This window comes from Aedes aegypti, chromosome 2 (assembly GCF_002204515.2).
Source record: "Aedes aegypti strain LVP_AGWG chromosome 2, AaegL5.0 Primary Assembly, whole genome shotgun sequence".
Classification (NCBI taxonomy): Eukaryota; Metazoa; Arthropoda; class Insecta; order Diptera; family Culicidae; genus Aedes; species Aedes aegypti.
This window is the reverse complement of record NC_035108.1, coordinates 292855808-292999986: the sequence shown is the minus strand read 5'-3', so window position 1 is coordinate 292999986 and position 144179 is coordinate 292855808. Positions and strand designations below refer to the sequence as shown.

Genomic DNA, 144179 nt, shown 5'->3' with positions numbered 1-144179 from the left:
GCCTGCCAGCCTGCCTACACACGCGAAACGAAAATGTTGGAACGGAGAGCCCACCGCCCACACCCAAAACCGTCAGCCATCGTGTCTGTGCACATAGGAGTGAAAGGATACATTTTATAGCCAAAATTTTCAACGACGTTTTGTCCATATGTCTGTGATTACACGTCTATTTTACTGAAAGTTTTTCACAACTTTTTGTGATGATTTCCTTTGGAATTCAAAAATTGTTAAATTTATTTCGGTAAAATCAGTACTTCATTGATCTTTATCAAATTATGTAATCGATTTTTTATTTCATTTAACATTTCAAAAAATTAGTATTAATATGAAAAATTGAAAATGACACATTGGGGTGAAATTGATCACTCTACAATAAAGCATATTTTAAAATGTAAAATTTCCCTATCTACTAAATTTGGGTCTCCTGAATCTAAAAATTGTGTAAAAATTCTTACATCTCGTGTATATTATCATTTTATTGCAAAATTAAACTTTGAAAATCTGCATAATACCCCTAAATGTATGCAAATTCCCTTGAAATAAGCACGTTATTCAACAATAAACGGCTTTACGAGCGAGAAACTATTCTTGTAATGCTGTACGATTTCAAAAATGAGTTCAGCACTTCACACTAAAGCTAACACAACATTTTTAACACTCAAAGTTTACATGCCGGCTTAGCACCAGCGGATTGTTTAGTGCCGACATTTCCAACAGTATTGCAAACACCTTCAAAAACTGTGAGTATTTCAATGCAAAACTGACCTTAATAAAAATGAAATAGTTTAAAACCATCATTAGACATCTATAAAGTAGAAAACATGGAATGTCTGTGATGGCAACGAAGTATTAAGCATCCTTGAAACGAAACGCTATTTGGTACCAACCTGATCAAATTCACCCCAGTGATCAATTTGCCCCCGGATTACGGTACTTCTGAGTTAGCGTGCAAGGAAGTGAAATTGTGGGAAGATATGGGATCGTTCAAATATTACGTAACACAACAGGGGGAGGGAGGGAGTCTTACATAGTGTTACGGTCCATACAAAAAATTAAAACTTTCCATACAAAAGCTGTTACGTGGGGGAGGGAGGGGGTCTAAAATTGGCAAATTTCGCGTTACGTAATATTGGAATGAACCCTATGAAGACAAAATGGACTGCCATACAAAAAAAAGTTGAAGTGTTGTACGGGACCTTATGGGTAGTGAGAAGAGAACAGTTCATGCATTTGGATATGGAATTGGAATTGAATATTACGCGTTGCAAGAAAAAATTTGATTCCTGGAAAATCAGGAGAGTTTTAATGGGAAATTTCCCATGAAAAAGATCATAGACAGCCTTGCTCGTTGTTAGGTGTGATTGTTTTGATTGAAGTGACATTGAGAATCAAATTCGAGAAAATAATGACTATAAGACTTAATGATTATTGAGCCATGATACATGATCGACAAAATAGTATTACATTTTTCATGTCCATTCATCTACAGCAATTCCAGCCAGGGGACCCATTTCTGCTTGATTATTGTATTTAGTTTCGACATATTCTTTTGCGGTATCATATTGAATCGCATACATGGAAACCCGTATAACATATGGAATCTGTACCAATGAATTCATACATTAAGATTGTGAGCCATTATTTGATTCCGTGTTTTTGGTCTTCTGCCCATTGATTGGAAAGCATAGTGTATGATGCAACGTTGAAATCTCTAATCAAAAACCGAGTGTCTATCATACAAATTTCTAAATCTTTGAGTCCCACATAAAAGATCAGATCTTTTAGCAGTACTGGTCATTTTAAAGCTGCCATAGGAAGCCTTCTTCAGTGACATAGTTAACCTAAAATGTGACTTTGATGACGTCTCAGGTAGCGACTAGGTTGATGATCTGTTTTTCAATTAGCTGTCAACGCACACTGTGTGACTTTTGTTCTTTGCGGAGATAGCCCACTGCGCGTTATTTCCGCGAAGAAATCCAAATATTTAAATTTCACCGCAATAAAACAAACATAGACAAATCTCGAAAACTTATTCTAACAGACTCAAGTCAAAAAAGTATACAAACTTACTTTATCGATTCTACGTGTTTCGCAGACGAAATTCTACACGTTGCGCTCTGAACCAACTCGATTTTTCACTTTTAAAACGTTTAATTTCCGGATTTACAAAACGACGAAAGTAAGATTCTTAACTATCGCAACCTAACCACTACTTTCGCCGCCCCGCTGTATGGAGAGACAAAGTGACTTAACCACGAATCAAAACAAAACACTACTTGAGCCGATTTTACACTGGTAGAAAAACGTCGAAAGTAACTGAATAAATCGGCTTATCATTTTGTAATTTTTTTTTTGTGGGAAATAACAGGAACTCCCTAGTTTTTGAACGCGAGCTTAATGTATGCAAAATTTAAGTACACGGCGAAAAAAATTTAAAAAGTTGATTAATTTTAAAACAGTTTTAAAAGACAGGTTGTGATTCTTCTGAATTAATTTTCTCAAAACCATATGAAAGTTACTTACGTCGATTTGAAAAAGTAATCGAGAAATATTCACAACATGTTCTCCATGAAATTTTGAAGATGATTGGTTGAACGTGCGAATTTTGCCAAATATTTGTGTGTGTGTCACAATTTGGCTCTGTACACCCTTTAATCACAGAGACATGGACAAAACAGTTTTCAATTTTTTTGTCAATATCTGAAAAAAAAATCGGCCTATGACCGGGAATTTAGTCCAGTTGCTCCTATGCGCCTGCAGTGGACGGGAACTGCGACGAGCCATGTCGGATCGGTCATCGGAGGCAGCACAACGACGTTGGTGGACAGCTATTTCCTCGGGGCAAATAGCTCCGTGGGGAGAGTTTATGGTTTCCACCCGGGGTTCCCGGAGAAATGGGTTTCGTTTGGAACAGTTATGGAAACTCTAAATTAATCAGACTTCCAATACATTAACGCTTCAACGCGCTAGTTCGCGCTAGTGGTAGTGCTATTGTATCCAATCGCTAAAGACCTTTCCGCAAATAGTCAATTCCTATTCAATGACCGTTTTATTTGTTCAATATTTACTTATGCACCATCAAGTTCCACCATAAAAAAGCCGCAATCACTGACGATGCCCATCTTTTTTTTTCAATCACTTCGTCTACATACGCTAGAAGATCGAGCATTGCAATTTTCTCGCTTTGATAGGCGTATAATTAAATTATCAAATGGTTATTAAATAACTATATTTAGTGTCAATGTAGAGCCGCGCGATTATTATGCAAATGAAAATAATTCATTTCCCATGGAGACGCCTGGCATGTGGCGAATAAATTATCGCCATACACACTGAACTGCTTGGCCACATGCATTCTCATCCACCCCCTCAGCCTTCTTTCGGGTATATGGTTCTTTTTGATGTATGACCATTTCTGAAATGGTGTGTTGCATTCAGCAGCAATTTTCAAACTGCGACTGACCCGTAAAACATGTGTAGAGAGACGTGTTCGCGTCGTGTAGGTATGTCGTTTCCATTCTGATAAAGCAGCAAAAACACAATTTCCCAATCGTAAATTGCTGAGCTGAGAAGAGAATGACATACCTATGTAGGAAATTTAATCAGTCATAATGATTCTTAGAGATTCTTTGTATTGTGCATATATCACAAATTGGTATGAGCGAATCCATTATGCTTCATTTAGTGAGCACTCCTTTTGTGACTTGAAAGTGAAGTTGGAAATTAATTCAGTTCCAAATTTATTTGATTACATTCTGATTAACTATAACTAGAAAGATTGTGCTTTCAAAGAAGAGGGACAAGTGATCAATAACTACCTACTAGATAATGAATAAATTGGTTCGAAATTTATCTACGAGGTGGTGTTAGCGTTAATATATATTTCTTAACTTTCTCAAGATCCAAAATTTGTAGATGCCTTGTAAAATGAACATAAGGAAGTCAAGAGATAGTGCACAGATTGAGAAAGGTAGTGATAAATTGATTTATTGGAACTCATCTGCTAGTAGAAGGAATTTTAAATACTATCTTTATTACGGGGTAGCTTCGATAATGCGGGTAACTTCGATAGTAGGGGACTCACAACATACTAAACGAAATAACATGATTTTTGACAACCAGTTAAGCAAAACGAATGCAGAAGTAAAGAGTATTAGTATGACACTTCAAGGCAGAACTATTTTTGTTGAAAGCGATAACATATGAAGCTCTACATTCGAATATTAAAAATTAATGAAGTTTTAGCATTTTTGAAACCCTTACAAACAATCTGTTCTACGATCATTATTTGATGAAATTTTGAAGAGTTCGTCGCTTATTCCTGTCAGACCATTTATAGTAGAACATGAATTCGATCTCAAATCCTTTAGGCGGCATCAATTCATTACGTAACTTTTAAATTGAAATTTTTTGAACCCCTCCCCCCTTCCGTAACGCTTTTTGTATGGATTTTTTTTTCTAAATTTTGTATGGGTCGAGCCTACCCCCTCAACCCCTTCGAACGTTACGTAATTTGTGGATGTCGCCTTAGTTATCATCGTTTGTGCAAATTGGGGCAGTTTTTAAAATCGGAGTCAGAAATTTCCTTATAATGTTGAACGCCTAGGCAACGTCTTAATTGCTCTAAGTAACTCATTCGGTTCTGTTCGAAATATATGTTTTTAAATAAAAAAAAATGTTTGATTTATTTTGAATTCAATGTCTAAACGTGAATATCAATGGATATCTTTTAACAAATATTGCTGTTTGCTTTTGATGTGCAAACCTCGGCTAACTGGACTTCAAATGCGGTAACACAAAGCAATCAAAGGATACTTAGCAACCATGATCCATATCACCGCCAACCTAGCAAAGAAAATCGAACATTGACTTCGCCTTCCTTGTGAAAAATCTTACCGCATTTGGTGTTCCCGCATTTGATATTTGCGTTTCAAACGCACACAGCAATATTATTTTATACCTATTCATACAGACTGAAAATGGTGTTTGGCATGCATGTTTGAACTAAAAACACCATTGTAGGCGAATGTTTCTACACTTTCTGTTATTTTATAAACAAAATCTAATGCACGTTCTTTATAAACATACTCCAATCTATTTTCAATTGTAATGATGCCATTTTGGTTTTTGGTTTTTGATGTTCATGTGTTTACATACCCAATATCGAAGTTATCGAAAATAGACCTTCGGTTGTATGAAAAATTATAAGTCTATTAAAAAAAATCGTTAAGTAATCTTTCAACTGCAATCGATAACTGGGATACCAGTACTTATTTTAAAATTATAAAATTTAAATCTTTGAAACAGAATGCAGAAACATTCTGATTTTCCGTGTACTAATGTACTAATGGCCGATACCCGACTTAACAGACAGTGGTACAGAACTGAGACGAGACTCGCGAAGACGGCCTTCTTTTGCTGTGATTTCTGAGTTTTTTTTTTCTTATTCTACTCTGGTTTATTGGTTCGACGAAGAATGCAGGCAGGTTTTGGAGGAGAAGGATGCAGCGCGGGCTGCAATGCTGCAGCAAGGAACGCGACAAAACGTGGAGCGATATAAAAGAAAACGGAAGCAGCAAACCTGACTATTCCGGGACAAAAAGCGCCGCCTGGAAGAAGCGGAATGTGAAGAAATGGAACAGCTGCATCGTTCTCAAGAAACGCGAAAGTTCTACGAGAAGCTCAACGCATCCCGAAAAGGCTTCGTGCCGCGAGCCGAAATGTGTAGGGATAAGGACGGAAGCATCTTGACGGACGAACGTGAGGTGATTGAAAGGTGGAAGCAGCACTACGATGAACACCTGAATGGCACGGAGAACACAGGCGCCGAGGGTCACGGCAGCGGAGGAACTGACTACGTCAGCACGGCGGATGAAGGAAACCAACCTGCCCCCACATTGAGAGAAGTTAAGAATGCCATCAAACAGCTCAAGAATAACAAGGCCGCTGGTAAGGATGGTATTGGAGCTGAACTCATCAAAATGGGCCCGGAGAGGTTGGCCGCCTGTCTGCACCGGCTGATTGTCAGAATCTGGGAAACGGAACAGCTGCCGGAGGAGTGGAAGCAAGGGGTCATATGCTCCATCTACAAGAAGGGCGACAAACTGGAATGTGAAAACTATCGTACGATCACTATCCTGAATGCCGCCTACAAAGTGTTATCCCAGATTATCTTCCGTCGTCTATCACCAATAACAAATGAGTTTGTGGGAAGTTATCAAGCTGGTTTCATCAACGGCCGTTCGACAACGGACCAAATCCTTACTGTACGGCAAATCCTCCAGAAATGCCGAGATCACCAAGTCCCAACGCATCATCTGTTCATCGATTTCAAAGCGGCTTATGATAGCATCGACCGCGAAGAGCTATGGAAAATCATGGACGAATACAGCTTTCCGGGGAAGCTCACAAGACTAATAAGAGCAACGATGGACGGTGTGCAGAATAGCGTGAAGATTTCGGGCGAACATTCCAGTTCGTTCGAATCCCGTCGGGGACTTCGACAGGGTGATGGACTTTCGTGCCTGCTGTTCAACATCGCGCTACAAGGTGTCATGCGGAGAGCCGGGTTCAATAACCGAGGTACGATTTTCACAAGACCCAGCCAATTTGTTTGCTTCGCGGATGATATGGATATTGTCGGCATAACATTTGGAACGGTGGCAGACCTGTACACCCGCCTGAAACGTGAAGCGACAAAAGTCGGCTTGGTGGTGAATGCGTCAAAAACAAAGTATATGCTGATAGGCGGAACCGAGCGCGACAGAGCCCGCCTGGGAAGCAGTGTTACGATAGACGGGGTTACTTTTGAGGTGATTGATGATTTCGTCTACCTCGGATCCTTGTTAACAGCTGATAACAACGTTAGTCGTGAAATACGGAGACGCATCAGCAGTGGAAGTCGTGCCTACTATGGGCTCCAGAAAAAGCTGCGGTTGAGAAAGATTCACCCCGCACCAAATGTGCCATGTACAAAACGCTTATAAGACCGGTGGTCCATTATGGACATGAAGCATGGACCATGCTGGAAGAGGACCTGCAAGTACTTGGAGTGTTATGATTGTTGGCTTTCGTGCGTGCCATATACGATCACTCATTCTCACGAGTTGGCCGATAGCAGGGAGTGCCGAGCTAGTGAATTCGACAGGACGGTTCAAAGTTCGCGGAATCAGCGGTAGACTGGTATTGTCGTTCTGTTTACCTTGTATTCGAATAGCCGTTCGCGATGTCGATTGGATTGGCAGAAACTCGAAGGGTAAAGTACCCGCTTCGGCATTGACCGCAATTATCAAACTGGTCACAAACGCTCCAGAAGCGTAACGTATCATTTTACTGCTTTTCCAGCAATGGTGATCGATATTGGATCAGGTACTAAATTCCGGTGCGCAGCTTTAAGTTCGATTTTCCCACCGAAAAAGCATCCTAAACTGGCTGCGGTCGTGCGGGAAAAATCGATCCACCAGACAGTTACAGGATCTACCGAACCACACTGGACGAAAGAACTGTAACAATTGAGTCCCTGAGGAAGGTCCCAAACGGACCGAAACGTTGGAAAAAATAAAATAACAGTTTTCAATTTTGTCAAGACTGAAAAGCCAATATATCACCAACAAGGAATTACAGTCGAACAACCAACGATTCATTTTCTTATAGGCCGGCGTGATGATCTGCAGAGTTGGCGATCCTCCTCGGCTCAAAAGTCCAATACCGTAGAATAGCTTTATGGAGACTAGAGCCGAACCGACTTGCAGCAGCGTTATTCGATTACCACGTGGAAGTTTGGCTCCTATCATCTGCAGGATTCACACCCTACGATTTTTTGTTACTTTTTGATTACTAATTTTACTAATTCATTTAATTCAAGAAAAATAATAAGAAGAAAACTATAGAAATTTACACTAAAAATAACTTAAATTTCAAATTCAAAACTAATTAACTTGGCAAAATTTTCAAAACTATTTACACTTAAGCCCTCTCAGGGTCTATCCAGGAGAATCGTTCAAGGGCGGACTCACAACCCACACTTGCTTTATCGAGAAAAAATGCGATCACAACGGAAGAGAGTAAAATGGAATGGCACTTGTAATAAATAATTATGCTTAAACACTTCAAATTCAAAATTTTATACACTTAATTTATTAAATTTCATCATTTTGGAAGGGAAATTATTAGGTATTTCAGGATGCACAAAATTAACGTCACCTGGCTGGATTAATCCACTTCTGGGCTGGCCGATTTGACTTCGTTGCTTGCGTCGGGTGTCTAGTCTACCTTAAGCCGGATCTGGACGACTAAGCTCCACTCAATTTTTGCACTTGGTGATCACCTCGGTACTACGAGAGATCGGCGGTTCCACTCACGGCACTGGTAGGAATTTAGTTCCTGGGGTGAATTAATAATTAGGTTTTAGGTCACAAACGAACCGAACTGTTGAAATTTAGTTACCGGAAAGATCTTTTGGCTCCTCTTGCATCGCCTTATATGCAAAATTCCCCATTCGAAATCATGACGAAGCAGTAGCAATGGATACGGAACATTTCCCGGGAGGGTTTTGCTTCCGTATGGTTGGTATCTCACGCCATGTTTTTGTGCATAAGGAGGAAATGGCGATACCAGAGGATTTATAGGAGGATTTCAAATTCAAATTTAAATTATTTATATCTACAAATTCATATTTTTTTATTTAATTCATCGGTGATTTTAAGAGTAACTGGTATCGAAGGATAGGGGATATAGGAATACTATTTACATGTTTATATATACATTTAAACTAATGTTGAGCATAATTATTTACAAAAAAGCAGAAAAATATAACAAAACGAAAAAAGAAAAATACAAAAAAAAGGCAAATGCATGATTGTGACCTATGACATAGGAAACATTTTTCACATCCATTTTTACACACACGATTTTTTTTTTACATCCTGGCAGTATGGCTTGAAAGTGAGCGTTCGATCCAGCGTAATACCCAAGATCCTCAGACGGTTAGTCTTTGGGATGGGTATCCGATCAATGATAACCTCGTTTGCCGGATCTCGGCGCGCATTTAGGCTGCAATAGAAGATATGCGACTTGGTTGCTTATATTTTAAAACCCACACTCTTTGCCCATTTATCGACAGCCTCCACAGCAGAACAGCAGTTTCCGATGCATCGTTTCGTTCGTTTCGTCGACATATAAGAGAATTTCGGTATCAGTGGGTAAAATGGGCAGCATTGCAACAAGAAACAGTGTCACAGATAGAACGGAGCCCTGAGGCACACCATTTTCCAGCTGATGTTTGCGGAACAAGTGACAACAGCCACCTGACACGTGCGTTCCGAGAGGAAGCTCCTCAGCATATTAAACATGCGACCCCTATTCGCCAAGCCTTCAATGTCCTCAGTATTCCTTTCCTCTAGGTCGTGTCATATGCTTTCGATAGATCTAGAGATGCGACAAGACAATGCTCGTCGATGTTCGGAAGTGTTCGCTCCATCTTCGCAAAGTATGTGTCGGTGCCACGCCACGCAGTGTGTTAACCGTACGCCACTGTTCGGTCGTCGTGCTGTTCGGTGAGATTTTCTGCTGCTGCTTTTGCTTCCTGGAAGCTCGCTAATAGTTCGGGTTGATTTCGATCAGATTTTTGCAGGCGACCAAGGATACGCAAAAACTTTCTTCGTCGTCGAATTGCCACCTGGTACCTCAGCGTACAATCACGGCACCGCCTTCGGTCCGATTCGGCCGCTGGTCCGTGGAATAAATTTCGTCGCTGCCGATATTACCTTATCAGTAAAACTTCTTACATCCTACTCGGCATCTGGCGAGATTGTTTCAGCTGTAATACGTTCGTATAACGATCAATGGCTTGGTCATATATCCACTTTCGACTTGTCATCTCCTGATTCGACCATCCGGGTATGGATACCATTATCGGGAAGTGGTCTCTGCTATTCGTGTCCGATAAGATTATCCAAGTGAACCTGCGGGTCAAGCTCTAGGAACATATCGTTACTTCGATTACCAAAGTATTACCTGTAGCCGAATTGACGCGAGTAGGGGAGCCGTCATTCAGGATTACCAACTATTGCTCCAAGGTCGCCCCATCAATAAACCTACAAAGCGGTTGGTGGGACCCCCAAGCAAGGTGGTGTGCGTTGAAGTTTCCCATGAGCATGATTGCACCTTCTAGTTGTTGAAGCAGCTCGTTCAAAGCGGCCTGACACTGGATAGAACTCGGTGGGATCTATATATGTAGACACTACGGTCACTTGAATCAGTGCACGGATGGGACGCTTTGTCCCACTGTACCAGCTGCTGTCGAAACCATTACCCGACAGCAAATATTCACCGAGATATCAGCTGGCGAAACCGTTTGCCGAGGTCGATTTCCAAATTTAAGTGTCTACTCACGGCGTACCATTGATACAATTCGTTCTCAAATGAATAAAGCATACCGTTTTGATTCATATTACGGACACTTAAGGCCTCAGTGAAGTATAACCCAGCTTGGACCATACAAAATAAATCATTCTGTATGATTTTTTAGCGTTATCGAGCGTCGGAAGCCCTAAACTTTCGGATGGTGGGTAAAGAATACGCGTCCGCAACTTGAATAATTTTAAATAAATCAAAACGTGTGGCCTTTTCATGATTCTTATTTCGGACGCTCCCTCACTTTTGCCTCATATTCCGGACGCTTTGATTCGAATTACGGACAGCTCATGATAATCATTAATGGAACAGTCAAATCATCGATTGAAATCGTTCAACCACTTAAGAGACGTCTAAGGTAGTTGGGCATTATAAATTTGCAATGATATTTATGGAAAAAACCTAATAAAACGAGCCTCGAAAATGAGAACTTTTGGACGGCGAAAATTGAAACATTTCGTGTGAAATGTTTCCCATACAAACGAGAGTGTCCGGAATTTGAAGCTGTCCGTAATATGAATCAAAACGGTACCCCGTTGAAACGTCCTAAGTCTCCAACCCAGCAACCCAGCAGAAATGCTTTCCCTAAAGCCCACGATGCTGATAAGAACGACCATGGCTATTGCACTCCAAACTGTACCAAGATCTTCGTGTCAATTGTTCAATATTGTTCTATAAGGTGTTATCCGGGATGTTTAACAACCAAAGAACGATGTCTGACAGATCCAGTCAACTGTTTGCTTCGTATTTCACTCCCGTATTAATTCCTGTATCAAATATTCAATGTACAACAAGCTCATCAGAAGACCGGTGGTATTCTATCTCGAGCTCGCCCAATTATGCGGACAACTTAGTGTTAAGGAGGTGGCAAAAACTTGAATTATACACAGCCCTGTCGTCGTAACATTTGAGCTTCTTAGTCGTCCCTTTTCGAGGGGGGCGTTGCCATAGCTTAGACGGTGCTTCTACTCCCAAGCGTCAGTGATGTCGTCTCATAAGAAATGTCACAAATATTACAATGTAGGTTCTCCGAATAGAAGAGTACTTGCATGGGGCAGGACACTAGATCCAGTATTAAAATATTAATATATATTAATATTAATATATATTAATGAGTACTTGTTTTAATTCAATTCAACATGAGTACTATGTTGGTAAAAAAACTCATTCAATTGTTTAGAAGCAAAATGGCGGCAAAACTGAAGATGGCCACCGGACTTTTTTCACTTAAAATGGTGATGCCATTTTCCAGTTGACACGAAGAAAGAACCAGCGGTTGAATACTTGTTACTTTAACATAAAATTTAATGTTTGCATTAATTTTACAAAATCGTTCATTCTGTAAATATATTGGCTTTGTTTTTTAAGCAGCTCTTACTCATTTTTTTTCTAAGTTCTTTTATGGCAGCCTCAAAATTCATTGAAATAATCTTTTTTTTTAAGGTTTGAACTTTAAAAAGTTTGATTGTGTTGAACGTAGAGTAATTTATGGAGCATATTTGGAGAAATATGTGATATTTTTTTCTGAAAAAATAATTGAATCGAAAAATGAAGTTTACTAAGATTTTTTTTTATTTTCTAGAAGCAAGACATTTAGAACGTTTGAACTTTTTTTTAGCTTAGAAACAGGTGTTCAGGTTTCAGCCAAATATATGACTCGATTTAAAAATGAAATGTCGCTCTTGAGGTGAAAAAAAAAGTTAACAATTGCTTTGGGCAACTTTTTTTACGCATAAACTATGTCATTAAATTTTCGATTTTTACGCCCCATCATCGTGGTTGTTTGTCCATACAATTATATAAACCGTGGTCTTGTATCCCTTAATGACCATATGGTTTGATTAAGACATCTCTAGAAATAATTAAACCAGATTTTTTTTTCAATAACACCGAAAATTCAAGATCAGATGCAAACTGTTAACGCCATGTATGCAAATTATTTTATATCGTAATATACATTTACTTAAAGGGTGGTGCTATTTTTCCTAACATATCGGTTTCCCCAATGTCGTTTCCTCAAACGCCAGTCCCCAAATTTCAGTTTCCCAAATACCCGTTTCCTCGAATACCGTGATGAATCAAAATCCGGACGGTACCAATATGCAGACATTCCGATAATATAATTTATTTTAGCTAATTTAAATGTTAATATGTTTTGATTTGATTCATACTCATTAATTTAAATATTGAAGATTACATAGAAGCATTTTTAATCTAGTTGGCATTGTCAAATAATTACTAAAAATAAAAATAAGTTAGTATTTTCCGACGGACGTCATTCCATCGCGGTCCATTTTGATTCAAGTTTGACGATGTTTGAACGCACAAGCCAAGGCACGAATAACGTTTAGTGGAATTAAAAGTGTGTGATGTGTTTTTTGTGGATTGTGTTGAAACAAATTAGGTCCAGAGAGATACCGATAATGTTCAATGACATTTCTGGTGCGAAAAATAATGCAAATATGTATTTGTATGAAATTAATTAACTCATTACGCGTGGTAAGTTTGTAAGAGTTTGTGAAGTTTTCCTGAAAATAAATTGAAATATTCCACATTATATTATAGGTGTCCGCATGTGGATCCAAAAGTGTCCGGATTAAAAAACATCATTTGTATAAGGTTTCCGGATTTAAAGACAAGATCGACTCTACTATTTCATTCATTTACTTGTAATAATCATTGAAAATATCGAAAATTTCATCACTTTCATAAAGATCTGAACTGCCCATAACTGCATATTTGTAACATTCGACAAAAGTAGGCATTTAGTAAATGGAGCACCAAGTGTGCATTTTAAGGCAGTATGGGAGGAAACTAAAACTTCTAAAAATTACCAAAAACTCAAAAGTGCTTATTTGAGGCTGAAATTTTGTACAACTCATATCGCATACTGGGTGAAGGGTCAGAAAATAATTTTGACTTTCTATCAAAATTGCTATTGCTATTTCATTACGAGGCTCATATATAATCTCAATGTGACTGTTATGCGGTTATAACTACCAATGTGACAAAACAACATGGTATTTTTTTAGAATTTTCTAGAACAATCTCACAGATTTCAATAAGTTGATCGAAAGTATTTATCATTTGATGACTCTCCATGGTATTAACTCCAATTTGTCAAAAATGTCGAATGTGACTGTTATGCAGTTATCGGCAGTGAACTATAAGAATGTTTCAAATAATAACACTTTGAGAAAATTTGCCCTGAAAATACATAAATCGGCGTTTAAACATTCATGTCGTCTTAAGCGTCCGGGATTTGATGCATCACGGTAGTTCATTTGCAAAAAAATGGTATTAATAATTATCACAACTTCATACATTTCAGGGTAGTGAACGGATCAGTCATCTGGTATCAGTTACATAGTTTAAGCATGACCTCCAAAAGTTCTGGCTCGTGAGAAAATCTATAGTTAAAATCCTGGGAAACTAACTGTTATAATTGCTACAAGAAATTTATTTAACCATTTGAAAAACTAGTGCAGCTATCCTCCATTACTGTTTTGTATATGTTCTGGGACAAATTTCCGTGAGCATTTCTGAGAATTTGGAACATCCTTAGAGAATTATTGAAGAATCTTTAGATGAAGCAATGGATCAATCTGATACCAGTCGCATCGCGTTATACACAGCACGGACATGGGATTACTCTTGACATAAACTTTCAAAACATTGCTGAATCTCTTGACGATTTCAGAGCAATTCCTAAAGATCTCCCACAGCACACTCTTTATAAGTTCTTGGTCAGTTCAGAAGAAATTTCTGAAAGTAATTTTTAGTTTATTTCTGAAAGATGATTTAATAAAATCCTACTGATATTTTGTGGCATTATTCATGAAAATAATTAGAGCAAACTCTGACGATAATTCAAAACTTTTGTATTAATAATAAAACTGTTGAAGGCATTCCAGCGAAATATTTTTTTCCTATTAGTTTTTCCTGAAAACTGTTGCAATAAGTCACAAGTTGTCACTTCATTGAAATAAGAAACACACAAATTCGCAGATTGGATAAACCATTTGTTATCTAGGATGAGGAAAATAGAACAACCTCACTGGTTGTGAAGGCAAGCAGTTTGATCTATTTTGTATCAAATTTATTCAATCTAATTGATTCAAAATGGATACACATATAAAGGATATTTAAATTTATTTGGTACTAGTGGGCCCGGCAAACTTCGTCTTGCCATCAAGTAGGCTGTTGAAAAACGCTATAAATCGTCCTATACAAAATGACAGTTCCGTTCACGCTCGTTTTTCCGACTTTCCCGGTGAATATCCTGGGATTTTTATACACACAAACACTTCGGAACACTTGACGAACAAAACGGAAAAATAATCATTCATATCGGTTGACCCGTTTGGAAGCCATTTCGTGACATACAAACACCACTCCATTTTTATTTATATAGAAGAAGAAGATAGAAGATAATATGTTGAAAACTATGAAACTAAATGTAGGCATTTTCAAGCAAACTGTAATACACACTAACAACCGGAACAACTTCACCGTAATAATAAATTAATTAATCGGCAAACACAATACGCTAAGCACTATTGACCCTGATTTCATCGCTCGTTCCCACAAGAACAGATGACACAATTGAAGGACCAAACACTACTCTTCTTTTAATTTGCATTAGCTAATAAAGCAAAAAATTATCTTCTACAGAACGTTTAAATGCATCTCGTGATCGTGAATTAATGTCAAATTTCTCCAGGGTGTTGATACATTTTAATTGATTGAAAATTTTAATTGATTCTTTACAGGGCTTTAAGATCCACTTCATCTATGTGGACCAAGTTTCAATTACTACAGAGTGTTGATAAAGCTTGGAATTTTTGATTGGTGTACAGGGCGTTGAGATGTACCTTATCTACATACGATGAGATCAATATACTCCAGGGCGTTGATGTGGCTCTGGATGTACAATTGATGTCCTACGAGGCGTTATAATGATCTACATGAGACAAGATCAATTACTTCAGGGCGTTGATGTATCTTGAGAATTTCGATTGGCGTGAAAATGTAGTTGATCTACGTGAGACAATTTTAAATTATTCTAGAAAATTTATACATCTTGACAATTTCTATCGATGTCATACAAAACGTACCTGATGTACATAGGATAAGGTCAAATTACTCCAGGGCGTAGATAAAGCTTGAAATATTCCATTGATGTCCAACAGGGCTTTAAGATACAACTGATCTACGTAAGACAATGTCAAATCACTCCAGGAAATTGATACAACTAGACAATATCAATTGTTGTCATGCAGGGCGTTAAGATGCACATGATCTACATAGGATAAAGTGAAATTACTTCAGGGCGGCGATACAGCTAGAAAATTTCAATATATTTTCAACAGGGCGTTATTATGCTCCGCATTTCGCATATATCAATGTGAAAAAGGTTAAATTACTCCAGGGCGTTGGTAAAGCTTGACCTATTGATTTCACACTAAGCATTGAGATGTGTTTGAACTGCGTGAACTGTATGAAATTAATTAACTCATTACTCAAGGCCGTTGCAGGAGCTTGGAATTTTTAATTGAGGTTCAATAGGGCAAGAAGAAGAAGAAGGGCTTTGAGATGTACCTGATCTACATGGAATGAGGTCAAACTACTTCAGGGTGTTTATACGGATTGAAATTTACAATTGATATAAGGTACAGTGGGGGAAGTGTATCAGTGGGGTAAGTGGATCATTTGTCAATATAAAGCACAAATACTTGGAAATGTTGAATGTTTTCGCACCATTGCTTCGTTTTAGGTTATATTCTTACGCCCACACTGATACTATTGCAAAACTGATACTACACGCACACTAACACAAGCAAACTTGTTAGCTGCAATAAGTAATTAATTTGAAAATTGTTTTCCATCAATCAAAAATCCATTGTATCTCTGTCTAAAATCGAATTCTATTATTTTTTTCGACACATGGTGAGCATTTCAGTTCTAATTGAATGAATCACAATGAAAAATATGTCATTTTTCTGAATAAATACAAATATATTGGACATGGTACACTTACCCCTACTTTTTAGTGGGGTGGGGTAAGTGGATCAAGCATAATTATCATTTATTGGCAGACTGCTTACGAGAATTTTAATAAGCTTCAATACCCGCAAATGTTGTTTTCCTTTATTTTGTTCCATTCCCAGCTTGAATTTGTTAAATTGACCATAGAAAATTTGAATTAATCCACCTAAAAGTTTTTTTAACCTTTCTGGTATAAAAAAATATAAAAAGAATAATAATTTCAAAATTTACACGAAACTTTTCGTGGTTTATCTATGCTGAGTTGTAAAAGAGCAAAATATACTAATTTTCCAATCGAAAGCATAGTATCGTACATTATATGACCATATAAATTGTTCTAGACAGATGATACACATATATTCATAAATAAAATAGAAGGATTTCAGTTTGTTAATCAAAAGTAAATGTAACTAATATTTTTAAACCAAGAGTGTTTTTCGAAAATATCGTTAGAAATAATCCTACAATACTTCTGTATAATTTATGCGTATAAATGGATGAATTTTCTCCAAATTTTTCTAGTTACAATGTTTTTTTTTGTTCAAATTAGTATGAACTAATATATACATACTTTTTATTATATTTTGATTAAATAAAGATACTTTTTAATTTTAAAGTATTAAAATGTAACATTACTAGCACTAATAACAAGTGCGAGGGTAATATCATTCCTATTAAACATAATCATACTACATTTGTTTCGAGAACAGATTTTTTTTTAATGGTGATCCACTTACCCCACCATGGTGGGGCAAGTGGATCATTTGGCGCAAATTTTTAAGTCTCTCATTCTCAATACATAACAATCAGAAAAATCGAAATAAATGACGATTTGAAGTATAATAGTCCCTTACTTGTTATCCACAGAAAAAAGTTTGAGTTACATTATTCACGTTAGCTGTACATAACAATGAAGTTAACTATTGATTTTTCTGTATCCACTTACCTCACGGTACCTTACTACAGGGCGCTAAGAAGCATCTGATCTACGTAAAATAAGTTCAAATAACTCCAGGGCGTTGATACAACTTGAAATATTCAATTGATTTCATACAGGGCGTTGCCCAGTAAACACAAACTCTTATAGGATGGCACATAAAAGTACAAAAATGGAGGCGGTATACGTACATGCATCATTGAACTGCATGCAAAATGTACGTATATTGTCTCCACATTTGTACTCTTGTACGATCGTATAGGGGGAGATCCCCCAGTACCGGACAGCACCCAATACCGGACAAAGTTCGAAAATTGAGAAATCATGATCCAATCAAGATGGTGTATTAGAAGAAAAGGAAGCTATAATGGAGAGTAATGTTTGCGTAGAATATCACATCCTTGAAATATGCTTGACTTTTTAAAAAAGTAGAGATGAATGAAAATTTTTAAAAATTTGACGTATCGCCCTAAATTTAAGCCTAATTAGTAATTATTTTTAACATGGCAAAATAATTTAAAACACGCAAGCATGATCGCATGTAATCATAATTTGAAAGTGTGAATGTATTTTGTACCATATTTAAACTAAATATGATCAAACTACAATTTTGGTCTAGCACCTCCTGTCCCCCAGTTTCGGACAGTTTGATTTGTTACATGATATCTTTGTAATTTTCGCACCAGTGACTCAAAATACATTCGTTTTTCATGGATTTCATCGATCCTGGTATCGAACATGCAATAAAAATAAGAAGAATGAAAATTCAGAACAACATATAAAAAATGTTGTTTTTCGTCATATATGAAAGAGGTTTTTTGATGACCAACTTGCAGACTTAGTAAAGCTCAAATTATTCTTGTGAAAGTTGCAAATGCATTGAATTATTGATAAAATACTATTCCTGAAGTAAAAACATTCGATGATGTACAATTTTTTAGAATTCGGGACATTTCCAGATCGTGTCCGGTATTGGGAGCCACCTTTTATGATACGTCAATTTGGTACTAAAATACATCATCAAAATACAATGTGAAAATTCATATTTATATTTCCATATTTATTTTTGTACGCTACAATAATGATAATATTTATCATAATTGGGCACCAAGACCACAAAAAATCAATAGTTTTTTAGTTATGATTTTAGAAGCTTAGGTGTCCGGTACTGGGGGATCTCCCCCTATTTACTGGGTAAGATGTATTTGGACTACATAAGATAAGGTCATATTACTCTAGGGCGTTGATAATGCTTGAATTTTCAATTGAAGTACTACAGGGCGTTAAAATTTAGTTGATGCCTTACAAAAAGTTGGGATGCAACTGATCTACATGGGAAAAGGTAAAATTACTCCAGTACGTTGATACAGCGTTGAGATATATCTGATCTACGTTTAATGAGATAAAAAAAAACATTAGGGTGTTGATACAGTTTGTAGTTTAACATTGATGTTCTACAGGACATTTAGATACACCTGATCGACATAGGGTTATGTCCGATTGCTGTAGGGCGTTAATAGAGCTTGGAGTTTCTATTGAATCACACAGGGCGTTATATTCACCTGATTTACATAGGATAAGATCAAATTATACCTGAGCGTTCACACAGCCTAAAATTTTCAATTGATACAGGATATTAAGGTGCACCTGATCTAAGTAAGACAAGGTCAAATTAGTCTAGGGTATTTATTCATCTTGACAATTTACATTGATGCTTGGAATTTTAAATTGATGCCATACAGGGCGTTATGTTGCAGCTGATCTACATGAAACAAGATCAAATTACTACAGGGCGTTAATATAGCTAACCTATTCCGATTAGTATCATACAGGGCATTCATATGCACCTGATCTACGTGAAATTTCTCCAGGTCGTTGATAAACCTGGAATTTTCAATGGATGTTCTACAGGGCGTCAAGATACACCTGATCTAAATAAGATAAGATCAAATGACTCCAGGGCGTTGATACGTAAATGTTGATTAACGTCCTACAGGATGGTTATATGTTCCTGATCTCGCAAAGTTCTATATAAAATAAGTAAAAAATACTCCAGAGCATTGGTACAGGTTGAAAATTTCGATTGATGTTTTAAGGGGCGTTAGATTGTTGTTGATTTCGCAAAGCTCTATCACATTATCTACATTTTTTACAACTTTGGAAGCAAATTTTATGAAAAAAAAATCTGACGAAAGCTTCTTAGTCGTCGACTAAGCAGGACGACAGGGCTGATTATACAATGGACAGGGCATGTTGTAAGAATACCGGACAACAACCTTACCCGATTCGGTTTTTAGAAGAAGGCGTGGAGCCCAGCGAGCTAGGTGGGCAGATCAAGTGCACAACTATTTAACAAGCGTACTACAGAACATAGGTCGGTCCAGGATTTTTTCGTAATGTAAATTTCCTTTACTTCCCTGAGCATATAGTATCACACGATATATGAATGCGAAAATGGCAACTTTGGCAAAGAGAGCTCTCATCTAATAACTGTGGAAGTGCTTATTGAAAACTAAAATGAGAAGCAGGCTCTGTCTCAGTGAGGACGTAATGCCAAGAAGAAGAAGAAGAAGTTGTGTTCTGGAACAAATAAGATTATAATCTTTCAGAAGAAACTTTGAATTGTATATTTTCTTCTTCTTCTTTCTGGCGTTACGTTCCCACTGGGACAGAGCCTGCTTCTCAGCTTAGTGTTCTAATGAGCACTTCCACAGTTATTAACTGAGAGCTTACTATGCCAATGACCATTTTTGCATGTGTATATCGTGTGGCAGGTACGAAGATACTCTATGCCCTGGGAAGTCGAGAAAATTTCCAACCCGAAAAGATCCTCGACCGGTGGGATTCGAACCCACGACCCGCAGCTTGGTCTTGCTGAATAGCTGCGCGTTTACCGCTACGGCTATCTGGGCCCCCGAATTGTTTATTTTATAAAAACTAAATTCTAAATATGATCCTCTCACCTCCAACTCGTAATCTTCCACCAGCGCAGTAAGCAATTTTTCGCCATTTGCAATACAGCCAATCATAACCATTATGATTTATCGGACATTACCGGCAGTACGACTGCTGGGGAAGCTCTTGTCCATTAAGACAATGATCGGTGCTGCTGCCCGCTGCTAAGCTGTCCTCGCTGATGGCACCCCGAGTAAGCGTGATAGCCGGATCATGGGCTGGCCAATGCCGCCTCTTGAAAACGGCGCTGTTCATTACCACACGATTGTTTGCCTGCTGGTCGTTGCCGGAAAGCTCACAACCATCAGACGGCATTGACTTGAATATATATTTTGATTTCACGAAGCTATGATTGACATCGACGTGATTTACTGAAAGACGTGGAATTGAGCAGGAAAAAATCCGCAGCAGAAGCAGTCTCGCGCAGTCAGTGGGAACAATTTCCAGCTCTACCATTATAATGATCGGAGCAATAATAATTATCTTTTGCTCTCTCCCACTCGCGCCAGGCCCTTTCGAGTTGAACAATTGGCCATGTGAACGTGCACTGCGGTATGGTGTCTGAGGTGCCGGAGTCTGGAACTTCGGAACCATCGGGACCAACCGTATCATATTTGCAGGTTCGTCGCCTTCCGACCGCATAGCTTTGAAAGAAGTCTATCAGCCAGGGTCGCCGCGAGGAATCAACTGAGGTGGTTTGATTGAATCTCCCCAGGATTCGTTCAAATCTGTGTTCTCTGCGTTGATGAGGAGATTAATGACCTTATCGCTATTTCACAAACTGGATCCAGCTCATACAAACATTTTCTAATGACTCAAAAATTCTCACTGAATCTATATTGGAGATCCTGGAGTATATTCAACTAGTCACTTGTACAGTCAACTCTCCATAACTCGAAATTCCATATATCGATACCGATTTGAAGAAACATAGTAAAAGTTGGTTTTCATGGCTACCTCGAACTGTAGTTGCACTGATAAGTCCATAATTTTATAATTCATTACCGTAATTCGGGGTTTAGTTGATCAGTGGGGAGAAGTTGATTATTCACGTACCCACATGTATAAAGTGTCAAGAGAGCTATGATTCGATTTCAATTAGCACAATTTAAGTGACTACCAGATGGCTGCTATTGATGATACTAAATTCTGGTTGACAATCAAGATAATTATACCATGGAAAAACAGACTTTTTAGGAAATGTTTGATGAACTGTTGAAGGGTTCTCCTCCAAACAATCGACTATTGACAAGGCTATATGAAGACACCATTTAAATAAACTGTTTCATACATTCCAGATATGTTCTGTGAATTCAGTTTTGAATTTACATTGTGGATAAACAATCATTTTCTAAGTAAAAAAATGTATATTTTTGTGCGTGAGTTGCTAATTTAAAAAAATTGCATACGTTTAGGTGTTTAATGTGGTGTATTCTGTAATTTACAACATTCAAATTTAAAATTGATCCATATATCATTAAGTTGTAAAATATTTGAGACTTGATTCAGACTCAGCGACCCCAAATTTAGTGAATAGTGAATCTCTTTATCTTAGGAAACTTATCGCAATAATTGATCAACTTCACCCCGGAAAAAAACTCAATTTTTTAATTTTTTGAAAATGTTGTTGTGAAGTAAACATTTCATCGAAATTTCGTTTGTATGATACGATAGATATCCTGCCAGTACATGTTTCAAAAATATTTGGAAGATTATACATGTATTCTACAAGGAGTTACAGAACAGAATCGCTCTAAAGTGATCAACTTCACCCCATTTTACGGTACATAACTTCCTAACTCGATGGTTCCTCTATTATCGAGTTAGAGTAGGGTAGGACAAAAGTTCGACCATAGTGGTATAATCAATATACACAGAAACACTATAAAACTACACATAAACATCCAGAGAAGTAAATTCTGGTAAGTTCACACTGTAAAGTCCGTAAAGACACCTTGCACTTGGTCACGGATCTCCGTCCGAACCCGGGCCAACCCTGTCCCCATCAGGGCTCGAAAGACAAACATCGGATAATCCTCGACAAAAAATGACAGCGCCTTCGTGCGAGATGCCCCCAACAATCATAATAAAGACACTAATAATGTGGCACACTGGGGGCTGTTACCCTCGGCGAAGTAGTTTTACGTAAATATCTGACGGTTTTTCGGCTGATGATGGATCTACTACTCGGCGTGGCGTGGATAGCATTATGAGCGAAACATGTATTAAGGCGTGGGGTGGTAAGAAGCTTATATTTTTTTTCCATCTGGAATGGTGGGAGCGAAAAACAGCATGTTCAATTGCTAACCATTTTGCCACCATATACCATTGGCTGCCATTTTGGAAAGGGCTGAGTTCGATGTGGCATTCAATAGAGTGGGTACTTACGACGGTAATTGTATTGTTGTCTGCGGGTATTAATATTTGAAATGAAACTCATTCCCATTGTGATGCCTCGGACAAAAAATGTTGAATGGAATTTCGTCTTTCAATCCCGAAGGTCCATTATAATGGTTGAAGAGTGAAGTTGGTGGGAAAATGAGATGAAGTACATCGCTTCGTGCTCCCACCAGATTTATCATCATCATCGTTCGTATCAGTAGAAAATGAATTGTAATGAGTAATTTTAATCTTACTGGAGAGGCATAGACTCAAAACATCATGTAATAAAAGATAGGGAATGTGTACCAGTTATGGCCATAGTGGCTCCCTATTTGGTCATATGTGACATTTTGATAACTTTCACATTTTAAATATGTTTGAATGCTTTAACATCAAGATATATCTTAAATCTAACTAATACAACACACAGAAAATTTCAAAATTTGAAGGCATTAAAATAATCACGTATGGCGAAATAGGGAACCACTATTTCCATAACTTGTTCACTTACCCTAGTTCAATTCAGTTGACCATTCGAAGAAGCACAAAAAATATTTTATTTATACATCGCAAGGGGTAGATATAAGTAAAAATTCGGGATTGCCAGCATCAAACTCAGGGATCCTGAGCTTAGTAAAAGTAAACCAAATCATTCTACAACTCACTTTTCATTACTTGATAACCTTACTTACACACTTAGAAAAAAATACCAATTTTGGTAATTTATTTACCGAAAATTCAACAGCGGAACAGTCGGTAATGCGTTCGGTAAACTAGAATTTTACCAATCAATCGGTAATTTGCATGAGCAAATATAACTGTCAAAATTACCAATTGATCGGTAAAAGCTGTGATATTTATATTTACAGTGTCACACTGTTTTGATATTATAAACCGACCACATAAAAAAAAATTGAAAGTGGAATACCGAATTCGGGTGTAATTGATCAGTAGGGTGAAATTGATCACCGTGTCACGCGATTTTATTTCTTACTAATAGTGCATCAAGCTCATTGCAACTTATAGTAAATGAACGTTGTTTGTCTTAAATAATGTCTAATTGTGTATAGTGAAGTTTTTTGTGCCACAGAATGTTTATTTCTATGAAAATAATGTAAAATTCTAGAATCAAGTTTAGTGTGAAATTGATCATCATCTATAAACTTCTAGTTCTAAACAAGGATTTGGACATGGTGTAAACCTGAAAGTTTGTGAGGATGCTAACAATATACCTCCAAAACAGATTTTACTATCGAAACTCTTACCAATTTACTCGTTTTGTTGAAAAATTCAATTTTCTACAACAAAGTAGGGAAATCCTTTGGAAATTGCCTACATTTAGGCGTTTTTCGCAGTATTCTTGAAATTTAATTATTGATTATTTCCATAAATATGGTCTTGTTAAGAATTTGGCAAGCAGATTTGGATTCAGAAGGCCCAAATTAAGTATGTATAGTTGATTTCGAAACTAACAATAATAACATTGACAAGTGATCAATTTCACCCCGAAATGGGATTCCACGATTTTTAATTTTAGACCAGATTTTTGGCACTAACATCACATTTGCTGAAAAATTTCGGTACATGAGCCAATGAGGTTCACCGTCGTACTTGTTTTCCTGCATTTAGTTGTATGATATTGATAACAGTTTAGAAAGCATACCAGGAAAACAGTGAAAAATGATCAATTTCACCCCGAAATTACGGTATTTATTTTTCACTTGGAACGCCATGGTTTTGATGTTAATCAGATACAAAATTCTCAGTGCGCATCGTACCTTCGGGCTGTACGTACACGAATTCTCTCTGTTCTTGGAAGTTTTTTAAAAACTACCCAAAGGAATAAAACAGTACCGTAATTTCGGGTGAAATTGATCATTTTTCACGGTTTTTCTAGTCTGTTTTCTATAATGTTAACAATGCTAAACAACTAAATGCAGGAAAACAAGTACGAAGGTGAGCCTTATCGACTCATGTACCGAAATTTTCTAATGAATGTCATTTTAGTGTTAACAAATATCTCTAAAATAAAAAATCAGGGAATCTCATTTCGGGGTGAAATTGATCACTTGTCAATGCCATTATTGTTAGTTTGCAAAACAACTCTACATGACAAATTTGAGCTCCCTGAATCCGAATATGCTTGTAAAATTCTTAGCAATGCAATATTTATATAAATAACGAATAGTTAAATTTCATGAATTACACGGAAAACGCCTAAATGTATGCAATTTCCTAAGGAATTCAAAGAAATCCAACAGAAGTTCAATTATTTCAACCATTTGAGCAAATTGGAACGAGTTTTGGTGATGAAATCTGGTTTGGGGATATATCTCAAGCATCCTCACAAACTTTCAGGTTTATACTATGTTCAAATCCTTGGTTAGAAATAGAAGTTTATAGGTGTTTGTCAATACTCCACCGTGCATGATTTTGAAATTTTACATTATTTTCATTGTAATTAACATTCTTCAACGCAAAAAACTTCACAACACACAATTTGACAATAGTTACGACAAACAACGTTCATTTACTGCAACTTACATTGATATTTGTGCTCCATTACGAATAAATAAAATCGTGTGATACGATGATCAATTTCACCCTTCTGATCAATTACACCCGATTTTACGGTACTTATCAGTGCTAAAATAAAACGGTATCTCTCAGCGCTACTAAAACAGTACTTTTCAATACTATTTTTCTTTCTATTGATCCTTTAATGATCCTTGTCAGGACCCGTGCCTACGATTTTTCGTTGGACCCGTTAGCGAAACCTAGCGGTGATAAACCTTCTTAAATTTGTAGCGAAGAAAAGTGTCACTTTTAATCATGAAATCATGGAGCATGTATATTGAAACCATGAATAAAATTCATAAGAACATAAGCACAATTCATGGATTTTATTACCTGTCATTTATTCTTATTTTTGATATGTAAAAAGGCAGTTTTGGTCATGATATCATAAAACAGGATCTAAAATCATGAATACAGTTAACTATTCATAAATGTAATGCACTATTTATGAATGCGGAAACCTGTAATTTATGATTCCGATTTTGTTGCTGAAAAGCGGCAAGTTGAGTCATAAAATCATGAAGCAGGATCATGGAATCATGAATTCATGTTCATGGAAACAAACATTGTCATAGGTAAACAAACAACATGAAGATTGTAATCATTCTGGCTTTTGCGTTCCGGATAATATTGTGTCGGATTAGAGGGAGAGAAACATTGTTAGCCACGTCACAGTAGAAGAATAAACGAACATTTCAACCCGTAATGAGTATCTCCAAGAATGCCACATTAGACTGATGCAAATTTTGAAGTTTTTGCTCCCCTATGCTTAAACGGTGTCAATTATAATGAGAATAATTCTCCCAAAATTTGAAGTGATTTGGAAGAAATTTGGTTGTACACAGGCCATCTATGGAAATTACTATGGAAAAGACCAACCTTTTGTGTTCAGTCTTCTAACCGCTCGTAATCATAATTTATGGAAAAGTGAACAAACTCCACTCATGTGAAATCTTCCCCAACTACAACTTTGCCGAAGACCACATTTTGGTGGGACTTAAGGATAATTTGTTATTATTGATAACAAAGTGTAAGATGATAATTCAATTACTTTCAGAGCAACACTGCTGATTTGCTGTAGAACATAGTAGCCTGGATTACTTTGATCTATTCTACCCGCCAGGAGCACCACTTTTGCCTGCCGAGTGCCGAGCATTTGGTTAAGGCGAAGTAGGTCGTCATTGAAATGTGTACGCGTCGTTGATGATTGTTGCAAATTCATCTCACGATTTCGAATCAAAGAAAATCAGTTGGTTTTGCACTGACACAGCTGAAAAAGTATCAGCATACTTTATGCATGTAAGCGCGTACAGTGATACTTTTTCAAGTCAATATAAACTATCAAGACTGAGTTTTATCACTTTAAAATGCAAGCTGAAAAGTCATCATTGTTGTCAAACGAATGACGGGCTACTTAGCCTTAAGCATGCAAAATGCAAACCTAGTTTATGATTAGGAATAGCAATTTGTCCTAAAGTCCTATCAAAATTTGGTATTCAGTAAAGTTGTAGCTGAAAGAATTTCACATGAGCAGAGGTTGTTCACTTTTCAATAAAATATTATGTCGAAGAGATAGAGGCGTGAACACAAAAAGTTGGTGTTTTCCATAGTAATCTCCATATTAACTTCAAATGGCTTGTGCACAGTCAAATTTCTTCCGAATCATTTCAAACTTTGGGAGGATGCTATTTACCATAATATAAATCGTTAAAGCATAGGGGAGCCAACATTTCAAAATTTGCATCACTCTAATGCCACATCTCTATCAGGAACGCGAACAGTGCTTAGGTTTGTATGTAAAATATTCTTTCAAACATCATTTGAAGTGGCAAGTCGTTCCTGGGCTCTCAAAATGCTGATCGTTTGTTTGATGATGAGACAGTTTCTTACTCTGCACAGGTAGAAAGCGGAACTGGAACACAAGCAGGATGTGTGAACCGTTCTATTGTAAGACGTGGGGAACGTATCACATCTAAACAGTTAAAATTTCCGCAGAGCTTGTCAATCAAAATATTCGCTTAACGATATTTTGGATCATCCGGACAAAGTTGAAAATTTGAGAAATCATAGTCCAATCAAGATGGTATATTAGAAGTCTATTATGAAGAGTAATGTTTGCGTAAAATAACACATCCTTGCATGGGCGTAGCCAGAGTTTTTCCTTAACTATTTTAGGTATTTTTCAAGACAGTACATCAAAAATTCACATAAAGATTTCTGAAATATGGAAATTCCCAACAATTTCGAGTTTCAAGAATTTAACCAGAAGTTCCTAAAATTGTTTGCTTTAATTTCCTCCAGGTATTATAATAAAATTTATCCAAAACTTATCGCAGAAGTTTCTTCAGGAATCAATTCAGTGACTTTCATAAACATTTTTGTGATCCGAGTGTGATTCTTGACTCTTGTTAATGACTGTTAAAATTAATTCTGAAATGAAAGATATGTCTTATGAAATTTCTGAAAATATATTAAAAGAATTTTTACAGTTTTTTCTCAAAGAAGTCCCTGAAACAAATTGTGGAGAAATCATTAGAAGTATTTCATTTAAAATCTCTAATGAATTTTTTACAAAGATATCGATAAAAGAATCTTTGGTAGAATTTTGAAACATGTATGCCAGATTGCAAAGAAAATTCAAAGAGGAATTCTAAAGAAGTATCGCAAAAAGCAAATATGAATATAATTTTGATTAAAGTTTTGAAATAACTTTGAATTGATCTCTAAAACAAACATTGAAAGTATTCCTGAAACCTTGTGTGTAATTCCTGAAGGAATTGAAGATCGAATCTGATAAGAAGTTGTATATTTTATTGGAGGAACTGTTAGAAAAGTACTTAGAGGAATCCAAAAAAAAAACTAATGAAATCTTTGGAGTAGTTTATGGACGAATAAATGCAATAAATGTTACGAGCAAATACATAAATTTATGCTTTGTATTTTGTATATTTTCTATAGAATAAATAATCGGAGAATAATGAAAATCAAATCCTGGAGAAAACTACAGGAATCCCGAGACATTTTTTTGGAAAATATCTGAAGGATTCCTCAAAGGAATACTTTGAATAATTGTTTTTGGAATGCCTGCAAAAAATTGTGTTTTTTTTGGCAGAAATTTTAGTGGAATCATAAGAATCGTTAAAGGTACTGTCTGAATGTGTTATATCCTGTGCCAATAACTGGCCAGGCTCTTTACCAATCAAATTTTTGAACTTTTTTTTAAGATCGCTTGCCCCCCTCTGACGAAAATCCAGGCCCATGCATCCTTGAAATATGCATGACTCTTTGAAAAAGTAAAGATGTTTAAAATTAGGTAATTAGTTGACGTATCGCCTTAATTACTGGGTATATTGTAACATATTTTGGATCACGCAAGCATGATCGAATATAATCATAATTTGAAAATATGAATGTATTTTGTATCATGTTTAAACTAAATGTGGACAAACTTCAATGTTGGTCAAGGATTTCCTGCCACCCAGTTTCGGACAGCTTAATTTGTTACATGATATATTCGTAAATTTTGCACCAGTATCTCAGAATATATTTATTTTTTATGGATTCCGATCTTGCAAACTAAGTTCAGTCTAAGCTTGTTATAACGATTTATAGCACCCTCCCATGCGAAATATCGAATCAGTCAATATTTCCAACCTATAGTAATTCCGAAAAAGTTAACGGGAAAAATATTTTCCGTTGACGTTTTTTACAGGGACCGATGATATTAGCAATATTCAATTGTGAAAGTCACGCGATATTCATGACTTTTAACAGCACTGAATCTAGCCATTTCCAGATTATGTCTGGTATTGGAAGCCACCTTTTATGATTGGTCAATTTGGTACCAGAATACGTTCAGGTTGGCCAAGAGGAGGAGTTCAAACCGACGATTGGAAAGTTCAGTGCCCACCGGATGACGAACGAAAACGGCTTACGACTAATTGATTTCGCCGCCTCCAAGAATATGGCCATTCGTAGCACCTACTTCCAGCACAGCCTTCCATACAGATACACCTGGAGATCACCACAGCAGACAGAATCACAAATCGACCACGTTCTGATTGATGTACGGCACTTCTCGGACCTTATCGACGTCAGGACCTATCGTGGCGCTAACATCGACTCTGACTACTATCTGGTGATGGTTAAACCAGGTCCGTCCGTCCCACTCGGGCTCAGATTGGGTATCACTTCTAGTACTGCATTTGGTCATTCTAGATTACCTTATGAGCCATAAAATTTTGGTTAAACTGCGACCAAAACTCTTCGTTGCCAACAACGCATGGTACCGACGGCCGCCCCGGTACGACCTAGAGCGGCTCAAGCAATCGGATGTCGCAGCGGCATACGCGCAGCACCTCGAGACTGCATTACCGGAAGAGAGTGAGCTGGATGAAGCCCCTTTTGAGGACTGCTAGAGAACAGTGAAGGCAGCCATCAACAATGCAGCTGAGAGCAACGTCGGGTACGTGGGACGGAATCGACGGAACGATTGGTTCGTCGAGAAATATAGGCAGGTTCTGGAGGAGAAGAACGCAGCGCGGGCGGTCATCCTGCAGCAAGGAACCCGGCAGAACGTGGAGCGTTATAGACGGAAACGGCAATAGCAGACCCGCCTCTTTCGGGAGAAAAAACGCCGCCTGGAGGAGACGGAGTGTAAGGAGATGAAACAGCTGTGCCGGTCTCAAGAAACACGCAGATTATATCTGAAGCTCAACGCATCCCGCAACGGCTTCGTGCCGCGAGCCGAGATGTGCAGGGATAAGGATTGGAGCATTTTGACGGACGAGCGTGAGGTGATCGAAAGAAAGAAGCACTTCGACGAACATCTGAATGGCGCTGAGAGCACAGGCAATGAAGGTCGGGACAACCGAGGAAATGCCTTCGTCGATATTGCGGAGGATGGAAACCAACCAGCCCTCACTTTGAGGGAGGGTAAGGATGCCATTCACCAGGAACAATTAAGCGGCTGGTAAGGATGGTATCGGAGCTGAACTCATAAAGATGGGCCCGGAGAGGCTGGCCATTTGTTCGCACCGGCTGGTAGGCACAATCTGGGAAACAGAACAGCTACCAGAGGAGTAGAAGGAAGGGATGATATGCCCCATCTACAAGAAAGGCGACAAGTTAGATTTTGAAAACTTCTGAGCAATCACCATTCTAAATGCGGCCTACAAAGTATAATCCCAGGTCCCAACACATCACCTTTTTATTGATTTCAAGGCGGCATACGATAGTATTGACCGCGTAGAGGTATGGAAAATCAAGGACGAGAACAGCTTTCCCGGGAAGCTCACGAGACTGATAAGAGCGACGATGGAAGGTGTGCAAAATTGTGTGAAGGTTTCAGGCGAACATTCCAGTTCGTTTGGATCCCGCCGGGGACTACGACAAGGTGATGGACTTTCGTGCCTGTTGTTCAATATTGCGCTAAAAGTGTAATGCCGGGGTACGATTTTTACGATATCCACACACCAAAAAAATCTCAGATTTACACGTAACGTAATTTTAGCCTCAATCATGCAAAGCCATTTCCCATGTATTATTCAATGATAAAACCTATAAACACATTTATTATACACAACATTGTTACCAAAATCCTTAATATTGAACGCGAACCGTCTTCTCTCGAAGAATGTTGCATGCAAAACGGCTCGGTTTACATGATTTTCACGCTGAAAATTCAATCATAAATAATGCACATGGAATGACAAGCCGTCGATCCATCCATGTGCATTATTTTTGACAGAATATTCATCGTAGAATCATGTAAACCGAGAATTCTTGTTTGCAATTTCACATTCAAGATGCAAGATAGCATGCCACATTGGCGAATGTTGGATGGAAGATCATGAAATGTTTCAGTTTCACTCAAGTTTGCAAGCATTATCGAATGCAATGAGACAGTTTACATTAATTATCGTTGAATGTTCAGTTGCAACTCGTTTTACATGATTATCATAAAAAATTAAGTGCCATGTAAATTTGAGATTTTTTTGCTGTGCAGTCAATTTGTTTGCTTCGCGGATGATATGGACATTGTCGGCCGAATATTTGAAAAGGCAGGTAGTCCTCTACGGGCATGAATCGTGGACGATGCTCGAGGAGGACTTGCAAGCACTTGGAGTCTTCGAACGTCGGGTGCTTAGGACGATCTTTGGAGGTGTGCAGGAAAACGGTGTGTGGCGGCGAAGGATGAACCACGAGCTCGCCCAACTCTACGACGAACACAGTATCCAGAAGGTGGCCAAAGCTGGAAGGATACGACGGGCAGGGCAAGAATACTGGAAAGAAACCCTGCAAAGATGGTGTTCACGTCGTATCTGGTTGGTACAAGAAGGCGTGGAGCGCAGCAAGCTAGGTGGGTGGGTGTATCAAGTGCGTATCGATTTGGCGAGCGTGGGGCAGAACCAAGGATGGAGAGATGCGGCCACGAACCGAGTATTGTGGCGTGAAATTATTGATTCAGTGTTATTTGTTTAGATGTTAACTAAATAAATGAAATGAATGAAAATACATCATGAAAATGTAATGTCAAAATTAATTTTCTATTTTCAAGTTTATTTTGGTATACTACAAAAATGATAATATTTATCATAAATGTACATGCACACATATCAACTTTAGACAAAACTATTTTCTCGGGCTTACATTATAATGTTTGAGGGTAATTCTTAATGAATCAGATTCTAAGGTGGAAAACCAAACCACGATGAATCATATAAACAAATTGAGCCAAGTCACAGACTCACAAAAACAACAACCCATTTTAACCTGACCGTTTTACAGCGATGGCGAAAATCAATTACGAGCCATTTGTTGAAAAACCCGTGTGACGTTAACCTCACTTCTAAAATACTTCAGCTACAACAACAGCAATAATGGATACGCTTGTCGAATTTACGTTCATGCAGAGCGTCATTTAGTGGTGGAGAGCTTGCGTTGTTTTTAGGAACCGTCGTGGAGAGATAAAACTTAAATTTTAATGCTTATCATAAAGCAAATTTATTGTATCGTATTGCGACAGTTCGACACGAGTCATCATCTGCAGTCTTTTGTTGAAGGTGTGTAGTATTTGCGACACAGTGGAGCTGGTGCATTATGGTGATGTTATGTTCCTTTTTTTTTTTATTTCGACGGAATTCTCCACGGGTTAAAACTTTCTTTATAAGCTTTCCTCTGCGGGAGGTCATTAACTATAAGGACCTTTAACATTTTGACCATTTGATCAAGCACTACACCCACCGTGCACTGCATCCCCTCCACCATAAAACGGTATGGAATTTTTCAAATTGATACCGCAAAACGGGGTAATATTGATAGTGTTTTTGGAGATAATTTTATATTGCCGTCTTTATTTTGTATTTCGAAATCAGGTACAAGCATAGAAATACCGATATTTACATAATCAAGGATTGCTAATTCTATTGCCGTTTTCAAAAATATCATAGCACGTCTAGTTTTTGATATATTTGCTTTGAAAATGCTACATTTGACGGTTTCAATGAACTTGCCTGTATGCCAATTTATTTGCTTAAGGTGAAGATGAATCGAAGCCAAACCTCAAATTTTCAAGAGCACAAATCTGGAGAACCAAACAACCTTTTAAGCTGAAAACTAAATCGATTGGACACTAGCTGGTGGTGACCAATCGATTAAGTTTTCAGCTCAATCTATTGTTCGGTTCTCCAGATTTGTGCTCTAGAAAATTTGAAGTTTGGCTTCGATTTATCTTATCCTTGATAAGCCACAGAACTCAAACTTCATGTATTCAAACAATACTTGTTATTAAAGTACGTAATATTTTAGATGCCCAAAAGTTTTTTTTTGTTAATTCAGGATAGTTTTGTATTTTGCTATACCGTTTTGTCTCAAATTCCGAACAGACTCATATTCCGAACACTCGGTTTTTGTATGTCGATTTGGTTGAAATGTTTCGCTGAAATATGTCACCAAATAACAAGGAAATGGCAGTCAATTGAAATTAAAATTTTATAGTCTCCAATATAATTTATACCGCGGAAGTAGTGATGATTCTCTAGTTTCAGACCAGAAGAACATGTTTAAGTTAATTTATTTGTGAAATTATTCATTTCAGTCTTCAAAAAATCCCTTTCTAGGAGCTGCTGAGATTTAAAATCACCAGAGCAAGATTTGTTTCGCGCGCATTTTTGATTCAAATCCAGGCATGCAATGAATCATTCCACGTGTATGGGAGGATTGAATCCCAGGATTCAATCCTTGATCAATTGTTTGATGGTGAAATGAATCGAGTCAGCATTGATATTTCTGGTAATATTAACTGAAAATTCCTGTCAGACAGGACGTTTTGGATGGGTCTATCGTCAATTTCTGACAGCCTTCTGACCTAAACATATGTACTGAAATGACTTCCCATTTAGATGGGACCGCTTGCTTTTAATCAGAGAATATGAATAAAATGGTATCAGAATTTTAGAATTGACATCCGCAAGACCACGACTTAATTTACCAATCATAGTGCTGTGACGGTCAAATATTTGACTTAATACACTTAAACAAGACTGGTAATGACCTTCAGTAGAGCCAACTAGTAGGGTGGATTGATACAACTCTTGGATATTTCTGATGACCGATATAATTTTATTGCTTTTCTTACTACTGCGCTTCTCGTTCCATAGGCTCGGTGCTTCCCAATCCCCATAGAAACGTCGAATATTCATATTGGACACGAGGAACATTTTGTACTATTTCATTCGTGGAGGGTGATGTATTCTTATATTCAATCAATCTCCAGTGCGCTTCAATGATTCAATCCTGAGATTGAATCCTGGCACAAATCCCGCACGCTGAGATTGAAAAATTTAGGATTCAAAATGATCCCGCTCATTGAGCTGAATTCAAAGCATGCTTATTTGAATCTTGGAGCAGAAGGATGATCTTAGAAGACTGATTCATTTGAATACGATTTATACGTGCTGTTCGGAATTTGAATCAAGGTGTTCGGAATATGAGACAGATTGAACACAGTGTTCGGCATTTGAATCAAAATGTTGTTCCATACTTTAACGTTAAAACAATACTAAAACTAATTAAATCAACATTATTATCGGTACACCCAACAGCTAAGAATTAGGCTTTGTGAGGAAATTGAAATTTTCACAAATATCTGCCAATTTATGCCAATCAGATTCGTTTGAAGTCACTGTTGGCCTTAAGTGTTCGGAATATGAGTCAAAACGGTATAAGAGTAACGAAGAGCTGTAGGACTGTAAGCATGTTGATAAAGTTGATTTAATTTCAATTTAATGGTGCAATTCAAAACAAACCATATCTTATATGAAAGTTGAAGTCATATTTCACATCCTTAGTGAACTATATCACTTAAAAGTTTGGCAAATCATAGTTCAAGGTGAAGGTGCCTCGAAACGAAAGCCTTAAATTCAATACCACATATCTAATATTCTTTACTTTTGTATTCGTTTTGCTACACTGATCAACAAAAATTATAATTTTTCTTTCGGTATGTTGTAGGTCCCGCATAATCAAAGCAGATCAAAACTATTCCATTTTACGGTTCACGAAAATGTCTTGCCAATCAGCTCGAGCCGTAAAAAAGAGTGCACCCTCGCGTTTTCTTTAAACATCCTCCTTTGTCATTTCAGCTGATTGGCAACAACAAATTTACATAATCGTTTGAAATAATTGAAATTTACAAGAATGGTCAAATGACAAGCATGGAATGGCACAAAACACTGAGCGCTGAAGCACCCGATCAAGAATGCGGCCAGAAACAGGGTTTTGAAAAATTTAATATTTCGTTTCTGTGTGTTTGGTTGCTCCACGGCGCTCTGCCTGACCCGTTTAGTGCGCTTTGGAGGCAGGCGGTAATAAAAATAAAATTTTCAAACTAATTGATACATTAAAATCAGCCGAAACGCTCGTAAATAATATTTAATTTCCGAAACCAGCTCCACCGTGATTTGGCTCAAATTTCGGGGACTTCTCATTTCTCGCTTCGGCCTCTCATTCCGCGGTTTGTGGGTGCTTATGGGCTTATGGGCCGATCTGAGTCGTTGAAACTCGTCGCCTTATGGTGGTTCTAGATGGAATTCAAATCAAACCGAGCTCTCCAGTGTCAGATTCTGCCTGTTGGGGGACTCTCGAATCCTAACGAGCAGACTCAGTCACGGTGCTTAACAACTGATTGAAACAAAGCTCCTAACAAGCTACCCTGGAATAATCTGGCGCAACATGAGTGGTATCGTGTGGGGGCAGATTGGTTCAGTTCTTGCTGGGCTTCGAGACCGAGTTATTATGCCGAGTCGGGGACCGAAAATCAACGTAATTAAGCAGAAGAAGGTGAATATTTTGATACTTCTATAAATAGTAATGACCACATTAACATACGGAATCATATCCTGAGGTAGGAGATGATGTTCTCTCATGGTGACTCAAACGGATCATTGGAACGTTGTGTGGGACAGAATAGGGAAAACTGTTCATTGTGCATTAGGATGGTCCACTCTTCCAGTCTAGTCTAGTGTAAGCTAAACTAATCATACAAAGCCAGTACTAGAGAGGATCGTCAACTTCTATTAATTTTCTTGTCAACATTACTGCTGTGAAACGCAAGTCAGTCCCATCCGTAAAAAGTAGACATTGTGAAAATGGGCTGCAAAGTTTCCAAACTCGTTTTCTACACGAAAATTCAAGAAATTCTAGAGGATTGGAACATGTTTAAATCTGAATGAAACTTTCACAATTAGTTTTTAATACGATATCTCTACGAGAAAAATATAAAGATGATCAAAAAACGATTCACTTTTGCGTAATACGGTGCGGAAATCTGTAGTGGGACTGATTACTTTTATTTATGGGACAATTTGTCTTGTTTTAATTTAATAATTGTAGAATATCAGCAATAGAGGAGTTATTTCGGATTGTCTTGGGGTACCATCTGTTCAGGATACCTCAAGCAAGATGTTGATGGGCTAGAAAATTTGTGTGATCAGCAAAGTTGTTCAGTAGATTAGGTGCTATCTGGCAAAAGCCAATATAAGTGGGTGGCGCTACTCAACTAACAATTCAGAGCCACAAACATGCATGTTCAATTATTGTTCAATAATGATAATGACAGCTGAATAAAAGTATTGCCCTATAAGGAGGATGCTTTTTAAACACAAACTTATGACAATGTTTAGTGTTATGCGTTGGAATGAAGAAAAATTGAATCACCATTTATTAAACGTTTCAAAAGATTCTCATTCGACTAGTCAAGATTGTTTTACTAAAGAGCTGAACAAGATATGTTTCCCAATATTCCACCAAACAAATGAATATGTATAAAGAGATATTCAAAAGAGAAACTAACGTTTTACCAGCTTCGCACTTTCACTGTTAAACATAAACATGATTAAGAGCGGAATAAGTATTTTGTAAAATCCTTCGATGTATTATAAGAACAATTGATCCAAAAGAGTCAAAAATAGCGATTTATAAACACTTTGTTAAGCAATAAATAAGCCATGCAGAAGAGTTCACACAGTAGCTAAAATTAAAAAATGCACAAAATATCCAGATTTGTTTTGAGTTCCGAGTGTAAAGTTCAAATTACTAATGTAAAAAAAATATCAGATACAATCATAACTGATGCACATGAAAATAAACATGGTCCACCTCCAGAAATATAGGATTATTTTGAAAAACAAAAATATTTAAGCTAAGTATTCCGAGTAGGAGGAAAGTTTTGACAAACAGAATGGAATATTAACTTGATTGGTATAAGAGATAAAAGATCTGAAGACAATGTCGAAATTTTGTTCTTGTTTCTAAAAACCCCGACGTCCTATTTGAATCGTTCCTAAGACAATTAGTGGAACTGATGAGTCACCTTATACAACCCGGACTAATACGGGCTCACTAAAATAAGTATTGCAACATCCAGTTGAATATTGAATCATCACAAAAAGTTTAGCATCACCTCAAAATAGGTAAATTTACATAGCTTTACAAACTTAAAAACATATGGGTTACGGTGAAATTCCATCGTAATCTCAACAGCTGAATGTTCGGTGAAATGTTGACATTGCAGTACGCAATTTAAAACTCAGACCTCATAGATCATGTTCATACGCAAAAGTATCACTATATGCGCTGACATGTAAAAACCTGAGAGAGACTCGCGAAGAGGAAAAATATCAACGTCATATGCAGCCCAGATTCCCCTCTCACGAAACGTCAAATGCAGCCCACCGTTTTTATGGCTGGAAAAGTGAAATGTATTGTGTTCAAAGTAAAATGTTATTAAAAACCTCAGTCGGCGGAACAGTTTTTTCCCACGTTGCTGATAAATCTAAGCAAAAGAATAATTATTTCTAATGTCTGCTACGTTTGCTGGCATGAAATTTCACTCAAACGGCTATTTATGATTCGCTGTGATGCAAACTCAATCATTTTTTGCTGAGATGTTCATGTTAGGTTTTGAACAGCATGCGCATAATTGGTATAAACACTGAGTGGAATAAGTAAAAAACTCAGCAATCACAGAAAAAGAAGACCGTCTTCGCGAGTCTCGTCTCAGGTAAAAACTATACTGCTAGTTTTTCAGATGCGTTTGTGCAATAGACCAATGCACGAGTTCACTAATTTGACGTTTTAGCGGTGCCGAATTCACTCGTTGCCATAGTCACGTTAAAAACACGGCACCGCTCAAACGTCAAATAGTGAACTCGTGCATAGGTCCATGGACCAGTGCACGAGTTTATTAATTTGACGTTTGAGCGGTGCCGAATTCACTAGTTGCCATGGTCACGTACATAACACGGCACCGCTCAAACGTCAAATAGTGAACTCGTGCACTGGTCCATACCAACTGATGTTCTATAATTCGAATTTGTGACACTATTTAGCAACAATTATCAACGACGCGTACACATTTCAATGACGGCCTACTTTGCCTTAAAGAAGAAATTGAAAATGGTCCGACCGGGGATTTAACTCCCGACCTACCGATCAGCAAGCAGGCACTAAGCCAGCTTTCACTGCTGGTTACTGAACACACTGAAACAAAAGAAACTCATGCCTGTCAGAGCGGCTGTCATATGATTTCACAGCAGTTCGATAAAAATAATGCTGTTACCGAATAGTTCGTTAGTATCTCACAGTGTTACAGTGAAATTGTTTGTTTCACGGTTGTGCAGCGGATCAAAGACATCCGGAAGGTAAACAGTTAGGTTCACAATTTTGCTAGGTGGCGTTAGTGGGCGTGTGAAATTGAGCATTTTAAGCATGTTCTATCTTGTGATCTACCTGAGATAGAAAGATCGAGTCTTCGGCAAAGTTTTACAGAGTATCAAGGACATCCTTTAAAATAATAAAGATCCAGTTGGTGCCACTAGTGAGCAAATAAAATTATGGATTTCAAGCGAGTTATATCTTCTGATCCAGATAAGATGGGAAATTGGAGCCTTGCATTTCCAATGATTTAAACTGAAATCACTAGGAAATTAAGTTAATCTGGACTGAATCACTGGTATATAAAGTTAATCAGACCTGAAACTCTTAAACATGATATCATACCTGAAACACTTAAATAGGAGTTGAACTTGACATGATTTGTTAAAAATTAAGTAGACTAATCTAGAATCTCTTGAAAATGAAGTGAATTAGGCAAAGTGTACCAGTTATTGCTATAGTGGTTCCCTATTTAAACATATGTGTTTTCTCGAAAACTTTCACATTTTAAATATTTTTTAATGTTTTAACTTCAAGATTCATTTGATATCAAACTACTAATTATGCACACAATTCCCTGTGAAATCTAGAAAGAAGTCTGTCAATCAATATTGTGTGCTATTCTGATGGCTAGCTTTTTCAAAGTAGAGTACTGGTGTACATTCACGCGAGCTAAAGCAGCATCAGTTTCACTCATGTGGTAGACACTGCACAATTTTTCAGACGGAAATATTTGCTTCTATGTGTGGAGTACAATCAGCACCTTAACAGCACGTGATGGGTAGAGTCGCAGGCTTCTATTAAAGCTCTTGCTTCGGCTTCGGGGGGGAGGGGGTCAAAAAAGTTGAAATTTAGCGTGACATAATTTGTGTACCATCCCTAACATCGAACAACACATTGTGAACAATGTTTTAGAAGAGACATTGAGTGGAGATTATTGCTACATAGCATCTTGCTAAGGATCATGAGAGTTTATGAATGTTATAAAAATGCAGCCCTGAGTTCATTGAGTATGATGCCCAAGTTTTAATAAAAATCAATCTATGTTTCAACCACAGAGGATTCTTTCAGAATCCTGCCCTTGATTTTGTGAGAATCCTTCCAAAGGGATCTGTAAGAGTGGTTCAGATGTTGCTACAGACTCATGTGCTGGAATATGTAAGAACACTGTTCATGATTTCATAAAAAAAACCCCTCCCCAGTATACTGTTAGAAACCATTCTAGGATTATGATAAATAAATAAATAAATATGTCCTAGTTTCGATGACAATATTGGCTAGGAGTCTTTCGAGTCATGGTAAAGATTCCACAAATATGTTGACCAAGTATTTTATAAAAATCTTGTCTAAGACTTTGTAAAATTATTTGCAAGTCTGTATCATAGATTTTGTTACAGTTCTCCCTTGTATGTTACATGACAAGACATGGAGAATCAGCCGTCGTATAGTATGTATTGGAATTCAATTCCAATTGTACAAAATCGCAGGTTCACTCGGGGACATCCGATGGTCCCAAAAGCGGCCACTCTACTCAACTATCTATTTTCAGTCTATAGTTAACCATTTCATGAAGAACGAGTAGTCGCATGATATGTAATGGAGTTCAATACCAATTTTCCCCAATTACTCGTTCACTCGGGGACATCCGAAGGTCTCAAAAGTGGCCACAATAGTTAAATATACACATTTAGTCTACCTTTACTCTGTGCACTACAAGGCAGCCGCCGTATGTTTTGGTGTAAAAATCGAAATGTCCCCAAAGATAGGTTCCTTAGGAAACTACAGGTGGTCCCCAAAGTGGCCATTCTAGTTAAATATCCATTTTTGGTCTAAAGTTGACCTAATTATGACTAAACATGAAGAATGAGCCGTCGCACGATGATTGTTGGAGCTCAATTCCAATTGTCCCCAATCATAGGTTCCCTAGGGAACACTCGGTGGTCCCAAAAGTGGTCACTTCAATTAAATGCCCACTATGATGTTGCTATAGACAACATCCCTATTTTTGATGTTGTGGGATAGAACTATACAATTTCCTCGTTCTTCTATTAGAAACACGATGATTTCCTTAAGGTGTTCATTCTACCACCTCTTCCCCTAATATTTTAATTTTTTATCCGAGATCATAATTTTACTGCATAAGACATGCTTCCGGAAATCCGGATTATCACCGGTATCCGGTGGATATAGTTCATCTCCGTGGGTATACCTCAAAACTAGATTAGTTGACCCGTCCATTACTTCTTAAACAATTGAATTCGGTCAATTTATGTCAAAGTTACACCATTCTGAAGTTGGCCCAATTTTTGCCTGTCCCAGTTATTTTGACAACTCCCTGTATATTCATGACCAATATTCAATGAAAAACCATCATGTTATTAAGTGGAACTGTGTTTGACGAAAATCCTATAAAAGAGATTGTTCTTGTAATTCCAACAAAATTAAACTAACCATAATAACTTAATTTCTTCTAAACCACGAATAGATTTCCGCAAGCTTTTTGAATGAATTTGGATGACTAAATTAATGCAGCTGTACCATTTGAATGTGTTCTGCTGGACTCGAAATGTTTCCTGCTAGTTTTCTGTGTAAAACTGTATAATTAACAATGGTTTCAAGTGGCGCTATGGGCAAAACCTATTGTGTTTTTGTCCTATTCGAGTTTCAAGTCAGAATAACAGTCAACGAGCCAGAAGATTTTACAAGCTCATCGCGGGTCCCATAAAATGGGTAACGTTGGGCAACTCTGATTTAGATCGTAAGGAACCGTTCAAAAATTACGTAATGCAACAGGGGGAGGGACACACAAGACCCCCTTTACATAGTGTTACGGTCCATACAAAAATTTAGAATTTTCCATACCAAAGCTGTTACGTGGGGGTGAGAGGGTGTCCAAAATTGGCAAATTTTGCGGTACGTAATATTTGAACGAACCCTAATGGGGTATTGAATGACTTTATTGGTCCTGAGCCAACTACCTTAATTCCGAAGGGTTGCTCGAAGATTCAGATCAATTCTTGGGCGACAACTTAGCACAAGCAATACTGGAATAGCTTGAATTCATGTCGTTGAACAAAATTTACATTACTGAGCCATCTTCAGGGGTGACAAAGTATTAAACAAAATTGTCAAAGCAGAGTTGCAGTCTCCTTGTCAGAGTCTGTTTCAAATATCACGAAGGCACAAATCTCTCAATTGGCGGGGAACGTGCCACTGAAGCCAGCTTTCGGTATTCCTGTTTACTAATGGAACAAATCCATGCTGGAAGTTAAACCCACACAGAAATTAATCGTTTCGATTCACAGCTTTTATTCTCCATAGAAACGACATACCCAAAATGGAACCGAATCTGGTAGATAACTTTTCCGATAATTAAAAAATCTCAGCCACATTAAGTGAGCCCATTTGGTGTTATGATCGTCTCGATTGGCCGCGCTCTCGCTTAGGTGGGTTCCCTGCCGGGATGTGATTTGGCGTTATTCGGCGTGGATGCATTTGATGCAAGCCGCTCATCCAATGAATTCCGTTTGATGTGTGATTAGGAACGAACAACCAGAATTTGCAACCTGTAGTCTCCAAGTGCGGAGAGCAGCCAACAATGGCGCGACAAAAACACGGTGGGCAAATATTCAAATGGAGTTATCAGAATTAATAATGCGAAATCGAGGGGGAATTGAATTGACCACAAGGTGAACCGTTGTAACATGATAAGCTAGGAGAATGAGGCCTTTATGGATCTATTTCAGATCTGCTGGCGGGGGTTTTGGAGCGTCTTGCTGGGTAGTGCTTCGTGAAGCCCAAGCAGGACAGTTTTTACATTCAGAAATGGAATAGTGAAAAGTGAAAAATGAAAAGTGATTTGTTTGATTTGTGTCCTCAGTACTGTTGGTTTTTGGCTGCCCTAAGTTCATCGAACCATCCGGAAGTGACCGGCAGCACATAAATTTAGAGAATCAATCCGGTGAGTTTGTTCCAGTATGATACTTTTTCTTTTGTGAGCCTTCCGGATCGTTTTTGTCCGCGTCGTGGAACTTCTGATCGTTTCTTGAACGGAAAATGTTATTTTCGGAGTTTGATAATTATGTTCAGATTGCGCATTCTGTCCGGGCGGCTGTTACGCAACTAACAATCGGTCGTGGATGCTTTTTAACCGTTCGATGACCCTGGAGGGATTGATTCTGCTTTTCGTATAATTTTGAGCAGAAAAACCGACTGTGTTATCCTAGGGTATTTAGTTCGAACGCGCTTCCTTTCGTTTTTCGATTATCTAAAAATACAGTACCACCCAGTACAGTTTTTCAATGGGCACAATACAGTTTTTCAATAGGCGTGATTTTTTTTACGCGTATCGTTATTTTATACAATCCGATGACCCTGGAGGGATCGGTTTTGCTTTTTACTGGTTATTGAGCAAAAATATTACTGCACAATCGACAAGCATTTCGCGAAATACTATTTATACTATAAATAAGCTATTGTTTTCTCTTTTGATTGCCGGCATTCAAAAGATTAATTTGAAAACGCTTAAACAACAAATATTTATGGTCTATCGCCAGCTTTCTAGGCGAATCCTGACAATATACCTTCCCCAACCTCCAACTCCGTAGCACTTATGAGGGTGTCGCTGAGTCGGTGGCCTCTCATTAAGTAAGTGCTACATCAACATTTCCTTCCCCTATCCCAAGTTACGGTAAAGATGGGCGTGGCCGGGAATAGCGATATTCATGCTTTTAGTATTCTTGTTTATGATTTGAACAAGGTATACTCCCCTGTCTTGTTCTTGAAAGTAGTCAGGATGAGATTATTAAAAAGAAACATGAATGTTGCTAGTATCCAATCTACGAAGTATACCGTAACTACGCTAACGCTAACGCTATTTCAGATCTGCTGGCGGGAGAAGTTTACGACTAATAATCTCTGTGAGTAATGGGACTTGGGAAGGCTTCTGATGCTTCTGAAGATGATGCCTTTTTTGAATATTTTTTGTGTGTCGAACGGTGAATACAGTGTATTATGCTGATTATGCATTCACAATCGGTATCGGCAGTCGTTAGAGGCACAGCAGCATATCGTGTAGTCGTCGTCAGCGTGTTGACTCAAGGTAAATGTCTTTGCATGATGTCATCGCTGAAAACTGAGTCGAAAATCGAAATGATCGAATAGTAAATGGTTTTGGAAACAGGCAGTTTTAGATCTTATAGACGTTCATTATTTTCAAGTCAATATCACATGCAAGAGTTTCTATGACTTATTATGCATTATTCTAAAACAAAATTGAATGTTAATAATTATCGAAGCCAATATAAAATTGGTGTTCTAATACATTCGGTTGGGGGTTCTAATAAGTTGGTCCGATAAAGTTCAGCATCTAGGGTTCATGCTAGACAAAAATTTAACATTCAAAAATCATATTACGGGCACGCAAATGTAGCAAATGTATAAAATGTCTATATCCACTTATTCATAGAAAATCGAAACATTGTCTTAAGCACTAACTTTTGATCTTCAAAATAGATTTTCAGATCGGCCATATTTATTTTACTTTTTTATATTAAACGAAAGCATTTTTTGCATTGAACATTGTACATAAGTTTCATACTGAGACCAACCTATAATCTTAAAATCGAATGGAAAATGTGGGCTTCGTGACCGTGCTGTTAGCGACGTCAGTCGTTTAAGCGTATTGTGAGTGCCACGAAGTGTGGGTTCGATTCCCGCTCCAGTCGGTGGAAACTTTTCGTCAAACGAAAAATTCATCACTGGGCTACTGGGTGTTCCGTGTTGTCCATTACCCAATGTTTGTGATTGTTCAGTCTGTGCAGCCTTTGGCTGAAGATGGTGTAAATTGTCTTTATAAAAAAATGTAGTGAATGAGAAAAATCGTTGCAATCTTCAATTGCTACTATCAATGCGTTATATATTTAGGTTGTTATTTAAAGCGTATTTTTGTCTTCTACAGTGATCTCTCCCTTACTCGATATTGAAGGGACCATCGAGTTAGGGAGGTATCGAGCTACAGAACACAAAAACAGTGCAACTGCGTTCCAAGGGACCATCGAGTTAGCCATGAAAACCAACTTTTACTATGGTTCTCTAACTCGATATCGAGATAAGGAATATCGAGTAAGGGAGAGTTAACTGTATAAGCAGATGAAATCAATTCACCTGTAAGCATTCTGAACTGCTTTGGCAAACAAAATGTAATATGTTGTCAACAAAATTTAAAATGTTGTCAACACAATGGTCATAAATGGAATACTAAAACCCTGTCCCAAATTTAGTACCAAACGCTTAAGTTTCGGCCAGAAACACATGTTTACTAAATTTTTAAATGATTTTCTTAGGTTTAAATAAAAAACATTTTACGGTTTATATTTTTCCCCTATTTGGTTTAAATTCAATTTTTCGGTTTATATTTTTTTACGTGTCCCTTCCGAAATGTCAGATAGGAACAATCCCAGTGTTGAAACTTAAACTTCTTGTCTTCTTGTCTTGCTTATCTCAAGCGTGTGATAGAATAAGGGCGTAAGTAATATGATCAATTTCTCTTCATTGATCCTCTCTTCTGTGAATAAAGGCTCCCCCAAATCAAGGCGATTTTTTACGGCGTCAGCGACAAACAATCGCCGTGATTTGGATTATTTTTCGCTGCATGCACAATTTTATGAGTGTGGCCAAGACACGGGGGTGCGATTTCGCTGCGATTTTCGTCGCGTTGGTCTAAATAGTATCATATAAGAGTACGTGCAGCGACACACCAACAGAATCACGGCGAATTTTCGTCGCTAAAAAAGTCGCGTTGATTTGGGGTAGCCTTAAAGGTGACAAGCTGCAATTTTTCACCTCATGATACAAGATTGCGTCGCTGCCAAGCGGTCGGAAATGAGAAAATGCTGACAAACTTGCAGCTTGTCATTTTTATTCACAGAAAAGAGGATCGATGAAGAGAAATCGATCATGCGACTTACGTCCTTATTCTAGCACACGCTTGATTTGTGGTTGAGATCAAAGGCGCTTATAAAACAATCTTGATGCTGCATGGTATGGAAATTTCTATGTTATTTATATTTATATCTGGTTAAATTGAAAATAATAATTATTTTAAAGGTATGATGACTTACGGCTTTGGCACCATTCGACTATTATCGGCAACCAAAATTAAAATACCAAATGCATAGTATTTTTCTATCTAAACACACAAATGATAATATTGAGATGATTCTTCGTACTGTCAGCAACCCGCTGACGAGATTTCCGAGACTGTTTTGGCCAGAGATTTGAGCAATTTAAATGAATACGCCACAAAATGAGGCTGATTTGGAGCTTTGCCTGAAAGCTGCCGAAGAAACATTGTAAAAAAAGCTTCCAAAGTCTGTCGGTGTGAATCGATGGAGGTTTGAGCAACGCATAAATATGAACCGACAAACACATAATTTCGTCTGCTCATTTCCAAAAAATTCAAAAGAAGGCGGCATCGGCTTAGACTGCCGAGAATACGTAAATTTCCCTATATCGTCTAGCTCAAAGCTTTGTAAGGGTGTGTGGCGTCACTTGATAGACCTTCGAAATGACTTTGAACAAAAGTTCAGTTCTGTCATCCTAGGTGAAAAAAAGGCCCCTTCTTTTGAAAATGTTAGAGAAGCAGTTCGCGATCTTGAAAAATTTCCATCAAAACGTGGCAGTCTCGTTTTTTTGTGGTTTGCAAGGAATGGGGCCCAGATAGCCTCAGCGGTAAACGCGCAACTATTCAGCATGACCATGCTGAGGGTCGTGGGTTCGAATCCCGCAGGTCGAGGATCTTTCCATAAAGGAAATTTTCTCGATTCCCTGGGCATAGAGTATATTCGTACCTGCCACACGATATACAGATGTAACAATGGTCAATCGGCAAAGAAAGCTCTCAGTTAATAACTGTGGAAGTGCTCATAAGAACACTAATCTGAGAAGCAGGCTTTGTCCCAGTAGGGACGTAACGACAGAAAGAAGAATAAGAATAAGAAGAAGAAGGAAACCTTGATTCCCCTTTGACACCGCTCAAACGTCAAATTAGTGAACTCGTGCATCGGTCCATTGATACAATTTTCAACATTATCCATTTTACCCTAATAAGGAAGCGCGCATTCGAAAGAAACTCCTTGATTCCTGATTCCGGCAGGCTTAGCGACGGTTTTAACATCTACTTTCCACCAAGCCACAGCTCCTAACAAGGGCCGGAAAGATTGATCTTCGATGGAAATGTTGTGGAAGTAAAATTTCATTTCGAACAAAAGTAACTTTCTTAGTAAAAGTAGGTATTAAAACCGTCGCTGAATCTGATAAAATAAGAAAAAACAGATTTAACAAATAGTTCCGTCAACAGCAAGAATTTTTTTTTCTATGATTTGTTTTCAATATGGTTGAAATTTATTTCAAACTTGCAAAACATGGTCGTTCTCGCTCATTCTCATATGGTTTAGATTGATATCCAATATTCAGAAACATTGATAAATTAGTTCAAATATAAGGCGATACGTAGATTTTTATCAGAATCTAAACGTTTGGAATTCTTTAAAAAGGATGCATTTCCCAAAGATGCGTTATTCCATGAAAACATTATTCTCTGTAATAGTTTCTTTTTTCTAATATAGTTTCTTGATTGGATCATGATTGTTCAATTTACCAACGATGTCCAGTATTGGATGCTGTCTGGCACTGGGTATCACCCTTTATACTTCAAATAAGATTTTTTATCGGTCAAAAATCAGCTGCGATATAAATATTGAACATTTTCATATTTGTTTTTAAGTGAATTCATTTTTTAAAGCGATGTCGATATCCTTCTTAGATCGATGGTGGTTCCAATAAAAGGTTAATGTTTATTGCATTTTGATTTCGATGTAAAAGCACGCTTTTGAGGTTAAAAACCACAAATATAATATAAGTAAGAGTGAGTAAATAATATAAGCCAAGTCTGTTCAATGTAATATTCAATTTATCGAAAAGAAAAATAACGTATTTCGTTGTAATAAAATTGATATGGATATAATGAGTTGAACATCATCTAATCAAACATATATTTCAAAAATACATTTAAATTCACAATATTCAAACTTTCATCTCTTGCCAGGAACGGAAACACTCGGCGCGTAACTAGCAGCAGTGGCTAAACGAAATGAAATTATCTTCTCTGCGCTATCGCGTTCGGCTCCGCTTCTGTCCATAAGCCATGATAAGTCCCGGCCCTTCCCGTACTCTTCGTTCCCATATACGGCCCCCCGTCTAACCCTCTCGTGCCCAATCCGACCACGGTTGGGGCTGTGTGGTAGTGTGGACTATGTGCAGTATCATATTGAGCGCACACCTTAATTGAGGGTCTCCAATCGCCACCGCCCAACAAAATAAAATCGGTGCAACTGGTGGCGCTGGCGCGGTGGAAGTGGCCTTAATTCTGTGTGTTGGTTTCAGTAGATGTGCGCACTCTTTTCTCTCCCTGTGATGGGCTTATGTACAAAATGCGCGAGGAAACTTTTAAAGACAGGCAGCCGCGAGAACATCGATGATGCCAACAGCCGGAGCTGCCGAGTTGATCAAGCGCGGGCCTTTGCCCATATTCCCCCACTTCGGAACGCCGCGCTTAGGTGGCTTCCAGCTTACTTTGTCCCTTTCTGGGCACTGCTTGACCGAGTGGGAAAGAGATGGTCGATTACGAACGGAATAGGGTGATCAGTGATTCGGGTTTGAAAATCTGTAAGCCTGTGGAAAACGTTAAGCTCAAACAGGCTGCGATTTTTTGATACTACATACATTTTTGTGTAAATTGCTTCAAGTTCAATGATCTTCACTTAATACTTTGTTTAGTTGAATCTACGTTTAATGGCGAATGCTTCTCCTCTGTACTTCATTTTGCTGCTGCTATTGAATGAAAATTCAATTCTGGAGGAATCCCAGGAGGAATTCTTGGGTTAATTTCTGATGAAATCTCTGGAGGAATCCATGAGGGAATCTCTAAAGGAATTTCTAGAGAAATTCTTGAAGGAAACCATTTTGACAGTAAAATTTTTGAAAAAAGAGCTGTGGGAAAAGATAGAAAAGAAAGAATGAAGCATAGAGCGGAGATTCGCTGGTTGGAACACAACTGCCTTCGAACTAGCGAATCCTACCCGTTAGTTGATTATGTCGCCCCAACGAGCGAATTTCCACTGTAATTCACCTTTTCAACACGCATGTTTAGACAAGATTACAATACATTAGCCAGCGTGATACCCTTCAATCGATTTTCATCTTAACCTTCGATTATCGCGTGGTTTTGCATGATCTTAAAGCTCAGCAATTTGAAAGATCAACGCCTTTAAAATTTCTATATGCTTCCACCAGCATTTAAAGGTTTCGTTTTTCCGTAATTTTTGAAACCCAAAGAATTGATTCTCCAGGAAGTCTTATGCTCTAGAAGTCGTGAAGCTTGTTTAAATGTTGAATCAACTAGAGAATTTTTGTTGCTTTGGGTGGTGCATCTAGTTGTTCAAAAGGTCCCTATGAAATTCTTCAAGGATGCCTAAAAATTTAAAAGTAACACACAGGGGTGGTCCACTAATAACGTAAGACAATTTTCGGGGTTTTTCAACCCCCACTCACCCCATGGTAAGATTTTTTGTATGAAAATTAAAAATAAATTGTATGGCGCGTACGAAATCACAGAACCATTCCCCCCCCCCCCTAAACCCTCACGAAATTAAAGCATTGTCCTCTACTTAGAAGAACATAACTGTAAAACTCACTGGAACTCACAGTAAAACTAGGAGCTAAACTATAATTAAACTAACCGTTGTTGTAGGACATGTAGTGATGAATTTAAAAAAACTACTTGATCTGCATCATGATTTGGAGGGGGGGGGGGCGTGTTATGCGTATACCCTAAATTGTTCTCACAATTTTAGTATCGAATTTTCTCCACATTTATTACAATCCGTAATCAGTAAAAGGCTAAATTTGTATTTCATAAACAAATTCTTCAAGAACAATGGCTACCTCTATATCTACCTGCTATCATGTACATCGTTCGTTAGAATTAAGTCCCAAGTAAAAATTGATCAAATGTAAAAACCTGAAAAAGCAGCTTTCTCCTTTCAAATTATCAATCCGTAGAAAATAAAACCACACAGCTGTTTTATTTGGTAAATGAAAGAGCTGTGTGTTTCAATTCTCCTTGATTTGTCAATTTTCAAAGAGAAAACTGCTTTTCATTGTTGACATTTCCTCTATTTTACTTGGGCCTTAATGGTTGGGCATGTCGTCGAGGTCTCCCTCTTCATAGACTCGAAGGGCTCCTCCACCTACCTGCGATCGTGTGATTATAGTGCCGTTTCTCTGCACGCGCGTGCACGGTTGATCTTCTTATTATTTAAACTTTCGAGTGCAGAATTGAACAGTAACAGCAGGCCTCACGAAGATCAACTTGGTATTCACCGACGAAGGACTTCTCTTGTGGTATTTTACAGCTGAACAGAAAGCGTAACAATCAGGGCTGATAATCTCTTCCGGACCCTACGAAGCTCTAGAGTCGAATCAGTGCCCACTTCCTTTACCAGATGACATCTGCTAACATTCAATACCTACAACGGACTTTTTCCGCTATCACGCCTGAAACTTGGCATAAAATCACCTCCGGGTGCATAAGGCAATCCATGAGACAACTGCGATCAGCTGGTTTTATGTTTACCATAAAATTTTTTGACGTTTCGCGGTCGAAGTGACTTGGGAGGGAGAAACCGATACAAAATTTCTGTACATCAAGGAGACCCGAGATTTTGCTGTCTCGAACTGTCACTGTGAGCCCAGATCTTAAGGTGAAGATGAATCGAAGCCAACTTCAAATTTTCAAGAGCACAAATCTGGAAAACCGAACACCCGTTTGAGCTGAAAACTTAATCGATTGGTTACCACCAGCTAGTGACCAATCGATTAAGTTTTCAACTTAAACGGATGTTTGGTTCTCTAAATTTGTGCTCTTGAAAATTTGAGGTTTGGCTTCGATTCATCTTCACCTTAAAGAGTGGACAAACATGGTAAAAGCGCGTAATTCATTAAAACGTATTTCTGCATTTCAATAAAGTTGACAACAATCGGTTGAAAATCAATTCCTGCAAATCCAAAAGCAATGTCATGCTAGCACTTTTTATTTTAATTGAATATAAAGTATTGAAACATGCATCTTTTTACTCTTAAAAAAAAAATAAAATAAAATACACAGAAAACTTAGGACATTTTCACATGTTTGTCCGGAAAGATCGAAGGTGCTTGACAAAAGAAAACCAGCGATTTTCCTCAAGCTTAGCTTGATTGTCGTTGATGAGCTGGAGTTTTCTTGCAGTTTGGAAAAAAAAAGTTTAATATTTCGTGTGTAGTATCTGTCTGAGAGAGACTCGCGAAGATGAAAAATATCAACGTCATATGCAGCCCAGATTCCGCTGGCACGAAACGTCAAATGCAGCCCGCTGTTTTAAAACTGCAAAAGTGAAAAGTATTGTATTCACAAAAAAACTGTTATTTAAAACCTCAGTCGGGAGAGCAGTTTTTTCCAAAGTTGCAGATAAATCTAAACACAAGATTAGTTATTTCTAATGTCTGCAACATTTGCTGGCATGAAATTTCACTAAAAGGCTATTCATGATTCAGTGTGATGCAAACGCAATCATTTTTCACTGAGATGTTCATGTGAACGTTTGAACGGCTTGCGCATTATTGGTATAAGTTAAGTATGCTGTTTCGCTCAAGAAAAGTAAAGAAATTCCTTGACTGAAAGGGTCAAGAAATTTCCTACAGAGAGCCCCCTTTGAAGTGACATTTCTTCTCAACTGCGTACTGCGATCAGAAAAAAGTGATTTTCTTGACCATTTCTTGGGAGAAATTTTCCACGCATCGAGATAGGCGATTCCTTTTCTTGTCAGTAGCAAACCGGCCTTATAAAAGAAAAAAAAACTCAGCAATCACAGAAAATCACCTTCAAACAGTTCGTTCCGACCTGAGAGAGAGGAGACAGCTCACTGACAATTGGCATGTTTTCTTGTCTGCTTTGATTTCTTCTTCTCATGTTTGGGTTGTGCACAATGGTTCGGAGAGTACAAACTGGGTCAAAACCATTTTCACATACCATTCGTTATCAAAAAGATCATACAATTAAAAAAAATCAATAGCAAATTGAGTTCAATCGACAATATTTGAATATTCAACGATTTTATATGCGAGAACACAGGAAAAGAACCTGAATTTTCAATCACATCCAGTTTAAGTTTGGCCAAATTTTGACGGTTTTTTCACGCTCTGCCCTTCGAATGTGCGGTTTTCCAGTGACAGTTGATGACAGGTTCCCTTGACTTTTGGGAGCTCGCAATATAAGCCAGCTGTCTCCTCTCTCTCAGGTTCCGACAGGCTGGCCATCCAAAATCAGCGATCCACAGCTACTGAAACTGTTGTCAACGTCGATCGCTTATCAATTGTTTCCGATTGCCTCACCTACGGAGAACTAGTGGTCATTCCAACCAAATTTCGTGATCGCGTTCTACAACAAATGAGTAGAGTAGAATGGAGTAGAAAGGATGCGGACCATAGCACGTAACTATACCTACGTCTATTGGTTTGGGATTGACGAGCAAATCAGTCAGTGAGTTCGGTCGTGTAAAGAATGTTCGAGAGCAGCCAAGACAAACAGTAAAACCAATTTAGAATCATGGCATGTACCAGAAAAGCCTTGGCAGCCGATACATGCAGATTATACTGGTCGACGGTTATCACTATTTGATTGTGATTTGATATTTGATTTGATTGATTGTGATGGATTGTGGATTTGATAAGTGGCCAGAAGTCATCTCTACCAAGCGCATCGCAAAATCTGCTACTGTAACCATGATCCGGGAAATCTTGTCTAAGAATGGAATGCCAGAAACATTGGTGACAGATAACGGTACACAGTTTACCAGTGAAGAGTTCGAAGCTTTCTGCAGTAGGGGAACATGGTCCGAGACGCACTGATGGGGTAAAATGGCTCACCTCATTCAATCACTCCCAGAACTTTTCAATTAGTATTCTTTGCCAAACGATGCAAAAATATGTTTCCCCAAGAGTTGCCGCCACAACCCTTGGACATAAACTCATAGATTTTACCATAACTTTCCGGTGAAATTCAACATTTTTCTCTTTTTTGCCTAAATATTAAGGTTTTCTGATGATTTCATTAAGGAATAAGCATTTCCACACCACAGAGCAAACTCATGGAGAAACATGGTTGCTTACTACTAGTTCTCCATACTAAATGGCATTCTACCCCATCCATTTGGTCGTTTTGAACCACCCCCATTTTTCATCCAACTTTTCTACACGAAATTTGGGAAATGTTTTCATGATGGTAGCTAGCACATATTGTAAAGCTACTGTTAGGACTTCGAATGGCGTTAAAATGTGGATCTCATCAGGAGTCAACGACACAAAACCTTAAAGTGGCATTTTGGGCAATTTGACCTTAACAACGTACAACGTACGTTCAAACAAGGACTTCGGAAAATCACTGCGGGGGATAGATACACCGTGAAGCAATTGACACTTTTCTTCTGTGCTACCGTTCAACTTCGTGCCGTAGCGTGCTTGAAGGGAAGTCACCAGCAGAGCTGTTACTGGGCAGTAAACTCCGAACATCAATGGAAACCACCAACATTGTTGTATAAGCAAGACGTTCAGTTCAACCGTAAGCATGGCTCTAAAGCAAGGAACTACAATGCCAAAGATTTGGTTTAGACGAAAGTACATCGAAACAACGTCTGCGGTTTGAGTCAATCTACATCTGAACAAGCAGAATCAGAATCAGTTGAACCGTCGCAGTCAATCTTTAGCGAATCACTGTCAAGGGCAGTGAATCAAATAGTCATCAAAACAGACAAGAAACAAACAACAAAGCAGGCTCGCTCACAAACGTTTGTCCCAACAGTTGTGGATTGGCATATAATCAAAAGCAAAATTGTCATGACAATCACAGGCCGCAACTTTGTTGCAATCTTTTCCACTTGCGATTATTCCGTTATTTTAAACACGAAATCAAATTTTTGCAATTTCTCATCGTAATAGGCTGTTTTTCATCACGCCAATCTGTCATGAAACGGCCTACTTTCCTGCACTGAAATATGCAGTGCGGGAATAGTCATTTCCTAACTGAAACCAGTGCTGTAATGATTCATTACGCAACGCTTTCTCATTACGCAACTGTTTTGAGTTGCGTAATGAATCATTACACAACAATTTTTCAGAAATTGTGAAATGATGGTGAATGCATCCCGATATAATTTCTGATACCCTCAAGTGCTCTTCTACAAAATTGCAGAAAATGTTGTACGTAACTCGTTGCAGAACTCAATTTTTACAGCACTCGTCGTAATTATCCTACTCGGCAAGCCTCGTAGGATGAATTTACAGCTCGTGCTGTAAAAATCATCATTCTGCAACTTGTTCCGTAAACTACTATTGTTTTATTGATGATACTCGATAATATGGCAATAATTACCAGCACAGCGAAAGTTCTGTGTTGCTGCGTGTTGGGTGACAATTGGTTCACTGGTCAAGGGAGGTTCGAAGCCGAGCACCTAAAAGCCACCTACTACTCAGCAGGAACCCAGCCAGCTTTGCCAGTCTTCTAGGAAAAGAGGACAGTCCGTGAGGTATCAGCCGTAGCATCTCTTCTAAGAGGGGAGGTGTTGGGAGGACCACGCTACGAACCAACGAACCAATTATCTCACTACCGGTGGACTCATTGTCTAACACACTCTGTCAGAGCGACAGACGTTTACCGAGTGAAAGGGATTGCTCTGTCACCCGACAGCAACAGTTATCAGACATAATGTAATCAGTTTTTAAATAAAGATATTTTTTTTAAAAAGACGCGGACACCGTCTTCAGCCATTTAGCTGCACAGACTGTAATTTAACACTAGACAACGGACAAGCAAGCTCCAATGGTACAGTCGAGAAACATTCCTCACGAAAAGTTTCAATGGCTGCAGCGGGAATCGAACCCACACCCCATGACACGATACGCTCATTGCCTGACGACACTAACCGCACGGCCACGAAGACCACAAATAATGTTAATATGTTTGTTGCGTAAATCATTGACCCATTTATCACAACATATATGATAATAAATGGCAGACAAGCATCTATCAAAAAAAAAAAAAAAAAAAAAAAAAAAAAAAAAAAAAAAAAAAAAAAAAAAAAAAAAAAAAAAAATCCACAAAGTTTACTACACTTTTGGTATGAATAAAAATCTGCATTCGAACATGAGCTTTCACTACATACGAATAGCAGTGACTGATGCTGCACGTTGAGAAAAATCAATTCAGAGTGAAAAATCAATAAAATCCTGCAAATAAAGGGGATGCCAAATTTGTCACTTATTTACATGACAAATCATGTGAAAATATGAATATTACTACATTCCCGTTATACATTGCGTAATCGATCATGGACACAAATTCATGTAGGTTATGTAATTTTACACGATTTGAAGTGAAAATTGCGATAAACCTGACATTTCCTTTATTTGTATGTGAGTTTTATAATGATTTGACAACAAAGATTTTTCTGAGAATTTTGGAATTTTAGCTAGAAATCTGTTACTTATGAAGAGATCTTGAGATGCCAGCAACATAAAATTATGAAATATCTAGACTTTTTTGGATGGCAGTACTGAGGTTCTGATGTAAAATCCGAAAATGTCAGAAATACCTTCTCAAAGATACCAACATAATTTCAAAAGATCAATAACCGAATCAAATGCCGGATATTTAATTTTAACACAAGAATCCCAGAAAGGCTTACATAATCCCAGAATTATTATAATAAATCTAGAATATCTATCGGAATCCCAGAATTTTCTCCAAAATTGTGGAATTCCAAAGAAAATCCGAGAATCTTGGATGTTCCTATTCTCACGTAAATTTCAGTATTACTTTATAAATACATAAACTCCCACAGACATCTAAGGATTCCTAAGAAACAACACAATTATCGTTATGCCAAAATTCACGTGAAAATTCAAAATTCCTACGGAATCTTACCGGAACCTCAAAACTCTTTTTGATATCTAAGATTTTTTACGGAAGTCTCAAAATATCTTTCGGAAGCAGGCATTATTTTTCCATGATTTTTAGTTCATTTCACTCTTTTTAATGTATTCGAATCCTCTGCGCAGAATCTCAAAAGATATACTAAAAAGTCGGTTGGTGTACCTTTTAATTCCGCCCTAATTGTTTATCTTTGACAGATACGCGTATTTCGACTACCACTTGCAGTCTTCTTCAGTGTCAGTTACTCGTATCCACATTCTAATCAATTCAACAATCTCTAAGCATGAGTAGCAACCTCTAAAGCTAACTACCAATAGCTTTGTAGTAAATGCTACTTTTATTCATATCAACGCGTTGTTCGTAGTATGTTCGAGAGGTGTAGTGAAGTAAAATGACATTCCACTCGTGTTCCACATGTAGCATTTACTACCGAGTATGTAGTAAACTCAACTTCACTACATTTTATTCATACTACCCAATGCGAGAGTCTGAATTTTCTTGCGTACTAATCTGTAAACTTATGCTATTCAATTTATGATAACAAATGTTTATTTGACAACTGCTGCGGATTGATTTGACTTACTTTGTACGAGTATACGACACGAAACCGAAATACACAATCTAAAAGTTGTGGGCTTCGTAGCCGTGCGGTTAGTGTCACCGAAGCATTTAGCCACATCGTGCTAAGGAGTGTGGGTTCGATTCCCGCCTCATGCCGAAAAACTTTTCGAGAGGAATGTTTTCCGACTGTGCCACTGGGCGTTCCATGCTAGTCCGTTGACTAGTGTGGTGCTTCCTTCAAAGGGCAAATAGCCCACTGGAAGCATTAACATATAGTGTCTTTTTAAAAGTAGCATTTTATGCGAGGAAACTCATCAATCGGGCGATTTCATCGTACATGGCTTTCCGGCGAAGCTGACAAGACTGATTCGTGCATAGCTTGATGGATCAAAATCATGTGTGCGGGTGGTGGATGAGATATCGGGCAGAGGAAGATGCGTTCGTGTCTTTCAAGAGGGAGACAGCGAGAATCGGGCTCACGATCAACACCACAAAAATACGAAGTGGTGGAAGCGTATTAGTGGAAGCGAAATGGTGCTAGGTGGTAAAAAGTTTGAAGAGGAGGAAGAATTTGTGTATTCTGGAACAATAGTGACGTGCGATAATGTTGTTACCCGCGAGGTGAAAAGACGTATTGCAGCTGCGAGTCGGGCTTTCTACGGGCTTCGTAACCTGCTGAAGTCCAGTAGCCTGCAAACGAAAACAACACTCGCGTTATACAAGACACTGATCCTTCCGGTTGTTCTATATGGCCATGAATCATGGACATTGAATGAAGTCGACCGGAAAGCTTTCAGGGTGTTTGAACGTAAAGTGCTGCGAGTAGACGGTAAATTAGAAAACGGCATCTGGCGACGTCGCATGAATCACAAGTTGTATTGGTACACACTTGGGTGTATAAAGAGGTGGATATTGTCAAGCGCATAAACACGACAGGCTGCATTGGGTTGGTCACTGTCATTGGTTGGTTGGTGGTAAGAAGAAATGAACACCGCGCCTTGAAGCAAGAACTTTTTGGCTACATTTTTGATGAACAAACAAATATTTACCACTTTTTGATTATAACAGTTACGGCTAAAACGAAGTTTTGCCCCACCGGTGAGGCAAAAGTTTGAATCGTGTTGGCAAAAGTTCGTTGATTGAGAAGCAAAATGTTGCTATTTCTATGACAGAAATACACTATGTCAGATTTTCATAAAAATACACTCTAAGTTTCTACCAAAAAGTTACCCAAAATTGGTTTTATTGAATTATGCAAAAATAAGTTTTTCGCAAAATAATGATAAAAAGTAGTGGTTTGATGCCTTTTTTGGCACGATCAAGCATACTTGATCACATCAAACTACAATGTGTGCGTTTTTGGCAATTTTAAATGTGCGTTTTTGGCAATTTTAAATTTTTGCCCCGCTAATTCGAACTTTTGCCTCACTATGGGTCAAAACTTCTGCCCATGTATTTATGCTGAAACTAATACACATTAAAGCATCTTTACATGAGGGCAGCTATGCCATTATATACAAAATCGTAAAGATTTTCTTCATTTAAATTTTCTCGTCAAAAAACAACAAATAGCCACAACTTTTGCAAATTCAATTGATTTCTATATTTTTTAAGGGAAAGTCTCTTACTAGAACAGTATTTGAAACACCATGAAATTTTTAAAATTTATTTTGAATTAGGCTAGGAACCTTGAAAAGAATCTATTGTCCCACTTTGTTCTAATCATTCATTATTCCATTAGATATGGTTTACATAAGTGCCTTTAAACGTAACATTGTGACGTGCAAATTTAAGATTTTCTTGGTGTGTATAAATTTAAGTCGCAGGCCTCGTCTTTTGGTGGATACAAAGATATTTTTGAAGGCACCAACACGTTAACAATGCTGTCCTTTGCAAGAAACAGGGGAGGGGGGGCACTGATTTTGGCCATAGAGTTAATTGTAGCCATAGTAGATATACACCACTCTACACAGAAAATTAGCATAAATATATCATTTTAGTAAAACACATTCACATGAGAGAGCTACATTCATTTTTTCATTAAACGATCTAAAAAATAAAAGATAAAAATAATGATTCTTATATTTTTGACTTCTATAAACCTAATTTAGCCAGGGTCTTCCTAATTTGGTCACTATTATGAGAAATCAATGTAATTGGCGGGATATCGTCAAATCTAATCAACATACCCACCCGTATGGTAACCCTATGGTGCCGATTGAAAACCATAGGCCTAAGCCCAAGGAGAAGAGTGATCTTGACACGCGTAACTGCAGTAGCGGTAGAATTTATACAATAAACATAAAATAAAGCAGAATGAGAAATGTTGGCTTTGCTCTTCGGGCCAAGACTGCTGAGACGGACGGACAAACGGACAGACGGTGTGCTTTGTGGATTAGTGCAGGGATAGGGACGACAGACGAAGACGGAGACGACGACGACCGAAAGGAATGTTAAAGATAGTCTTCTTTGAAGCGACGACGGACGGACCGAAAGTTAAAGATTATGTGTGGCAACTGCGCCGGCGAGGTGGTGGTCGGTCGGTTGGTGGCGGTGAAGGGGAATGAAGAAATGATCACACGGGTTATGTGCACCATGGGAAAGCAAACCGTGCCGACCGCGAAGACGATGACGGCTCTGCAGTGCACGGCTGGCGGTAAGAAGAAACTAAACGGAGCATGAATGACGAAGAATGGAATTAAAATTAATAACGTTATAAAAAGAGACTATATGTGGTTGTTTTGTGTGCTTTACAGGGAACAAAGAGAGCGAGAGCCAGTTCAAAGGAACGATGATGGCTTGAAAGTATGCATACACAGGTATTGGATAGGGATTTTGTGTTGGTGCTAAACAAGGAAGCTAGAGGCTCTTCATTCAGATCTTTTTGCGGCGGGACGTGTAAGCAATTTGAATAAGAAGCCGTTCGACTACCGAACATGCGAGAGAGCGAGCCAAAGCAGCATCGGAGAAAAGTGGGCGGAGTGAAGCTATTGCGATTGCTTGCAGTAAAGTAACGGTGGCAGTTCGCCGAGCTCTGCTATCAGTCCGGTCTTCTGGGAATGGGTGGAGTTAAACGAGTGTAATTCATGCAGTTTTTTTTATCCTCAAGGGTCAAAAAGTGCCCGTGAGAGAAGGGTGCAGCCAAAGTGGCAGCATTGTGGGCAATAACAGCAGCAACCGTGTGCGCTGTTGACTCATGCAAAGTGCGCTTCAATCAAGAAGTTAAAGTATAAAACGCAGTAGGCAGCTGCTGGCTTGACGGATTCCCTTGCCACGGGTGGCAGTGCAGCCAGACATGTCCGGAATGATGGTTTATGGCTGAAGATTGCGTTTCGTACGTAGATGTGATTGAGGATTTCAAAATAGACAGCTGTTCTTCCAAATAACGTTAAATTTACTAAATATGTTTTTGAAAAATATAGAATTATGCAACGTAACACGTGAGCATAGACCTACAGTATTGGACAAAACATTTGCAACTTTTTCGATTTTCCATACAAAATGATCAACTTTTGTGAGCTAAATCTCAGTTATTTATGGACCGATTCGAATGAAACTTTCACAGAACATCAGATATAACTTGAATTTTACCATATATTTTTGAATATTTTTTCCAATCACGAGTTTATAAGTAATAACGGTTTGACTAAAGTGTAATTTTCGATGAAAAATTCAAAACTTTTTATCTCAAAATCTGATAGTCCTACACAAAAACTGTCTTCAGCAAACTTATTCATCTCGTCAAAAACTACAACTTTGCTGAAAATACCACGAAGGTATTCCTTTAATATGTTTAGTTATGTCAATTATAAAAAATCGTCAAAAAATTCACTTCAGTCAAACCGTTACTGCTTTTCAACTTGTGATTGGAAAAATCACTCAAAAATATATGTTGAAATTCAAGTTATGTCTGATATTCTTGTGAAAATTTCATTCAAATCGGTCCATAAATAACTGAGATATAGTTTATCAAAGTTCGTCATTTTGTATGGAAAATCAAAAAAGTTGCAAATGTTTTGTCCAATACTGTATAAGATTTTCAGTTGATTAGTTTTTACCAAATGGTGCCGTAAATCACCCTATATAGCTACTATACATAGACTGTTGTCTCCATACTGCATGCAGTATTGGACAATAAATTTGCAACTTTTTCGACTTAGAATTGAAAATGGTTAACTTTAGAGGGTTGATTTGAATGACATTTTCACAGTTATTCGAACAAAATTTGAATTTCAGCATATAATTCTAAATGATGTTTCCAATCAAGAGTTCAAAAGCAATAACGGTTTGAATAAAGTTATATCTTTTGTTAATTGGTGAAACTTATAAATAATGGATGAATAGTTTCTTCAGCTAAGTTATAGAACTGGACGAGATAAACAAGTTTGCTAAAGACACATTTTGTTTAGATCATTTACTAGACTAATGCAGTTTTCATCATGATATTCTATGAAAAATATACAAATTAATCTAAATCTTCCCAGTTACAACTTTGCCGAAGACAACATTTTCGTAGGACGTCAGAATATATTGCTATTCATGATTATAAAGTGGGTTTGTTGATTCTCGAATTGCTCGGATAGCAACAATGCAGCTCATGCAGGGAGGAATAGATCGGAGTAATCCAGGCTACTTTGTTTTAATGCAAAAACAAGAAGTGTTATTCTGAAAGCAATACCTATTTTGGTCCACGGAACGAAATTAAGCGGAATAAATTAATAACTTGAAAAATATTACGCGTTACAAGAAAAATTGTGATTCCTGGAAAATCGAAACACTCTGGCTATTGAATTTTCCAGGTTAAACATCAAAGTCAGCCTTGCTAGTCGTTAGGTGTGATTGTTTTGATTGGCCTGACAATCAGGAACAAATTTAAAGATCGCCTCTATGACAGTGATTTGTATGCTATGAACACATGAAGCATTATTACAAATACACGTGGGTTTTGAGCCTATTTGTTCTATTAGTAAAAATATGAGCCACGTTTCGATTCGGTATTTGTGTTTCACGCTCTTTAACAGGAAAGGCATTGTAAGCTTTCCTGACTAGCTAGACTTCCCGAGCAAAGTTGGGTAACAAAATGATAACAATTTGTGTTATCCGATAACAAGCATTTGATAACATAGTTTGTTATCATTTTGGTTGAATAAGCAGGCAACATAACAAACGTGATAACAAAAGTTTTTACTAAAGATATCATATAAATATCACAATAATCACAATCAATAACACAATGATTATTATTTGAAACACATTGATAACAAGTTTTGTTATCCAGCAAATTTTCCTCATTGATAACTCATTTTGTTATCAATTAGTTATGAAGCTCGAACTATGATAACAAACATTTGACATCATTCACCCGTCGGTGGCATCATCGATCTGACAGCTCAAAAATCGTTGATAACAAGGGTCTTCGTATTGATAACAAAAAATAACAAAATGAAATCATGCTGTACATCTTGTTATCAGTATGTTATGTGGTTGTTATTCGACTTTGCTCGGGTTCATGATATCAATGATTCTTATCTTATATCCCATCAACGCGATTCCAATTAGTGTCCCCCATGGAGGGATAGGTGTCTAAGAGCATTGGAATGAATTGAAAAGCTAAATTTTCAAGGTTTCTCCAAGGGAAAAATGCGCCAACGATGTGAATAGTACTTAGTTTTTGATTGATGTTTTTTTTTTCAATCAGTCTTCAACGCACACTATGTGATTTTTGTTCTGTGCGGAGATTGCCCGCTGCGCGTTATTTCCGCGAGCCTATCCAAATTTTCAAATTTCCCCGCAATATAAGCGAAAGCGCTTCGGTGTCTTCTGAGCATTTGTTTGTCTGGTCAAGGCGCGTTATATGCAATAGTGTCCTAAGCGCAAAACTACATAGCTTTCGATATTCGCTCTCGAACTTTTTTTTTTATTTCAAAAGCGCAATAAATGTTGTAGATTATTACAAATATAAAAACTTTCTAAAACATCACTTTTTTTCTATATCTAATAGTTTGGGAGATATACCAGTGGATTACAACAAAATTGTAGCACAATCATATCAAATATTGTTACAAATAACAAATTTTGTTTTATTTTTGTTAGAAGCACTTTGAGTTGATCGAGGAAATCATAACACAATTAAAACAAAATCGATTATAATAATATATACTATTTCAAATTTGTTTCAATTTAAAATATAATTATAACGCAATTTGTTATAAAATATTTCAGAGTAATTGCTTATATCCAATTTTGTTATTATACAGGTCTGGATAATAACAAAACGAGTTATATTTTGTTTGATTTGAAACATAGTGAGTTACATTATTGTTTAAATTATAACATATTTTGTTTCAATTTTGTTTAGTGTAGAGGAAATGTTATTTTAACTTCCAACCAGCCAAAATTATAACACATATTGTTAGAAAAAACGCACTAGCTGACTAACAAAATCTGTTACAACTCTGCTGTAATCCACTGGTCGGGAGGTCAATTTAGAATTTTACTGTCAAAAATTTCCAAAATACTTACGAAAATATCAATTTTTCAGGCCTACTATGTTTTGAAGAATTTTAGATATGTGCAAAATACACATTTTCTCCGAAAACATCATAACTCTAAAATTTTCATAAGAAAAGATATAAGCGTTTTTGTAGTTTTTTCATCCACTTTTCCATGTGAAATCAAAAACTTTTCCCGCTATTTGAATTTGGATATCTTAGAGCGTACTTTAAGAAACTTTGCTGAAGGTATTTTTTGATTTTCTCTAATAAATGTGTTTTTAATTATTCCTTAATTTTACTTAGAAAACAGATTTTTTTCAACTTCTTAAGATTTGATTTCAATATTTTTTGATACATTCTTAAATAATGAGTAATTCGTATCGTGAACAAGAAAATTGTAGATGATTATCATGCCATTTTTTATTCATATCTGAAATAATTATACTTTTTACAGTCAACCCTCCATGAGTCGATGTTCAATTACTCGATATCTACTCATGGAACTATACTAAAAACAGAAAAGCATGGTTACTATGATGGACCCTTTAAACAGCTTTTCATTGAAAAGCTGTTTCATGACTCGATATTTCCATGAGTCAATGGTCCCTTCAATATCGACTCATGGAGGTTTATCTGTAGAAAAGTTCGACCTGCAATTACTTTGACTTTTCATTACAGAATTGTGTTAACATTATAACGTTGCGTTTCATGATAACGCTGCAAAATTTGGTACAAATATTGCTGATTACATTCCTAGTTAGAATGGCCAAAAAATATGCATGCTCCTTCAAAGTGTGATAGCATACCATGTGATGTCTAATGGCGTATTCGGTGCATTTATTTCTTGTAATTCAAGGGACAAACGCATCGAATACATCGGAATTATCTGATGCAAACGTGCAATTGTATCACACCCGGTTAATGATCTTTTCGTAAAATTAATTTGCTCGACTTCCCAGGGTATAGAGTATTATCGAGCTTGTCAGTGCTTGTGCATTCGTACGCAAAGGTAGTCAATCGGCAAAAGAAACCTTTAAGTTAATAACTCTGGAACAGAACACTGACAAACAGGCTCTGTTCCAGTTGGGCTTGGTTTAGTAGTTAGATCACATACCGCTCACGGCGAAGACCTGGGATCGATTCCCATCCCCGTGATAGTCACTTACGACCGTTAGGCTACAGTGACGACTTCCTACGGGAAATATAAATTCATAGACTAATTGCTTTGGTCGTCAAAGAATTTCTTGAAATATAAATCTTGAAGTGTACGTGCATAATTGGTTATCTATCGAAGAATTTTGAACTTAGTATTCTTGAATTCTTCCAGGAATATAGCTATTTGGTCAATAAGTGTCATTTCGGAAGATTATTGATGCAATACGTGCTCATAGTATTTGAAGACAGCAAATTTCAGGAAACCATAGGAAGCCCAAGGACATCGGTTCAATATAATAAAATTATCCGTTTACTTATATGAATGGCTGGAATCATTTGCAATATTCACGATACGTGACGTGAGACAAGACTATAAGTGTTATTATAGTTCTTACTATAGTCAAAAAAAAAAAAGACTTAAAAATTACTTTTCTTTTGACCGGTTTTAGGCGCGATGTGGCCCATCTACGGGACAATGTCCGACTGATTGCGTTTTGTACGTTGTTCGTACACGTCCGAAGAGAAATACTGCAGCTGAAGTGTCGTGTTCACCAGATCGAACAGACACGAAACGATCGGAGGATCGTCTTCATTCATCAGCGGTCCTAGGTTATTGCTGATGAACATTGATTCCCATGCATTTAAGTGCGAGACTTTTCGTACACTTTTGATGAGCTTCGCACTATCCCAATCTATTTCGTGATTGAAATCTAACGCATGAACTGCCACACTGGATTTGTTACATTTTTTGGATGCTGTAGCATCCGCTTCAAAGAACACAGAAATGCTGCAGCATCCAAAAAATGTTATCTAAAAAGTTATATAGTTACTGGGACAGATTCTACTTCTCAGTTTTAACTGAGAGCTTTCGTTACCAATGTTGCCATTTTCGCATTCGTATATCGTGTGGCAGGTATGATGATACTCATGGGAAGTTTAGGAAATTTCCATTACGAAATTCCATTTCTGGTCCGACCGGGAATCTAACCCAGACACCTTCAGCATGGCTTTGCTTTGTAGCCGCGGACTCTAGCCGCGGACTCGGCTAAGGAAGGCCTGCGAATGACTATACAATAGGGCAATTCAAATTTTAAAAATGTTTGAGAATCCAATCTCCCATATGCTTCTTACCATCGTTACCATAAAAATAGTGTTCTGTGAAATTTTCAGCTTTCTAGGTGGTGATTTAAAAGTGGCCCAAAGACAATGTAGGTTTATATGGAAATTACTATGGAGAAATTTTGAGAAATGTTCCAAACACGCAAGTACTGTAATGTAAATAGAAACTTGTCATCCCACATTGAAAACTCATTCTTCAAACCTTAATGAAGGATGTTGCTGATGAAACAAATCCCTTTTGAGCTAATTTTGTTTGGGATTTTTGTACATGTTTGCAGGGTTTTAAGCCCATATTAAGCTAAATAACAGCAAACAAAATCATGAACATCTCGTCTGCTATCTGTCGGATTGAATATCTCTCTCTACAGCAAATTTCTTTATTATGGTTTGAAGAATGAGTTTTTAATATGGGATAATAAGTTTGTTTTTACATTACACTACTAGCGTGTTTTGAACATATCTCAAAATTTCTCCATAGTTATTTCCCTATAAACCTACACTGTTTTTGGGCCACCTTTAAATCACCACCTAGAAAGCTGAAAATTTCACAGAACACTATTTTTATGATAATAAAGGTAAGGAGCATATGGGAGATTTAATTCTCAAACATTTTTAAATGTTGAACCGCCCTACTATACATATTGGGTCATTCTTATAGCTTGGGGACTGCACGGAACACAACACATCATGAACAATTTTTGGATACTTTTCGAACGATTTTTTTTGTATCTCTATTAACAAGATTTTTAACCCTTTACTTCCCTTCCGAAGGAAGTCGTCACTATAATTCATACATCATGAGTGGCTATCTTGGAGATGGGATTTGATCCCAGCTCCTCGGTGTGTGTTCTAACCCCTACACCAGGTTCATCCCCCTTTCGAACGATTATCCTTAAACTGGGAATATGGAAGATTTGTCGGAGTTCATTTGTAACGGTTTCTCCATACCCGTGTGCGGAGCTCCATTTCGTTCTCGTATAGGAATTCAGGACCTACAAACTGTCGGATATCAGCTTGGAGGCTAGGTCCTTTGCCCCATTTCATGACCTCATCTGCGACATCTGAATCGTCATGAATCCCGTCGCAACTCTTGTAGACTTGTATCGCTTAGAATTTCGCTAACTCTGTACGCCACAAATTGTCGGTAGTTCCGCTGGTCTATACGAATGCACGACTGCACCATTTTATAGTCGTCCAAAAATTCAAACGACGTCCCAAGTACCCAAATAGCACTTTAATTCGCCCTGCGTGCCAATTTTGTGCTATTATACAGCTAATACTAATAATACAATAGCCCCATAAGGCCAAAAAAGCGAATTAGACGGCTAGTGGTTGCTTAGGGTGTTATTGGTAAAATGTGGTTTTCTTGTACTGATTACATCATTGCAGGCTGCAACTCTAATCGAGGAATCGACATTAGTTTGAGAGAGGCTACTTTGGTTTTGGTGGATTCAAGTGTACATCGAACTTGCCCACGGTCGACAATCCTAAAATAAGCGGCGCAAGAGTACGCTATCTCTCTCGCGTTGACAAAATCGTATAATTCCTAGCTGTGAAGGCTGTGGGGATCTTATACAGGAAAGTAACAGCGAGGAACCTTTACATTAATGAGATTGCGTACACCCCCGGTAGTCCAAAAGCCACTTGCCAACAAACGTCGCCACAAGCCCGAGAGGATCAAAAATACTCATGGAGACCCTCAGAACTTCACGTTTCGTTGGGATTGTCTTTCCTGTCAGCAGTTTTTGAATGTCGTGTCGAAAGTTGAAGCAGAATGTGAGTTCGTCACTTCTGGAAACCAAGTCACACCCAAAATTCGTTCTGAGTCGGTTGCCTTCACCGCAGTGAACCTTTTTGTAGCCTTCAGACTAGCCCAGACCCGTCGAAAAACTTGTTGGGAATTCGAAAACCAGTTTCGATTTTAAAATCCCAAGTTTGCATAAATACTGTATTTGATTAGGTGATATTCTAGTGATTTCAACGTAAGTATCTGCGATCATTCATGATTGTTCTACAACAGGGTACGTACTTTATCGCCGGTCGTTTTTTATGAACAACTTTAATTTGTCGATGGTCAGACAGACCGGACTGGATGATTTTTTTGTCTAATAAAGACAAGTCATCAACCACTTGATTTTTCCTATGCTATTTTTAAAACATATGTTTCATAAAATTGACAAGCTCCAATATTACAGCAAACGAAGCAAATATTTTAATATTTTCGATGGCTGGAGTACGTTCTCCTGTAACCATTGAAACACTTGGTCCAGTCTGATTACATACCGATTATAAACAACAAATGCTCACGGTCTATCGCCAGCTTTTTCAAGAAAATCCTGACTCTATACCGCTCTTAACCTACAACTCATGTAGGATTGAAGCCCCTTGCCATATCCATTGATTGACCAACGTAAAGTGAGATGATACAAGGGTTATTTTTAAATTGAGATTCAATTCTAATTTGGTGCTCCTATTTTTTGTTAATTCCATCGATTTTGACTTAAACTCAATAAATAATAATACGAGAATAATTCAAACGGGTTTAATTTCAAACAGTTCAACTTATCTTATTGGGCCATAGATGTAGACAACAAAATTTAACTACATTCAAGCTTAAACAAATGTTGTTAATAAAATGGCCAAACACAATCTTTTTGAATTGTTGGCTGGATTCTCACGGAATTCTTGACATGGATTTTATATGATTCTACCCCATTACCCCGAATGCCATTTCCCCGAATGCCATCACCCCGAATTCCAATACCCCGAATGTACCATTACCCCGAGTTCCATCACCCCGAATGCTATTTCCCCGAATTTATAATTATTTTGACAAGATGATATTGATGACATTTCCCCATGATATTGGAATTCAGGGTGATGGGTCGTTCGGGGATTTGGAATTCGGGGTAATGGCATTCGGGGTAATGGGATTTGGGGTAATGGGGTAGAATTTGCAAATATATTCACCCTCATACTTGTTTACGGCGGATCCAACTTTCGATCGAATCCTATTCGTTCGAATCCATTGCCCATATTATTCTTTCACAAAATCGTTGGCAATCCTGCCCAAGCTGTCCTTAAAAACCATGTGACAATTGGATTCTCACAAAATGTTGGACAGAGTTCTTTAGCAGGTTTCCATAGCCTAGCAGAGATTACCAACAAATTTGGAACATAACTCGTGGTCAGAGTTTTTGCAAAATTCTAGGTGAATCTCTGACAGAATTCTTAGCAAGATTCTAAACAAATTTTGGACACTATTCTTAAGAGTCCAGGGCAATATTTTGATCACTGCTTATTCTGCGCGGCGTGTGAGTCGAGACGAGTCGCTCTCACCTCGAGTGACGTGAGACTGCTAATGTTAATCAAATGCGCGCAAGTCGACAAATGTCATCTCCTTCGATTCGTCTCACTTCGCACGCCGCACAGATAAGCATGTTGTACGATGTACAGCACTGGTGATGACACCTCGCTTGTCGTACACAATATCGGTGTGGTAGCTAAAAGAATCCTGGGCTACATTCTGAAGTTATCAGAATAAAAGTTTTCATAGTATCGTGACCTAGTAACCCTGAGCTGAATGCTCAGCATCAATCTGCCTATAAAAGCATAACTGTCCCTTATAAATTTTCAAACCAACACGTTTTTCCATCGCAACATGTATAGTTTAATATATCATTTACTATGCATATCAAAATTTGCGTACCGTATTCCTGGGGCAAATTGATCACTATTTTTCAAATTTTTGTTGTTTTGTTCTTCAGAATTTCAATATTGTCAAATAGATTTCGATTAAACCAATACTCCATTGATCTTCATCATTTTATGGAATCGACTTTTCATGAAATAATATTTAACATATCATAAAAATAGTTCTAATATCAAAAAATTAAAATGTAACACTGAGGCGAAATTGATCACCATATCACAAAACTGGTTTAAGAATAAAAAAAAATCCCAATCTTCTAGATTTGGGTCTCCTGAATCTGAAAATAACGTCAAAATTCTTATAACTTGAGTATTTAATCATTTGATTGTAAAATTAAACTTTAAAAATCTGCCTAATACGCCTAAATGTAGGCAATTTCCATTTAAAATAAGCACATTGTTTGAGAATAAACGGTTTTATGACCAAAAAACTATACTTGCTATGCTGTATGATATAAAAACTGAGTTCAGTAGTTCAAATTCAAGCTTACACAGCATTTTAAACACTCAAAGTCGACATGTAGGCATAGCACCAGTGGATTGTTTAGCACCGACCAACTGCATTGCTTTCACCTTCAAAAACTGTGAATATTTATATGCATAACTGACCCTAATAAAAATGAAATAAATCAAAATCATAATTAGGTATCTATAAAATTGAAAAAATGGATTGTCTCTGGTGCCAACGAAACTTTCAGCATCCTTGGGAGGAAATGTTTTTTGGTATCGATTTAATCAAATTCACCCCAGTGATCAATTTGCCCCCGGACTACGGTACTTTGTTTGAAAATGTTGCGGAAAATATGAACTTGGTGCAGTCCCATATTGGAAAAAAAATAGGCATAACAGTCTATATATGAACTTTCAACCCAAATAGCAGCTACAAAACGTAAATTGTGTTCATGTTTTATCAATAGAAGCTGAATGAGAATGAGAATGAGTAATCTCTGCGGTGGTGCATAATGAATATAGTGTGTAGAAATGTACTAGAAAATTATGAAAATTTGTATCAGAAAACAAACTTTCGATTTTGAGCGCTATTTTCTCAATGCCTACTTTTTCAATATGGGACAGTTATGCCTTTATGGGCAGCAATAATCATTGCACAAAAATAATCGCTGGCTGAATTTTGATTGACAGAACAAAAGCATTGGAATGATACAAAAAATCGCCGGCTGAATTTCGATCGATACAACGAAAGTGTTGGAATTGTTCGTTCCTCTACAAGTTAGCCAATCTAGAACAGTGCAAGCCCCCATCTTGTCCCTGAAAGCAGTGTGAATGGAGTTATTGAAAAGAGACATATTTTTTGATAAAATAATTAATTTATGAAGGATACTATATAATAGCGTATGCTGTTGAAACCATTGATATACACTTGTAGATCAATTTGTGTATATTATACAAATCAATACTCCGCTTATTCAAGTGAATAGTTAATAATACTTTGTTAAAATATGAAATATCACCCAAAAGGTACAACTTCGTTTTACAAACTAAAATTCCTTGTTTTACCCGGTTACCTATTGAAGTTTCAATGCATCATATACTGAATAAATTTTCTTCATTTAAATTTCATTACTCGATAATGATGCCACATTTCCATACAATTTTGAAATTATTTCAAAACATCTCTCATAGCGAATATTATTGCTCTGGCTCATTGGCAGCACTTCCCGCAGTATGATCATAACTTACCTATACGCCTCGACCACGTTGCGCGTAGGACGTTGTGCTGGTAGACCAAAGCAAAGCGTGAATCAGCGACGGCCGACGGGAGAGAACTCAGGGCACGGGAGCCGGGAAACGATCGAAGGTGAGGGTGTGGTGGGCGGTGGTAGGTGGCAGCAATGTGAAGTGGGTTAGAGCGAGAGGCATGCCTTGGGCAGAGTGCGAGAGCGAGAGACTAAACTGCCAACCGGGTATGAATGAGGAGAACAAGAAAGAGAGCCTAGGCGTAAGAGTCAAATCAGCAGCCAAAAACTTGATGGTACATATAACCGAGAGTCAAATCGTCAGCAGCTGTGTATATAGAAGGAGATTTAATGTACGCACTCTAGGGGTCTACGGTGCTACGGGGGGCATCAATAAAGCAGCTACTAGTGTAGGTTTTCTCTTCGGCCTGCTGGATGATGCTATCCCGTTCTGGCGTGTGGAGTGCCCGATTGCCACGAACGGCAACACGGTTAAGTACAGTAGATGTCTGCAGTTTCCAGTTCGCAGCTACTATGCCAGAAAGTCTTTTGACTTCTGTTACTAGCAAACGTTCGCAACACTCGTTCCAAGTCCAGCGTACTAAACAGGCCGTTTTTTGGTAGCCACCTTCTACAATTCTCCGTCATAACTTTTAAACTTTTCGGGTTACCCGATTGACTCGAACGAACGACGATTGGTGTGCGGGGCATACACACACGTTCCGACGCGTTTGCCTCCTGTATTGCCTGCTGACTGGTTGGTTGGCCTGATCGGTCAGCCTCTCGTGTGGTTATTTCGGTGTGTATTATTGCGCGCTGCTGTGTTCGGTGTGGAGTCTTCGGTCTCATCATCTTCATCTTTCTACGCGGCCCAACCGAGGGATCGTCTGCGCGCTGCTCTACACTACTCTTGCCTTCAAGTGCGGAAGATCAATTTAGTCATAATAGCGATACGCACAGAAGCGCTCGGAAGTTATATTACATCTGCGATATTATTAACTCTCACACTTTTTTCGACTGTGCTGGAGTTTAGAGCGTCTTATTGCCGTGCAGGAGCTCAGCGGTATTCGTTGATAGGTTTCCAATTTTATTGGTTATTTTATTGCTGCAACCTACCAAGTTTGGTAAATCAACCGCCGTTCTGTGACCACAAGAAGATTTTCTGCAAAAGAATAGTGAATTTCAATTGAAAGTTGCGGAAGAGAGAGAAATCCTCATCATTAAAGTGCCACAAATGTACCAAATTGTGATAAATGTGAGTTAAATAGTTCAAGTACACATCAGAAGCTTAAAAAATAAAGTGCTCAACCAAGGAAATTTATTTTCCAAATCTACACAACAGGACCATCTCGTTTATTTCTCACAGGTAAGTTCACTTAATTTAGAAACGCCTTAAATACTACTCTAAATCACGCAAATCCATCCACTACGGAACCCGGTAGCCGACTGAGCAAGTGTTGTCGCGAGTCTTTCACTGGTGCTACTGGTGTTTACACCGCCTACTTTTTATCTTCGTTTCGTGCAATGCCGAACAAAACTGGCTACTGTTCGGCTACTGGTTTTTGCTCTCTCACAAACACATTCTCATGCGCACCCCATCCATCCATCCAACGGATCGAATCAGAAAAAGACGTCCAAATTCGTTGCTAAATGAATCCATCCATGACCCGCAATTTGCCGTCGGCGCTTCTCCCGAAGGTATATTCGCCGACGGCATAGAACGGATTTCCTAATTTGATTTTTGCTAATGGGTAATTCTACGACGACGGACATTTTCCCCGCGCAGGAGAGTGAAAGACATTTGCGGTGAGACGCGCCGCACGACGGCTTCCGAATGAGCATCAGGGGAAGAAAAGCGAACATTCGGCTACCGGTTTTTGCGCCGCCCTTTTTCCGCTCGTGGAAACCCGTTTTTTCGGGTGCCCTGGCGAACACGTAACGAAGTTAGTTCCTTGGATTTTTCGAACAGGTAGGAAGGCTAGAGGATCGGAAACGTCTAATTATTGCCGTTGTTTGTCGGTGGGTTCGGCCTTTGCTAGAGCGGCGCAACTCTCATCGGACCTTCGCAGCCGAGCGACGCAAGCGCGCGGTTAGCCTTTTTCCGCTGCTACCGGTTTTACCCGCGCACATGTGTGCAATGCTCTCTGCAATATGCCGGACTACGCGCGTTGTCGTTGAGGTCGGCTCTTTCTCTCGATTTTCTCTTTTGGCTACTGTTCGGGAATTGCAGATGGGGCGCGCGAGTGTGCCGCCGTCCCTGTCCGTGCGTATTGTTGTAAGTTTTGGGATGGCGGTCTTCGGTTGGCGACGGATTGGATGGTGCATGCGTGACTGTAGGTGCGCTTATCCAAGATGGGGGGTGGTGGGGAAATATCATGCCGGAAAAGTAGAATGGCTACTGTTTTTTTTTATGTTATGGGTGCGAGTAAAATGTCGCAGGTTTGATGATGGCGATTGGATCTAGAAAATGTCATGTTATACGCATGAGCGCGCTAATATGAAATGCCAGATTTACCATTTTTGTTCTGTTGTGACAATAGACGTTATCCAGAATGTCTTTCCAAAAATATACCACACCAGAGGTATAATCAGTATGTTCAACGCACATATGTAAAATGCAAAAATAATTTGATTGAAAATGTGCTCCATTTCAATTGAGGGAAACCTCAAACAGAAGTTTATAAAGATACTTCAATGAAAAAATGAAAGAAATAGCATGGATCAAGCTCACCAATTGATTTGAAAATGTTCTTTAAATAGTTTAAACAGCTGTAGGACAATTAATATGAAAATAGAATGTATTTCAAGTGAAAACATGAAATTGCTCTAGGAATGATAAACATTAAACTATTTGACTCTAATTCTGAACATATTCTTGAGTTTTTATGTAAAATTAAAAGAATTTGGTTGCAAAGATTATATACTTTTTCTATACTTGCTAGATAAATATAATTGAAAATACCTCCGATAACGTTGTTATTTTTTGAAAAACATGTCTAATCTCATATAGGCTGCGGCTTAAATAGCTGTAACGACAAACGCGCAGCTATTGAGCAAGACCAAGCTGAGGTACACGGGTTAAAATTCCGCTGGTTGAGGATTTTTAAAATTGCATCTATATCCCAGGTCATCCAAAATCTTTGTATTTGCCACACGATACAAATGCGAAAACATTTTTAAAAACTGGAAAGCAACTGAATCACTTGTGGAATTACTACTGTATAAAATTACAACCTTATGATTTTGTGAGAAACATGATCAATGCGTTCTACATTCTTTCCAGTAATGTATGAAATATTATTTTGAGAATTAGGTTCTTTAGGCATCGGATATGTTATCACAATCAGAGTTTTAACACGAAATAACTTAAAAATCTGCTTATCTGAAAAATAAAATTTTGGTGACTTTAGTCGCACGATGAGGCAGAATCTGCAAATTTTAAAGATAATATGTGGATTTTGGGCAGTTTGCATTTTTTTTAGCTGGATATTCAAGCATTTATGCTAAACTTGATTTACCTCAAAGCATCCTTATTGTAGACATAGAGGTGGTCTTAGATAAGCCTTATTCTTATATTGTTAGGTATGTGCGATGAAAGTTCGACTGCGAATTACAATTTTGACGTCTAAAAACAACAAATAGTCATAACTTCTCCAAATCTAAATCGATTTGTATAGTGCTTGGAGTGACAGTCTCTTACTTGAATAAATTTTAAAGAGAAATTCTTGTCCCACTCGAAATTTTGCCCCACTTTACTCTGTAGCGTAGCCCTAGATATAAATTGGAATTTATCAACCAATGATATTATTCGTTGTGGGCTACGAACATTGAGTGAAGAAATAATACCTTTAAAATGCATGATAATTAGGTTGAAACTATTAGACTAACTGATCCTGGTGTTTTTTTGAGCTGTGAAATAAACTTTCAGTTACCGGAATTCTATGTTCTTCACCCTAATGTGATGTCATCCGGTATTTTTACATTTAGTTAGGTCCAGATATTTTTAGGTACGTTATTTTTGGGATATGTTATACCATCATAAACCCTTCTCGAAGATTTGTCCACTACATCTTTAAAATAACTTCCCAAAACAAATCTGAATAGGAATCTTTGTTCCTGGAAAGCCGTGATTGATTCTACATATAAGCGTGATAAGTGGCTCTGTTTTACTCAAAACCTCTAAACTTGTAACCGAAGAAACAAATTTCTTCCTCAAAAAACTGTTACAGACCTCTGTATGTATTTTTTTTTATTAAGCATTAACAAAACATAAAAGCATATTAACTTTGAGCGAATAAAACTTTTAATCTTTTTAATTTTATTACATTTTTAAGAGTAGTAAGAAAAATATGACAAAAATTGTCCTAGATAGCGAAAATATGCCAAAATATACTACAATAATCAGAAATTATATACATTCGAAAAAAAATACCCGGAAATTACGCTTATGGATGCTAAATTCACGTTCAAACGATTTTCGCATTTTTTTATGGGCCATACTGTATTAATGAAGGTGCAAATTATACTGAATTCAAATAATTCATTTCAAATGCTCTATTGAATTTTTAAAATTAAGAGAACATAATACCATATATTGATTTACATATCGAAAAGTCCTGTATAGCGCGAACCTTAGTTAAAAGTTACTTTTCCTCAAATGTTTCCTCATTTTACTAAAAAATCATCTTTGCATGACCATAACTTCATGTATGCTCATCCGATTCTAAATCTTCCTACATGATAATGAAGCTAATTAAGTTGTTTCGAAACTGGGCGTACAACGCATTCAATAAAAAAAATGTTTTGACCTAGTTATTTAACAAAAACTATCCCCTACTATGATTACTCATTACTCATTAAAGAAAAAAACATTTTTTTTATTTTTTTTTCAATTTTTTGTTGCTGGAAATTACATTTTTACTATTGAACTGAAGTTTGTCAAGCCTCTTATAATAACTACAAGTTGAATAGTATACATATTTTTGAGCAAACCCAAAAATATTTTTGTCATAACATTCATAACAAATTGTTGCTAAGGCTTTTCAAAGGTTAAAAAAATAATAACAGTTTCAGCTTTAGTTTTAGCGTTTAACCGACAAAAAATTGGAAATTTTCATTTAAAGTTCATGTGTTTGGGCATTTTATGTTTAATAACATAGTCATAACATGTTTTTAATTGAATGTGTAGTATACAATGATTCACAACAACTAAATTAGCTTCAGAAGCATGTTAAAAGATTTGGAATTGGTTGAGTATTTATGAAGTGACAGTAAAACAAAAAATATTTAGTAAAATGAGGATAGTTTCGAGAAAACTATCTAAAAACTCTTAAAAACTAGCTAAAAAATATTAGTTAACAACATAATTATGAAAATTTCATTGAAAGTTTTAGTTTATAACTAGAAAATTATCTTCAAGTCGCATGTGCCACCTCTAAATGTTAATATTTTTGGCTCAAACTTTCAGGTTTCTCTTTTTATGTGATTTGAATTCAGAAGAGCACACGAATTTTTGATTTTATGGACTTTCGAAAAATAAGTAGCACCCTAGTGGACACCTTGCGTATGCTATATCTTTTAAATTTATTAATGAAATCGCAATCGGTTATTTTCGACGATTTTGTGATAATGAAAAAGCCACCAAAATAAATAAATTTCTCATGAATATGGAACAACATTTCGAACGGTCTATTTCTGAAGGTTATTCAAATCAATAATTTTCATGAATTTAGTGAACAATTCGATAATCTTATTCTTATTCTTTAAAAACAACATGAATCAGATGCCTCTTAAGAAAATCAAATAATTTTTGAGCCCACAATTTTCCAGATATCATAAAAAATAGTTTTTATTAACAACTACCGAAAAGCTAAACATTACATATAATTTGCAATTGGATTAGATGGACAAATTGATGTGAAGATTTGCGAAAAAGTTACACGTCTTCTCAGTGAGAATCGAACTCACGACTCCCCGATCTCTAGTTGGGGCGCGTTAACCACTACGCCATGAGAGGACTCATGAACGCAGAAGTTAACCTGAATTCGATTTCAGCTCAATAATCACGTGGTCCTCTTTCGCAAAGTGCACCTCTTTCGGAAGAATTAGATGCCCATCCAAACACAACGCTTTCTATATATATCCAATGCCTAGCCCGAGAGCGCATTGTTTTTTAGATATAGGAATAGCACACTACACTAGCCAGCAACTGCGCTGGCTGAGGTTTCTATTGTGTGGGCTTCCAACGGGTCGCGACGTTCTCAAACGACCGGTTACGGAACATGAGTCCGTTGCTCGATAAATACTTGTTTTAATTATGAATCGTGGTTTACGGCCAACCAGCCGAGTGGAGTAGTAGTGTGCTATTCCTATATCTAATCTAGGTTAACTTCTGCGTTCATGAGTCCTCTCATGGCGTAGTGGTTAACGCGCCCCAACTAGAGATCGGGGAGTCGTGAGTTCGATTCTCACTGAGAAGACGTGTAACTTTTTCGCAAATCTTCACATCAATTTGTCCATCTAATCCAATTGCAAATTATATGTAATGTTTAGCTTTTCGGTAGTTGTTAAACTTCCACTCGGCTGGTTGGCCGTAAACCACGATTCATAATTAAAACAAGTAGTTTTTATTGATTTTGTAAGAAAAAAGTATTTAAATTTTATTGGAACTGAAATGGATACAATTTTTAGGTTCAAAGTACCTCCTAATGGAAGCGATAATATAGTCTTTATATGGAAAATAACTTGCACCTTCACAGAGTTGCTTATTTAGTCCCCACGTCCTATTTAGCGCACAATAGTGAAGAAATACGTTATTTTCAGAAGATCTCTCAGAGCACAATAAAAATCATCAAAATCGGCAACACTGCTGTAATGAAATCAATTTTTCCCATGTATTATTTTTATTATATCATATCTATATCAATCAATTCAATATCAGTCGTCTAAGACTTACATTAGATTACCGATCGAAATATTTGAAGAAAAACTTTTACAAATTGATGTAGAACCGTTAATATGCGTAGGGAAAGTGTACCAGTTATGGCCATAGCGGTTCCCTATTTGGCCATATGCACAATTTCGATAACTTCCACATTTTTTATCTCTTCGAATGTTTCAACATCATGTTAAATAGTATATCTAACTGCTGAAATACACAAAACCTTCTGAAATGTAGAAATATTCAAATTAACACGCATGGCGAAATAGGGAACCACTATGGCCATAACTGGCACCCCTACCCTACATGTTTTTAAATTAATGAAATTTTTTAATGAAACGACCATAAGAATAAAATTTATACTCTCTTAAAATATTATATAAATATTTCTTTCCTAAGTTATATTAACCAACTTTAAACAAGCTTTCAACTTTATTTGTTTGATGGGTGTAAAAGGATGATATGTCATAAAATTTGACAAAAATGGATAAATTGCTGGAGTGACGAATAGGTTTTTAGCCCTGGGCTAGTTAATATCGGGACTAACGGCTTTACTTCCCTTCCGAAAGAAGTTGTCACTATACTTTTTACGTAATAATCACTTATGACATTAAAAGTTATCTCGGGGAAGGGATTCGATCCCAGGTCCTCAACGTGAGAGGCGTGGGTTCTAATCACTACATCAGGTTCTTCCCCTACGAGTGACCAGAGATTGGTGGAATATTATTGGTGGTTTTAAAGCTCTATGTTTAGTAGAATAGCAATGTATAATTTGTTCATAAAAACGAGGATTTTTGTTATGCGAAAAATAAAGTTGTTTTTATTGAATAATAATTCTGTTCTTCGAGGTTAACACTTCAGTCGTCGCGCTGTTGTATTTTGTACAACACTATTACAAAAACCTCGCTTTTCATTCACAACAACAGCGAGGTGGTTTCGACGGTGGCGGACCGCGCGACGACTGGAAGGTTAACAGCATTTTCTAAGAGTGTTTGGAAAAACTTTTCAATTCTTCAACCAAAAGCATTTTAGGGGAAGGGGTGGTAACATGAACAAGGGTGGCAAAATGATTTTATAGAGAAAAAAACAAATTTCGATGAATTTTTATTACGCACGGTCGATTAAGAGTATAAATCGGAGTATTCGGGTTGATAACGGAGGTCAATTAAAGTGAAAATATCAACGAAAACTAAGATTTTAGAAAACCACGTTTGAAAATTAGAACTGACGTAACTTTTAGCTTGGAGGTCTTGAGGTTTTTCGGTGAGGTGAATACCGTTATGATATGATGTCAAATCTAATGCCATTAGATTTATCTGAATGGGTTACAATCAAAAATAGATATATTTTCGGAAACGCAATTAATGTTTTCAGAAACATTTGTTTGCTCATGTTTTTGGTTGCTACTCTTATAAATTTAAATAGTTTTGGCTTTAAGGTTTATATCTTCATGTGGTTTGAATTTAAAAGAGCGCAAATGGTCGTCCCATTGACGTATTGGTCAGTTTTCGGTTTGGAATACTAAAAAAAATACTGTTCGAAGGTTCTTCAGCAGTATTTCAGATGATTTTTCTGACGGAACACTTCTATTTATAGCTTTCTCATAGGAACTGTTGCTGCTGGTACGTGATAGCAGAAGTCAATTTGCCTGCTGAGCTTAAGATTTTTTTTTAACTTCAAATAGGCTGAAATGATAAATTTTATATTACGTTTCATCTTTATTTTAACGAAAATTTGATGTATTTTTGGTATTTTTACAAGATTTGTGAATATACCTTAGGAAGAGTTGTAGTACGTGGAAGAATAGTTTAAAGCAAACTTCGACAGTAATCCAACAATCATTTAGAAAATGTTTGTTTAGACTTATTCTTACCTTGAATAAAGGTATTGTAGTCACACTTAAAATTTTGTTATGAATTTTAAACTTTGATGAAACCAATAATATGTCGTTAAAACTTCAATAAAATCAAAATCGTAGTAGGAAGAGTAGTACCACAGACGTTTTATTAATTTTGATAGATAACAATGTGCAAATATGTATAACTTCTTCTTGGCATTTCATCCTAATTGGGACAGAGCATGCTTCTCAGCTTAGTATTCTTATGAGCATTTCCACAGTTATTTTCTGAGAGCTTTCTTCACTAAACTTGCCATGTTGCGCATTCGTATATCGTGTGGCAGGTACGATGATACTCTATGCCCAGGGAAGTCAAAGAAATTTCGATAACGAAAATATCATAGACCGACTGGGAATCGAACCAAGACACCTTCAGCATGGTATTTCTGAGTAGTGGCGGACTCTAACCACTCGGATAAGGAAGGCCCCAAGGTGCAAATATATCATACTTGTAAAAATCAATGTGAAAAGTGAACACTTGAATCTTGACAAACTAAAAACAGTGAAACACTTTGGTGCCATCCTATTCCTTACACAAGAAGCTGAAAAGTCCCGCAAAATCAGAGCAATAAATAAAGACATATCAGCCGGAGGCAATCTCACCAGAACATGCCATTTCCCATAACCATCCCGAAACTTCTAAATGTTCCGATTGCATTCCTGGGATAACTGTCGTCCTGCTGGTTCTCTCCCCCAAAACCACTAAAAAATAAAAGAAACCGTCGAAAAACACCCTCTCTGCTTTAAAAAGGAATCCGGACTCGGATCCGCCGAGTCATTCATTGAATTCATTTTTCATGTTCACTTGACGATCGATTTGTTTATTTTATCGATCTTCAAGGAACGATCTTGTCCGTTTCTTCGTTTCTCAAATCGCGCCGGTCGTCGTCCTTGTCGCCCCGACCCGACGGCACTTTTTACACCGAGGAGCTTCGGCCATGAGCCTATCTTTTATTTTCATCCAAAAGTGAACCGAAGCTGCTTTGTGGTCATCTCTAATGTCCGTGACGGGTAGTCCCGGTTTTGAATCACTTCTTTTCAAAAGCACTCCCGAGTTGAATAGCAACGTGTTCGGATTGGAATTCGACTCCCATTCATCGATCCGATCTAGTGCCGATGGGGTGGTACTTAAGAAGACCCTGGAAAGGGACGAAGATCCTTGCATGCGAGTGGCATCGCGTCTGTTGATTGAGAGGGCAAGTGCAACCGACGGGTCACGGGTTTTTCGTTTCGTGTGGTTAGTGAAATCATTAGGACTCATTGGAAAATGCCTCATCATTACGCAGGCCTTAGAGTGCGGCGGAATGCCAAATGCCCTCTTTTATTGATGGATTCGTGGGAAAGATGAGTTGCTTTGAAGCTATTGTGAGTAATCATGATATGTCTACAGCTTTGAATATTTCCTAGATAGATACGTTTAGCTACATGGATCAGATTTAAAAAAATCGCTAGTACATTTTCGAATGTTGAACACTAGTGAGAAGATACCTATAGACTGTGATGAATAAAATTTGTAATACTTAAGCAATGATAATATTAAAACCAATGAATTTATATACTTCAGGTTTGTTGATGAAGCCCTTTTTTAAACTACCTAAAGCAACAAAACAGTATTTCTCAGTGCTACTTTTTAATATTAATTGATCCCTTTACGATCCGTGTTTGGACCCGTGCCTTCGATTTTTCGATTGGACCCGTTAGCGAAAGCTAGCCGTGATAATCCTTTTTGGACTCCGTCTGAGAAAAAACCTCTTAGAAGGTCACTTTTTTTTCGTTTATTTACTGAATATGGTTGCAACCACGAACAAAAGCAAGGATGAATCTCTGAACTCACAACTTCTATCCAAAATATGTGGGCTTTAAAACTGACTCTAAACATGGCAAAAATTGAAGAAAGGACGATTCTCCGGCGCTTTCTTCCAAGAATCAAATGGTTTATGTTAATAATAGCATCGAAATGAGCAATCAGCCTCTAGCACAGGCTCTTTGATTCAAGTGAGGAAACAAAGAGTGCAGCCTATCGTGGTCAGTTGTTCCGAATTTGGAGGATTTGGACAGCAGTTCATAAGCTCCATTAGGGGAATCAAGGTATCCTTCCAAATAGCAAAGAAAGGAGACTGTCGCCTTTTGCAAGAAGCTCTGAAATATCGCGAACTTCTTCTCAAACATCTTGAAGAGAAGAAGCACACATATTTTACTTATGAATACAGAACTGAACGTCGTTTTGAAAAGTTTTTCAAGTGACTATAAGTCATCTGAAGAAATCTAAAATGGTGACATGGGAACATTTCAAGAAACCTGGAGGAAATTACCAGAACCCTACTCAGAGCCGTCGGTGCCAAAAGTGGGGTCATGGTACAAAAAATTGCCGCATGGATGCTAAATGCATGATTTGCGAAGGTTTTTCTCACGCCAAGGACGTCTGTACAGTGAAGGAAGATACCGATAAGTTCATACGCGCAAATTGCGGAGGCAATCATAAGTCAAATTTTTGGGCTAGCTCTTCACGTAGGCGAATCGTCGAGACTCGTGCCAGGCAGATGAAAGATAATATCCGTTACGATAACGGTCGTTTCCGGAATTTGCCTGGTAGAGTTTCGAACAATGTTCATTTTTCAGTTAACGATCGCTTGATCAAGAATCATACCCATCAGGAAGATCATAATCATGCTCATTCACAAACTTATTTTATTCTTTCGGGTAGCCGTTAGAATCTTTTAATTTCGAGTGTATCTACCCAAGAAAAATCCTTTGCCGAGCAGGTAATTAGAACTCCTCCCCTATTCATACTACGAGTACCCATTCTACTTGTTTCAAATCAAATAGAATAAACCGTACCGCCACAGGAAACTTCTACTCCGCTTCTTCGTCTACCAAAAATTCTAACGGAAAACCATCAGATAATGTACCCACTTTAAGTTTTATGTCTGTCTCAGATTTTAATTTTCTAACTGAACAATTGAATCTAATGATTGATGCAATGTACAAAGCCACCACTATGACTGAAGCAGTCCAAGTTGGTGTAAAATTTACTTATCAATTTGTTATTGAATTAGTGTTTCTAATGGATCCAATATATAATAATATAAATATTTTAAATTGGAATGCTCGTTCTTTGAATGGTAAAGAGGACGAGCTGTTTAATTTTTTTACAGCTAATAACGTGCATATAGCAGTTATTACTGAAACGTATTTGAAACCAGGATCCATACTAAAAAAGATCCTAACTTTTTTGTTCATCGTTATGATCGACTTGATGGGGCATGTAGGGAAGTTGCAATCATGATTCATAGGCGTATTAAACATCAAGTGTTTTCGTCATTTGAAACTAAAGTTTTTGAAACTTTAGGTGTTTCTGTTGAAACACAGCTTGGTAAATATACTTTCACAGCTGCCTAGTTAAGTAAATTTGCTACAAACTGACTTGCGTAAATTGACTCGCAATAAGTCAAAATTTTTGTCATTGGTGACTCTTATGCTAAACATCGGTCATGGAATAATTCTCAAAGTAATTCCAACGGTAGAATTTTATTTGAGTGCTCTTCAGGATAATTCTCAATTCAATATCCTGATAGCCCTACATGTTTTTCATCTTCTAGAAATCCATCTACGATTGATTTGGTCTTAACTGACTCTAGTCATCTTTTTAGGCAGCTGATTACTTATGCTGATTTCGATTCTGAACATATCCCTGTTACATTTCAAATATCCCATGAAGCGAGTCTCAATCCTATCAGCTCCACTTTTAATTATTTTCGAGCCGACTGGAATATATATGAAACATATATTGATTCTTATCTTGATGTTAACATTTCTTTACAAACAAAACTTGATATTGACAATGCTCTTGAAACTTTAACAAATTCCATTGTTGAAGCCAGGAGCATTGCAATTCCAAAATGTAAAGTTGAATTTGAATCCGTGATTATAGACGATGATCTTAAACTCTTGATCCGTCTTAAAAACGTAAGGAGAAGGCAATTTCAACGCACTCGCGATCCTGCTATGAAAATTATTTGGCAGGATTTGCCGAAAGAAATCAAGAAAGGTTTTGCAGATTTATGAAACAAAAATTTTGAAAATAAAATTTCTCAATTGGACCCTGGCTCCAAGCCCTTTTGGAAATTATCTTAAACCTTGAAAAAACATCAGAAGCCAATACCGGCATTGAAAGAGGAAAACAAATTATTACTAACTAATTGCGAAAAAGCTCAAAAACTTGCTATGCAGTTTGAAAGTGCGCACAATTTCAATTTAGGACTTACTAGTCCAATTGAAAATGAAGTTACTCAGGAGTTCAAAAATATTCTCAATCAAGAGAACGTTTTCGAAAATGCCTGGGAGACTGATTTGGAAGAAGTGAGAACTATTATTAAAAAATTCAAAAATATGAATGCTCCTGGCGATGATGGAATTTTCTACATTTTTCCAGAAAGTAGCTTATCATTTTTAGTTGATATATTCATCAAATGTTTTCAATTAGCATATTTTCCTGACAAATGGAAAAATGCTAAGGTTGTACCACTTTAAAACCAGACAAAAATCCTACAGAAGTTTCTAGCTATCGTCCAATCAGTTTGCTTCAATCAGTAAAATTTCGAAAAGAATTATTTTGGACAGAATGATCGTCCACATCAATGAAAACTTAGTTTTTTTTTCAATGAACAGTTCAGATTCCGCCATGAACATTCGACCACTCATCAATTTTTGCGTGTGACAAATTTGATTTGTTCCAACAAATCTGAAGGCTATTCTACTGGTCTTGCTCTTCTAGACATAGAAAAAGCATTCGACATTGTTTGGCATCAAGGCTTGATTGTCAAATAAAAAAAAAAACTTTAATTTTCCAACATACATTGTTAGAATAATTCGAATTAATTTGTCAAATCATACACTTCAGGTTAATTATCGGAACTCCAGGTCTGAAAGACTTCCTGTAAGAGCTGGTGTTCCTCAAGGCAGTATTTTGGGACCAATATTTATACAATATTTTCACATCTGACTTACCTGAGTTACCTCAGGGATGTCAAAAATCTTTGTTTGCGGATGACACAGGCCTTTCCAAAGGACGAAGCCTGCGTGTCATCTGTAGTAGATTGCAAAAGAGTTTTGATATTTTTTCTTCATACTTGCAAAAATGGAAGATTTCTCCTTATGCTTTCTTAACTCAATTGATGATTTTCTCACATAAACAAAAAGCTCGTTATTTGAATCCTTCAAGTAGACATGTTGTTACGATGAGATGGGTTTCCTAAATTGGTCAAATGAAGTTACGTATCTAAGGTTCATGCTAGATAAGAATTTAACTTTCAAAAATCACATTGAAGGCATTCAAGCCAAATGTAAAATATATGTAAATTGTCTTCATCCACTTATTAGTAGAAAATCAAAACTTTGTCAGGCCAGCCAAGTTGTATGCTTAGTAGAAAATCAAAACTTTGCCAGGCCAGCCAAGTTGTATGCTGCCAATATGGACTAGCTGTTGTAATACCAGGAAGAAAGCTCTGCAGACGATTCAAAATAAAATTTTGAAAATGATTCTGAAGCTCCCTCTCTGGTATAGTACTAATGAGTTACACAGAATACCCAATGTTGAAACATTGGAACAAATGTCGATTAAAATTATTATTATTTAAGACAAAAATCGTTGCAACCCTCTATTGCAGGCCTGCCCAACCTTTTTGGCTCTTTTTCGACATAAATGGTTGGTGCGTTCACAAAAATAGATCAATATGAACAAAGCTAGTCTCAAATGAAAGCTTTGTAATATATCTATCTAATCCATACTGAAAATTTTAAATTTATATCAAACTCTTCGCTAGCGATGCAAGCAAAGGTTAAAATCAATCCGGCCTGCGAGCCGGATCATTTTTTGAACTTAATTGCATCGGTAACTAAGAGGTTGACACAAATTTCAAATTTGCTGCATGGATTAGACAAATATACTACCAAGCTTTCATTTGAGACTAATTTTGTTTATATTGGTCTATTCTTGCAAACGCACCAACCATGCATGTCAAAAAAAAGCCTCGATTAATGCGTTATAGATTTAGGTTGAGTTTGGTTAACAAAACGTTAATAAAAGATTAATTTAGTTGTACCAAATTATAATTATAGTGTTGTCTAACACAGAACGCCTGGATGTAACAAAAGAATGCTATGTTAGAAGTTATACTAATTAAGAAATTAAAGAAAAAACTCTGCTCCATCCAGACAATCGTTTCGATAAACAAAAAAGTTTGGATCTCTTTTTAGTTCCGAATCTCACTTCAGAGTATTGTACGATGTTGAGTAAAACAATAGATAGTAAGTGCAAGTAAGCTTCAGTTTTATTATTTTACCTTCTTTTCAATAAAAAACAACAAAAACTGCTTTCTAATCTTAAAATCCTAGCTACTCTTATACTTATAAATAGTTACGTGAAAATTGTCTTTCCAATTTCAATGCAATAGCTGAGAGTTTTTAACTGTCACAGATCATTAGTGTTGACCAGCCCTGTCGTCGTAAAATTTTAGCTTCTTAGTCATCCCCTTTTGAGGAGGGCGTTGCTATAGCCCAGAGGGCGGTTGTTCTCCCAGGCGTTAATGAGGGAGTCTCACAAGAAAATTGTATCAAATTAGTATATATTCCAAACATATGAGAACTTATATGCATTTGCACGTGTTTAGTTTGTGTTCAATGCTCATTCCAATTAAAATGTGAAACCGAGAAACAAATATTAATAAAAAAAATGGATAATGTCGAGCCATCTAGATATATCGGAATATCTTTAGAACCAGGGACAAATGATCAAAGTTCACACAGATTCTCAAAATGGAGAGTATTTGCTTCAAGTCAATTTGTATTTCATTTCAACATGATAAGTATCGTCATACTAAATAACTCATATTTTTGCTTAAAATCAAGATGGCGTCATAATACAATATAACCACCAGATTTCTTACCCAAAATTTAATCCCATTTTACAGTTTACTCAAGGAAAGAACTAGCGATTGATTAAGATTACTTATTACTTTGTTGTACGAAATATGTTGTTTTCATACATTTAGAAAATCGTTCATTTCCTAAGGCTTCCATTGCTCACCTAGTTTTTGCAGCTGTTCTAACTCAGTTTTTCTTAGGAATGTTTCAAATATGACGTTTATCATTTTTCAGGATTTCTAGACCCCCACCCCCTCACGCTTTTTCCAATACCTAATATATGCACTGTCACACTTTCGTAGACCACCCCTTTCCCTCAAATGATGGATATCATGTTTAGGTGACCCCTTAGTAAGCTTTTTGATGATGACCACAAAATTAAAAACGAATGGTGCATGAATGGTGAAATTATTTTTTCTGATGAATTACAAGATGACCAAATTTAAAATGACCAAAATTATTGCATATGAAAGCTACATACTTTCTAAGTTTGATTTGTGTTTTACGATTTATGAAAAGAAAAAAAAAGTGAAGAAATACCTGAAATATATCAAAAAATGAGCTTCTCTTCAAACTTCTAGCTAGCGTAAGAGAGATCCACTAATATGCCTGCTTCCCCCTGACGAGATTTCCGAACAAACGATTTTGCCAGAGATGTCTTTGATTGAAATAAATACGCCTAAAAATGCGGCTTATGTGTAATTGCCGAACAGATTTGCCTGCAGTTCTTATGGAAAAGATTGGCGAAGAAAACAAGGATGCAGGCAATAGTCATTATTACATGAGATATTTGAAATATTGTAAAAACGTTTCTCAAAAGTTTTCAACAAGCCTGTGATATTAGACAGGATTGAGCAGCGCATAAATTATCAAACATTTAGTTTTCTACGTATGTTCGAGAAAATTACAAATGAATCGCGGCATCGGCTTAGACTGCTGAAAATACTTTAATTCCCTTATATTACTTTATATAAAAAATATAATCGAAACATTAGGTTCACAAACAAATGCTCAAGGTGTCTTAAAGCAGGACATCTAGAAAGTTTGAACCTTATTTTTGGATTAAACAAGAGGTTCGAACTTCAGCCAAATATATCGCTCTTGAAGTGATACCAAAGTGCAAATAAATTAACAATTGCCCTGGATTTCAAAATATCACGCTATTGTTTATTATTATTTGGCGTTGGATCTATTAAAGGATTTTAGAATTGTTAATTATTCATTACAGCAAGTTTTCAAACTCATTTCAGCAAATACCGTTTTTGATGAGTACTTCATAATGAATTTTCGTCACTATCGCATGAAAAATATTGGCCCAAAATGAACAAGAATACGAAATGATGTTTTTTTTCTGCTTCAAAATTTCATGTATCTCATCAAACTTTAAGAGTTACTAGAGATGATTCGATCGATATTGTTTCACGCTGTCGCAATTTTAACATATTTTTTTCTTTTCACACCAAAGGAATATCAGAATTTCAGAATTCAGTGGTGACAAGGGGTCGTACAGCTCGGAAATTTCAATTGATTTTCTACAGGGCGTTAATTTGCTCCTGATTACTCCATAGTGTTTATACACTGTATAATATAATATACAGCTTGACAATATCGATTGGTGTCCTACAGAGCGTAAAGTTGTGCCTGATCTACGTAGATTAAGGTCAAATTTCTGCAGGGCGTTGATGAAGCTTTGCATTTTTAATTATTGTTAAGATGTGCTATCTGAGACAATATCAAATTACTCCAGTGCGTTAATACAGCTCGGGTTAATTTCGATTGATGTCATAGAGGGCGTTAAGATGCAGCTAAACTAAAATTTACTCCAAAGCATTTATACAGCTTGACAATTTTGATTAATACCGTACAGGGCATTGATATGCATATGATCTTTGTGAATTAGGTCAATATACTTCAGAGCATTGAAAAAGTTTGGAATTTTTGATTGATGCCCTACAGGACGATGAGATGCAGCCGATCGACGTATAATAAAGTCAAATTACTCCAGAACGTTGATACTGCTTGGAATTTTCAGCTTATGTCCTACAAGTCTGACCTAAATGAGAAATGGTCAAACTCCATGACGTTAATGAAGCTAAACAATTTTGATTGATGCCATAATATGCAGCTGATCTATGAAGGATAAGGTCACATTACTCCAGGGCCTTGATACAGCTTGAAATTTTCAAATGATACAGGATGTTTAGATGCAAATGGTCTACATAAGACAATGTCAGATTACTCTAATGCGTATTAGAAGCATGTATTTTACAATTGATATAATTCAGGGCGTTAAGATGCACCTAATCTTCTTGAAATAAGATCAAATTACTCCAGAACGTCGATACAGCTTGGAATTTTTGATTGATTTGGGGCGTTAAGGCGCACTTTATCTACATAGGATAAGGTCAAATTTGTCGTAGGTACCACTTAGAGTTTGCAATTGATCTTAATCAGGGCGTTAAGATGCAGCTGATCCACATAACACAAGGTCAAATAATTTCACTGTGTTGAAGCAGCATGGAAATTTCGATTGAAAGCGGTTTTCAGATCCTCCAGATCTTGCAAAGATATAGGTGAAATAAAGTCAAATAACTCCAGGGCGTTGATATAGCTTACCAATTTTAATTGATGTAGGACCAATTTCAATTTGATACAGGACGTTCAAATACACCTGATCTATTTGGAATACTGTCAAATTTCTCTTGGGTCAATTGACGTTATACAGGGCGTCAAGATGCACCTAATCGACATAAGATAAGGACAAATTACTCCAGGGCGTTGATACAGAAATATATATCCATTAAATGATGTCCTACAGGGCGTTAAGATACAGCTCATCTATTTGAGGCAAAATCAAATTACTCCAGAGCGTTGAATATCTCGATTGATGTTATACAGGGCTATGAGGTGCGCATGATCTACATAGAATAAAGTTCAATTACCGTAGGGGTTTGATACAAGCAAGACTTGGGCGTTGATACAGCTTGGAATTATCAAATTAAGTCCTAAAGGGCGGTCACATGTCCTGATCTACATGGAAATAGGTGAAATTAATCCAGGGCGTTGATCTAGCTTAGAGTTTACAATTAATGTCCTAAAGGATGTTAAGGCAAAGTAGCCCGTCATTTGTTTCAGCGGTAATGATGACTTTACAGCGTGCAATTTCAAAATGAAAAAAAAAACTCATTCTTGGTAGATTATATTGACTTAAAAAAGTATCACTGTACGCGCCTACATATGAGCAATTCTCGCTGAAACCAGGCCGCCATCGGCACCCATCGTTAGAATTCCAATTTTATGTCATTGATCGCTAGTTTTCGATAAAACTTAAGGGTGGTCCTTTCTGTTTTCTCAAATTGGTGGACCCCTCGTACGCCAGCTAGCTGAACAGTTTGCGAAAAAGCCCATTTTTTGATAAATCTTGGGTATTTCGTCACGTGATATGTCTCATATTTCGCTTGGAACACATAGCAAACTTAGTGGCATCGTATAGAGAAAGGATATAGCTTTCATTTGAAATAAAAAAAATGTTGGCGGCCATTTTTAATTTAGCCGCCATCTTGAATTTTGATAGAAAAATCGTTTTTTCACCATTAGCGCACCGCTAGTTTTGAATTCTGAGATCACCATCAGAAAGCTGAGAAAAAATTGCGTAAGATAGGCTGCAGAAACTAGGTGAGCAATGGTATTTACCCTATCAAATGAACGATTTTCTAAATCATGTTCTACGATTTTGACGCATATGGCGAATGCAATCAATACAAAAATCTTTTTTTGTACAGAAACAAGTTTTCAATCTTTGGTGTTGTATCGAGTCGAGTAAAGAATAAGAATATTATTTTAGGTGAAAAAATCGGGCGGCCATCTTGGATTTTGACGCCATCTTGGTTTTAAGTAGTAGAATGAGTTTTCACCTTGTTATCGTTTGTTTTGTTATTAAGGGGACACGGGAGACCGTGTTATTTTCCCTATCTTTCGTCTCACTCTAACAATTATCATCAATTCTTTGTGGAAGCAAATCTCGAGTTTTAATGATCCGATAAAGCTGAAAATTTATCGAGTTGTGCACTACATATATAGAATCATAGTGATACATTTTCGCATCGATATAGGGACTGGTTCTTGGGATTTGCTTCTTGAAATGAATAGGGTGATTATGATGACGTCCCGTGCGGCCTTAATCGTGAGATGAATTAGCAACAATCATCAACAGCGCTTACAAATTTCAATGACGGCCTACTTCGCCTTAAGTCGTATCTGATATACATGGAATAAGCTAAAATTACTCTAAGGTGTATCAACGCCCTGGAGCACGTAGGTTTCGATTGATTTTCTACAGAGCGTTCAGATGCTCTAGACCTCGCAAAAATCTGTGTGGAATAAAGCTGAATTTTTCCAGGGCGTTTATAAAGCTAGGAAGTTTCAATTGATGTCCTACAAAACGTCAAGATGCACCTGATCTACATGGAATAAGATCAAATTACTCCAGGACTTTAACACAGCATGAAAATTTCAATTTATTTTCTACAGGGCGTTGTTCTAGATCTCGTAAAGATCGTGGGCTTCGTGGCCGTGCGGTTAGTGTTACCAAGCATTTAACCGCATCGAGTCAAAGGGAGTCAGTCTGGAAAACTTTTCGTCAGAAATGTATTTCGATTGTGCCACTGGGCGTTGCATGCTAGTCCGTTGTCTAGTGTGGTGCTTCCTTCAAAGGGCAAATCGTCCACTGGGAGCATTAACGTGTCGGTGTCTTTTTAAAAGATCTATGTGAAATAAAGTCAAGCTACTCCAGGGCGTCGACACGGATGGGTCGATTTATGCCATACATGGCGTTGAGTTGCACCTGATCTACATAGAGCACAGTCAAAATACTCCAGGGCGTTGATACAACTAGGAATTGATGTCTTCAAACCGTTAATATGCACCTGATCTACATAGAATAAAGAAAACTACTCCAGGGCATATTAACGCCCTTAAGCTTGTAATTATTAAATTAAGCTTGTAATTATTAAATAATATCCTACAGGGCGTTAAACGCAACTGATCTAATTGAGACAAGGTCAATTTACTCTAGGGCGTTGATACAGCTTGACAATTTCGATTGATGTTGCACAGGGCGTTTAGTTGCACCTGATCTAAATGCAACAGAGTTAAATTAATTCAAGTCGAAGATACAGTTTGAATTTTCAACTGATGCCCCAAAGGGCGTTAAGAAAGAAAATCTGAGAAAAGCTTCTTAGTCGTCGACTAAGCGCGACTAAGCAGGACGACAGGGCTGGTGTTGACAAATTTTGAAAATCAGTGTTTCCAAATTACCTAATCATTTTTCCTCTAAACCTGCCAAAAATCACTACATCATTAGCAATCGCCTTAACAATGGAACTTCACAATGGAGTGCATAAAAATTTACGTAAATTACGCCCAAATCGCCACTCATAAATTTCACCCCCTTGATTTCATCTGCGCCTTTGCCCAACAATGCATCACCGTGGTTGGTCGTCGATAAATCAACCAACCTCGGGAGGCCGTCTTCCGAATTAAGAAGCTCTCCTTGTGACGACGCGAGCGCATTTTAAAATTTTCAATTTTGTACACTGTGGTGACTGCAGCCAGCATTCAAGAGCGCTGGCTGGCATCTATAAATTAAACGCCTAATTTCGGACAACGGCTAATGTGACGAACGTAAATCACTGCGACGATCCGTCGGTCGCTCATCGACATCGTCGTCAATGATCTATCGATTGTTATGCTAAGTGAATTTTGACACGGCCATAACTTTGAAGAGAACACAATGTGTTTTGTGATGAACAAATCTTCTATGGGTACATTGAGGCGATCTGGTCATTGAAACTGTATTTTCACGTTTATTTTTGATTGTTTGGCGTAGGTTCTCTTTTGAGGAAGAGCCCACTACTTAGCTTAGAGCTCTGCAGCGATCAGTTTCGCAGTTTTGGCCCAGATCAAATTTAAAAGTTAAGTTTAATTTTTATTTTAATATAACACACAATTGATCCGCATTCCGTCACTCGCTAATCAACACATGATAAAAAAAGTTTGCATGAACAAAGTCAAGTATTCGCTAAAACTTGCCTCTGTCTTAAAATGTATTTAAGTAATAATTTTATGGCGTATTGATTTTTATATTTAATAAATAATAATAATAAATTTATTTCACAAATTTTAACTCGTAGACAAGTTTATATGACAAATTTCAAACCGTATGGTCAAAATTTTTGCAAATATTTTCCTATTAGGTCGAATATGAGTTAGAAATGCAGCTTATTCAATATTTTCAAACTAAAAATAAAAGAACCAATAAATACTCAAAAAATGATCCACACCAAAGAAATTCGCCTCGCTGGAAACCAACTGGTGTTACACACGGCCAAACAAAAACACAACGTTCAAATGCGATTGCTCACATCAAAAACCGAACACCGGTGAGACACACGACGGGCTCGATTGATGTTTTGCCGCCGTACCGATAGATACCTATCTGTTAGTGTGAAAGTGCCACACCTCCTCCCCCACTTGAACCAGTCAGTCAGAGTCAGTCAGCCTGTCAGGAAAGAAGCCGGTATGCGCGATATGATTACTTACTATCGGTAAAACCGCAAGCAAATCACACACCACTTGAGTGTCAACAAAAAAGTATGTGAGCCAATAAAAAAAATGAAACTTTGACTTTGGTGATGAGGATGAGAGGGGCCGAGGGGGCGTAAAAGAGAACACATCCGTTCGTTTCCGCCATATCGTCTCTATAGGACCGATGTAAGAGTATTGTTCGTAAATGTTTGTTTGCCGCAAACTGATATCTCGTCGTCATCGTTTTCACGGGCGGAAGGCGAAGCGGGCAGAGTTTGGCCCTTTTTGATTTCGCCTGAGCCGTTACTGAAGTGTGCCGACATGCGACAAAGATCTGCGTGTTTCAAAACTGTTTTTGTTTGTTTGAGGCTTTGCTTTCGCAAGGGGAAACGGGTTGGGGGTGGTTTTGAGTTTGATGATGGACAAATGGGAACACTACCGGTGTCACGCATGGATGGTATTATGATCATATGATGAGCGAAATATAGCACAGAACTTAATTAGCTACGAGCTGAAAATCTTCCTAATAAAGGTAATATTAACTTATCTTTAACATAGTTCAATACTCTCAATACGGAACAAACATTAGTTCCTCTTTCTGAGGTTTCATAGTATTTTTTTTTTATTTCTACATAAATTCTTCATTGCGGATCAATAGCAATTATGGATTTCCCTTCATTTCCTCAGAACTATGAAACTTGTGTTGAAACAAAAAAATAAGACATTTAAAAGGTAACTTTATCCTTTGTGATGATCGACGATGTGTCAACTTGTACTCACGAACTTCTTGGATGATGATCACAAAACTAAATTAGATCTAATATAACAATTTTAGATCTAATTAACTGTACTCTAAATAGTTCTTGAAAAACTTCAAATAGTCGTTGCACTTTAATCTTGTTAGAATATAATTAAATGAGCCTGTATGGGTATCAATTTTGTTCATATTTTTTCGAAAGATCACATGTTAGGCTAATAGATTGGATGACCTATTTGTTTTCCCCCTGTTCGGATGTGCCACTGCGACCATTATTTAGATCTATTGTGGCATTACCCGTATCCTTAGTGTATAGTGCATGTCGCATTACTCCATTTCCAATGATAGGTAATAAAGCATCGATTTCTGTACAGTTCTTGTTCTGATTCCTCAAAGATAGATAAAAATCGAGTGTGATGAAAAGGTCCCGCTATTTACACCCTTCATAGAGACTTACATCTCAGCGAAGGCGCGCCCCCCGATTTAATTTCAGAGGAACCAAATCGGTACTACTGATATTTGACCATGCAACGGAACTCTAGTCCCATCCTTGTTTCGCTTTTAGTTTAGTCCCAGAAAAATACTAGAAAAAAAAGGGCTTTGTACTAGCAGCAAAACCGAATCAAGCTAGAAAATTTGTTTAGTAATCAGAATTCACGTGAGTCCTTGAATTACCAGTACTTAACAGTTCTTGTTGAGTTAATATTCATGATTGTTATCCTGGCTTCAAGTGTAGTCTCTGGACTGACTAACTCCGAGTCTTTAACATCTGCTAGGTAAAATAGATTCAATTTTAGAAATTGTTGTCAGTAACAAGGACTTTTTACCGCGAATCCTTGAATTACCAGAACATATTACCCTAGCCCAAAAAACAAGATGAGACTAGGGTTCAAATTGGTTGATCTTACCCCGTAACGTACCACGAAGAGGTGATCTACCCGCGTTACGGACAGGGATGACCTATAATCAAAAGAGTTCTTGTATAATCGTGACAGACCATATTTTAATAAACCTATACTGCCGTGAATCGCAAGTCTGTCTCATCTGCATTTTGGTCAAAATTGAGTTGATATCAGTTTTCAACATAACTTCCACTGATTTTTCAGCTTTACTAGTAAGACAACACTTTTTGCTCGGTAAAATTAGGAGAAAGCACCAAGTCGAGTTGTCCCATGATGAAAAGTAACCGCATGCCAGTCCCACTGCAAATTTCTGCACCCTGTAACAAAAAATTGAACCGTGTTTTGGACATCTTTATATTTTGAATTTCTCATCGTAATAGGCTGTTTTCATCACTTCAATCTGTCATGAAACGGCCTACTTTCTTGCACTAAAGTATTTAGTGTTGTTAAGGACATTACGTAACTGAATTTAGTAGCGTTATGACTAGCGTTATATGTAGCGCTTTTTCATTTTGTAACTGTTTTAGGTTGCGTTATTGATCATTATACAACAATTTTCAGAAATGAGAATACAATGATGTATGTATTTCAAAATGATTCCTAAAACCTACTAGTGGTCGTCTCAAAATTGCAAATAATTCTATTTACCTACCCCCGACTCATTACGTAAAAGGAGGTTTCAGTACATCTGGCTTCTGCAGTAAGAAATATTGCGACATTTTTTGTCAAGAAACAATATTAGAAACAATGTCGAATGGACCATTGCTAAGCAAATGAGAAGAGTTCACCATACACGCTTGAACGAAGTTACATAAAATTGAGTACGACTTTTGGACCAACACATAATACAGTCGACTCTCCACAACTCGATGTTCTATAACTCGATATACTCTATAAGTCGATGGATTTTTCGGTCCCTTAAAATTTCCATACATCGTGCTCTCCATAAGTCGATATTTCTATAACTCGATATCTCCACTAGTCGATGTCACGTGAGAGGGAAATTTCTCTCCATAAGTCGATATCTGTTTTAAAATCTTTTTTATTTGGGGAAACGTGGTCTAATTCTTGTTTGGAGATGAAAAAAATACTTGCAAGTTATAATACAAGTTGAAAAATATGAAAATAAAAAAAATATTGTCAGTCAAAATAATGTGATTTTTTCGAGCATTTCGGAAAAAGTTTCCAAATAATAGTTTGTAGAGTATAATCAACAAAATAATGTTACTTTCTTACAGAGGTGAACATTTACGTATTAGAAATACAGAAATTTGTTCCTCCGATTTTGTGATTTTTTGTTTCGGTACATTCTATAACTCGATAATTCTATAAGTCGATGGTCCCTTGAATATCGAGTTATGGAGAGTCGACTGTATGTGTAATTTCAACACATTCTAAAAAAAACTTCTCATTTGTTGATTTCTGTTGCTTTTTCGCAAAGATGAGTTGGTTCTCAAGAGCCCGATTTTTTAAAAGAGTAGTTCTCATTCTCATGCAACCATACCTAACTATAATATTTTAGTTAAAAGCTGTTGGAAATCACTTATTGCAATCTCCGGCAACCCGTTTCGAGTTGACTCATCGCAGGTTTTTTCCGCTGCCTAGGACAAATATATATCAATGAATTATGGTTGCAATTTGCCCACCGGAGTGTGCAATCTCCAGATCGGGATGTTAGCGACGACAAACGAGGTACAGGTCCTCTGAAGAAGCAAGCGCCATAACTAACCCAAAGTGGACTGAATCCTTACATCGCCGTTTCTGCCGCTTGCAGAGTCTCTTTATAATTCACACTCCATCGCGCACTAATAGCAACAACAATAATAATCTATCTTCGGATGCCATTTGGGTCTGTCCTCGCACATGGTCTGTGTGCCAAATGTAGGTACAGTTTGGGTCATAGGAAAATGCGAATATTGTGTGAACAGTAATTTACTAAACTGGTAAATGTATTTTCTGATTAGTGTAGTAGATTTTTACATCACTTGGCCATGTAGGACTTTTTCAATTTTAGGTTTAGTAAATCTAGTAAAATATATCGATGGTTTTGGTCTCTAAGGATGAAAATAGCTGATAAAAATGGTGAAAAACTTTCTAATTTTAAGGCTAAGTACAAATTCAAATGACGGCCTACTTCGCCTTATGATTATCATATAATTATCATTAATAATTAATTAATCACATCTAATTGTTGAAACTCAAAATATGTTCGGTATTATAATATTGATTAGGCACCCAGTCTTGTCACTCGTCCTAAACGAAAAACAAAGTCTAGACAGATTAAACAAAACGACAAATGAATAAAATCGAAGATTCGTTTCTTTTTTCTATTTAAAAACATCCATCAACATAAAAAATAACCATTAAGCACACGGTGTCTTATATCTCGCCAAATCTCTCATATAATGCTAATACGGAACTACAAGCACATCTAAGCCGTTTAGTTGAGCCATATCGCCGATTTAGAGCGTTAAATGCTTGGTGGTTACCTGGAATTTTTGGATGTTTTTCACATTTTTTATGGCCCATACTGTATGTTAGGTCGCAGCTTGTACCGCTCTCTTGTCCGTATATCAGCGTTGAACAATAAAGTAATTATTTATAGCAATGCTGATTGCTGGAATGAGATGCACGGTGCCTCGCGCCGGGGTAAATGAGTTAGAGTTGTGGTCCACAACTTCAGCAAGATGGTCCTTTTGCCGGGGACGAAATGTGTGACACAACAAGGGAGGTGTAGGAAATCGGTCATAAAAAGATTCAACACGATTTGCTCGCGCAAGAAACAAGCTCACTCTCGTCGGGCGTTCGATCCTGATTCGTACCTGCTCAATCTTGCCACCTTGGTTGTTACACCCTCCGGAACAGCCTTGCGGGATGCGGTTCTGTTTGTCGGTGGTTTGGGATTTGCTTTCGAGGTTGACTTTCACGAGAACACCAACATCGAAAAGTCCTTTTTCTTCTTTCCGCTCTAGGAAGGTGTGTCCTTTTTGAGCGGTTAGAAAATCCTTTTGATGTTTTAAGGTGAAGATAAATCGAAGCCAAACCTCAAATTTTCAAGAGCATGGATCTGGGGAACCAAGCATCCGTTTGAGTTGAAAACTTAATCGATTGGTCACTCGCTGGTGGTGACCAATCGATTAAGTTTTCAGCTCAAACGGGTGTTCGGTTCTCCAGATTTGTGCTCTTGAATTTTTTTGAGGTTTGGCTTCTATTCATCTTCACCTTAAAAAGTCTGCGGAAAGCGTTGCAATCACATTCGTAAAGTCAATCAGTTGATATCAAATGTTCAAAAGGATATTTCACTATCACGTTTTATAAATATTATTCTATCTCTCAAAATTGGGAAAAGAGTACTTTGTGCTGAGGTTCAACTAAAGTGCAAAATGTTCATCTTTTTTTTTTCATTCAGAATTCAGAGGGAGAAACACCTTTCATATATTTGATTGAAAATCTAAGAGTGTGTTGAATGAGATTAACACCTTACCACGATTGCGTAGATTACAACTGAATGACACAACACATGTCTTAAATTTCGAATCACTTTTTGACACTTCTTCTCTTTCCTATATCCTCATATCCTCTTGAGTACTTCAAGGACATAGTTACATCGTTTCCCGAATGACAAAAATAATGCGACATGCTTACCTTAGCCAGCTGAGGCTCAGGTGAGAAAACCATCTGTTGGCCAGATTTTGGGCGAGAAGAAGGTTCTTGAAGATGTGCTTGACTGTGTTTGCTTTGTTGAGGTGAATAAGATAAACAAACTCAGTATGGAAGAGCTAATCTGAGCCAGCTGTAATGAGGTGTTAATTTAAGTCGAGGTGAAAAGGTCCGAGAAAACATTATTAGATGATTTTAAAGACTTTTTCGTCAATGGGTGGAGATGCAATCGATCATCAAGAAAGGTGTCCAGATGATGTTTATAGTTACAGCTATGAGAAATATGGAATAGCCGAATTGTATACATTATTTTCGAAGATTTAAACGGTACTTGAAATTTCTTTGTAGTCATTATATTATGAAGTCTGTTCCACTTAGAATTTGGCCGCACAAAATGAGTGATATCTGCAAGATGAAAAAACGCACATGTTTATCGCTTTGTAGTATTTTCATTATTTTTATTAAGCTTCAAGGGAAACATAAGAAAAAAAACTTATTTCTCAGGTTTTCAGTTGACTCTTCGAAGTTTTTGCCGAATTCCACCCATAAATTCATGCACAGTACCATTGTCTACCTCGGCTTTCATTTTTTTAAGAAAATGTCACAATCAGATGGTGTGTTAGATTTACGTTTGCTCAAAATTTTGCAATCTGTTGTGCAGTATCAGACAATAAAAATGCACCAAGCCTGTTCTTAACTTTCAACTTTAATTATTTCTTTATGAATAAAAAGCACGAAAATATTTGCTATAGTATTTGGTAGCTGCCATTGTGAGGTAAATAATGATATGCAGAAATATTGTAAGTCTTGCCGTTTGTTTGACTTAAAACTGATTGATCAAATTGTTGGAAAAATGAGACGAAAAAAATGTACCAGGCTGAAAATTTATATCAAACTTTAATTATTCAAGGTAATTCAATTCATTTCCCATACAAAATTAGGCTTATACTTAGTACTTAGTTGCGTATCCATTTGATTTGATTTCTGCTGCGCATTGGGCTGGCATAGAATCAATCAACGTAATAAGTCGATCAATCGGTATTTTAGACCATTCTTGCTCAAGTCCTGCCATTAGATCGTCCGGATTTCTGTATGTTCAAACACACATTCGTCGCTCGAGTTCCTCCCATAAGTGCTCTATCGGATTCAAGTCCGGGGATTGTGACGGCCACTTCAAAACAGTGACCTTTTTCCTTGCAAACCAGGATTTTACCAGTTTGGAGGTATGTTTCGGGTCATTGTCCTGTTGGAAGATCCATCCTTTTGTCATTGTTCTAGTTGCAAATGGTTTTACACCGCAGCAGTCATAGTGCCTTGAATTCGATGTATGGGACCGATACCGTTACGACTGAAACAACCTATATAAAAAGGCACTTTTAAATAGCAATGTAAAATTTCACATTTCCATATATTTACCCCAAACAATGACACTCCCACCGCCATGTTTGACAGTTGGGACCTGGTATCTCGGGGTGTATCGCTGTCTTTGTGGTCTCCGCACATATCTGATGCCATCTGATGAAAACAAATTGAATATGCTTTCATCAGACCATAGCACTTTTTGCCAGTCGGACTTTGACCAATGTTGGAACCGTCTGGCAAAAGTCAGCCAGGCCTTCCGGTTTTTTGTGATATCAGTGGCTTTCTCGCTGGTCAACGGGCAAACAGTTTGCCATCGCGTAGACGGCGTCGAACGGACCGGGCACTCAGTTCGAGATGCAAATGATGCAAATGCTCTTCAGCGTATTTCTTGACGTCAGTTGCATTCTTCCGTGGGTCATTCTTAACAATCCGGATCATGGCTCTGTCTTCTCTTTCGGTCAATTTTCGAGGGCGACCGCTTCCTAGTATCCTCTCCTTTAATTTGGACTTCGAATATGTGCGACAAATTCTGCCTACTGTTGTGTGAGACACATAAAATTCTTCAGCGATTTGACGATTGTTCTTCTAGATTCCTTGGTCCGAACGATGGCCAAGCGCGCATCACTACTCAAATGTTTCTTCATAACAAGGAGTTTTGAACAACACCACAAGAAAACCAAACTTTTGCAACCGACATCGAGCAAAATATAAACAACAAATAACTTGGTGCATTTTTTTTGTCCGCTTATATTTTGACAGCTCTGAAATTTTCAAATACACACTTAGAATGGATTAACAAATATTAATTCTTATTACCTTAAATAAATTGTTACCTCTAGATGTTTCTACTGATAATTAATTTTTACCAGCTACGTCACATTTATTTTCAGATTGATTTAGGAAGATAGTTTGGTGCATTTTTTATGTCCGATACTGTATGTATGGACAATTGGGTGGACCGATAGTTTTCCACACAAATCGAAATCTTTGTACTAATATCATAGACATACCGTTTTGATTCATTTTACGGATACTTAAGGCTTCAATGAGGTACAACACTAACATTTCGAGTAGTGGGTGAAGATTTGGATTCCTGGAAATTTATCAATTACAACGCATGTAAGCAGAATAGAAATATTAGTAGTAGAACGCTAATGGCGTAGTTGTCTCAAAACTGATTTTAATTATTATTACCTTAAAATATGGTTTTTCATTGTTTGTTCAATACCATGATGTTGTTTTGGTTCTTAAAATTAATATGACATTTTAAGGCCCGGCACTCACGTTGTCAGTTCGTGGCAAACTAGATGTTGGTAACACGAACAGCGGCGACATTAGCATTCTTAGGTTAATGCTTCTACTGTAAGCAGTGGTGGAAAGTGGCAAACAGTTTTGCTGAACTGTAACAAAAACAAAACCAAACGCTCCCGAGCGTCAGAGCGCTGGTTTACTCGCATCTGCCGTGCTCCCGAATAACCCAAGCTAAAGTGATTCGTGAACGTGTTCGGTGCTGTTCAGAGTCATATTGTGCTTTTGGGAAAAAAGCTGCTCACCCTCCGAGATTCATGATTTCCAAGGGTTTTTGAATACAATCTAGTAGTTTACTGTCGATTTGATGGTTATACAATTAATTTGTCTGTCAAAACCATAATAAATCACACTTTGCACGGTTACTCGCGAGTAAACGTTCCCGATCTTGTTGTTACTTCTTATGACATGTTCTCCCGAGCAGATGGGTGCGGGCTTACTCACACCTAGCCAGTTAGCGAGTCTGTGATGTTTGTTATGCATTGGTATATACTCGTGAGCTGCTTCGTGATGTGAACTTGTCCACCACTGTATGTAAGTCTAAAGACTTATATTCCAAGATTTTTTTGGATGGCTAACGTACAGCACCGAATGTTAGACTCTAGACAATTTAATGCCCTGAATTTCTTTGGAACTTTGCATATTCAGTTTTTCAAGGATTCATAGATTACGCTTGTAGAATTGAAGAATATGCTACAAAGTTTACTGAAATTTCGGACAGGTATAACCAAGAAAATTTCATCACTGTGTTTTAGGTTAAACTGGTCTGAATTAAAATGAAATGCAAAGTAAGAGGACAAAACAAATCACATTTTTTGGTAAAAACCATCAATTTGTCGTCCACCCTTCGTGGTATCTGCTAAAGAAAAAGTGTAAAACATAACCCTCTGCTCAAACATAATCAGTCACGAGTTGACGAATTGGCAAGCTTCATCTTGGTGAAAATTTTGAGGCCAGCGGACTTTCCTACAAGGCTTTTCAGGCCAACTGAACTTCAAAAATGCCACTTCAATAAAACTTTAATCAACAGACTGAAGTTGAAGTTTTCGTAAAGTGATTTTTTTTCTAGAATTTGAGCTATTTTGAATCAGTTTAGATTATCTAAGCTTCCTTTTTGACCCAATATACCCGAGTAGCAAACATGTTATAATAGACGCAGAATAACTCTTATATGACCAGATCTAGTCATATAAGAGTTATTCTGCCTCAATTTTAACATGTGTGCTACTAGGATAACTACTTGATTTGAAAGAAATAAGGGAGACAACCCGGTTTTGAGATGTTCATCAGTTCTAAATAATTTACAGTCTTGATAATTACTGATAGTAATTCGACTAACGAAAAAAGAAAAGAAATGCAGACAAATTGACCAATAACCGGATTCAAAAGCGACATTCGGGCCAAATGGCATTAACATACAAAAACTTTTCGCGGGTCGCAGTTTGGTGACCACTGTCTTAGAAGCTTGTACTCTACCTCATGATAGAACTCTTATCTGTCTTAATTCTGAAAATAATGTAGAAGGAATCAGAATAGATGCCGATTAGCAAGATCAAAGTTGTTTAAGTCGGCCTAAAAGAAGGCTCTTTAGTCTGCTGGTGGAAGATCCGATTCGGAACACTTTTGACATAAAGATTTCCCAGTGGCAAATGAATTCACATAAATGGAGGACGTGCGCCGTATGGGCTAGAAGAAGCGGTTTAACTAGAACGAAGGAGAGTTGAATTTATCGTTAAGATGAAGTAGATTTTGTATGGAAATCGATAAGATTTCGAACGATAAGTTCATCTTTGCTCATCCACTTCTCCTAGCCTATAATTACATTAAAAGTTTACGACCAATCACCCTGACTTCCTTTCTTCTGAAATGTCTAGAACGCATAATCGATCTTCACATCTGTCATGTCCATCTGTTAAACATGTCTCTGCATGTGCATCAATATGATTACCAACCTGGGATGTCTACTGTTGGTAACTGCACAAAATCATGGGTTACACCCAATAATTACCAATTGGACTCATCAGCTGCTTAAGAACCATATCCTTGCTCGGCATTGTGTCTAGTAGCAATAAGAAATTTGAGTGTTTGTATATGCTCCCAAGGGGGAGTCTTGACACCACTTTTCCTGAATGCTGCCGCCTCTTATAGAATAGTGTATTCGGAGATACTTTTTTATCTAAGGCTGCATATATTGCAGTTATAAACGGAAGATTTTTTCCAGTCACGACTGAATGTTCTCCAAACGACTTTTAAGTTGGTTCCTCTCAAACGGATGCAAACAATTACCGAACCCGCGTGAACTTCAAAGACGTCTCATGTCGTGTCATGTGCGGCTTTCAAACCGAACTAATTAATCATGTGTGTGGTTTGTCATTAACAACAATGGAAACCACTGTCACTGTACAACAGTGTCTGGCCGTCTTACTTTACTCACTGTTGAACCAACGAACTACGAATGGTGCGGTGGCGGCAGCAAAACGGTCATGTTTCAGAATTGTGGCAAGATGGCTTCATAACGTCGCAAAAAGTAGCAACACTGCGGCGAAGCACCTTTCAACTACCAGTTCTACATATTAACTGATAGGTTAAACCTACATAGGTATTCGAGTTTCTGACAGCAGCTACGAGTGGGTTGATCGCTCGTTACTCCCCTTTCGAGTGATACCTCAACGACCACCGCCAACACTTCACACGAAAACTAGACCTCCAGCAGAGTTTCATAAACGCGTTTTGAGCACGGCAGAATGCTCATTCAACGCTTTGTAGCAAATTGTGCTTTTTGAAAGTGCGGTAACCACTCGATGACAACTCGTGGTAAATTGATCGCTTTTCATAAATCAGTGCGCGCCTACCCAACGAACTTGGTCTGGAGTCAACAGAGTTTGAAACAATCATAAGTGGATCTTACTTATTCCAGGCACGACCCAGAAAGCGCCTCCAAGAGCCACCATGCGAAGATTAAGGCCATTCCACAAGTAGATCGATTGTATACATGTGGACTGTGGGCACGGGACAAGTAATTCGAAACCATCCATACCACCGCTCTTCTGACATGATCCTGGTACAATATTTTGCGCGCCACTTGACGGTTACCACCGCAGAAACCGCGACATTTACCCGGCATTGATTTGTGATTTTGGGGTGAAGTGAAATCGGATCACTTTGAGTCCGTCGTAAGAGAACTACTTGGTTGGCAGTCAGTCAGTGAGCCGTAGTAAGGTCACCTTTTGCAGCAATCGACACTCGTTAAAAAATTCGCAGAAAATTCACCACCAATCAATCAGGGGCTTACACGATGGTCGTTTATGGTTGGAGAGACTTGGTTAGGGTGGTCCACAATGATCCAACTAAAAAATCTTTAGTTACACATGTTCACGAGAGGCTACTGTGAAAGTTTGAGCGGAATCGATCAACATTAAGGGGAGGCTGAACAAGCTTGAAGTTTGTATAATGCAAATTGACCACATATGTGGGGAAACGGTTCCAAAAACATTTTAGACCAATGTAGTATTCAATTAAGTTGAACTTTCGCAGTAGCTTAGAAGGATTTTTATATATGTTCTTGCAGTTTGTTTTTTTATATATAAAAATGGGCCACTCTGTGCACCATTATGCAAAATGTCAGTTATTGTAGGATGCAAGCATATAAGCATCCAAAGAATGAGATGGATAGTCAAACGGGCTCAACTGCTGGGAAATTGGAGGAGTGAATGTCGCATTAATCGATCAATTTAGAGCAGGAATGAGTTCAAACTCTTGGCACTTAGACAGAATCCATGAATGACGTAGCAGTTTATGGAAAATTTTCGACGCATCCTCCCCCATCGTAGCCTATTTTCCTATACCTAATACATAATTCGTCATAAAATCTAAGACTCCCCTTCCCCCTATGCTACGTCATTTATGGACGGTTCCTTAGGCCTCAGCGAAAAAAACCGCAAAGCTCAAGAGAAAGGTTTATTTGTTTGAGATCATACGGGGCCCAGATAGCCGTAGCGGTAAACGCGCAGCTATTCAGCATGACCAAGCTGAGGGTCGTGGGTTCGAATCCCACCGGTCGAGGATCTTTTCGAGTAGGAAATTTTCTCGACTTCCCAGGGCATAGAGCATCTTCGTACCTGCCACACGATATACACATGCAAAAATGATCATTGGCATAGTAAGCTCTCAGTGAATAACTGTGGAAGTGCTCTAAAGAACACTAAGCTGAGAAGCAGGCTCTGTCCCAGTGTGGACGTAACGCCAGAAAGAAGAAGAAGAAGAATCATACGTTAGTCCTCAGTGGAAGGGTGAGACACGTATAACCGCAAGAATTGAGATCATATGTGGTGACGGCAATATCGATTCGAGCGTGTGGAGAATGGCGTTCTATCCGATGATCTACATATATGACTTTCCAACTTTTTTACGACTATTCCGTTTACTGAATATTCCGTTTCACGACCGAAAATCGTATTAGGGGCGATCCATTAATTACGTAAGGGTTTATGGGGGAGGGGGGGTTTGAGATTTCTTACGCGGCATACAATTTATTTTTAATTTTCATACAAAAAATCTTATCATGGGGGGAGGGGGGGTCGAAAAAATCCCGAAAATTGCCTTACGTAATAAATGGACCGCCCCTTACGGACACTTGTTTTTAATTATGAATCGTGGTTTACGGCTAACCAGCCCCTCCTTTGAGCACTAGGTTTAGAGCTTGCTTAGATGGCTTGATCATGCACTGTTATCCCCCGATCTGATCAAAGCTGTAGCAGAAGATGATAAACATATTCTTATGATGCGTTGTGGATCATGATTGTTACAGAGAGCGATTAGTTACAAGTACTCTCAAATTTCTCCGAGTTCAATGCCTGTTCTGAACACTTAAGGCCAACAGTGACGTCAAATGCGTCTGATGGGCATAAATTAGCTGTTATTGTAAAAATTTTAATTTATTCGCGAAATCTAACTGTTAGCTGTTGAATAACTGTCATTGTACGAACGCCTTACAGATATCAAGTGGGACGTAGAGAGCTTCACGGCAAATATAATAGCAGCAGCGAGGAAGTCCATACTATGGAGTTCCGGTCGTATTGGATTGAAATCGGTCGTGGTACGCTAAAGTAAAGGCGGCATTTCGTCGGCAAAGAGTGTTTGAGAACCCATCGACGTCCTCAACAGCGCAATCCGAATCAACCCGAAGCATTGGCGAGCTTCCAGGGAGCTAAAGCTACAGCAAAAAAAGCGATCATCCAAGCACAGCAGCAGTCGTGGGCAGCGATGGAAAGTGGCAAACATTTCTGCTGAACTCTCGCTGAACATTACTGAAGGACCTATGTACAAGTGGGAGATTCTCTCCTTACTCCCTATTTTTCGATTATAACAGTGGAATACTACAGCTTTAGGGAAATTTTCCACTATAAATCGAAAGACTTGACTAGAGTTACATACAAAAAAACGCAACAGAAGAAGTTAATGTGACTCAGTTATTGATTAAAGAGACAGTAAACAAAGAGAGCCTCTCAATGTTAGATAGGTCCTTTAGAAACGTTGCGCGAGAACTGGAACAAAAACAAAACCAGATGCTCCCGAGCGTCAGGGAGCTGATTTACTCGCACCTGTCGTGCTCCCAAGTAAACGATGCTAAAGTGATTCGTGAACGTGTTCGGAGCAACCGGTAACAACGACCGGTGGTACACAAGAAGGGAAATGGATTTACAGAAAATCCCAAAGAAGCTGCGGAAGAATTGTCAATGCACTACAGCGAGAGATCAACGACTTCAAGCTACCCTCCTTATTTCCAGATGGCGTAATCGGCAACTGAACGAAAGTCTATGGATGTTCGCCTAACACCGGAGATATGCCGAACTGCTGTGGGCTCTCGACAAAGGGCGAGGTGCCTCAACAGGTTCCGATTCAATAGGATACCCTCTTCTTCCACGTATTTTCCCATCTGTGAAGATGACGCTTCTTGAGCTCCTCAATAAAATCTGGCGAAGTGGCGAGTTCCCCGCCACCTTGGCGGGATGCTATCACCGTCCCCATCCCGAAACCGCATTGCCCGGATTCCGGACCGGCTTCCTTCCGGCCAATATCGCTCACCAACAGCACGGCATACAAAATTTACAAGGCAGGCTCTTCACTGATGCAAACATCAAGTTTGATTGTAAATATGTGACGTCACTCCTATCATACCATATACCATCCGGACCAATTTTGTTCGAGGTGGATTCATTCCTATCCGTCAAGTAGTTGTCAGTTTTCGGAATATATCACCTTATTAATATAGTGCACCGTGACTAATTTGTCTTTCCTGTGACCAACAGCATGGCGAAATTGTTTGAGTGGATCATCAACCACCGTTTGATCACGGAGCTGGAGTCAAGCGGACACGTACTTTGCCAACCTGGAGAAATCGCTGCAAAATATTGATGAGCACTTCTTATAGCCTCCTTGGATCTGTCGAGGGCAGATGACATGACCTGGCGCCACGGAGTATTGAGTAACTTAAAGTCGTGGCGAATAGGTGGTCGAATGATCAACATTCTGGAAAGTTTCCTCCAGACCGACCATTACAGGTAGCTGTAAGAGGACATCTGTTGCGCGAACACCAGCTGCAGAATGGGGTACCTCAGGGTTCCGTGATTTCCGTTGTGATGCAGCCCTCTTCCGAGTTGTACCAGCCGCAGTCGACGTCCTTCTATATGCCGATGATATTCTTTTCGTCGCACGTGGAGCGAAAACCGAAGGACTACATAAAAAACTTCAGGTTGCTGTGAGAGCAGTCGAGAAATGGTCGAAGAACGTAGGATTTTTACCATATCTGCGACGAGGTCGCATACTTTCTATTGCATCACCGTTCCGAAGACCAACCGTTGGAGCATCCTGGAAATACCTCTGGATCAAACCCTCACGTTGAAGCTGCCTCACCGAATAGAGAAGGAATCATGCGATTCTCGAAATCGGATTCTGAAAATGATCGGTGCCAAGCTTCCCTGCGGTAATCGATCTAATTTGCTGCAGGTAGGCTCGGCGATAGTTTCTTCGAAACTGATCTACGTGATTAGACTGGTAAGTCGAGGAGGACCAGCATCTCTGCAAATCATCGCCCCGGCGTAGAACAAAATGATCCGGTTTGCTTCCGGAGCATTGGTGACCAGTCCGATCAACTCGCTCATGACTGAAGCGGACACTTTACGTTTCGATCTTTTAGCGCCACAGTCTGCAGCGCGGACGGCCAGTCTTTCTGAATCAGCCAGTTGACTCCAAGCACTGGAGGCGGGAAATCCAATCAACCGTGGATCCAGGAAGTGGAGAAAGTAACGAGGACCAACTCGGTCCGACTCTGTTGGCTCCCTGGACATGCAGGCATCAGCGAAAACAGTGAAGCCGACCGACTGGCCAACGAGGCTAGAAGGTAACCGACCATCGGCATCCCCCTTCCAGGAGAGGACGCATAGAGAGCTGTCAAGCAGCTAATACGGCGCCAATGAAATGAGCAGTGGCTCAACGTTCGAGAATCTAAGTTTCGGGAAGTCAGGCGAAATACGCTTCGGTGGACTGACTACGGTAGCGCAGCCGACTAGCGTGTGCTAACACGGCTGAAGATCGGCCATATGCGGCTTACGCACACCTTTTTGTTAAAAGGAGAACTTCCAATAATTTGTGAATGCTGCGGGACAACTGTGAACGGCATCTAATTCTGCACTGCAGAAAATTCGACAGAGAAACATAAGAACACGAAATTATATGACAAGTATGAGAGAAGCCTTAGCAAATGAAGAGGACACATGGAGAAGATTATTGAAGTTTCTTCACGAAACGAAGCTCCATAAACAGCTGTGATGGATTTTTAAATGAATTGTACTTTAAACCAGTTTTAGTTCGACACGAATACACCCTTCTGGTGTAAAGTGTCGTTAATACACAACAAAAATTAACTAATCCCGAAGTATAAAATAGATTTGAAAAAATTAAAATTGAATTGAAATTGACTGCCATTTCCAGGTTATTTGATGAAATATTTCAGCGAAATATTTCAACCAAATCGCCATACAAAACCGGGCGTCCGGAATATCAGAATTTGAGACTAAACGGTATATCCTCCCTAAATCGTTGGTCTCATCGGTCCTTTCTATCTAAGTACAATTTGTCTCTCTCTATCTTGATTCATCCCTATCGCAATGTATTCTTGTATATATTCATTGGAAAATTGCCTATCTTGATGGCCCTGTTACATATATTAAATGTGAAGAATCATCTGCATTTCTACGCTATTTAGTCAGAATCATCTTTTACTATTTTCACCATTTTTTTTTAAATGCTTCAATTGATGACCATTTCTATAGCACAGCATAGCATAGACTGACTGTACATGTCAATGGTTGCTATCCCGGGATTGATCGGAACTGGTAAGAATTGCACTTACCGCTTCCTCTCGACGTGCACATCTCTACACCTCCCATATTATTGATCAACGAGACGGTGCCGGCCAAGTCTTTACAGTCAGTTGGGATGGTGACAGATGTTAGTGTGTAATGATTGTTGCTTGTAGAAACCGAGAATACCTCTGCATCTCTCAAAGATGGAAATCTAGTGATCAGGACAAAATAAATGATGCATTGCGGTTGTTCTTTATCATGCGAGCCTAGCATCAACGATAAACCATTAGTCGTCAAGGCCTAACAACAAACTCCGCTCCCCGAAAAATGAATCGCTCGGCATGTGTGCTAACGATCAATTGTTCACAAACCTAAGTCATAAGTTTTCGAGGATTTTTATGCTTTTATTCCGCGATCTGTCTTCCGGCATGCCATTTCTGATCAGAAAATCAAACGGGCATGGTTTGGGCGGAAAATTATGCCGTGAACGCATTATGATTCATGTTAATCGCAACATGTTACAACATCCGACAAACGGTTTGCCCCGCGACAAACAGTGCATCGGATGCTCCATATATCCTTACTATGCGCGCGTAGTGAGCTGTTCAAATCATGCTTCTGCAAGAGCGACGGCCATCTTAGACCATTCAAATACTATGTTGTTAGTCGCTAGAGACGATTTTTTTCCATCCTTGGCATCTCTACAATCATCATGGGAAGGATGTTGATTAGTAAGGGAGCAAAAAGATATTGGAGTCACCTTTGGTCGGTGATACGATTCATGGATAAGCAGGAATAATACTTACTCTTACCCAAAACTAGTTTTGCACTTTTGTCTCGCGGTAAAAAAACATTGGCGGACATTGGTATAAAAATAAAAAATTACGTCGACATCCCTAATGTCGAACTATTCAATAGTTATTTTCAGTAATGACAAAAAAAGTGTAAGGTACATGTAAATTAAAATTATAAAAAAAGGAATGAGAGTTTATGACGATACTTGTACTGACGAATCATCCATAGATCGATTGAAAATTACATAAACGTAACGTTGCCACGATAAAAATGTGTTATCATAAGCATGAAACGAGATCACCAGACCATCTTCGACAGGAGCATGCAATGGAATTAGAAGAGCACACATTACTTTTGGGCATTCCGAAGCGCACTGTTCGTCTATAGAGTTATCCCCACAGGTCTCCTAAGTGATCTTCATAGGGTTCTTCACATGGGCAGGTGTTTATTTGGATTCCCACGGACGTTTATACATAGATCTTCACAAAATCCTCCATAGAAACGCAGGTCTTCGCAAAAATATTTACTTATTGTCCCACATGATCTTTCATAGAAGTCTCTTCAGAGTATTAGTTAGAAGTGTCCACAGAGTTCTTCTCAAAATTCTTCGAGTATTGAGAGTTTTAAGAGAATCCCTAAACATATTTTGCCATCCGAGTTGAAACTTGAGAACTCAATAAAAAAGTACAAACATTTACCGAATAAATTTCAAGTGGAATGTAGTATATGTGAGTTTTGTGGTACAAAACCGATGTTTGTTTTTAGAGAGCACGTTTTCCAGCCCAATTTCTTAGATTAACTTTCATTCTACTTTTCAATTCTAAATATAGATTGATCTACTTCTCAAAAAGGATTCTAACACGGATTTTATTTCTGTTTGGTGATGGTAATAACTGCTTTCTCCAATATCAAGGCAGCAACGCCAAGAGGCACCTACTGTGAACTAGTCACAATATCCCTCCATCGGAGCTAATCCCACCTAAAGAGTGGGTGATTTATCAGGTCATTTGTTGAAATCGTTCCGCTTCTTGACTCCCCCACACGACGAGTGCTCCAAGTTTATTACTGTTATTGCACCTCTATGATCGCGCTTTCAATTCCCCTGGTCGTCGTCATCTCTCTCAGTGGCGATTGGTCATATTGAATAACCGCCCACACCCTGGAGCGCCACTAAATCTGGCACACGATCGATCGGTTGATGAACCGAAAGAGATCCCATTCGAAATCGATTTTTTTTTATGGAATCCTAATTTGCGCGCTTCGATCGCGCTTACAATTAACGTCCGTGGGTACTTGGGAATTGGGTTTTGTGTCGTAAAATGTCTGAACCGGCCTGTCAAAACTGGTTTGCGGGTAGCTATTTTTGAGCAGTAATTTTCCGGTACAACAGCGGATTACGACTACCGGTCCGCTGCTTAGCGGTCACGGATTTTGTACTTTAATGATAATGAACGCTTTGATTACCGTATAAAATGGTCAATCTACTGGGGTGAAACGTGACTGAGGTTAGTACGAGCTAGAATACATTTCACACGCTGCTACACTGAAACCTCCATTTGTGTAATGGGTGGTAATTTTACGTAAATGGGATTGTTACGTGAATGGAATTCAGTTTGCGTGAAATTTTGCCATAAAATAGACTTGAAATAATATTTGTTTGACAAATATTTAGAAAAACTATGGAATTTGATGGAATTTTGAGACCATTATCAATATCAAGTTTTGTTTGCCAAGAAATGTTAAGGACATATCCCCTTGAGTACCAAAATGGCCTGTAATATGACACCTTACTTCCCCCTTCACTTTCCGCTCCCCCCTCCCACGCTACTCACAGTGTTTTCGAGAGCGATCACAAAAAATGATTATTTGCAGTTACTAACCTTATTGTAGAGGGGTGGTTCCTTAACTGATGTGTTTTTCAAATTACCAGTTTTTGAATGCAAATACGTAGTTATTGCTGTGATTTGTGTTGTAAAATACCACGCACTACCGCATCACTTCTTCTTCACGCACCGAGATATTGTTTGCTGGATTTTTGGTGCCCGTTCTAAAACTCACTTTTAATCATTTTTCTAATCACCGTAGCATTTCAAAAATCTAATGCGATACTTGAAACACTTTGATTTTTTACGCACGATGCTCCTGGGAGCAATAAATGACTTATATTCGTCAATTCTCGAAAACTTATTCTAACAGACTCAAGTCAAAAAAGTATACAAACTTACTTTATCGATGCTACGTGTTTCGCAGACGAAATTCTACACGTTGCGCTCTGAACCAACTCGATTTTTCACTTTTAAAACGGTTAATTTCCGGATTTACAAAACGACGAAAGTAAGATTCTCAACTTTCGCAACCTAACCACTACTTTCGCCGCCCCGCTGTATGGAGAGACAAAGTGACTTAACCACGAATCAAAACAAAACACTACTTGAGCCGATTTTACACTGGTAGAAAAACGTCGAAAGTAACTGAATAAATCGGCTTATCATTTTGTAATATTTTTTTTGTGGGAAATAACAGGAACTCCCTAGTTTTTGAACGCGAGCTTAATGTATGCAAAATTTAAGCGATGTACACGGCGAAAACAAATTAAAAAGTTGATTAATTTTAAAACAGTTTTAAAAGACAGGTTGTGATTCTTCTCAATTAATTTTCTCAAAACCATATGAAAGTTACTTACGTCGATTTGAAAAAGTAATCGAGAATTTGTGCTCGAAAACAGCACCGGAACGCGAATTCACTGAGCCAACATTGTTTATGAATCGGGTGCGCCGCTCTCACTGATTGTAAGTGATGTCAGTTTTTATGTTTGGAATTAAAATTGTTTGGATATTCATGCACTTGCTACAACCACGTATTTTACAATTTTATAACACTCAAAAGGAGTACAATGTCACAAGTGTTGCAAAACATTGTTATGCGTGAGAAAAACAATGTACGACGCAATTTAACAGCAAAAATGAATATAAGATATTATACAGTGCAATTGACTGTAGAATTCAAATTCATACTGATGGCAATTTTCTCCGTCCGTGAGAAGCGAGAGAAGAGAGGAGAAATCTGCCAAAAAAGTAAACAACACACGCATGGTGTGGAAAATGCTTATAATTTTGGTCAAAAAACATGTTTTCACTACCAAACGAAATAAATTGTGATTTTGAGCTTTTATGAAGTTATTGATGAATTCATATCGACAATAATACCTTTGTATGAAACGTGTGCTAGTAATGCTGCCTACATAATTCTGTGGGTGGAGGTGCACATAGAACATGATGATTTATTTTTGGCCGACGCACATAACATTGTGTTCCGCCTTGTTGGGTTGCTCGAGAGGGTGCTTTAGCGGGTGGCTCGAGTGGGTGGCAACATTATGTTTACGTGCGCAATGAACTTTCAACTAAGATTATTATTAATGTATGTTAAGCTGATAGAATTGAAATTCGCTTCATGGGATATTTGAAATGTAACAGGGACATGATTAGAATCAAAATCCACATTAGTAACCATAGTTGACTACAAAGGTAGCTAGAGTTGGTTAAGACCAAATCAATTGTAGAAGGGTTTTTTGAACACGAAAAACAGGGTATTGAATTGAAAAATATCCTGAAGAGCACTCGTCAAATAAAGTTTTGCCGTTGTAAGTACTTTGCCAATTATTCCATGACATCGTTCATTTTCATTAAAGTCACCCATGACAAAATTTTATTGCAAGTTAATTTCGGCAAGTCAGTTTGAAGCAAATTAACTTGCTGTCCAGCGCATTGAAAATAGACAGCTATGATAGTATATTTACCAAGCTGTGTTTCAAAAGAAAACCCAAAGTTTCAAAAACTTTGGTTTCAAATGGCAAAAAAAGTTGATGTTTTATATTTCTATGAATGATGATGCTCGATATAGTCGATCATTACGAGAAACAAAAAAGTTTGGATCTCTTTTGAGTAAAACGATCACAGTTGTTTGAGCCTGCGTGGGAATGAATAGCATTGATAAAGCACTGGGTCCCTTTATGTATCTGAAAACATGTACCCCAAAGAGTTTGTAAGTTTAGAAAAAAAAAATTGTAAGTTTAAAAGAAAACATATATAGGCTATTTGCCCTTTGAAGGAAGCACTACTGACCATCAGCATATTACGTTAATAGAATTACAAAAATGGAATTTACTTAAATACTAATCACCTAAACGGAGGCTTAGTGTAGTAGTCTCCTTTATTCTGAGCAAATGTAACTTTAAGTCAAGCACCTCGAGCAAGAGATGCAAACGAGGTCAATTTATTGGCAAAGTCGGAGACGTTGACAGTAAAACTTGTCCCCAGATAAGTGCGACCAAACTTCCATCCAAGATGAGAATCCGCAGATGAGATGTGCTGCTAGTTTCCATAAAACTTCGAAACCCCAGTTCCTAATCATCTCTTCGTCTTATGGGGACTGGTGCTTGGCCGCGGTTGCCTGAACTGGATGACCGAAGAATAATGTCAGCTCCCCAGGCAATTAAGCTTGTATTCGCGCACCTTTTCGAGACAGCGCGCCCAAGGTGACTGACTGGCTGACTAATAGGTGTTAGGGGTGGTTTTTACGAGTCTGGTAGTCCGATAATTTTCGGTTGATGATTGCTTTTAACTAGATGGCATTCAACCGCCGGCAGCATCCCAGGCTCATGCTTTGACTGCCCGATTAGCTGAAAGTATCAGGATTATAACTTGATGTGTTATTGAGTTTCGGTCGTTATTTGTTACAACGATTGTTATAAATTAGATGCAAGATATTTATAAAACGTTGAACTTCCTTGGCCGAGTGGTTAGAGTCCGCAGCTACAAACTAAAGGCATGCTGAAGTTGTCTGGATTCGATTCCCGGTCGGTTCAGGATCTTTTCGTAATGGAAATTTCCTTGACTTGCCAGGACAAAGTGTATCATCGTAATTGCCACACGTTATATGAATGCGAAAATAACAACTTTGGCAGAGAAAGATCTCAGTTAATAACTGTGGAAGTGCTCATGCAAACACAGGCTGTGTTCCAGTGAGGACGTAATGCCAAAAAGCACAAGATATTGTTAAAACAACTAAAAATGTAGGTAAAAAGTATCATCTAAAGTTTATCAACGAGAAGTAAATATATCTCATAATGATATATTTATGATAAAGTTTTGATACGATCTGCTAGTCGGGTGGTCGTCGTTAGGCGACTTAAGTGCTTCTTCAGAAGTTACGATAACGAATGGGTTCGTTTGTTGTGTGTATTGTGTGGCTGCGGGCGGGTGCGGAATTAGTCGAAACGAATATCATCAACCGTCGCTAAGTGGCATCCAAATGTTCCATAAAATAGTAAGTAGCACTTTATGGAGTTAAAAAAAACGGCGAGAAGGCTTGCAAGCTCGCCTGCCTGGGAGCGATTAGGAAGGTGATTTGCACGGGTGACCTTCACTGCGCTGCGCTGTGCTGTACTCAATGGCGGAACTGTGAAGCGATGAATGGATGCTGTTTGATGGATAGGTGGAATGGAAGGACTCTTTTTCTAGTTTCTATATCAATTCGAACATTACATTCATTTCTTAAATCGGGATGTTCTGAGATAGGCAACACAATCTTCCTAATTTGGTATTAAGGTTTGTAGTTCGATAGCTCTAAATATTTGTCATGAATTTTTTCACAAAATTTACTATAACAAGTGATTTTATATGAAAAAATCGAACTTTTTTACTCCAAAACGTAAAACAGAAAATTTGTTTAAGAAGATTAGTATTTTACATTGGAAAATGTATAGTACGCAAGATGGAAACCAAGTTTTTGAAATAATTTAAAACTTGCCCAGGGGGGTTTCCTTAGTCGAGTAGTTAGAGTCCGCGGCTACAAAGCAAAGCAATGCTGAAGGTGTCTGGGTTCGATTCCCGGTCAGTCCAGGATCTTTTCGTAAAGTTAATTAGAAGTTAGAGGCTAAAGCTCTGATTCATGTTCAATCAGCGGTTACTGTCATAGTTGTATGTCAAATCAGTAAATACTTTGTCTCCATTTGTATTAGTTAAATGTACAGCACCAATCACAAATGGAAAGTCAATAGTTGGGTGAAACATTATGACTAAAATAAAAATGAACAAATTAACATTTCCATACAAAATACATTCCGTAGATGAGGGAGTAAATCAAAAGCTAAAAAAATACTGAAATGCATCATATGCAATATGCCTAACATGAATTAACATGATAAAAACCTTAGAAAGTCGTAATTTTTTTATGGTTTATTTAGTTTGTACATAATAATCAATAGACCACTTCTGGCCATAAGATTTTAGTGTCATTTGAAAGTCAAAAAATAGTCCCTTTAGAATCGCACTCGGTTATGTGCGTCATTCTGCGCCCAAACTAATACTATCAGCCGGAAAGAGTCCCGTAAAAAAACGATGATTTGAGAATAACTTATTAACCATAAGAGATAGCAAGTTGTAATGTTCAGCAAAAATTTGTAGTTTTGATAGTTACACAACTTTGTAGAAGACATAAAAAATATTAAAAATGTTGGATAAACGTTATAATAAAATTTTGATTTTTAGGGGCCATTTTGAGATACAGTCAACTTTCCCTTACTCGATACTTCGTATCTCGATATCGAGTTAGAGAACCATAGTGAAAGTTGGATATCTTGGCTAACTTGATGGCCCCTTGGATCGCAATTGCAATGGTTTTGTTTTCTGTAGCTCGATACCGCCCTAACTTGATGGTTTCTTCAAAATCGAGGTCTGGAGAATTGACTACAAAATGTTATATCTTGTAGTATATAAGAGATATAAATTTGGTGTTTTCAACAAAGTATCTTGAATTTACATGTGTTACAACTTTGCTGAAGACACCAACCGTCTATCTGGATCAAGTGAAAAAAGCAATTCCGTTACACATCAGCATACTTTTTATAAATAAAATGAATGGCATAACATCCTAGTTTTCTCAGCAAATAAAGCAGTGCCGAAAAGTGCTACTTTTCAGCACTACTAACGATGCTGAAAAATAGCACAGTTATGTTTTGGGAGTAGTTAAATTAGCATCTTGGGGCCTCCATACACCATTTATTTAAACTACTGATTCTACAATTCGAGCCGACAATTTAGTAAAAGTGTTTCCTCTGTAATGTAATTGTAATTGTAATTGTAATAATTGTAATTGTAATAATTGTAAGTGTAATTGAGTTTTGCATCGTCTAAGATTGAACAGGGTGGCCCATATTCAGGTATTAATTTTGACTCAAAGTTTTTTGTTTGATGATTTTTTTGTTGTGCTCTTTTAGAAAATGATACAAGTCATACTCGATTATCCAAAGTATCGTTTGTTTTTCATTCCAGATAATCGAATCACTTAAAAAAAATTAAAAACTACGATAAAAGAACTTAATTATTATCTTTTTTCCGTTGTTTTATTATATGATGCAGTGGCGTAGCCAGAAATTATTTCTAGAAACATTAGGGGTCTTGTGAAGAAAAACAATATTTTGACCAGCATATACCAAAAACCACTTTTTATACCCTCCTTTGCTAACCTATGTCCAAAACTGCTAAACCATTCATATCGTATATTGCAATACTGAATTATCTCTAATTTATTTATAAAAACTGAAAAACAAGAATATTAAAGAACATATTCCAAATAATCCAATCGCCGGATAATCGAGTCTCCGGATAACACTGCGGAACACGTTTTTTTCTCCAGCATCAAAATACCTCTATTGACTTAATCAAGGGTTGCTGAATCCATCGCCGTTTACAGAAATATCATAGCACGTCTAGTTTTTGAGATATTGATAGTTGAAAATGCAAAAATTGACTATTTCAGCCAACTTGCATGCAAGTTTGCCAGCTTGTAAGGCAATTTATTTACTAAATTTGCCACAGAATTCAAACTTTATGTGTATAACAATACTTATCAACAAGGTTTATAATATTTTTGATGCGGAAAAGTTATTTTTTGGTGGTTTAGAAAAGTATTGTATTTTGCCATATAAGAGAAATGAAGAATTTTGTATGAAGACTGTAAGCATGTTGAAAAAGATTTAATCGTGAAATTTCAACCAAAATATATCTAAAACGAAAGTTTAAGTCTCTTTTGCATGCTTGGTGGATAAGATCACAAAAAAGATTGATAAAATATACTTCAAATTTTAGGTAAACATCAATAAAACCAATGTTTTCTACAACTTTGGCGACCTGTAGCTAAACATTGTGACGTGCTGGGAAATTTATGAGAACGGCATCCGATTCAGCAACCCCAAATCCACTAGACACATAATTTGATCCTTCAGACATGCAAAAATGTCATTTTTGTTGCGCTGTGTAATCGAGTCCGACCTGTATTGTGGAAAACTTTGTCGAAGACATTTTTGATCTAATTCTTCATTTGAGCTATGTGAATTGGTTCTTGAAGTTTTAACTTAGGGTGGACCCGAAAAGTAAGTTTTTTTGGTTGAACTTTTTAGTTTTCAGTTTTACGTGAATGTTGCAGAGGAAGTGAGGATACACATTTTTGCTGAACATTGCAAGTTTGTAATTCTTGTGACTTTGAAGTTATAATTAGAATAAAGTGAAAAACTATGAAATGTTTAGATGCCCATAACTCGAAGATTCGATAGTTTTTTTTTCTTTTAGCAGCATCGAGACAACTTTTGCTGTCAAAACTGTGAGAACGTCATTTTTGTAAATTGAAAAAAGAAAATCATTTCGAAAATAGACTTCAAAATCTCGAAATACGCCTGTAACTCACAAGATTTTAAAAGTATCGGCGTGCTGCCCTCAACAAAGTTGTAGGCTTCAACTAGACAATTTATCTGAAGACATCGAACGTTTAAAATCGTCGAGAACAGAGGAAACCTTTTCCTGCTAAATTGTCGATCTAGCAGGAGATGTAGAATTGCCGATTAGTTTGCTCTCTTATCGGGATCTTCATGTGGCGTTTCTTGTAGATCAGTGTTCCCAAACTTTTTCAACTTTCGCCTCTTTGGGGCCAATATATTTTTTTTAATCGCCCCCCTGATAGGTGATTCAAATATTTAAATCAAATTGTGTTAAAATATCAAACATATGTGCTTTTGAAACACATATATTCGTTACAAAACGTCCTCGACTCGAAATCTCAAAATTTTAATCCATTGTATTTAAGTTTTTTTTTCATGCTTGCAGGTTTTCTCACATCATGTGAGTTTTAACCCTCTTATACCCATCTATGCCATTAGACGGGGAACACTTTGGAATTTGTGTTTATTTTTCGTAGCTTGGAAATCAAAATGATTTTATTTTTGGCTTAAACCTTGACTTGTAACACGCATATGAGAAAAGTGTTTAATGACTTTTGAATTTGTTTGAAAAATTGTATTCCTATATAACATAAAAATGCTTGGGGTTCATTTAACGTGTGATATAAAAAATCGTACATTTTATATTTTTCTACGATAATCCTATCACAGAAGAAGAAGAAGAAGAAGAAACTTGGTGGTATTAAAATAATTTCAAACCTGTTTTTCCGTTAATATAAAGGAAAAATAAAAAAAAAAACAGAAAAAAAATTAATATTTTTATAAGTATTGTAAAAACTTGAATTTTTGTTATTGCAAAAAATCATTAAGTGAAAGAGGCTTAAAAAAATAAAAAGGATAGGAATATTCAAAAATAAAAATTATTCAAACTAAAAACCAAAATTCATAGATTGGCCAATAAAAATAAATCATTGCCCAAAACGTTTTTAGAACAATTTTAGATAACTAAAACTGGTATTTAGATCGAAAATAGAAATTTTGATACTAGAGGGTTAAGAATGGTCATTATTAAAGATTTTATCAGAATCGTAAATACAAAATGTTTAATCTGAGAATCTTTAGAAATTGTTTCAAATGCAAAATATTTCATGTTAGGAACTTTTTTTTTAACGGAATCGTAAACTTGATAATTTTTAGTTCATTATCAATTCTCCGAAATTAGATAGAAATTTTAGTAGAAACACCACGTTAAAATTGCTCTCATGAGGGCTCCCTAATTGTGACGCGATGATGTGAGCACATGAAATATAGTTTCGTCCAGTGAGTGAGAAGACTCGTTTTGTCAGTGTCGCAAGTCGCTCATGACACTTAACAGCCCTGGTTTCGGCAAAATATGACAGTTTCCTTTCTATGCGAATTGGAAGGAAATTTTGGCTCCCCTAATGCAGTTCAAGATCTTCTGCTTTGATGCACTGAATTCAGATATACTGTCCACGATTGGTGGCACTCTTTGCTCACTTGAATTAAAGGATATGGACATGATACTGCCTCGTCGTTCGGCTAATTTGTCTAAAGCATCGCAAATGGATTTTCACTTCCACCAACAGGTCCAACGAAAAATTGGAAGCACGGGTCCTAACAAGGATTCAGGCATTATTTGTACAATTTTTATTTTTTCGAGGAGTATTTTACTCCCTTTTCGCCCTTGGTCAACGAGATTTTGTGAGAGTACCGTGACCTAACCTGTTCAAAAAGATTGAACGGGCCTGGTTCAGACTGGCAGAATGAAGTGAAAGTGCATAATGCTACTCCCAACGACTGAAGAAATGTATCACCTCATAGGCATTTCGACGGATATAACTTTCCCATGATTCAGCCCACAACGTTGATGGATCATACACCACACCAGTCGTCATCGCAAATGGTTTCGTCGTTGTCACGTCACCAACAACCGCACAATTCGCTCAGATGATCTCCCATAAAAGACCGCTGAACGATGTCGATTATGACCCTCACCCTCTCAGTGAACAAATGGGGCTCTACCATTTGTTCCCCGATGCAACTCGGCTCGGCTCGGTGAATGGTCGTTGGTAAATGACGCATCCGATCCCCGATCGACAACGACAATCTGCGAACCATCAGCGACAACGTATGGGAACACATGCTGCTTCCACGCTTCGGTCTGCCGCATTGGCGTCAATAAGTGGGGGCTGTCCCCCAATCGCAGTGTAGGCTCCCCAAAAAAAAATTGTCAAAATAGTTGAACTCTATATCTAATCCACATTTTCAAACATTGGTAATCCAATCCCCCCATCCCTTTTCTTAGTCTGATTCCTACTTACGCCTCTGGTCTACAGTTTCTCGGCCGGTGGGCCAAGTTCACGCATCGCGCCGTCAGACGCCTTCCAGCACTGATTTCGAATAAATATTTATACTTTATAATTCACTCGCCCATCATCAGCCCAAGTCGCAAAGTCGCGCGAAGTAATTTCAGCAATTTAGATAAAACAACAACACGATCGCTGATTGCTCGTTTCTCATTCTTTCCGTCTCGATTTTTTTTACTCTTTCGTTGCAGGAATATTTTTTCGACTCAGAATCAGTTCCCAGTCGCGGATTGCAGGATTCCATCCATCGCAGTGAGAGGGTGACTAATCCGAAGTAAGCAGACTATAAACCATAGCCAACACTCATTTCGCCCCCTCAAAAAAAAAAAAAAAACTCAAATTGCCAACAGTAAACACATCACACCCAATAATTCTTCCAAAAACAAGAAACGAAACATAAGCAAAAAAAATCACTTCTCATCAAACAACCTCAACAAAAAAGCCAAGAATTTAATCGATAAACCGATAAACTAAAACAAAACCCCATCGGAAATCACCGTTCTCATCACCAACCCAACAACAACCAAAATGTATCTCGCCACGCTGCGAATCGACAACGACAACCACGGTAGGGGCGACTTCCGTCCCAAGATGCGGCCGAAGTGCGAGTTCGTGTGCAAGTACTGCCAGCGCCGGTTCACCAAGCCGTACAACCTGATGATCCACGAGCGCACCCACAAGAGCCCGGAGGTGACGTTCTCGTGCGAGGTGTGCGGCAAGTACTACAAACGGCAGGAAAATATCCGCTCGCAAAGGTAAGTGTGGTCAAGTCACTAACGTAGATAATTAGGATAATTAACATATGATTTTTAAATGTGCAAAAATATACCTTAAATGACGCAAGCTTATTTTGGTTTTCTTGAAATGTATATAGTTTCTTCTACTTCAAAATTGCAAAAGAATTGTACTATTCAGTGTTCAAGATTCATTTTTTTTTCTTATCTATCAAAATCATTTGATTCATGTTTTAATAGGGCGTATCCATCATATAAACGAATTCAGAGTAATACACAATACTGAATAGGATAAAACACGCATTATTCGTTTTTTATACAAAATACAGTCGACTCTCCATATCTCGATATCTCTCCCTATGTCGATGATATTACTTCGGTCTCTTCATTCTGCATACGATTTCTCTCTCCATATATCGATATCCTCCTTATATAGATTTCTCCATATCTCGAAATGTTCCTGTTGGTTGTTTGTTCCCAATTTTCTCTCCATATGTCGATTTGAACATTATCAAAGGTTACTAGACCAGATTTAAGTGATTCAGAACAATTTGGAAACTTGAAACGAAGTTTGTTTGTTTATTATTTTCCTAGTGACGGAGTGATTTTCAATCTAGTGTTCATTAAATTAATGTTCTTAGTCTCGATCTCGTTGGTCCCTTCGATATCGAGATGTGTAGTCAAGTTTGTTAGCTTGGATCTCAGTTTCTACTTAGACTATTATTTCCATAGGAATATAAGCTTTTTCAATTGTATTTTTTTAGGTAAAACAAAATAAAAATAAATTGATAAAACAACAAGACTGGAAAACCAAATGACAAATTTATGGTAAATTAATGAGAGCAATATTCCAAACAGCGCACATGCTACGATGGGGCGATAAGATAACGGACAAACATTTTCAATGAAATTTCTGAAACTCAATGTTTCAAAACCATAATTTTATCATTTGTCTCTAAATGGGATATTTGCGATAACATAAAAGTTTGTGTCTGCAAAGGTGTAAATTTTGTAATAGTTATACTTCAATTCATTTTATATGTGAGGAAATTTCCATCTCACATATAAAATTAATGTCAGTTCAACTGGGGCATTAGAAGCTGAGAGCCAATCCTAAAATCATGACTATTTTATATGGAAAGCGTTCCTAATTCTGTGCAGATTGTACATGATGTAATAGAAATTTCAAACAGTGTTCACATGTTTTTTTCAATTTTCAGATTAATTGAGTATTAATTTACAAACAAAAGTAACTAACTTATAAGAATTAAGGAATAAAATGACGTGACTGAAGTGTTTGGAGCAGACTGAAATCATTTATAAACATTAGTTTTTTTTCTCCATAGCTTCAACCCTTATAACACTAAAATAAGAGATAAATCAAAATTGCTTCTGAAATGGATATGGTTGAGTTTTATCAATATCCAATGGAGTTGCATGCAATATCCATGTTTGATTGCAAATTTGAAATGGTTCAAAATAAATATTTTATGCACTCTCATAGAAAAAACAGATACGACAATTTCGGGTTTTGCACGTAAATTTCCGATCGAGAAGCTTATTGAGACTGAAAGTTAACCTCATTGACTTTAATTGATTTAAAAAAAAAAACGAGTTTGACTAATATATTGCTCGAACGGTCTGCAACAACAATTTCAGAGATAAAGCCCTGAGAGGCCTTTTTTGTTTGGTTTTCTTGGATATTCGAAAACGTTAGTAAAACTTGATGAATCTACAATTCTCTTTGTTTACTGATGTACTGATTTTAGAAACGTCCAAAAGATCACTGAAAAAGATCTATAGGCTTTTATTTTATACGATCTATTGACGATCAAGATCATTTCAGAAATGCAGAAAAATATAATAAATATATATCCCAGGGCTTTATCTCTGAAATTGTTGTTGCAGACCGTACAAACAATATATTAGACGGATTTCCCGCCAACTCGACACGCGATTGGCAGCACCCCTTCAGAATTCAATGAAACTTTCTGAATGTCAAAAGTATGTGAAACTATTTTGTTTTTTTCAAAATCGATCTAGACTAACATTTGGAAAGGGTCAAAGTTTTTTTTAATTTTTTTTTATAAACCCGTATAACTCAAAAATGATAAGTCCTACAAAAAAGTGTTATATGGGGGACTGTCGTGAAATTTCCTGACGTTTTAGAAAAAAAATTGAAAAAATAAAAAAGATTTTCTACACTGAAAAAAAAATATTCAAAAATTTTAAGTCGATTTAAAAAAAAATAGCCATTTCAGATTTTGATCATCCTTAAGCAAAAAGTTTCGTAATTAAATTTACTAAAAATCGTCCATACATTGCAAATTGGGCATATTTTAGAGAAAAAAGTTTTTCTAACATTGATTTTTTTAAGTCCAAAATGAATTTTTTATTTTGTTTTTATTTCGCTTTAAATAGTCTAGTATAATCATATTTTCAAGTGATAAATGAGTTTTAATCACAAAATAGATCATATTTGTTTTATTGGGAGTAGTTAAAAGAAATAAAACGGAATTATACAGAGTTTTTTTTTAATTAAATTCAATTGATCTCGCACCAAACCGCTTATGAGAAAATCAACTCCGTCTAACAATCCGATGGGTTTTTTATGGTTGGAAAGACATCACAATAATATTTAATTTCTTATTTGGTCAAAGCCAATCTTAACAGGTGTCTGGAAAGGGTCAATATTATGCTTATGAAAAAAGTCGTGGTTTGTTTTTATTTTTATTATTGCTATATATCCTAAAACGTAGTATCTGCACATGAATATTTACATTATTTTTGGGCTTTACTGAATAGATTGAATATTTTTGGTTCATCCTCTGAATTGGTATACCGTTTGGCTGCAATTTGTGTATCACTAATAGGCATAAAACAATGATATTTTTGGGTACCGGGGACAGTTTTAACCTTATTAAAAAATTCCACCAATTCCTCTGACATTTTAACATATTGTTCATTAGATATATAACAGAAATTTAATTTGGTGATACATGTATCAGTTTGTTTCACTGCCCAGTCGAATAGTTTTCGCGGAGTTGCGATTGTGTTTCCATAGTATTTTGCAAGACTTGCTGTTTTTGCCATTCGCTTGAGAGTGCCACCAATAGCGTCACAGGGGCCTTTGCCGTGGGATGTGGCAAAAAAGTGCCACTCTGCTTCCAATGCATGTATTTTCTTAAAATTACATAAGCTGACATTTTTTTTTATTTTTATAATGAGCTGCAGCTCCATCTGACTTAAAAATAACTTTTGATTTGTTTAACAAAATTTATCAATTTTGAATTAATAGCTGAACTGCTACTGTGTCATGGGTCTGCTATTATAATAAAACTAACATTTTCCAATTTATTATCTTTTTTATGGTAAATCTAGAATTGGTGTATCGTTGCTTGGAAATTATTCCAGTGATATCCTTCAGCAGCGTTATAATTTTCAGAAAATTCGCTAATTACCAGTTTTTAACCTTGTTTTAAGGAGTCTTTTTTGTTTCGTAGAAAAGCAGATTGTTATTTGCAAATAAAATCATGAGTTATGAACTTATCAACTTTTTTTAGGTAGATAACAATACAAACATATTCATTATTTCTTATTCATTTGGCGTTTAACGCAGGTATGTTTAGTAAGTTTTTTTTTCACAAAACTTTTTCTAGAAGAGAATTTAATGGGGTATGGATAAGGTTGTTACTTTTCAATGTTTGCAATACTTTTGTGATACCTTTCAAACCATAAAAATCCGTCGGATTGTTAGACGGAGTTGATTTTCTCATAGGCAGAGGCGAAGTCCATTGATTGCCTGCATTTAAAAAACATAATCACTGTATAATTCTGTTTTTTAACTATTGTCAATAAAAAATACAATCTATTTTATGATTCAAACTCATTTATCACTTGAAAACACAATCATATTTGACGGTTTAAAACAAAATCTTTGAAAAAATAAATTTCAGTTTGGGACTTAAAACATTTGAAGTTAGAAAAACTTGTTTCCCTAAAATATGCCCAATTTGCAATATATGGACGACTTTTAGTAGATTTAATTACGAAACTTTTTGCTTAAGGATGATCAAAATTTGATGAGGCCGTTTATTTTTAAATCGACTTTAAAGTTTTGAATATTTTTTTTTTCAGTGTAGAAAATGTGTTTTTATATTTTCAATATTTTTCTCTAAAACGTCAGGAAATTTCACGACAGTCCCCCATACAACACTTTTTTGTAGGTCTTACCGTTTTCGAGTTATACGGGTTTATAAAAAAGTAAAAAAAAAACTTTGACCCTTTCCAAATGTTAGTCTAGATTGATTTTGAAAAAACAAAGTATGTAAAGTATCTTAGTTTCACATAGTTTTCACACCCAGAAAGTTTCATTGAATTCTAAAGGGGTACTGCCAATCCCTTTGTCGAGTTGGCGTGAAATCCGTCACAACCGATCAACCGCGGGATTTTATCATAAAAATTCATTCCAGATATTCATTCCAGTACAAATATAATTAGAAACATTACGGAACGAATTTAAATTGCATCCTAAAAGCAAGTCTTCCGATTTCTTTACCTTTTTGAAAGCATTTGTTGAGGCCAAGGTTCTCAAAAAATCTATTAGTTAGCGTTGTTACGGTTTGCTTCATAGACTGGATACTAGCAACATTCATGTTTACCTTTGATCATCTCATTCAGATTGCTTTTAGCACCAAGGTTGGGGAGTAAACCTTGATCTAATCTTAAACAAGACAAACAAAAGCATGAGTGTCGCTATACCCAGCCACGCCATCTTTACTGTAACTTACTAGATGAAAGATTTGTTGATGTAGCACTTTCTTAAGGCCGCACGGGACGTCATCATAATCACCCTATCCGTTTGAAAATGCAAATCCCAAGAACAACTCCATATATCGATGCGAAAAATGTATCACTATGATTCTATATATGTAGTGCACAACCCAATACATTTTCAGCTTCATCGGTTCACTAAAACTGGAGATTTGCTTCCACAAAGTTTCGATGATAATTGTTAGAGTGAGACAAAATATAGGGAAAATAACACGGTCTCCCGTGTCGCCTTAACGAGAGGCCTCCGCCTCAATGACACTCTCATAAACGCTACGGAGGTGGAGGTTTGGAAAGGTCAGAATTCGCCTGATAAGTTGGCGATAGACCCATTGTAAATACTGTGTAAATGTTTTTGATTTAGTCTAGTTTACATGACAGCGATCGAAAGAGAATAGTTGTTTTATTGAATATATGGATTTTTGTATTTCGCGCGTAACGACGTGTGATCTGACTTTTTATATTTGAAATCAGAGGGATTCTAGGGTTATCGGATGCAGCAGAGAGATCTTGGGTCATCGGATACAAAAAAAGCTTTGGTCTTTTTGGGTTTAACGGAGTTTTATCAAAATTTATTACAGTTGTTAAGACTGATAGGTTTTAACATGATTGTATGCCCGCTGCTCGTTGGTATCTGGGCTTGCACCGTTTTCGGTTCGGTTGCGATCTGGCCGAAAGTGCAGAAACATTAAATAGTTTGAGGATTCATTCTACCTTTTTCATTCAGTGTAGGTGTACTGGTTATAGCCAGAGTGGTTCCTGTTTCACCATATATGGCAATTTATTATTTATTTTTAATGATTTTGTTTCTTTTAAAACATTAAAAGAAATTGCAAATGCGAAATGTGAAATTTTACGTTTAGCCAAAGAGGGAACCACACAGGCCTTAACTGGTACACTAGAGCGAATGAAATTAAACAAAATGTTAAAATCCAATCTCCCATATGTTTCTTACCATACAAACAGCTATTAAGTGGAATACTATAAGTAGCTATTAGTTATTAAGTGGAATACAATAAGTGGAAGAAAAATCGAATTTAGTACTATACCACTTAATTCCACTGGAGTTATTGGTTATTGCTGCATGTAAGAAAACCTCCTCTCACATGTTTACTGTTTGCGCAAAACGACATCAACGAAACCAGCCTGCAATAGGAACAGCAGCAGCACCACAATTGTATACCGGCAGCAAACATCGAAGATACGGTTGGCTCAATATAGTAGACGCTGCTGCTGCTGATGATGATGATGGCAAACTCGTGTCCGACAAGTGATATGTTGATGAGACCCCTCCAATTAGCGCGGTAGCTTCGTCGGCAAAGCGGTTGAAAAGCCCGGCCCGGCATCCAAGCGTGGCGGCATATTACAGCTCAATTAGACGGGATGGCAAGCGATAAGGCGACCAAGAGCTACCACCGTTATCGTCCATCAGTCGTCGGTCGCTGTTTGATGAGAGCGGCAAATTATATGTGCCAAACGCGATGCGGACCGAGGGTGCAATTGGTCAACAAATCTGAAATGTCCGTAGATAACATTCCGAAGCCGTTTCCGATCGTTGTCACATTGACGCAGGGATTGGTTGTTGAGAGGCTGCGGATAATTATTCTGTCAACTGATGAGTTAGGATCACGATAATCTCGTTTTGGAAACCACTCACCGTGGTTCGATGGCGATCGAAACCTCAAAATTTAAAGTAGTTTTCTCCAAACGGTAATATTTTTCTCGGATTCCTTAACATGTTTGTGGTTCAATTCAAAGTTTGATTCAAATTCATTGAGTTTTGCATTTTATACAAATCTATAAGCTGAAAAATGTATAGATGGCAATTGGGATTTTATGAATCATTTGCCCAAGGTCGAACCACTGTGCACTAGATCTGTGCCGGTCAGGTGTTTTCATTGACTCGGCGATAAAATCTCCGAAAATCACCTCCACTGCGGTGGTCGTCGATCCATTCCGCGCTATTCATTCATTAAAATAAAAACCAGCTCCAGGTCTATTGGGGTCTGTCTCTCCAGATTTAGCCCGGGGAACGATTTCATGGTTCCGGTAGACCTCTGGGCGATCCGTGACCATGAGGGAAATAGAGTAATAAAACGTGTCTATTTCTCAGACAGAGACTACGCGGCGAGCCTGATAAGTTATGATCGTGTGATCGCTCGCTGGTCGCATCAGGTTAGGTCCAGTCTACAGCGTCCAGCCGATAAAGCAAGGATCGAATGTCGTTTTCCCATCCCATTTTGACGCTACCTGATGGAGCACTATGGGTTAGAAATCGAAATTTCGCGACAAATAGCAGATGTTTTTGTTCATTATGAATGTGCTTGGAATTTCGTCCCGAAATCTTGATATCTGACCCATAGTGTGGCGATTCGGCTGATCGGTCGGACTATGTTTAGTCATCGATCCATCTAATTGAGACCGACTTGGCACTCTTCCAAACGATCTCCACTCTCGCCCGTCTGTGTGAAACAACGTTGTTTATTGATGTGGGATTTTATTTCGGATATTGCCGAATAGACGATCTCGTTTGGTTGTACGGTTGACTCAGAGCTTGGGAGTTCATGCGTAGCAGAAAAAGCAGTGTGGAAGTGAGATCTGTGGGATCGATGATTTGACGAAAGTTATGTCCCGAGTAGTCAAACGTTCGGAGTTTGATGTTTATAATGAATTAATTTTTATCGAGCGATAAATTTCTCACGCTTCGTTCGGGTCCGAATCAAGCGTATGGTGGTAATTTGATCCTTTCAGCTAGACATTGGGTACCTACCTTGGACAACTCTAGGTGAGGAGCGATTAACACTGGATGGTTTCGATTTCTATGATTGTTGGAGACTTGTTGTTTCAGATATGACAATTTGTGCTCATTATATGATTGACTGATATTTTAATTCGCACAAGAACCAAGAGTTATGTAATGCAACATTGCACATTTTGTTTCAAAAGCGGTACTCTTTGTATCGATAAGTCGTCAAATTAGACTTAAATGAGTTCTGATTTGGCAGCTCGAGCCGGAACAGTAGAGCTTCATAGGCCTGACCCCGACCTCGTAAATGAGCCAAATTGTAGAAGGTAGCAAATTTCCATCGACGATAGCTTAATCAGTACAAAATACCGACAAAGCTCGAAATGTTTGAATTTCAGTCAGTCATATTAAATTTACTCCACATTTATCACTTTTATTGCAGTCAGATTTTTATTTGTTTTGAAATCGTGGAATATTTTCCTGTTTGTTGGAACAATCATCCAAGGCATCCAAGACATGATTATATTATGGTTTAGATTACGATTTTCTATTGCAAGTGTAGTAGAACTAATGATTTCCTTTTTCTTCTTTTCCTCTTTTCAGATGCAGTCAGTGTATTTGGCGGTAAGCAACCATATCCCCACTGTATGTTTTGATTATAGATTCCGAATTGGCTAAATATGCAATGCTTAAGCAATATAGATACGCTTTAGTAAGGATAAGGATTTCGATCTTAGGTTTGCGGTAGAACATGAACGAGGGAAATTGAGCAGATGGCTTTCATAATGAATATTTTGTTCTATTTTGAATAACTTGAAGACTTGCGACAACTAATTAATCCGATATGAAGTATAGTGATTCACAATTTTTGGAGTCCTTTATGCACGGGACCTTCTTTAGCCGAGTGGTTAGAGTCCGCGGCTACAAAGCAGAGCCATGCTGAAGGTACCTTGGTTCGATTCCCGGTCGGTCCAGGATCTTTTCGCAATGGAAATTTCCTTGACTTTCCTGGGCATAATGTATCATCGTACCTGCCACACGATATACGAATGCGAAGATGCAAGGATGAAAAAAATCGTCTCTAGCGACAAAAAACACAGTATTTGAAGGGTCTAAGATGGCCGTCGTTCATGCAGCAGCATGATTTTAACAGCTCATTACGCGCGCGTAAAACGGATACCGTTTTGATTCATATTACGGACACTTAAGGCCTCAGTGAAGTATAACCCAGCACAGAGCATACAAAATAAATCATTCTGTATGGTTCCTTAGCGTTATCGAGCGTCGGAAACCCTTAACTTTCAACTGGTGGGTAAAGAATTCGCTTCTGCAACTTGAAAAAAATTAAATAAATCAAAATGTGTGGCCTTTTCATGATTCTTATTCCGGACGCTTCCTCACTTTTGTCTCATATTCCGGACACTTTGATTCGAATTCCGGACAGCTCATGATAATCATTAATGGAATAGTCAAGACATTAATTGAAACCGCATAACCACCAGAGAGACATCTAAGGTAGTTGGGCATCAAACATTTTCAAAGATATTTATGGAAAAAGCTTACTCAAACGAGCTTTGAAATTAAGAACTTTTAAACGGCAGAAATTGAAATATTTCGTTTGAAATGTTTCCCATACAAAGTAGAGTGTCCGGAATTTGAAGTTGTCCGTAATATGAATCAAAACGGTATATGAAGTAGCCGCTGCACTGTTTGTCGTGGGAAAAATAGTTTATCGGATGTTGATCAACTTTAATCATGCCGCATTCACGCTATTATTTTTCGCTCAAACAATGTTCGAACGATTTCAGAATCACAACTCCTATGTCTGGACTTAAATCAATAAGTAAAAGTGGAAAAATCTTTATAATAATAGAACTTTGATTCACGAACAGTTAATCGGTAGCACACATGCAACATTATGCATTATTCGGGGAGTGTAGTTTGTTGTGATAACTTGACGACAAAAGGTCAATCGTTGTTGCTTTGATCGCAAGATAAAGAACAACCGGGATGCATCATGTATTTTGTCATGATCACTGGATTTCCATCTTTACAAAAATGGCAACTTTGGCAAAGATAGCTCTCTATTAATAACTGTGAAAGTTCTCATAAGAACACTAAGCTGAGAAGCAGACTCTATCCCAGTGAGGACGTAATACCAAGAAGAAGAAGATGCACGGATATCATTTCTGATTTTTATTTAGTTGTGATGAAATAGGCTATTATAACAAATTTTTGTCAAAGATTCTATCTTATAGGGATCGATTTAAAACTGTTTGACTATCACCAATAGAACCACACTGGACGAAAGAACTGTAGCAATTGAGATCCTAAGGAAGGTCCCAAACGGACCGAAACGTTGGACAAAATAAAGTAACAGTTTTTTTTAATATTGTCAAGAATGAAAAGCCGATTTAACATCAAGAAGGAACTACAGTCGAACTACCAACGATATCATCGATAGACTTTCTACAGTGTGGATTTCAAAAATTTTCTAGCACTATCACCTGAATTCCGATATAATTTTTACATTATTGTTATTCGGCATTCTCATACCATGTCATGCCGAATATATATCCAGAATATAGGGTAGAAGTACCAATTATGACAATAGTGGACACGAAAAGAGATTTCTCTCATTGTTTCACTAGAATATAACGGCCAATATTCACAGGAATGATGAATCTACTTGTTTTTGATGATAACTAAATCTTGATAAGAGTATTTGTGCAATACGCTTCGAAAAATGAACATTTGAAAAGTTTTCCTTACACATATGTCATTTACTTAGCGGTTTGCTTAAGGACACCCGTTACGAAATTTATGTTTTCATCCGGTAAAACTGCTTCAACCGATAAATGTATGTTTCCTATGCAATGAAATTTGCCACTTTAAGTTGGAAATCGTGTTATTTCCACCGGTGATAACTGGTACAAAGAGTGTATGAGAGCCCGATTATGGCAATACTTTGGAGGCGGTTTGCTTACATTTTTTGATTAGTGAAATAAAAGAAGTAAACCTGTTTTACGATTGACTTCCACAACGGGACGGTTCAGTAAGGCATTACCTTCAGGTTTTGTGCTCAATTAGTAGAATTTTTAAATCACACGTTCGCAAGCGACAGCTGCTGTTCTCATGGTAGAGAGGTTGTTTCAGCGTTACTCGATTTTTGAGTTTTCGTTTTTTTTACCTCAAAATTATGCACTGGAAAGGTAATGTGAGTTCATTAATGCTGTTTTGTATCATATTTTCACTACATTTTGACTCCTTTTAGAAAAAAACATTTGCTCCCATGAACCATTGCGATAAATTGATTTAATGTTTATACAACACAAAATTTCTGAAAAGTTTATAAACAATCACTTAATTAGTTATAAGCGTTGCATTATCACTCACTCTGGATTGCATTTGAATCCGTTTCATGCAAATTTTTAAAACCAATTTTTGAAGCTTTAAGCCTATTTAATACTAAAACCGTTTAATTTAACTGTTCCGCGAGGCTTCAAACAAGTAATTAACATCAAAAAGTCATGCTTACGATTTGGAAACGCGAGTAAAATTTGATTTTTATCCATACTGTCGACCTATTGCATCCATAATTGGCACTCTTATTTTATATGCTTACCATTTTACGTCAGTCCAGCGGAATTTGACCGTTCGCCCTCCGCTTATGAAGCGAACGTGCAGCCAACTACGCCACGTTGACCCCCAAATCGCGCAATTCTCGGGAAAGATGTTATGTCAAACGCTGCTCTGGACTTATCGTCGTGCGACCGTCGACGACAATGTCGGTTCGATAATCACTCATGAACTAATTTGCTATTGGTACCCAGCTCACCATAAATCGTATTTTAAGTCCAATCCCCCATGTATGGTTTATATTAAATAGCACTATATGCTTATTGGCATTATATCCGGCGTAACTCAACATTTTTACACAATATACGGCTTATTGCTTATAACCCATAAATGTAATTTCATACATTTTTTTATAGACTTATAATGTGGTTTGTCATATTCGATTCAACTTGAAACATGTTTGTATGTGATTTTTGCTATACATTTTTAAGTCATTAAATCAAATTCACGTTCTTTTTTAATATGCTGCAATTTAGTCCCAACTGTAGTGCTAAACAGTAGTTTGATTGTGAATTTTGATTTGTATACCTACCCATTATCACAGTTACTCCAAAATAAATTATATAAAAAGTTAAAGATCCGTTCAAAATAAATCATTATGCAATTTTTTCACTGCAACCGGTCACTAAGATACCACAACTTGTTTTAAAACATAAGATAACAAACTTTAGAACTAAATGGAGAAATAGATTTTTTCCAAAAAACTATCAAATATACCCCGTTTTACGGTATTTCAATTTGTCAATTATTATTGATTTTAGATTTTAGATTTGCTAGTTCAACTATTTAAAATAGTCAATTCAACCGTAAGCAGAGATTGAAGCTATCGTAGATGTAATTGGCATGAAAGGAAAACACTACTACATAGATGAGCCGATTTTGTGAGCTGCTTTTTCAAACCATTTTTCAGCTAACCTGCAAAACATAAACTTTCTCACCTATGTTATGCATGTCCATAAGAATTAGCACAAAATAAAAAAAAGGATTTTAACAAAAAAAATCGACTTTGCAACGGTGACAACCAGAGATTGAATTCGGAAAAAATTGAGAATATCATTCACTTATCGTTTTCTGTAACAATCATGATCCGCAGCACATAATGAGAACATGTTTATCATTTACGGTTACAGCTATGATTAAATTGGGTTCTAACGCTGAATGATAACACCCTTATAAACAAGCTCCAAACCTGGGTGACACTATTCTGCCGTTCTACGGCAGATGTCCAGGGATATATTTTTTATTTTGTTTTTTTTTTCAATGAACGATAAAACTGGGTTTTATCATTGCTCTCTCTTTGGAGCTCTCGTTTGTTGATGTTATTTATCAAGGTAAATAAGTTAAGATGGGCTTCGTGGCCGTGCGGTTAGTTTTATCAAGCATTTAGCCGCATTGAGTCAAGGGGTTCAGGTTCGATTCCCGCAGCCATGTTGGCTTAGTAACTCCGATTTCAAAGTAATAAAATTCGGGAATCATAAATGACATTGGTTCGAAAAAGTATCACTCTGTACGCCTGAATGCAGAAATTATGCTGATACTTTTTCAGTTATGTCAGTGCAGAACCATCTGATTTTCTTTACCTTTGGGGTGTGGTGGGGTGAATTAGCAACAATCATCAATAACACGAACAAATTTCAATGACGTCCTACTTCGCCTTAAACCAACTCGATTTTTCACCTTTAGATCGTTTAGTTTCAGGATTTACAAAACGGCATAAATAAGATTTTCAACGTTCGCGCAACCTAACCGTTACTTTCACCGCTCCGTTGTATGGAGATACAAAGTGACTTAACCACGAATAAAAACAAAACACTACTCGATTTTACACTGGTACAAAAACGTCGTATGTAACTGAATGAAACGGCTTATCATTTTTTCATACAATTTTTGTGGGAAACGATAGAAACTACCTAGTGTTTTAACACGATCTGATTGCATGTAAAAATTAAGCGAAGTACACGGCGAAAAAATGTTATGCAGGGGATTCATTTTTAAACAGTTTTAGAAAGTAGGCTGTGATTTTCTTAATTAATTTTCTCAAACCCGTATGAAAGTTACTTACGTCGATTTGAAAAAGAAATCAAGAAATGTTTTCTTCCAAAGAATGTCGCAAGCAAGATGACACAAGACGAGTCTTGAATAATGCACATAAACCGATCCATGTTTGTGCATTTCTTGACATAACTTTCAGTGTTGCACAACTATTGAACAAAGCATTTTCGTTTGCGATTTCACTTTCAAGATGCAAGTAACCAATATTGACGAATGTTAGATGCTTCAACATGACAAGTTTCAGTGTTGCTTAAGATTGCGAGCATTCGCAAATGTGATGAGGCAGTTTACATTATTTATCGTTGATTATTTATGACTGAATTATCAAAGATAAATAATGTAAACTGATTTTACATGACAATTAGAAGAGATTGCGTGCCGTATAAATTAAAGATTTTTATTGATCCAACTGCACTTGAATAACATGTAGACCTTTCCTCAAAACGGGGGCATTCATTTTCATCAGGTTGTAGCATGGGCGTAAATAGTCATCAGACTTCGGAAGGATGGGGGGACACGGCCCATAAGCATTGAAGGTGGTGTATTGTAAAAGATTTACAAAACATCCCAATGCTTGTTTTCATAATATTTGTGAATGATTACAATGGCACATATTCATACAAAGGTAGGCCTTAACCACAAAACTGTCCCAAATCGATTGATCATTATTTATGTGTAATGTACTTTTTTCTAACAATTTTGGTTTATTTTGGCAATATAACGTTTTTTACATAATTAGATGATGTGACATCCCAAGTAGCACACATGTTATAATTTAGCATTATCAACAAATATATAACCTGATTTTGTTATATAAAAGTTGATAAAACTCTATTATAACATTTGTGTTGCTTGGGATATAATTCAAATGATATACAACGATTCAAAATAAAATTTAAATGAGATCAAGTTCTCCTACACTAATTCTGTTTGAGTTTTAACCTATCTATCACACGACTTTGATCGACAATATCTTTATGAAAAAAGTGTTTTATGAAAAGTACTTGAACCGACAATGTTGCAAATAGATTTTTTTTAGAAATCAGTTAAATTCAGGTTAACTTCTGCGTTCATGAGTCCTCTCATGGCATAGGGGTAACGCGCCCTAACTAGTGATCAGGGAGTCGTGAGTTCGATTCTCACTGAGAAGACGTGTAACTTTTTCGCAAATCTTCACATCAATTTGTCCATCTAATCCAATTGTTAATTATATGTAATGTTTAGCTTTTCGGTAGTTCTTAAAAAAAAAGGTTTTTCAATAAAGAAAAGGTTTATAAACAGTTTTACTAATGTAACAATTTGTTGGCTACTGGGCTAACATTGCACAGTTGGATTGTCTAATTCTGGGCAATTCCAGTCTAAGGAATTTTGCTTTTACCTGATTTATCAAAAATTCTTAAAGGGTAAAACATTAAATTTGGAAATTTAAAAATTTTAACATGAGATTGAGAAACGACTTTACTGGTAAAATATGCGTTTTTTTCAATAAGCTATCGACTTCAAATTCGTACGATTCGAACTAAGCAAAACAGATAATACCTTGTTTGTGAATTTGAAAATACACTATTTTGCTGACTTGTCATTATTTGAACTTATACGCAAAATCGATAAAAATTTAGTGTTCTTCTTCTTCTTTCTGGCGTTACGTCCCCACTGGGACAGAGCCTGCTTCTCAGCTTAGTGTTCTTATGAGCACTTCCACAGTTATTAACTGAGAGCTTACTATGCCAATGACCATTTTTGCATGCGTATATCGTGTGGCAGGTACGAAGATACTCTATGCCCTGGGAAGTCGAGAAAATTTCCAACCCGAAAAGATCCTCGACCGGTGGGATTCGAACCCACGACCCTCAGCTTGGTCTTGCTGAATAGCTGCGCGTTTACCGCTACGGCTATCTAGGCCCCAATTTAGTGTTGTTGTAGGTATAACTAAACGAATTAGTAATACATATTTATTAGGAAATACATGAGCAAAACCTACCAGTTTTCAATTAGGGACTGGAATATATCTAGAAGGAGGCTCACTTCACGCAAGTTTCATTCGAATTGGTAAAATATAAACAAATCTTAATCAACTAGGAATAAAAAGAAATTTTAGACTTTTTTATGATTTTACATGCGTATTTTTCTTTTTGACTTTATTTGTGTGAATTTTATCCGGCTAGTTCTTCACTCGCATTTACATGCATAATTTTTCAAAAAGCTATTGAGATTTTGAAAACAAACCTGTATATTTGGTCTTTAAATTTTTCAAACTTGCATTTAAAATACAGAGAAATGTGTAAATGTTTTCACCTCAAATTGTGGTGTTTCAACATTGTTTTAAAAATGATTCAAAATCGTTCAATCGATAAGTCATTATTGTTAAAAGCAAGTTTTATCTATTTTCCTAAATAATGGCATGCTTTTGAAATACAGATTTATAAGAATTTATAAGAAGTGTATCAAATATTTAAAACTACATCACATTTTCCAGTAACAACGATTCATATTATCATTGAAGATCATTGACTAAGATGGAAAAGAATCGAAGCCAAACTTCAAATTTTCAAGAGCACAAATAAAGAGAGCCAGATAATAGTTCAAGTTAAAAATTGGATCGATTAGTCACTCGCTGGTGGTGGCCAATCGATTAAATTTCGTGATTGTATGTCTGGTTCTCCAGATTTGTGCTATTGAAAATTTGAAGTTTGGCTTCGATTCATCTTCACCTGAAAAACTGATTTGCTGTTGTCAACAAAAGTAATCGCCTATCTCGATGCGTGGAAAAAATCTTCCCCGAAAATGCCAAGAAAATCACAGGAAATTTCATTCCCCATTCACTCAAGGAATTTGTTTTCTTTTCTTAAGCGAAACGGCATATCAAGCTTAAACAACGAAATTTCAGATATTGTTGGAATCGTTAAGAAGTTCTACGGCAGTCTTAAAAATAATTTTATCATTGACTCAAGTCTAGCACACAACACTTCAGATGGGTTCACAGTTGAGGTCGAAATACGTGCATTTGTAAAAGGTTATAAAATCTAGTGGAATTAAATGGTATAAAAATTTGGTTTCATTTATTTACGTATTGCTATTGCATACTAAACAATGATCATCCAGAAACATTTAAAATATATATTCAGCATGCAGTTCAATTATCTCACCATCTATTTTTTCAAAAATTTATAGGCCCATCCCTATTTTCGCCAATGGGTTGTGGCCAAATCAACGATCATTGACATATGAAGCAGAAATCTACTTTTGAAGGCTTTTTTACGGGAATCCATAGTTGGGATTAACTTTTTGCTTTTCGAATGCGTCACATAGACGTGTACTTACAGTGATATGGAGAAAACACTTTCGTGTGTTTTTTGGGGATTAACTCTAATTATTGTATGGACATGTTTTTGCATTGTATCACTTCTACCTAACGATGAGCTATTTTATTGATATTCACGTAAATAAAAATGTTCCGTTTCAATACTTTATCCAGAATGGAAAACCTACATGTTATTTTGTGACAAACGTCTATTATGCCTAACGTCCATTATGCCTAAAATGAAAACTTTTTGAGGAACCAGGATAACGTATGTATTATAGTAGAAGTGCTGAATGTAATCATTTTTTGATTTCATCTATAGCGAAGATCCTGTGGTTCACAGAACTGAGAGGCTGAATTGAAGTTACATGCTTCGAGAGGCCTTATTCTTAAGGATATCGTTCATCAAACGATGTGTATTAAACTTTCAAATCGTTTCCCAAAAAAATTGTTTCTATACAACTTGATTGTTGAAATTTCTTATGAGAATAAGGTATAAATATTCTATCAAATGTATACTTTGATCTCGGAAACTAGAGAAAGTGTATCAGTTATGGCTATAGTGGTTTCCTATTTGGCCATATGTGTTTTCTCGAAAACTTTCACATTTTGAAATTTTTGGGATGTTTTAACATCAAGATTCATTTGATATCAAACTACTTAAACATACAGAATGATTAAAATTTGAAAACAATCAAATTATCACGTATGGCGAAATAGGGAAACATTATGTCCATAACTGGTACACCTACCCTAGTTAGCTTCCAAAATTTTGACAGAATCTTGAATAATTTTGATCAAACATTGAAACAAGAGAGATTTCTTTCCTCCTTTCATAAACTAGAAGCTGAAATGCTCTTAGCAATTTCTCTGAGAATGATTGAAAAATACAAGATTAAGTGAATGGCCCAGATAGCCGTAACGGTAAACGCGCAGCTTTTCAGTAAGATCAAGTTGAGGGTCGTTGGTTCGAATTTCACCAGTCGAGGATTCGGGTTGGAAATTTACTCGACTTCCCAGGGCATAGAGTATCTTCGTTCCTGCCACAAGATACATTAATGCTAAAATGGTCAATCGGCAAGTAAAGTTCTCAGTTAACAACTATGGAAGTGCTCATAAGAACAATAAGCTAAAAAGCAGGTTCCCTCCCAGTTATGACTAGAGGGTCTTGTTTCCCGGACTCGGAAAAATCCCGGGATTCGGGATTTTATTTTTGAAAATCCCGGGATTTCCCGGGATCCCGGGACAAACATCAAATGCTTCCTGTAGAACCCCCGGAGCAAGTATTGAAGCTATGTTTAATTTTATAGAGCAGGTTCATAATAACCGAACTTATTTTCAAAGGTTAAGTTGAATTATAATGGACAAAAACAATGCTGTCTTAAATTTCATTTATCAATATTTCAGTTGAAGTCAATGGGCATTTATTATAGTTAATTTTAAACGAAAATCAATCATGATGCAGATGATATAGGCACAGATAACAGTCGTTTAAGTTCGATTGTAAAACTGTATCATTTGAAATGGCAACACTAGTAGCAACATCGTGGTAGCGCTGTTATCGCTAAGTTTCCATAAAATATTTCAAGATACTGATATCTACCACTGTTTGACGCAATACGCTGTGTGGCGGCGCTAGTGGTTTCAATGTGCTTCAGTTTGAATATATTCACATGTTTTTAGAAGATTTTTGTCATAGCATAAACATCTGTTATTTGTGGTATAGGTATAGGTGATACCAATCATTTTTAAATTTCACCATATCTTTTAAAATCTACTCTTATGATTACGCAACTTTTTTACATTGTTCTGTCATGTGGAATCTTCATGCTTTTAAATTATCGAAATGACAGTCACAGGCATGCAACTCCTGGAAAAATGTAAGCTACACCGGGCAAACTTAAACTGTTTCGGGAAGATAAAATGACATCGATAAAAATTTAATACGATGGAAAATTTAACCACCAAAGCATTTGTTGACAAATGAAACGCACCGTTGAGAAACCTGCTATAGTTTATTGAAAATTACGTTACTAACATACTAGAAAAAAAAAATTCAAGCATAAGTGACCTTAAACCTCAAATGAAACGCTGATTGAGTAAGCTGCAAAAGTAAAATACATTATCAACAGTAACCAGAAAACATGCTGCATGTTTTGTGCCATTGTTTGAAAATATTACAACGATGTTGTCTAGTTCAACATGCTATTTCGGGAAATCCCGGGATTTTCAAAAATATCCCGGGATTCGGGATTTTTTAGATCCCGGGTTTTTCCCGGGATTTTTGTCCCGGGATTCCCGGGACAAGACCCTCTAGTTATGACGTGACAACAAGAAGAAGAAGAAGAAGAAGAGGAATTAGACTGAAATTGCACATGCTAACTCTTGTTTTCAATCAATTAATTAGACATTCATTTACATAGGGTATGGTGCAGTTTTTGGTACATGAACTGTATTATAAAAATCCAATGCTCAATTTCCTTGTTCTGTGAACCAATACAGTGTTCGGGCTTGATTTTGGAGTTCAAATGATCTTTTTCCAAATTTGGTATGAAACCAGCTGGCAGCACAAAGCCAAAAGCCCAATTGTGACAGTCCCAAGAAACCAACAGGGCATCTTAGTTTAGATATTCTATTTATTCCAATCGCTTCTACCAGCCTCAACTATGCTCCTCCCCAATCAAATTATCGCACGTTACTCATTATTTTCCATTATCTATTCCCTCTCTTACAGATCAATCCATACGTACGGCATGAACGGTAACAACAATAACCGGGCATACTGAGTGCGGCCCTGGTCACTGTTTTTCTAATATTAATATGCTAATTACGATTACGATTATTTAAAACAAAAGAAAGAGAATCCTTACCGAGTCCGTGTATGACGAAGAAGCAGCAAGCGAACTTGATTGAGAATTGAGAAGACTGCGTTGTGTGGTACAGGGTGTTTGAAAAGTAGTTACAAAGACACGGAAGCAAACCGATCCAGTTTACAGTGTACTTATTGAGCGTGAGTGAGAGCAAAAGTCTTAAGACAGTGTGGACGAATGATGATTGTACATTATATTATTACTAAATCAAAAGAATACGTGCGGAGAAAAATGTGAAGAGAAAAACTTTAAAGTTTGACTTTGAAGGCTTAAGATCAAAATAAAAGAATGTGAAACTACTATTAATGATAATCTCGTTTCAAACTTGTACATAGCTTCGAGAACAAACAGACAATGCTTTAAACTTGTTTTTATTGTCCTATTTTCCATAATCATTATTTACACCGGGCAAGTTGAAAGTAAATGAAAATCCAACAGATCTATTTCGCATTTTACGTTTAGTTACGAATACCTATCGCACTTTTAATCAACCACTATTTAGAATGTATGACTAATTTATATTCGAACTATTAACATTATATCATCCCTTATTTCTTAGTTTAGTTCATAGAGATATATTTAAATACATGCGCAAAGTATCCCAGTTAACTTGTAATTATTAGCCTTTAATATCAAATTTTGGCGAACTTACTTCATGCGAGTTTCTTTTGCGATCCTCTGCGGTTCCCTAGGCTGTCTACTTATATTTTACCATGTGATCGACCCCATCCCGACGAAGTTCACGTTATAGTGCCAAGTCATGCTGACCATCGTCATTGTCGTCAGTTTCGTTGATAAATTGATGGAACAAGGGAAAAAACGATTCTCATTCAGCTCTTAACAAATCGAACCATGAAAAGACCAACTAAGTAAAGACTTTTTGATCTTTTCGGCACATTACTTCTGAAGAAAAAAAAATCGCACCCCACAGTCAGCACGTTTTCTCCTGGGAATCGCCTCAACTTGACATCTAAAGAAAGAGACACTCAAAAACACTTTCATCGTCGGTCCATTGAGCTACTGGTTTTTTGTGCAATATTTTCGAGCCCAAATTGATCCCTGGAGAGTAGCGTGAACTTGTTGAAATCTATTGAGCTTATTTTTCCTCTGACACGAAACCTCAGCAAACTTCTAGCCGTGCTTAGAATAGATTCTAGTCTTACCCGTGAAGAAATCATTGAATATTCGAATAAAACGAGAACAAGCAGACGGAACAATAGTGCCTCTTTTGTTATCCGAGTTTTTGAGTGCTGTCCATCCATCTCGCAAAAAATAGAACACAATTTTGAAACAGTAAATTTACAATTCAGAAGAATAAAATAAAACGATTTCTCAAAATGATTACTCACTCCATATACAGTTATAATTTTCGAAAAGTCAATATTATCAGTAAACACATTAAAGCAAGTTAGAAGACAAATCAAATCAGCGGATGAAAACAATCCACATGTTATCGAATAAGCATTCCACTTTAATTGCGTATACAAAACATGTTAATATTTTATAATTATTAAATCTTATGTGAAGCAGCGAAAGTGAAATAAATGCAAAAGTAAACGCTATAATCGATTTGGTCTCAATGATTTGAAAGAAATTCATTTAGTTTTATTTCAGTTGTTATCATTCATTGCATTAGAATTCAAGATTAGATTCTGTTGTTGCCTGTCGATCTTGTAATATAATCATCTTTGAGGATTGAATTATATTTTCTCTCTATTTTATGGATTTCAATGAAAATCTGAAGGTTTTATTAAGGTTTCAGTATAATTGCTGGATTTAATAAGACATCCTTTCCTGCCCCGAGTACGATTCGTTCGTGTCTAAGGAGAAGATGAATCGAAATCAAACCTCGAATTCTCAAGACAACACATCTAGAGAACTAGACAACCATTTGTGCTGAAGATTTAACTCACTGGTCACTCGTGTCAGTGGTGTCCGTGTATTTAAAATTTTTAGCGCCAACGGTAGACTGGTACAGTCACCCCACAGTTATGGATAGCATTCAGACATGGATCAGAAATGGATTAAAATGGAATATCTCATCCAATAGAGTTGCAATTACGTAGAACGTATTTTAGCTACGTGAACCATAAATCTGTACAGTATCGCAAAAAATCATGCTTAAGCATTTTTTTCCGTCCGTAGGAAATAAAAGTGAACCGTATTCCCAGAAGCGTTGATTCATAACTGTGGGGAATGGATCATTAAAATAACCAAAACGGCCGCTATGAAAAGCGATGATAGCGCCCCCGTAGCCTTGTGTGTTTGACAGAACTGCAATGCTGTCACAATGTTAAATCGCATATACAGTAGACCTATTCATATTTAATGTCGGGAAATCAACCAGTCAACCAATATTTAGATTTTTCATGTTAAAATGAACTTCTGGTCAAAATTTCAATCAATTTGGAGAAAAATTAGGTGTGCTTCAAATCAATTATGTATTTTTGGGCTAATTTCAAGCTATAAAAAATCATAACTACCGTAATCCGGGGTAACATTGATCAGTTTTTTAGATATTTCTAAAATGTTTCATTTTAAAATGGGAATGTTGCAAGTTTTATATTTTTAAAACAAGTACAGCCACCCATAACTCGCGACTATATGCTGTATTTTGTTTTTTGAAAGGTTTAAGTATGTTTAAAACAATGTTTTAAACGATTTTTTTATTTAGCTGATATGGGGTAACATTGATCACCTATGTAAACAACGTTCGGAAATATTCAAAATGTCGTTACTTACTTAAATCATGGCTTCTGAAGCCGAATATGAAGGCCAAACGCTTACAAGTCATTTACTTTTTGAGTTATTTCAATTTAAAAATACCTCGATACGTGGAATACGCCTAAAGGTAGGCAATTTCCTAAGGAAATTCTACATTCTTAACAGTAATTCGTTAATGTTGCCTAATTGATTATTCTCATGAAAATTTTGACAACAGAATCATTTCCAGAGATGCCATTTTTAGTAATAATCGCATTTTACTTGCTCATATCGCTTGCAGAACTTATGTGAGACATGAATCTTCGGTAGTGTCATCCTTAACTATTGAAAT

The 144179-nt window shown here is 37.3% G+C and overlaps 1 protein-coding gene across 2 annotated transcripts; it reads left to right on the top strand.

The window, feature by feature from the left end:
- Nucleotides 1-70697: 70697 nt before the first annotated feature.
- LOC5564506 (protein drumstick) lies at nt 70698-142689 on the top strand. Of its 2 annotated transcripts, XM_021845375.1 has the most exons (4): nt 70718-71710; nt 121144-121707; nt 129866-129886; nt 140989-142689. In XM_021845375.1, exons 2-4 carry the CDS (start codon nt 121481-121483, stop codon nt 141038-141040), a joined length of 300 nt encoding a protein of 99 aa, XP_021701067.1. In that variant the 5' UTR covers nt 70718-71710; nt 121144-121480; the 3' UTR covers nt 141041-142689. The 2 variants fall into 2 exon arrangements, with proteins under 2 accessions (XP_001648830.1, XP_021701067.1); XM_001648780.2 differs by lacking the exon at nt 140989-142689 and having other exon boundaries at nt 70698-71710; nt 129866-129890.
- Nucleotides 142690-144179: the final 1490 nt, after the last annotated feature.

Coding starts and splice junctions, on each gene's coding strand:
- LOC5564506 (XM_021845375.1), top strand. CDS start 121,481: ATGTATCTCGCCACGCTGCGAATCGACAACGACAACCACGGTAGGGGC. Junction 121,708..129,865: donor GAAAATATCCGCTCGCAAAG/GTAAGTGTGGTC, acceptor TCCTCTTTTCAG/ATGCAGTCAGTGTATTTGGC. Junction 129,887..140,988: donor TGCAGTCAGTGTATTTGGCG/GTAAGCAACCAT, acceptor CCTCTCTTACAG/ATCAATCCATACGTACGGCA.